Here is a 142,837-nt window from a genome sequence, read left to right on the forward strand (position 1 = left end):
TGATCAGTTAGGCTTATCAAAATGCATGTGGCCAAATGTATTTCTGAAAGGGATTTAATCTCTGAAAAAAAAAATCTCTCTAAGCCTAGCTGACAAATTTACAGTCCTCATAGTTTTGACAGGGAAGACTAGTGACTTGTATTGCACAGACACTTTAAATGCACTGCATGGATCTTCTGGAGAGCAAATGTTCAGATGGGCAATGGGAGTTCAAGATAAAGTTGGCCAGTCCCTTAAATGATGCTTATTCTCTGTTGATGCACAGAGTTCAGTTGAGTTTTGACAGCGTTCAACAGCAAGTATTATTTTTTTAATTGGATTGTATTCCTTTCCTTTTCTTTTTGTTAAGGAAATGATTTAAAAAAAGAAATCTTCTGAGTTTGAAAATTTTGTGGCAGAGAGTGTATAACAGAATCAAAGAAAAAAACCCAAAGCTTGTGGTATGTCAGTAGCTCTCACGTTGGAATCGCCAAAGAGGCTTGAGAAGAGAGGGAGCAGTTTGCCCTCAGCCTCTGTCAGACTGGTGGGCTGGGCTGGGTTTTGTTTTGGTTTTTTTGTTTTTTTTTGTTTTGTTTGCGCTTGGTTGCCTTATCTGGTGCATGGCAGGCTTTTGTGGGTCATCTTTCTGCAGAGCATTCATGAATTTTGTCCAGCAAATTCCTCCCAGTTTGGTCTTTCCTACTCTGCTCCCGTGGATCATTACAATTCTGGTTATGGTCTCCTCAGCTCATCGGCTTCTTTCTGCTTACCCCCTGCTTACCGTCTAGTCACCACTAGAACATACTGTTTGGTTTTGCAAATAGCAAAAAAAAAGTACAGTTGGAAAATTAAGTGTTGTTGGACACCTCTGCAGCAGCTTTAATGTGTCACCTTGGCAGGAGTTCCTCCTGTGCAGATCTCCGTTCTGTTACTGGCCTTGAAGTTCCTTCAGGAGTTTGGATGTGGGTAAGAAAACCTGGAAAAGAAACTGACCCGTGCTCCCCAGGCCTGCGTCTGCTTACTTGTTAAGCTACACTCGTGCAGATGGCAGCATGTGCAGTGTCATCTATGTGAATGAGTCTCTGCATATGCCTGGATGTATTTAATTTTAAATATTATGTTGTGCTTCACCAGCACTGCATCTGTGTGTGCTGAGGCCCTGTTTGGTCTTGACTGTTTAACTTTGAGGGACCTCTTGCAGGGAAAAAATGGTCTCTTAGCGTTTTTCTGCATCTGGTGCCTATAAATCTGCCCTTGAGCCAGCGGAAAAATTGTTTAACTGGGCGAGGTGTCCTGGTAGGCTTGAAGGAAAGAGCCTTCTGCTTCATCATAAACAGCTGTCAACTTTTATCCGTAAAAGAGACACTTCTTTCAGTACATGCCAAAGGCTAGGAAAATCATCCCCAGACTCAAACCGTTTGGGAACCACGATGCACAACAGTGCTCTCACACTGATCCTCATTTTGCTCAAAGAACTTCTCTTTGTTGAGTATGTGTGAGATACTTTGAAGTGAAATACCTGGCTAAATACCTGAAGTCGTACTCCCAAAGTTCTGTCTTCTGTCGAGAAGTCTAATGTTGCTAATGCTATTTTCAGTTCCTAACTGCTATTCCCTTTTCTTCTTTGATCATCTTGGGTGGAGAACAAAATAAGAAAAGGCGGCAAGAAGAACGTGCACAATATGTCCTGTTTCCTCTGGCGTCTCTAGGAGACTGATGTCACTTAGGTCATGTCAGCAGTGATGGCAAAGGTGGTCAGAGACCAAATTGTGAGTGTGGTCCTGAGCTGTCTTCTGCCTCACGTGGGTTACGTCCTTTCAGCTCAGTTCAACTTGCGCTTGAAAAATCGCAGTGGATTCAAAGACTTTAATCGTGCCCTGGAGACATTAGGAGCATTTTAGTCTGTTTTCTCTCTGCATTATACTGTAAAGAGAAGACCTACAGGAGTTTTGCTTTCCCCTCCTGCGCTCTGTGGTCCTGCTGTCTGTCTGTCTGTTGGTTTGTGACTGGATGCTGCTTTTGTCTATTTGGTAGAGCACAGAGCTATGATGACAACATCATCAGCCATCTCTTATGTTGTCAGTCCTTTTACCCCTAGACAGTCCTGATGTTATTCATATGCTGGTTGGTGAATGGGATTTTTTTCAGCTCTTCTCTTCCGAATGGGCTTCAGCAGTTGCCTGAAAGGAAGTGTTGATTATGCGCAATACCTTCAGTAACGTTTTCAGGCCAAAAGATACCTCCAGACCTGGGTGTTGTTTTCAGTCACTGTTAGGTGATGTGACAGCAGGCTGATCTCCACGCACACTGAGGAGCACGGAGGCACAAGGCAGGGAGGGAGCGATGGGATGAACCCCAGTAACCAGGTCCCTGATCCAGCTATACTGGGAGACCGTCTGCCCGACAGGCTGGGTGGTACCCGCGGGGTGAGTCCCCACTGGCAGAGTGAGGGGCATCACTGCCTGGGGACGCGGGATCATTGGGGGGTGCGGGGGAAGAGCGTGTGGGGGTTGTGTATGATTTATGGTGTGTTTAGGAGGGGAATGAAAGGCTGCGAGCTTGCTGTGTTTTTGTGAGGCATGGTATTTCTAAAGTGGTATTCTTGCCTTACTTTTAAATGGAAGTGTAGTGCAACGGGAAGAAGGGGAGAAAAAAAGAGGTTTGTTTGCCTTTGAGGAGCTAAGGGTTTCTCCGATAATGAGCACTTTCAGTATGTTTGCATCTGCGTAGGCAGTCATGCCAAGACCCGGCAGTCTGTTGCTAGAACCAAGATCACATTTCTCAGCCTGCCAGGCTTTAAATGTGAGAAACACCACATAGCACAAGGATCCAGAGAAAGGAAAACAAGACATTGCTGTAAATCCACAAAGCCGAAAAGGATGGGAAAGGGGAGGAACTGGATTTGCATGTTGTGAACGCAGGGTACTGTTCCCTGGCCTGTGCTGTATGATTCAGCTATCGCCCTGCAAATATTTTACAGTGATAAAAGGGAGCAAGCGACAGTTCTGAGGGGACAGAGATAAATCTGTATCAGAAATAAGGGAGTACTGAGAGATACAGCTGAGATATACCCGAGCACGGATATATGAAATAAAAAGTCTGACAGAGTACTTGCACTGGATCTGTACACTGGGGTTAGAACAGCTGACAGTGTGGAAGCCTTGGTAGCGATGGAGCTGTTTATTGTTGATAACAGCATGGGGAAATGTAGCTTTTGTCCATGCCAAATTGCTCCTTTTACAAAGCAAAATAACCCATGTCAGTCAGTTTAAGATATTTTAGTTTAAAAAATACCACTTGCAGACAGTATGCGTGCACACACACACACACACAGAGGCACCAGTATGTGTGCATGTGGTTGCCACATCAATGAAACAGTCCTGCAGATTTTAAAGGAGGGCCAGCCATCATCAGTCTCAGAAAATGAAGGTGGTAGCTTTTTGATGATGAAACTCACAAAACTGACGTTCTGTTTGGATTGTGGTAGCTGTTGGACAGAGCGCTGTATCAGGACTGAAATTTTTCAGGAAGGTGATGGAAAGGTGGAGAGACAATACTGAAACCAGTTGTTTGTCCCATCTGCAATCTCATCCTTCCATTTCCTGCCTGTGTTCCTTTTCTAGATGAATGCTGAGGCACATGGGAAACAGAGAGGTGACTGGTGACAGCCAGTGGCTTCACTGAGGGCAGATCATGCATGGCAGATTTGGTGGCCTGCTACAGTGAGCTTACAGCATTGGTGGAGAAGGGAAGAGCAACTGATGTCATCTACCTGGACTTGTACGGAGCATTTGGTACTGTCCTGTACAACATCGTTGTCTTCAAAGTGGAGAGACGTGGATTTGACAGGTGGACCGCTTGGTGGATAAGGCATTGGCTGGATGGCTACATTCAAAGGGTTGCAGTTGACGGCTCGATGTCTGGGTGGAGGCCAGAGACCAGCGGGGTCACTCAGAGGTCCGTACTGGGACCAGTATTATTTAACATCTTGTTAAATAATGTTGTTGGGAACATGGACAGTGTGATTGAGTGCAGCCTCAACAAGCTTGCAGATGACACCAAGCTGAGTGGTGCAGTTGATACTCTAGAAGGAAGGGATGCCTTCCAGTGGGACCTTAACAGGCTAGAGACATCGGCCTGTGCAAACCTCATGAAGTTCACCAGGGCCAAGTGCAAGGTCTGCACTGGCTGTTGGTTTATGAGAAGCTCAATTTGACCCGTCAATGTGCGCTGGCAGCCCAGAAGGCCAAGCGTGCCCTGGGCTGCATCCCCAGCAGCGTAGGCACAGGGCGAGGGGGGGGATTCTGCCTCTCTGCCCTGCTCTGCTGAGACCTGCCCTGGGAGTCCTGTGTCCAGCTCTGGAGCCCTCAGCACAGGACAGTGCTTACTCAGAACTACTAACTGCTTGTCCTCCTGGACACTTGTCCCCTCTCCCCCTGGTCCTGGGTCACCACGGTCATCCTCTTTGCCCTCAACCATCCCTGGGGCCATGAGATTTCCAAGTACCGATCTGGTTGCCTTTGCTATGGGCTGAGCTCGTGGGAGGCCAGCGTGTCAGGTAGCACCCCTGAACGCGAGTCAGCTGCGTGGTGCTCCTCCCGCAATGGGCAACACCGAGCTGGAGTGTCCGGTACCTGGAATGGTCACCAGCACCTCAATTCCTGGAAGCCTGCTTCTGAGCTCCACCAGCTCGGTGTGGCCCTGTTTCCTTCTCACCCTTGCTTTCCTTCGTTCAGATTTAAGCCTCCCAAGTTGGAAGATACCTCTTACCAGATGCTTCTACGCTCCGCAGCACGTTGAACGTGACGTGAGGCAGAGCCTCTACACCATTGCAAGTCTAGACGAAAACATCCTCTGTTTCTCAGTTTAATTATTTTCTTTCTTTCCTGCTCCCTAAAGCAAGCCAACAACAGCAACGCCACCATAAGCAGCAAAACCAAGCAGTTGGGTTGTGGTCAAACAGTGCGTGGAGTTGTTCTGTCTCCCGCACGCCTGCTGCAGTGGGTGCTGCTGTGCCATGTGCTTGTCAGGCTCCTGCCCCACGCTGCTCGTCACTGAGGTTGCCCAGCTGTGTACAGGTTACCTTCAGCACACACCAACTTTGGCATTCTTTTAAAAATAAGCCTGGATAAATGTAGCCTAGCTGCTGGATTTTCTACTTCTGGCCTCCTTGGGCTATTCCCAGGACCCACAAAAGTCAACAGAATTAGAGCTTCCCACTGAATTCGCTGGAGCTTTAGATCTTTCTGCCGTAGCTAATTAACCTTGTTCATTAGTTACTCCCCAGGTCCCATTCCCTCTTTCTCATCACTTCATGCAAGTGCACATTATTCTTGTCTTTTAAACATTAGTTGTTGCTGTGCATGGCCTTCCTGTAACGTCTTAACATTAAATCCCCCCAGATATCCACCTTCCTTCTTTTGCCAGTGCTTCAGAGACTGGGGAGTCAGAATCTGGCAGGTGCAATACAGGCCAATTAAAAAGCAAATTTGTGCTAACTGATGGGTAATCTTCAGTGGAAATCACAAGCGACATTACTGGATGCCTGAGGAAAATTTTCATTAAGCAGATTCTGTCACTGTTGGCACAGCTCTGACACCTCCGTGTGCTGTAGCTGCAAGGTACGTTTCCTATACTTTCACATTTGGATTTTTACCTGTTGCCCGCTGACACTGTCGTGTATACTGCTAACCGTCTTCCTCTTTCTGAACTGAGGGACAAAGAAAGCCAGGGTAGAGTGAGTCGAGTCAAACCAAACAGCAGTCTGGGGTTTAGTTACTTCCCTTTCATAACTGCCAGAAGCATAAAAAAACCTAAACCCAACCAACGATAAAACACAAAAAACCCCAAATCAAACATCTTTTATATTTCTGCTTACTTAATAGTTGCTATTGTTAGAATGATTATTGTTGTTATCATTATGATTGTTTGCAAAGCACTGTCACCGATAACCAGTATCAGATTCTCAGTTCAGAATCGGAGTTCAATCTCCACCAGAATCTATTCTTAGGAGAGGAAAAGCAGTTTATTTTGAGAAACCACTGTTAAATTGATAATCTTACAGTCTGCGTGCACAGGGCAGACAAAGGATGGGAGAGGAGGCCAGAGGGGGAGGTGAAGCCAGGGACATGCAGCAGCAGATGGGAGTGTCCTCTTCTCCTTCCGCGGCATTGCCAGGTAGGAGACGCTGCCTCCTCTTGGGTTTGTTCGCAGCGTATTTTAAAACTCTTACGGATACCCTTCAAGGCTGTCCAGACCCCGACACAGCCCCGACGCTGGGCTTGTTCCACCAGCCTTGGAGGGCTGTGGTCCAGTTCCCGAAGGGAAAGGCCTGCATGCAGGGGGGCTTTGGATATGCAGCACTTGCTGAAGCCCCTGCTTTGCCCTGCTCTGAGGTCGGACAGGGGGCAGTGACGCGCGAGGGGCTGAATCGAGCCAGAGCAAGCAGAGCCGCTGGGCGTAGTGCTGCCCACGCTGCCCACAGCTGGGCTGTTGCCATGTCCCGTGGGAGAGAGCAGAACTGCAGCTCTTTTAACCTGAATGATGGAGACTGACCCCTCCCCGGCCTCAGAAACCTGCCTCTGCCTCTGGCAGTGCCACACAGGCAGCAGCGCTGAGCCCGGGCCGCTGTTATGCCGGGGGATGCTGACTGATGGCAGCGTATATCTATATACATACATATATAGGTGAGGGCAAAATTCATGTTTGCCAGCTGGCAAAACAAGTTTGGCATCGGCTAAGCTTGCGATCTGCTGTATTTCACAGGTGAATCCATGGTGTGGTATCTCAATATATCAAACAATTACTGTGTATTTTATAGGTATAGATGATGTATCAGATAGAATGTATAGCATCTGGTATGTAAATACTATATTTTAACATAGAGCAAAGAGTAAGTAGTGCAAATACAATCCAACATTTGGAATGTCATCCCAGACTTACACCACACAAAAGCAAAATGAAATGGAATTGTGCGAGCGAAATTCTTGCTGAGCTGCAGTTTCCACTTAACCACTTTCAAATATTGATCCAAGATTAAATTACTTTTTTTCTTGCATTGTATGGAGTTCTTAAAAGATGTTTTCTTTTTTGTTACTTTGGGAGAGTATGAAGTTTGAATTCAGTTTACAGAATACACATAACAGTGTTGCTTCTGCACATCTAGAGATCTTTTATCTCTGCTCATTTCCCCTTTTATTTTGTCAACTTTATGCTTTTACAGTGCTTCCAGGACTCAGGGTGATAAGCTTCAGATACAGTCATTACTTCTAGCATTTGCTTTCTTGTTCAGTGGTTCATAATGAGAAGCCTCTGGTTTTAGAACTGCAACAGGCATTTGAGTAATTTCCTTGTAACATTAAATGAGTGTGTGATTGTGCGTGTGCGCAGATATATATATATATATATATATTAGTTCAGAGGAAAATATTTGAGCATCAGTAATCTACTTCTCTATCGCCATACAAAAACTCTGTGCCCTGGGCTATATGACTGTGTGGTATGATCGTAAGGCAAGAGCACTTAGCTTCCACTAAATACTTAAAGAAAATATAATTCCTATGCTATTCCAAAATGACACAGAATGAACTAGGGTAAGTTTGTACACCTTAAAGCGCTCTGCTGTCCAGAAGCAGAGTAGCCACGCTGTGTCACAGAGGACAGGCTTGAGCTGAAAGACCATGGTACAGGCTGAAGCACACAGCTCGGTGGTGACCATGGCCTGGGGAGGAGTCCCCGTCTGTCTGACACAGACTTGCCTGACACGAATGCAGATGCGTAAGGTGGCGAAAGATTTGTGTTTGTAGAAAAAAAGAAAGACCCTTGAATTACCATTTCCATATTTTACCTTCTTACAGCTGTTTAAATTGTCCTTACTTGTGTATTTACTAAAAGACTAACTTTCAGGCCAGGATTGAAACTTTTGGTGTTTCTACAATAAAAGGAAAAAATAAATAGCTATAATTCTTGCTAAACAATATTAATAAGACTAGTTGCAAACAAACCCAAGAAGCTTGAGAACAAATGCTGTCAAGATTCGGGAACTTTCTGATATATTTTTGATAAAACTAGATGAGAAGAAACATTGTCCCAATTCAGCAGTTTGAAAGCATGCTTTTTTGTTTTTTATTAATTTTTACTCCGTTCAGAGGGTGAAGGGAGCAGACAGACAGTGTGCTCGGCATGCCAGAAGAGTGCAAAACTTGCAAGGTAGGAAAAAAGATAGTCCTAGAAGGTGCAGTGCTAGTTGCATGCTACAATAACCTCATATGTGCCACCAGCCAGAACATGTGACATGTCCCCTGACAGGACTTTTAGCTGTACGCAGTGTGGGTATTTGTGTATTTTTTACCAAATATTTTAAATATATTTAATTTATATACATATTTAATTATTTCTTCCCATCATCCTCCACGCTGTTCAAAATCTTTGTTTTGTGGGACGTCTCAGATTAGGGGGGAGGCTGAGGACCAGTTGCAGGGACCTTCAGTGCTATGTCATGTTTTTCAGAGGTGAAGGAATTCATGCGAATGTTCCCATGAAATAGGAGTTCAGTTCAAGAAAAGGGAATGTCTTTTCCCTTTTTCCGTCAGACTTCCTTCGTTGCTTAGTCTGACGCCACCCAAATGAAGGACTGTATCAACTGACATAAACCATAATGCATATGAATGTTTTAAATGTTGAATTGTAGATTGCTCTGTAATGGAGTTGAAAAAGTTTCCCCAAAGATGCAGCAGTCTGAGTAACTAAGATGTTGATACGATACTTATTTCTGCTACAGAAATGTATTTCCCGTGATTTCAGCAGTGTTACTGAAATTTTACATCCGTCGGATGGAGACCATAAGCTTTGTCCGTTGTCCCAGAAGCATGGGACCTGAAAATATTCAAAGTGTGAAATGAAGAGTTTTATTTTCCAGGACCATAAAATATTGACCAATATACTTCTGTTTTTAAGTGGTCCGGTAGATTGAGCAGTGCTCTTGCTTGAGATGAGGAGGTCTTGTACCATGCCCTGGATGGTGATTCTGGATGTCTTCCACTGCTTGTGAAGTAGAAATGCAATGGCCCGAGATTCCCTGCTCTTTGACAAGCCAAAACGATGAGGATTAGTTACGTGAACATGTTTAGGCGTTTGTAATCCCTTAGTACATAGAATGAATTCTTTCCTGTGTTTTCTTCAGAGATGCGTGTCACAACCCTTCCAAAATACACCTCTCAACAGCACAGACTTTGTTCTGCTCGACGTAGAGACAATCCTCGATTTACTGCAGCGAGGCATCCATTTGGGAAAGCCTGGCAGAGCAGTGCTGCTAGTAACTTTACAGAAGGTTACAAAAAAGGGCAAGAAGAGTCAAACTCTCCTAAAGCTGTATTTCCAGATGGGTATCAGAGAGATTCCCCTAAATTCTTGTTTAGGTGATCTTTAGACCTGACAGTGCTGACATTTCCAAAGGCAGAGTTACCAACACGTCTCGTTTGCTCTCACTTGACAGATGCAGAACCAGTTACCCTCCAGCGTTAGGAGCAGACAAATCCAGCAGACCTTGGTACCCAGCGGGTCTCCTTCCCGGGCTGCTGCAGCCAAATCCCAGAGGGCTCCCAGCCCAGGGAGAGAGCTCTGGGGAGAGGCTGAGCACGTCCCCCCACCCGACACCGGTTTGCGCATGGTATCCATGCCAGCTCTCACGAGTCACTGCAGGGAGAGCAGTGCCCATACTGGCACCCACGCATTGCACTCACCAGAGTACGAGCAGCACAGGCAGCCCACACCTGACCCTCCCTGCCCTGATCAGCGCTGAAGCTCATCAGTGGAGCGTACGCATTCTCTGGATGCACACCAAAGTCACTGATCCCTCAGACAGGAGGGGGACTTTGAGTCCTCCCAGCATCCGTAGCAGGACATCAGTCCGTTACTCAGCTGCCAGCTCTTTCCTGACGGAGGTTTCGCACTACTGGCAAGTTAGCCCAGCCTGAAGTACAGTAACACACACCCCCACTCACCCACCCACCCGCTCCCTAGGATAGGGACCGTCCACACAGAAAAAATAGTTAGAAGTAGATTTAATAGGGCCGTGGGACAGGCTGTGGTGACCAAGCTTGGGTTCAGTCAGATGAGCATGCTGACTGATCTCATGTTTGCATTTGACTGGCCCCTTTTATACCTTTTTCCTTCTGGTTTTTCACCTTGATTCCTCCTTTTTTCCTGCCTTTGTCCTTCCCTGAACATCCAGTATGAAGTCTTGCACATCTCTGCAGTCCCCTTAAAATATCCCGTAAGAAGCTTTACGCAGTGCCAAAGCTCCCTTGGTTCCATACCAAACTTCTCTTCTTGCTGCACCCCATCGCAAGTCCTGTGCCCTGCCTGATGCGCAGAGATGCCCTTCTGCTGCATCACCTCCCTGGTTTCACGCTAGGGATGAAGTGCTCATCTTCTCTGGTGGGTTTGGGAGCGTCACACTCAGTGTGCTGTGTTCAGTGGTTACGTTACTGAGTTTCCTGCACCTGCTTGCATTCCTCTGGTCTTTGCCTTCTCTTTGTGTTTAATTAGCTTTTATTCAAATTGTGTAACACCAGGCTGTATGGAAAATCTGCATTTCAGAAAAATTCTTCAACAAAGTGTTCTGTATGTTGCTACCAAGACCTGATGCAATAGGCATTTTGCTGCAAAAAGTCCCCGAAAAGACCTGTTCTTGGGGTCGTTGTCTGAACCAGGTGCCTTAGTCTATGTGTCGGATGGAAGGGAAGGTCTACAAAGGCCAAAGTCCACGAGGGAAGAGCAGGGATGCTCGGTGTGACTTTTCCTAATTGAAGAATGTCTTCTACTGGCTTCTTCATACCCATGGTTTGTATTGCCTTTTGTTCCTCGCGTTGTACACAGCTTCATTTAAAAATCATATTGACTAGGTTTGTAACGCCATTAGAGAATGGTAAAACTATGCGACCGTCACCATAAAATGGGCACACTCTGTACCTGGGGGTTTCGTTCAGAAGCCCTTGGAGAGGGTCTGAGGTTTTCAAAATGGTTCTTCTTACCTGTGTTGAGTCAATCACAACACCATAGTTTGGAAACTATCCCTTAGTCTCAAAACTGAGGGTTTGGGGTTCTTTGCCCCACAGTGCTTAGTAACTCTTTGTTTCTACGCCTAGATACAGCAGCTTCTTCTTTATATTATGGCAGACTATAACAGGCTTCAGTTTTTGTGTGCTGAGGTCCTGATGACTCTGAATGCACGATAAAAAAATGTTCCAAAGGACAGCTTATAGTAAGTCAAGAATGTGAAAAAAGGTAAAGCAAAATTTGTTTTGCACCTGCACAGTTGTCAAGATTCATCAGGTTTTCATGTATTTCTAAGTTACGTACTATTATTTTTTACTGTTTGTATATCATTACATAGTTAAAGAGCACTTGCTTTCTGAATAATGCTGATACTTGAGTAAGCTGAAATATTCCTGAAATTGAAATAAAATTCCAAATCATAATTTTAAGCTAAACCTGAAAAAAAAAAGTTTTTAAGCAAAAACAATATCTTGAGTATTAGGGTCGGATCTCTTTGCACTGAAATTATCACACTTCATCATTTCCTCTCAATTTGTTCCTAAGTTTTGGGGCATCTCAGTATTTCTTTTCTGTTTGAGCTGTAACGCAGTAGGAAATAAATAGCAGCTTTTACAATCACAGTGTCAACACACATGCCAGATTAATAGCTCTGGAGAATCATGATCTCTGATACTATCAAGGAGAAAGAATAATGTCTACAGGAAGAATAATAGCAACAATATGTATTCTCTACCTTTCTTCCGTATTTCTCAACTCCTTTGTGCTTCACTGGTTGAGGAGGTACAAACCTGTGAACAAGACGGCAGGGTTGCCACGGTTTGGGCAACTGACGAGTCCACAGAAGATGGACACCATCCAATTATGCTTGACAATGTTTAGCAATTACATTCTTTACCGATGCATTGTAACTGCGCATAGGAATTATGGTTTAGCTCAGGATAAACCTGGTGGCTTTGGTTGAGGGGCAGGAAAACTCACCTGCTTAACAGCTGGCTCAGGGACTGGTGCCATCGGTCAAATTTTGGCTTCTTTGATCACGGGGAGGTGTACACAGCACCGGGCCTGCTGGCAACAGGTGGATCGCAGCTATCTCAAAGGAGAAAAAGGATTCTTGGCCATGAGCTGGCGGGGCTCATTGAGAGGTCTTTAAACTAGGTTCAAAGGGGGAAGGGGACATCACCCAGCTCACTAGGGATGAGCCCAGGCTTGGCGTGCCAGGGTCAGGGGTGAGATCGACAGGCCCAGCTCAAGTGTGTCTATACCAAGGCACGTAGCATGGGCGATAAACAGGAGGAGCTGGAAGCCATTATACAGCAGGACGGCTATGACTTGGTCGCCATCACAGAAACGTGGTGGGACAACTCGCATGACTGGCATGCTGTCATGGATGGCTACAGACTCTTTAGGAAAGACAGGCCAACAAGGAGAGGTGGTGGAGTTGCTCTATATGTGAGGGAGCAACTGGAATGCATTGAGCTTGGCCTGGGGGCAAATGAGGAACGAGTTGAGAGCTTATGGGTTAGAATTAAGGGACAGGCTCACAAGGATGACATTACGGTGAGTGTGTACTACAGGCCACCTGACCAGGAGCAGGAGGTTGATGAGGCCTTCTACAGGCAGCTGCAAGCAGCCTCACAATCACAGGCCCTGGTTCTCATAGGGGACTTCAACCACCCTGACATCAGGTGGGAAGACCATACAGCTAGGCAGGCGCAATCCAGGAGGTTCCTACAGAGCATCGATGATAACTTTCTGATGCAAGTGGTGGAGGAACCAACAAGGAAAGGCGCTCTGCTAGACCTTGTGTTAACAAACAAGGAGGGACTGGTGGAGGATGTGAAGGTTGGAGGTAGACTCGGCTGCAGTGACCATGAAATGGTGGAGTTCAGGATCCTGCGTGGAGGAAGCAGGGCGATAAGCAGGATCAAAACCTTGGACCTCAGGAGGGCTAACTTTGGCCTCTTCAAGGAGCTGCTGGGAGGAATCCCGTGGGCCAGGGCTCTCGAAGGCAGGGGGGTCCAAGAGTGCTGGTCGCTGTTTAAACGTCACTTCCTCTGTGCTCAGGAGCGGTGCATCCCCCTGAGAAAGAAATCGAGCAAAGGAGGCAGAAGACCTGCATGGTTAAACAAGGAGCTTCTAGTGGAGATCAGGTGGAAGAGAAGGGTCCATGGAATGTGGAAAGAGGGGCAGGCCACTTGGATAGAGTTCAGGAATGTGGTCAGAGTGTGCAGGGATGCGACAAGGAAGGCCCAAGCCTACCTGGAACTGAAGCTGGCAGGGGATGTCAAAAACAACAAGAAGGGCTTCTTCAACGACATCAGCAGCAAAAGGAAGGCTAGGGACAATGTGGGGCTGCTGCTGAATGAGGCGGGCGTCCTGGTGACGAAGGATACAGAGAAGGCAGAGCTACTGAATGCTTTCTTTGCTTCAGTCTTCAGTGCCAAGAAAGGCCCTCAGGAGTCCCAGGCCCCGGAGGTAAGAGAAGAAGCCCACAGAGAGGATGACTTTCCCTTGGTCAAGGAGGACTGTGTGAGGGATCGCTTAAGCGATCTGGACGTCCACAAATCCAAGGGCCCCGATGGAATGCACCCACGAGTGCTGAGGGAGCTGGTGGATGTCATTGCTGAGCCGCTCTCCATCATCTTTGAGAGGTCCTGGAGGACAAGAGAGGTGCCCGAGGACTGGAGAAAGGCCAGTGTCACTCCAGTCTTCAAAAAGGGCAAGAAGGAGGACACAGGGAACTACAGGCCGGTCAGCCTCACCTCCATCCCAGGAAAGGTGATGGAGCAGCTTATCCTGGAGGCCATCATCAAGCAAGTGGAAGAAAAGAAGGTTATCAGGAGTAGTCAGCATGGATTCACCAAGGGGAAATCATGCCTGACCAATCTGATAGATTTCTATGATGACATGACTGGCTGGGTAGATGAAGGGAGAGCCGTGGATGTTGTCTACCTAGACTTCAGCAAGGCCTTCGACACAGTCTCCCATAATATCCTCCTAGGGAAGCTCAGGAATTATGGGCTGGATGAGTGGTCGGTGGGGTGGATTGAGAGCTGGATGAATGGCAGAACTCAGAGGGTTGTCATCAGCGGCGCTGAGTCTGTTTGGAGGCTGGTAACTAGTGGTGTCCCCCAGCGGTCAGTACTGGGCCCAGCCTTGTTTAACTTCTTCATCAACGACCTGGATGAAGAGTTAGAGTGTACCCTCAGCAAGTTTGCTGATGACACCAAACTGGGAGGAGTGGTAGATACACCAGAAGGCTGTGCTGCCATTCAGCGTGACCTGGGCAGGCTGGAAAGTTGGGCAGAGAGGAACCTGATGAGGTTCAACAAAGCCAAATGCAGGGTCCTGCACCTGGGGAGGAACAGTCCCATGTATCAGTACAGGCTTGGGGTGGACCTGCTGGAGAGCAGCTCTGCGGAGAGGGACCTGGGTGTCCTGGTGGATGACAGGTTGACCATGAGCCAGCAGTGTGCCCTGGCTGCCAAGAAGGCCAGTGGGATCCTGGGATGCATTAGGAGGAGTTTGGCCAGCAGGTCAAGGGAGGTTCTCCTTCCCCTCTACACTGCCCTGGTGAGGCCTCATCTGGAGTACTGTGTCCAGTTCTGGGCTCCCCACTTCAAGAAAGATGAAGAGCTACTGGAGAGAGTCCAGTGGAGGGCTACAAGGATGATGAGGGGACTGGAGCATCTCTCCTACGAGGAGAGGCTGAGGGAGCTGGGCTTGTTCAGCCTGAAGAAGAGAAGGCTGCGAGGGGACCTTATAAATGCTTACAAATATCTGAAGGGTGGGTGTCAGGAGGATGGGGCCAAGCTCTTTTCAGTAGTGCCCAGAGACAGCACAAGGGGCAATGGGCACAAACTGAAGCAGAGGAAGTTCCGTCTGAACATGAGGAAGAATTTCTTCCCTCTGAGGGTGACGGAGCCCTGGAACAGGTTGCCCAGGGAGGCTGTGGAGTCTCCTTCTCTGGAGATATTCAAGACCTGCCCGGAAAAGGTCCTTTGCAGCCTACTGTAGGTGACCCTGCTTCGGCAGGGGGGTTGGACTAGATGACCCACAGAGGTCCCTTCCAAGCCCTACCATTCTGTGATTCTGTGATTCTGTGGTTTGTCTGTGGGAACTATATTTGTGTTTCTCTCAAATAATTTTAAACAAGAACAGAAACCCTGGAAACAGTTTTCTTGGGGATTTGGTGAAATGATCTTCAGTTTTTTAAGTTTATTGTTTGTGTCTCTTTGAGTGACCCGTTTAGGAGATGGATCATAATTTTTTGTTCCTGAATAATAATTTGTCCTGCTTTGAAATCTGAAGGAGGAGGGCATTGCTCACCCTAGCCTATTATATTACAGAGCGTCCCGTAACATGCTGTCGTTTGGTGGCTTCTGGTTTTATTAGCCAGGCTGCTATTTTAGTGTCAGTCTGTCCTTTGTGTGTAATGAAATTAAATACCTGGAATAATACTTAGGTATGAAAAAAAAAAAGTGTCACCTAAAAGACCAAGCTTTTGCAAGAAGGTGGAAGCAAGGGATTTAAATGAAGCCTGGCAAACAAAGCTGTTGTACACTGCTAAAGAACCCCTTCTGGCTGAAAACCTCAAGGGTAGGTAATTATATTTCTAAATGAGGCAATCATTGTTAAGCTATGAAGAATATAATTAATTTTATAACATTCTGTGTTGTTGTAGCCAATGCAGATAATAGACTTTTTGAGATATTAGCTGCCCAAACACATTTAACTAATTTAAAGAATCTCATTGTGCATTCTCTTAACTGAAGTCAACAGTAATAAAACCCTTCTCTGCCACTCCAGGAAACTCCGTCAGTGGTAGGGTTTTGCTGAAATGAATTAGCTGAGTTTAAATTAGCTGAGCTGAGCTTCAGCTCACAGACATTCAACTGGTTTCTAACTTTATTTCGTGAGGTTTTTGATTTGCAAGCACAGCACTTTTTAGTATACAGTGGACCAAATTTGTCTTTTCTATGATGACACTGATTCCAGCTAAAGATTCACCTGGCATGTATAGGAGACAAAAAAAAAAAAAAAGAACAAAACAAAAATCTAAGAAACAGTGACTCTTTCAGATTAGTGGCCATCAGAGTCACTGTCTTGTATCTTTTCAGGGACAACAGAGGATGCTCCAGAGGAAAATTCATGAAGTGAATAGCAAATGTGTGGAGAAAGTTTAGAAGTCAGAATTACTCATAAGACCTCTGAGAGCAAAGCTGTGAGATCCTACAACCAAAGCTTTTGCATGTAAGTGTAGTCTTCTGCTTGTGAAAGATTGATTCTGGCTAAAAGGTTAGTCTGTAACTGCGATCTCGGAAGAATACAGAGAAGATCATAGCTCAAACAAGAGGCGACCAGCTTGTCTCTTTAACGCAAAGCCAAGGTCTGCTGAGAGCTATGCAAACAGAAGGCTTTGGAAGTAAAAGACTACTTGGAGAGAGAGCAAGAAGTAACAGATTGCTCTATGTCCCCATTCCCCCCTGCATAGCTCATCCTTCAGAGACGATTATTTTCTCTATTTTTAACAGCACTGCAAAGCAGAACTCTATCTGACACCTGAATATTTTAAGGTGGACACATGGTGCTCAGGGAGAAAAAGCAATTCGTGGTGCGGCACACAACTAATCATGAAAAGATTTTTGACCTGCGAAGAACTTTGTTATTGAGAACAAGATCTGAGAATTTTGAGGGAGACGTTGAGATCAGACAGAGATTAGATGGCAGCATCCCCTCTCGTGGCTGTGGCTGCTGCCAGAGGAAGAATTGGTATTTGACCCCTCCTCTTCTATTCAATGGCTTATGCGTGCGGCTGAAAAGAAAAATACTCAAAGTTACCGTGCGTGACAAGGTGTTGAATCCCAAGTGGAGGCCGGCTTTTTGGGTGGCTGTGCAGTTACTGATGGATTGCCGAGGGCTTTCAAATTTAACCGGTATATCTTGTGTGGCCTGATCAGATGTCACCATAAACAAGACAGGAACCCTCTGGCAGGGACCACCCTTGGGTGTGTACACGACACAGAAAAGACAGTCCTTGTGAGGCGAATGGGCCTTAGTGTCAGGCCTGTGTGGGAGCACGTGTGACGTCATGGCAGAGGCAGACGGGGAGGACCAAAATGGCCACACTGTTGATGCCCAGAGACAAGCATTCCTGCTGCCAGGAAAAAAGCCATCTGTTTGTGTTAGAAAGCAGCCCCTGAGGGGAAGGTGTGTTGGTACGGTTTTGCTAGGCTACCCAGCCTGGGTACGGCTGCTGACGGACACGTGTGTGTGCTGGAGCTTGCAGGCAGAAAGAAGACGTTACGTTACAGTCTGAGCTTATTGAGAAAAGGAAAAAAAGACTCCAAACAAGTCCAAAAAACCCCACAAAAAGGCAAATTGCCAAGTTGTTAGAGTTCTCTCTGGGGCAAGCTGAATCAGCATGTCCGATCTTCCCACCACCACGGTGGTTAAGAAAAGTAGACAAAGATCGAAAAAGCTGCCTCTTTTCTCTAGCTATTGAAATGTGCGTGTGTGATTTTGTTGATGATGCTGTGGCTAGCGTCTCATGGAAATGCAGCACAGGACGTGTATGTAACCCTGGATCACAGCACTAATTTAAGAAAAAAGAAAATCCTATCCAGCAATGGGTAGAAAGAAAAAATACTTTTTTATTTTCCTTCCTCTCTATCCTCTCTAAGGTGACATTGTACAGGTAGAATAATCAGCTCAGTGTTAAGAAAATGTACCCAAGTAAGTTTTAGGTGATGGACAACAGAGAAAGCAGTTGTTGCAAAGAGCTTTTGTGCTGTTCGCGTGCTACTGTTTGCTTGCCGGAAGAGTCTGTCTCTCAATTTTAAAATAGCAGATTGATGCAAATCAGTCGAAAACTTATTGTCAAGGTTAGAATTTGTGGAAAGGATCTGAAATCAAAACTATATTTTTGATGAAGTTTTTTACCCCCTTTTGTCACAGTGACTGGCATGACATTAAAGAACAGCAGTGTGCGTTATTTTGGCTCAGGCTGTGAGCGGTGCTGGTTGATCCTGAGGAAGTCAGATACCGCTAAAGCACGCATACCTATTGCAATTCAAGGCAGGGATCAATGTTCTTTCTGTCATCCTTCACGCTAGATGTCCGTGCTGACTGATGTAATGGGAAAAACGTAAGTTGCTTTCTGAGCTGGTGGGGAAAATACTGTGGAGATAGCTGTGTATCCAATTGTCAGAGCGAAGGGAAACTGGATACCAAAAATAATACAAGTCTCTCTGCAGCAGCATAGCTCGTTCCAGAATATAAAACTAATTTGCAGAAATGATACAATAATTTTACCTACTATTGCACAGAATATTTTAGTCATACTGTGAACAACGTCAGCTTGGAACACAAGCATGTCCCTTGTGTACAGACCTAAAGGACGACTGAAGTCAGCCCTTGCAGACTACATGAAAGCCTTTGGTATTACAGTGAATTTATGTAATTACTGTTTTCTTGGCTAAATGGCTTTTTCAAAAACTTGTGATGTCGTACTTGTAGCAGCTGTCCCTGTCACAGGACGACCTTTCAGACCGGTGAGGTGTGTGGGCCGCAGAAACAAACCGTCCCTGCTGGAATTCCGCCCGGGCGCGTCGCCCTGCGGTGCCAGGAGCCGGCCCTTGGCCTGCACATGGCGCAGCGCCTGGCCCCGCAATGGGACGCAATGGCTGCCCCGCCGGCAGCCGGTGGCCGGAGAGACACAGAGCCTCCCGCTGGGGCTTTGTTCCACAGAACTGTGCTGCCCTGTTCCACTCCTTTCCTTCAGGAGAAAGGGAAAGAAGGAAAAAACCCCGCTGCATGCCGAATGCTTGCAATAATTCACAAACTGAATGGCCCGTGTGGACAGCACCGAGGGGGAGAAGGCTTTTTGAGCTTTCTCTGTCGCGGTGCTGGTTCATAGCCGTTAGTTACAACAGCACGCGGAAGGCCTGGCGACAGTGCTGTGCTGCAGATGTTAAGCTCCGTATTTCGTCGCTGGGCTGCAGCCATCTCTCAGCTCCAGTCCGCCGGCTGGGCTGGACCCAGCACCCTCAGCCCAGGTGGCCAGGTCCAGCACCCTCGGCGTCTGTGGGGGCAGCTCCGGGCCCCGGGTCTCTGCCTCCACCTTACCAACAGACCACTCGCCTCCCTCAGCCTTTCCAGCTCGTCCCTGCTTTCTGGGTGACCCCTTGCCGCAGGTGCCCTGTGACTTGGGTGTCTGCTCAGCCGCCTTTCGCTGCAGCTGCCAAACAGATGCGTCGCTCCTTTGCTTAAAACCTTCACTTTCCCCTTCGTTTCTGCAGTTTCTGAACTGAAAAACTGAATACAATTTAGAAAAGCAAACAGTTTAGTGGAGAGAAAAACAAGGGACATTAAATAATAGTCTCAGCAATTAGATGAGGAAAGGAATTAAATAGCTTAATTCAAGGGCCTTAGCATTATTCACTGCAGGGCTTAATTTGAATTAACATGTAGTGTACACACATTTATAAATGTCATATGTGGGTGGCTCTTTGACAAGAAATATTGAAAGTAATAGCAAAAAGGATTAATCCTTATACTTTCAGTAAAAGCACTTAGTTAAGGTCTGGCGAACTGCTGTTTTAATGAGAATGTTATTACTGTAGAAAGCGAGTGTTGTGAATGAGACAAGCTTCAGCTGCTGGGAGAGCTGTTAGATTGCAAAGTAAAATAAATGTGTTTGTTTCTTTTTTTGCTGTTATTTTACCCTCGTCTGGGTCAGCCTTCTGGTGCAATGGCCATTTCGACTATAGGAACGTAATGGGTCCTACACTGAATGCCAGTGTCTCGCAGTCTGCTGCGCTCACTTTGGCACGGTGTTTTTGCAGGGTTGGGGTCGCTGAGACGGTGGAAGTTGCGAGGACATTACCTTGTTCTTCTCCTGCTTTCCTGAAAGCACTTGTTGCTCTGTCTCAGTTTCAGAAGTTCTGAAGCAAAAGGTCAAGGTTTATGAAAAAAACTGGTTTTGGGGCATAGCGAAGAGAAGTGGATTTTTGTTAGTTGCCGGGAGCCGAGGGCCTCATTTATTCATAGAAATATTTATGTATTTACTGGATAATTTTTAAGCAGCTTCTGAGGCAGCTTCTGAGGGTGCCCAATGAAAATGTGTTTCTTTTCGCTGATGAAATGAATCACGAGCACTCAATCCCTCTGCCAAAGACTGGGATGGTAAATACTGCCCCAGACTGCCCGCAGGAACGTACTCTGTCTCCTTGGTCAGCGAGGCAGAGGAGAGCAGGGCTGAAGCTGTGAACCTGCTGCTGCTGGAGGGGCCTGCAGGCTGCATGCTTGGAGCTGGAGACTCCTCGAGTCGGGGAGTGGGTGGGGGTCTGAGGACTTTGCAGTCTGGCTTTGTTGTTGAGACTTTGGGCATTTAGCTAGTGGTCTGGGGTTTTGTTTAATATTTTTTTTTTTGTGGTCAAAATCTGTTGCTGTGTAAGTTGACGTGCAGTGCAGAAGGGTAGTTTTTTCTAGGTTCTGATGAATTCTCCACACACAAAGCACATTTTCTGTTTATAAAATATTTGCTGGCTTCCTGTTGAAACAAAAAGAAGCTACTTGGCAAATAAAGGAAGGATTTGTTTTCAGCTTGTGTTACCTAGATCTGTTTACTTAAAAAAAAGAAAGAAAAAAAGCCAATGGCAGGAAGATAATCCCTTGTTTCATCAGTCTCAACAGAAATATCAGTTTTGATGACAAAGCAGCAAGGATCAGCAGTTAATTAGAAAGTTACAGGCAGAGAAAAAAGGGTTTACTACACATAGTGCTATCTGCTGCTGCTGGATAACGGTAGAATTAACAACAAATGATAGCAAAGAAACAAAACCAGAACATTACTTATGCATTAAAAGCTGACAAAGAATGTGTCCCAACATGATTTGATGTCCATGTTGTACGAGCATTTTCACAACTGAAAATTTTATTTCTTGAAATGTTTAGTCACTCAAGAATACATTTCAGTTTCTCAATAGCATTTTCTCAATAAATATATTCAGTTGATGTTTCATAGCATAAAAAAGGACCTTGCACTGGCATAAATTAATCCACTACACATGCATATTAATATATGTCTGTGAACTTCTTTCTCCATGCCATGTATCAGAAGTTCAACTATACAAATGCATGTGTTGTAATATCAACCCCCTGGAAAACAAAACCAAACAAAATAAAGAATAATATGAATGCGTTTGCCAAATAATGCCTTAAGATATTGTAAGTGTGTATTACAAGTGGATTCTTGTTGTTCTTTTTTCGGTGTGTTTATGTTTATCCACTGCAGATATTGTCCGGTTTTTCTGCTGTGCAGTGAATCGCAAGGGAGTGGACAGGGGGTGTGCGGGAGAGAGTTGCTGTAAGCTAGAAACTACTATGACTGCTAAGAAAACCTTAAGTTATAAGCGTGAATTTGCGTGAAGGTTGAATTAGCTTGAGTTTACTAAGGCATGGGTTTTTTCCCTTGAAAATCCAATGATTATATACTTGCCGCTGTTCTAATTGGGCAAGATTGTCATGGCCTACCGCTGAGCAGCTGGTTACCGGAGCAGCTGAAATGCATGCCTTGTTCGTACCCCGTAATGGTGGAGCCTCCCTCAGCACAGGAAGGCCGTAGTTAACAAACCTATTATGTTTTTAACAACTTGTCAGATTTTACTAGATTTGATGAGATTTTACGTTTTTATCTATAAACCACTGACTTCTTATGAGAAACGACATGTTTTGTAACAAAACAAGTACTTCCTATCCCTGTGGTGGAAAGAGGGGAAAACGGGAAATGCATTCAGGTGAAAGAAGCCATTATATACGGATTTTTAAAGGGACCTAATATGACATATGTTTACAAAGATGATGGGAAAACTACCTATTGTATCGATGTTTGGAAGCTCACAAAAGATTGCACCCTTCCAACATGCGAGGGTTGCTTGACTGCCTGCGGGACGTTGCTGAAGCTGCGCAGGACCGGGGGTATTGCTCTCCCTGGGGAATGTGGGAGTGCTGCCATCTGCGCCAGGGCTGGGGCTGGGAGCTGGGGGATGGGAAAGCACATCCACAGGTCACCGCTCGGAATCTCTGAGCTGCTGATGGGTTAAAGGAGAGGAAGGGGAATGAGAAGAAATGCAACTTACCGTTTTGCTCGCATACCCATGAGGACGATTTTCGTTTCCAGGTCAGCGTTGTGCACACACACAGGCTTTGGCAGTGAACCAAAGGGCTGTCATTCAAAGGCGGGCAGCAGTTTTACTGAACACCTAGCTGTGTTTCCACGTGGAAGGAAAGTTGTGGCGTTCTGCCGTGTTTAAATGGTGGAAAAAATATACTGGTAGGGACCAATAGGGACTTTTGTAAGATCTCAGCTGTGTCTAAAGTGGAACAACAGAGCGGTCTGCTTCCGTAACTTAAATATTCAGGATGAACCTGTTCAAGCACTGAGATATTTGCAATGAGAGTGTGATTAAACCTGATATAAGCTGGGATAGTATTTTCCAAAGAGGCCCAACTCCCCCTTTCAGAAGCTAATTAGGTACTTCAGGGTCGATGTACCATGGAAAGGGAATATGAAAGTTAGTTAGAAAGTTCTTATGAGATATTATTTATAAAGTATTGCTGTAATCTGGAAAGTGCTATGATTTTTAAGAAAACCTTAACTTGTATGGAATGCGATGACGAATAAATGCAATGAAATGTTTATTCAGAACCTTTTCTGGACTGCGATAGAGGAGTGGTAATTATCCCTCTCTCTTCAGTGCTCGTTAGGAAATATCCAGATACTCTCTTCAGTCTTGGACATCGACAAACTGGGGTGAGGTCAGGGAGGTCCCCAGGGCAGTCGGGGCTGGAGCACCTGCCCTGGGAGGAGAGACCACAGGAGCACGGCTTGGCCAGCCTGGGGCGGGAAAGGCTTGGGAGGGACTCACAGAAGCCACCCTGCTTGCAGGGAGGACGTGAGAATATGCAGCCAGGCCCTTGGATATTAGGAAAAATTTCTTTACTGAAAGAGTGATCAAGCATCGGAACAGGCTGCCCACGGCAGTGGTGGAGTCACCATCCCTGGAGGGGTTCAAAAAACGTGTAGATACGGCACTTTGGGATGTGGTTTGGCAGGCATGTTGGTGTTGGGTTGGTGGTTGCGCTTGATGATCTTAGAGGTCTTTTCCAGCCTTCTGTGATTCAAGGATTCTGTGATTCACAGAGTGCCACAGTGGGGTGGGAAGACATTGCTTTGTGGTTGGACTCACAGGCAGTTAGGTGCTGCAAGGCTCAGACCTCAGGGTCACTCCACAAATGCAGCTGGGGATGGAAGTCTCCTCTGGGGCGTAAAACTGGACCCCTTCATCCAAAGCCGCACACAGGTTGTGGTTCTGGTTGGCCAAGCGTAGGGTGGTGTCTAGTATGTATGTTTAATGCTAGAAAGTGCAGAGTGGAGATGTTTAATCTCCCTGCCTGCCTGAAGCCCCCATATGCCCTAGATTCCCAAGCTTCCACCCCATAAAATCCCGTGGGTTTAGGCATGCTCCAAACAGCTTGCATCTCCGCAGTGAGTGGTCCAGCCATACCGAAGTCTAGAAACAACAGCATTCAGCCAGGTGTATTCACAAATCTAAACGCTTGCTCATAGTAGGTTGACTTCCTTATCCTTCTACAAGTGGGAAGACACCTAAACAAAACCATGTGCCATTGTAGTGCAGGAGTAATAAACTTCATAGGTGTTTGACATCTCTGTGTGTTTTGAGGGAACAGCAGGGTTAAATTGTGAAAATTGCAAATGAGGAATCGCGTGAAAATCTACATAAATGTTAATGTACCACCATTTATTAGACTACAGTAATAAATAAACTCAGAGTGAGTAAAAGATAAATTCATTGTGTGCGGCCCCTACATACACATTTTATTTATGGATAGCTTTTTCTTTGTATATTTTGCACATACCTAAATAAGTATACTCATACACGCAGGATGTCTCAAATGAAAATAGGATCATAATTTACGATTCTGTTAAAAAATATCTATGGGCTGTTTAAAGAAACAGGCTTTCTTTTACATTCAGGAGAATATTTCTGGGGAAAACACAGTATTCCATCCTTAGCTTCCCTTGCAAATAACTGAAAGAAAGGCAGGGGTGGAAAGACTTCTTTAATTCTTTTTTTTGTTACTTTGTTTCCATACAGACACACATAAATAGCTTTAGAAAGCCATTTAATGGCAGTATGCAGGAGCAAGGTAGTGTATTCCTGGGGTTTACATCGGAGAAGAGACTAGGTACACCAGACTTGTTGGTATCCTTATTGGTATACGGACTGGTATATTAAAGTAGACAACAGCCATTCATACCAATAAAGCAGTATGTATATTTGCCAAATTATGTACTCCAGCAAATTTTTATATTAAAACAAAACACAAATTTTACTCTTTTTTACTGGGGGGGAGTGGGGGGAGCGGTGTGATGTGTAAAAGAATTTTCTCTTTCCATCCTTCAACCTTCACGATAATTTCTGGGCAATCTCTTGCTCTCTCCCTAGCAGAAGAGCCACCTTTCCATAATGGTGTGTTTTCTAGTCTTAGAGCTGCAGATGTAAGATAGCACAGGGTATGCCAAACACATAATGGTGGATTTATTCGACAGATACAGAAGCACAGTGTGACATCTCTTCCAGCTATCTCAGCTGTGTTTACCCATTTCTGCCTACTGTATGGCAAACACTTCTGTGGTGTAGACAGACAAAGACTGTCTGGTGGATGGGTTCTCTCTCCAATTCCCAGAGCGTTTTGTCACACGTTCCTTATGGCAACTATGAAAGCTTTGGTTATGTAGAAAAAAGATGTGTTAGGTTACATACGGCAGAGACAAGATGGAAATACACTTACTGATATATGTGAATACATTGCTTTATCTACAGATGGTATTCTTAGCAACACATTTTAAATTCAAACCCAGTCCTTTATTCGTATGTGTTATAAATGAATGGAGGCATCTTTGGCAACAGAAACTTTTGATGCAAATTCAATGAAAAAATTAAAAAAAAAACAGTCCATCTGCAAAATATCAAGAATTGCGAAATTTGTGTTTGTGATCTTCATCTCCGTATTTCTACAGCTAGAGTTTTACTCCCATCACTTTGAGAAATATAAAAATGCTCTATTTATTTTGCCAGTGATGGCGACATTTCGGAGTTACACAGAAATACAAAAAAGGAACACATTTCCTTAATAGTATTTTTATCTACTACTCTCTACAAAATTACATTGCATTTTAGTGTTGCTCTTTAGTGGCATTCTCTACTACCTTATAAGATGAGCTACGGCTAGATATATTTCCATAAAGGATAAAATAATTGCCATATACACTCTCTAAAAACCATTTTGCTTGTGAGACGCAGCTGTGTACGAAAGGAAGAGAAAAAAAGTGGGGGGCATTTCTCTGTGCTGGAATACTTTCAGAGAGTGGAACTGCAGAGTGTTTCAGCACAGATGTGAGTATAATTTAAAGAACAGTAATACACTTGCAAACCCGCTCCATCTCTTCGTGCATTCATCTTGGTATCTTTGGAAGGGTGAAAGAGAGATTGAAGTTGGCAGGATATTAAATAAAGTAAGGCACTTTCATGTTCTTAATCAAGCTTACAGCAAGTTTACAAAATATTTATGAACTTACCTTTCCTTTGAATACTTTTTTCAGCTGTTGTTTCAGATATAGATCTAGTTACTGTTTTTTTCTTCTGTGTTCCAGAGGCTCTGACCTCTCTCATCAAGGCACGACTTTGCTGTAGTTGTTATGCAAGAACTCCTGTGTTGCTCTGAATCATACAAGGAAGGAGAAGAGATAACAATCTTCCTCTTTTTTTATAATAGAAACCGAATATATGCAAAATAATATATAATAACTATGGATTATATAATTAAAGGTTAATGGATTTTCTGTATTCATATTAATCTTAGCAAAGTGCCCAGAGAGGTAGTGGAGGCCCCATCCCTGGAAACATTCAAGACCAGGCTGAACAGGGCTCTGAGCAACCTGATCTAGTTAGCCGTGTCCCTGCTTGCTGCGGGGGGGTTGGACTAGATGACCTCTAGGGGTCCCTTCCGACCCAAAACTTTCTATGATTCTATAAAGTCTTTGTTGGCATTGCCAAAACAGGCACGGCAAAACCAGTTGCTCACTGGAAAAGACTAGCATAGGAAGGAGGGGGTTCAGTTTCAGATGAGTGACTTGATGCAGCTTTGTCTGTGCTGCTGTGGAAAAAAGTGTAGCAAAGTCTGAAGACAAAATTTGATAAAATAAATTGTTCTTTCTAGAATCAAATCTAGACTTCGAATGTCAGGAGAACTCCTACAACAAAGACTTTACAAAAAATAAAATGTTAATGCATAGTATGGGTAAGAAACTAATTTAAAGCCCAAATCCTGTTAGTTTAAGAGGCTCAGTTAAAGTTTGTTAGATGAGTTTTCTGTTTAGTGGTATTCATATGACAGTCCCTAAATGCAGCAGAAGAAACGTTAGAAAGGTGCGCACATACTGAAAAGAAAGGGATCTACAGTACTGTGGAGACCACCAAGACATGCCATATGTACCATAAATACAGGACACCATAGCACACATTACGGAATAGGAGCTATGAAAAATGCTTTCCTCTGCTGACTCCCAGCTATATGCTGGCATTAATTTACTGTGCTCAGTTTCCTTAGCTTTTCTGGGTTCTAGGGGTGACTGTGACCATCAAATCTATTTTCATCATAAGCAATATACTCATGTGTATGATGTGCCATGGCTTATGAGTGAGAGTTTAAGTAGCTGAAAGTAAGCAATACCTGTACTCAGTCTTGAGTCCTGGTCCCTGCTATATGTATTGTGTTTGCATTTAATCCACATGTGCAGTACATACGTAGCTGAAGCTAGGACTTCGTACTCCCAGATACCTGTCCCAACATGCACAGGAGTTGTTTCATGATTTGCTTGTTCTATTTTCTGGCTCTACAGACTTCAATTTGTGGCTACATAGTAGTGCAGGTTCATCAGAAAGGCTGCTCCCAACTAGAATCACGTGTAGCATTATACGTAGGACACTGATACATAGGATCAAACCTTCTCTCGTGATGACGGATCAGGAAACTTGGTCATCTACTTCTCAAGCAAGTGCTGCAGTTCCAGTGGAAATGCAGCTGTTCCAGTGATTTAGAGTACAGTAATGCACCCAAATACGTAACTTCTTCCTGGACATGTGAGGAGGCAGTACACCTTCAGTTTATCAGTTGTTCTTTGGTTGTGGAGTCTCCTTCTCTGGAGATATTCAAGACCCACCTGGACAAGGTCCTCTGCAGCCTGCTGTAGGTGACCCTGCTTCAGCAGGAGGGCTGGACTAGGTGACCCACAGAGGTCCCTTCCAACCCCTACCATTCTTTACACATATGAGCTGCACTTTCTTTGTGTTCTGCAAATGATCTGTGCATGTTCTGTTTTTCAGTTTTAGGTAGTACCAATGTATGAACATGCAGAACATCCTAAAGCAATGGCAAGATTTTTAGTAACGAAAGAAGGCATAACTGGCAAAATTCATTAACTATATGACAGTTCCAGCTAGCTTGTTTCATCAGCATTAGTAAAAGCCCTGCATTTTCCTCAACAACCCATGAAACTTCATTACAGGAATGGCTAGTTACCAGACGCTGATGACATTTTTATCTATTTTAGGGAATTTTCCCCTTGCTAGGTTCTCCTAAGAAAAAAGATTTGAAATGCCCAGAAATAGTTCCTTTTTAAATATAATTTCATCGTTGTTTTTTAATAGTTTTTAATACTGATATTTAGGTTTTTTGAAGGGAATGGTGAACAAACTTAGTGGTCTCTGGTAGTACCTAGTGCTTCAACAGTGCTGCCTTACCATGGTGAGCACCAAGGCCCAAACTGTCCTAATTCTGAGTAATGTGGACTAAAGGAAAAAAAAAAATCTTAAGGGAAAAGAAACATGTAACACAGCACTGACCTCAGATGGCTTGATCCAAAGACAGCTGGAGAACTGCCATTTAGGTGTTTGGTTTTTAGAACAGGACCAAATCTGTGCAGATTACAGATATGCAGCATATACCAAAGATTGGAGCTACTTCCAGTGTAGAACATCAGGGAGTAAAGTTTGATGTTTCAGTCGTCCTTTCTCTTCTCAAATGTGCACCAATACTCGCTGCTTGTCTTTGTGGTATAGACTGCAAAAGATGCAAAGATGTAAGCCCTGCAAGAGAGTCACCAGGCTTCAGAATGGTTCCATCTCCAAAGTCTTTATTTCACTTCCAAGAGAAAACCTTTATGTTGTCTAACTCCGTGTGGGTGCTGACTTCTTCCAGTGAGCTGAAAGCATGGGGGTTTCTTGATGACTGAACGTATAAAAGTAGTGTGTGGCATTTTGTGGCACCTGCTGTGAAAAAAATGCTGTCCCTTGACTAGATAATACAGCAATATAAACCTGTCACAGCAGAGTGGTGCACTCATGTTATCTGCATGCTTACGGGTTGAGTCATAACTTCTGTAATTTGTTTATGCCCGTGCAATGTCACATTAATGCAGTTGGTCAGCCTCAGCTTGAGCCCATGTAACCATCTGAAGGCAGCGAAGAGACACAGGCAAAACAGGGAGATAGCTAAGAAATCTCTGAGTGCTGGGGACTCCAGAGCTCTATTTATCTGCAGTGCTGAAGTGAGCAAATAAATAGATTTTAAGCAACAGTCAAAACCTCTTGATGTTTGAATGCAGAAAGGGATCAAATGCTATGGGCAAAAATATGATCTTTTTGTACAGTCTCTTGTAGAATCATACTACAAAGTAAAATCATTCTTACATATTACAAGACATATTGAGGCAGCTTATAAATATAAATGCTTATAAATATCTGAAGGGTGGGTGTCAGGAGGATGGGGCCAAACTCTTTTCAGTGGTGCCCAGCCACAGGACAAGGGCAATGGACACAAACTGAAGCAGAGGAAGTTCCGTCTGAACATGAGGAAGAACTTCTTCCCTCTGAGGGTGATGGAGCCCTGGAACAGGCTGCCCAGGGAGGTTGTGGAGTCTCCTTCTCTGGAGATATTCAAGAGCTGCCTGGACAAGGTCCTCTGCAGCCTGCCGTAGGTGACCCTGCTTGGGCAGGCGGGTTGGACTAGATGACCCACAGAGGTCCCTTCCAACCCCGAACATTCCGTGATTCTGTGATTCTGTGAGTCCTAGCAACCAAAGCAGAACATTGTCTGGAGCACTGTGAGGATCTGGAACTCTCACCTTTGGCAGTTTGCTCTGAGGTTCTAAACCGTTTGCCTCAGCTGCTTGCTACAGACTATATAAATGGAGGCCTAAATCAGAAGGCTCATTCTCCCTCTGAGGCGGTAGGGAAGAGGTGAAAAGGGGAGAGAAGGAAAAACAGGAAGAGAAAGAGTAGCAAGAGGGTTCAGGGCTCACCATGGGCCCTGCGCAGCTCTTGCTGCTCTTGCTGCTCTTGCTGCTGCCCAGCAGTGGCGTTCTCACACGTAAGTACTGCCTTTTATGCTAGTGCTTTTTGCTGCTTTATTTATGAACCTGTGTGTCCTGGGTTTGGCCAGGACAGGGTTAATTTTCACCGGACTCCAGGAAGGGGCACAGCCGGGGAGTGGGGGCTGACCCCACCTGGCCAAACAGAGCCCGGTATTCCATACCATGTGCCATCACGCTGGGTTCCGGTTGGGGGGGGCGGCGCGGTGGGAACGCTCTCTCGGCTCGGGAGCGTGCGGCGCTGGTGCGGTCCGAGAGAGCGGGTCTGATTTTGTCGTGTTTTTTTCTCCTTATCTGTATCGTTGTTGTTACTGTTCCCTCTGTTTGCTGTTCTGTTAAACTGCCCTTATCCCGACCCACCAGTTTCTGCCTGTTTTCTTTCCATTCTCCTCCGCACCCCGGCGGGGGGAGGGGCGGCCGCGTGGCGCTTTTGTTGCCAGCGGCAGCCGAAACCAAAACACTGTGAAAACAAAAATAATACAAAAATCAACAGGACAATGGCTTATAGAATTAGAGAGGGTAAGTGTGGCAAAGATGTAATCTCTTCACTTTGTAGGCTGTACAATCGTAGAAAAAGTCACAAATGTCGCCTGGGGTCTTTTGATCAGATTTAATGTAGCTTGGAGATACCACACAGACTTGTCTCAGCTGTTGCTAACCTATTTTGCAGCGAGCGTGAAGATGGAGAGCAGTAAAGCAAAATGCATTAGGCAGGCAATACTGACATTTAAAATAGAACTTTGTGTTAAAGGGACACAGTCATCAGTAGTAGTAGTAAAAGACGTAGGCCAGTAGAGTTTTTTTTCCTAAGATCAGAAAAGTCAGCCTAGATCAATGTGGTGCTGTGGACTGTGAGCTATCCTTGCTTCCCAAGAAGTGGCTTTTTAGAATATGACACTGTAGTGTTAGTTAAGACTTCAGGAGCCTTAGGGAGGAAAGTGAGTCTAGGGCCAATTATGCAGGTCTGGTTTTATATGCAGATCGAATTCATCATAAATACACCTTTGTTGAACTAATATTCTGTTGTTGACATACAATTTTAAAGGATGCTTTTGTTTCTACTGGTCATTGATGTTACTACTGTTACTATTGTAATAGTTATACTACTGTTGCTATTGCTGTTACTATAACTGATGTTACACTCTGTTTCTATATAGTGGTCAACCTTAGAATTCCCAGAGTGAAAACTTGGAAAGTGTGCAGAGAATGTTGTGAAAAGTGATGGCATTCATGTGTAATATCCCAAAGAATGACATAGCATCAGATGAAAGCAGCAAATTTACTAGATTTGATTTGATTTGATTTGACTTTTATTTTAAGTAGACTCATATGGGACATACCCAAGACAGATTGGAGCAAATTATTCTTCCTGACTTGAATAGGCTTCCAGTCAGTGTTCTTTTCCTTCAAAGAATGAACTCTCAATAATCAGAAAATACTTAGTAGCAGAGAATTGTAGTATTCTCAAAGTTGTCCTTCTTTAAATATACAAAAAGCAAAATACAGGCATTCATCCATTATGCAGTATTTTTGTTATCTCATCAAACAGACTAAAAGTCCATGGTCTGTAATATATAATGTAATGTATATAATATAATATAAACCGAATATATGCAAAATAATATATATAATAACTATGGATTATATAATTAAAGGTTAATGGATTTTCTGTATTCATATTAATCTTAGCAAAGTGCCCAGAGAGGTAGTGGAGGCCCCATCCCTGGAAACATTCAAGACCAGGCTGAACAGGGCTCTGAGCAACCTGATCTAGTTAGCCGTGTCCCTGCTTGCTGCGGGGGGGTTGGACTAGATGACCTCTAGGGGTCCCTTCCGACCCAAAACTTTCTATGATTCTATAAAGTCTTTGTTGGCATTGCCAAAACAGGCACGGCAAAACCAGTTGCTCACTGGAAAAGACTAGCATAGGAAGGAGGGGGTTCAGTTTCAGATGAGTGACTTGATGCAGCTTTGTCTGTGCTGCTGTGGAAAAAAGTGTAGCAAAGTCTGAAGACAAAATTTGATAAAATAAATTGTTCTTTCTAGAATCAAATCTAGACTTCGAATGTCAGGAGAACTCCTACAACAAAGACTTTACAAAAAATAAAATGTTAATGCATAGTATGGGTAAGAAACTAATTTAAAGCCCAAATCCTGTTAGTTTAAGAGGCTCAGTTAAAGTTTGTTAGATGAGTTTTCTGTTTAGTGGTATTCATATGACAGTCCCTAAATGCAGCAGAAGAAACGTTAGAAAGGTGCGCACATACTGAAAAGAAAGGGATCTACAGTACTGTGGAGACCACCAAGACATGCCATATGTACCATAAATACAGGACACCATAGCACACATTACGGAATAGGAGCTATGAAAAATGCTTTCCTCTGCTGACTCCCAGCTATATGCTGGCATTAATTTACTGTGCTCAGTTTCCTTAGCTTTTCTGGGTTCTAGGGGTGACTGTGACCATCAAATCTATTTTCATCATAAGCAATATACTCATGTGTATGATGTGCCATGGCTTATGAGTGAGAGTTTAAGTAGCTGAAAGTAAGCAATACCTGTACTCAGTCTTGAGTCCTGGTCCCTGCTATATGTATTGTGTTTGCATTTAATCCACATGTGCAGTACATACATAGCTGAAGCTAGGACTTCGTACTCCCAGATACCTGTCCCAACATGCACAGGAGTTGTTTCATGATTTGCTTGTTCTATTTTCTGGCTCTACAGACTTCAATTTGTGGCTACATAGTAGTGCAGGTTCATCAGAAAGGCTGCTCCCAACTAGAATCACGTGTAGCATTATACGTAGGACACTGATACATAGGATCAAACCTTCTCTCGTGATGACGGATCAGGAAACTTGGTCATCTACTTCTCAAGCAAGTGCTGCAGTTCCAGTGGAAATGCAGCTGTTCCAGTGATTTAGAGTACAGTAATGCACCCAAATACGTAACTTCTTCCTGGACATGTGAGGAGGCAGTACACCTTCAGTTTATCAGTTGTTCTTTGGTTGTGGAGTCTCCTTCTCTGGAGATATTCAAGACCCACCTGGACAAGGTCCTCTGCAGCCTGCTGTAGGTGACCCTGCTTCAGCAGGAGGGCTGGACTAGGTGACCCACAGAGGTCCCTTCCAACCCCTACCATTCTTTACACATATGAGCTGCACTTTCTTTGTGTTCTGCAAATGATCTGTGCATGTTCTGTTTTTCAGTTTTAGGTAGTACCAATGTATGAACATGCAGAACATCCTAAAGCAATGGCAAGATTTTTAGTAACGAAAGAAGGCATAACTGGCAAAATTCATTAACTATATGACAGTTCCAGCTAGCTTGTTTCATCAGCATTAGTAAAAGCCCTGCATTTTCCTCAACAACCCATGAAACTTCATTACAGGAATGGCTAGTTACCAGACGCTGATGACATTTTTATCTGTTTTAGGGAATTTTCCCCTTGCTAGGTTCTCCTAAGAAAAAAGATTTGAAATGCCCAGAAATAGTTCCTTTTTAAATATAATTTCATCGTTGTTTTTTAATAGTTTTTAATACTGATATTTAGGTTTTTTGAAGGGAATGGTGAACAAACTTAGTGGTCTCTGGTAGTACCTAGTGCTTCAACAGTGCTGCCTTACCATGGTGAGCACCAAGGCCCAAACTGTCCTAATTCTGAGTAATGTGGACTAAAGGAAAAAAAAAAATCTTAAGGGAAAAGAAACATGTAACACAGCACTGACCTCAGATGGCTTGATCCAAAGACAGCTGGAGAACTGCCATTTAGGTGTTTGGTTTTTAGAACAGGACCAAATCTGTGCAGATTACAGATATGCAGCATATACCAAAGATTGGAGCTACTTCCAGTGTAGAACATCAGGGAGTAAAGTTTGATGTTTCAGTCGTCCTTTCTCTTCTCAAATGTGCACCAATACTCGCTGCTTGTCTTTGTGGTATAGACTGCAAAAGATGCAAAGATGTAAGCCCTGCAAGAGAGTCACCAGGCTTCAGAATGGTTCCATCTCCAAAGTCTTTATTTCACTTCCAAGAGAAAACCTTTATGTTGTCTAACTCCGTGTGGGTGCTGACTTCTTCCAGTGAGCTGAAAGCATGGGGGTTTCTTGATGACTGAACGTATAAAAGTAGTGTGTGGCATTTTGTGGCACCTGCTGTGAAAAAAATGCTGTCCCTTGACTAGATAATACAGCAATATAAACCTGTCACAGCAGAGTGGTGCACTCATGTTATCTGCATGCTTACGGGTTGAGTCATAACTTCTGTAATTTGTTTATGCCCGTGCAATGTCACATTAATGCAGTTGGTCAGCCTCAGCTTGAGCCCATGTAACCATCTGAAGGCAGCGAAGAGACACAGGCAAAACAGGGAGATAGCTAAGAAATCTCTGAGTGCTGGGGACTCCAGAGCTCTATTTATCTGCAGTGCTGAAGTGAGCAAATAAATAGATTTTAAGCAACAGTCAAAACCTCTTGATGTTTGAATGCAGAAAGGGATCAAATGCTATGGGCAAAAATATGATCTTTTTGTACAGTCTCTTGTAGAATCATACTACAAAGTAAAATCATTCTTACATATTACAAGACATGTTGAGGCAGCTTATAAATATAAATGCTTATAAATATCTGAAGGGTGGGTGTCAGGAGGATGGGGCCAAACTCTTTTCAGTGGTGCCCAGCCACAGGACAAGGGCAATGGACACAAACTGAAGCAGAGGAAGTTCCGTCTGAACATGAGGAAGAACTTCTTCCCTCTGAGGGTGATGGAGCCCTGGAACAGGCTGCCCAGGGAGGTTGTGGAGTCTCCTTCTCTGGAGATATTCAAGAGCTGCCTGGACAAGGTCCTCTGCAGCCTGCCGTAGGTGACCCTGCTTGGGCAGGCGGGTTGGACTAGATGACCCACAGAGGTCCCTTCCAACCCCGAACATTCCGTGATTCTGTGATTCTGTGAGTCCTAGCAACCAAAGCAGAACATTGTCTGGAGCACTGTGAGGATCTGGAACTCTCACCTTTGGCAGTTTGCTCTGAGGTTCTAAACCGTTTGCCTCAGCTGCTTGCTACAGACTATATAAATGGAGGCCTAAATCAGAAGGCTCATTCTCCCTCTGAGGCGGTAGGGAAGAGGTGAAAAGGGGAGAGAAGGAAAAACAGGAAGAGAAAGAGTAGCAAGAGGGTTCAGGGCTCACCATGGGCCCTGCGCAGCTCTTGCTGCTCTTGCTGCTCTTGCTGCTGCCCAGCAGTGGCGTTCTCACACGTAAGTACTGCCTTTTATGCTAGTGCTTTTTGCTGCTTTATTTATGAACCTGTGTGTCCTGGGTTTGGCCAGGACAGGGTTAATTTTCACCGGACTCCAGGAAGGGGCACAGCCGGGGAGTGGGGGCTGACCCCACCTGGCCAAACAGAGCCCGGTATTCCATACCATGTGCCATCACGCTGGGTTCCGGTTGGGGGGGGCGGCGCGGTGGGAACGCTCTCTCGGCTCGGGAGCGTGCGGCGCTGGTGCGGTCCGAGAGAGCGGGTCTGATTTTGTCGTGTTTTTTTCTCCTTATCTGTATCGTTGTTGTTACTGTTCCCTCTGTTTGCTGTTCTGTTAAACTGCCCTTATCCCGACCCACCAGTTTCTGCCTGTTTTCTTTCCATTCTCCTCCGCACCCCGGCGGGGGGAGGGGCGGCCGCGTGGCGCTTTTGTTGCCAGCGGCAGCCGAAACCAAAACACTGTGAAAACAAAAATAATACAAAAATCAACAGGACAATGGCTTATAGAATTAGAGAGGGCAAGTGTGGCAAAGATGTAATCTCTTCACTTTGTAGGCTGTACAATCGTAGAAAAAGTCACAAATGTCGCCTGGGGTCTTTTGATCAGATTTAATGTAGCTTGGAGATACCACACAGACTTGTCTCAGCTGTTGCTAACCTATTTTGCAGCGAGCGTGAAGATGGAGAGCAGTAAAGCAAAATGCATTAGGCAGGCAATACTGACATTTAAAATAGAACTTTGTGTTAAAGGGACACAGTCATCAGTAGTAGTAGTAAAAGACGTAGGCCAGTAGAGTTTTTTTTCCTAAGATCAGAAAAGTCAGCCTAGATCAATGTGGTGCTGTGGACTGTGAGCTATCCTTGCTTCCCAAGAAGTGGCTTTTTAGAATATGACACTGTAGTGTTAGTTAAGACTTCAGGAGCCTTAGGGAGGAAAGTGAGTCTAGGGCCAATTATGCAGGTCTGGTTTTATATGCAGATCGAATTCATCATAAATACACCTTTGTTGAACTAATATTCTGTTGTTGACATACAATTTTAAAGGATGCTTTTGTTTCTACTGGTCATTGATGTTACTACTGTTACTATTGTAATAGTTATACTACTGTTGCTATTGCTGTTACTATAACTGATGTTACACTGTTTCTATATAGTGGTCAACCTTAGAATTCCCAGAGTGAAAACTTGGAAAGTGTGCAGAGAATGTTGTGAAAAGTGATGGCATTCATGTGTAATATCCCAAAGAATGACATAGCATCAGATGAAAGCAGCAAATTTACTAGATTTGATTTGATTTGATTTGACTTTTATTTTAAGTAGACTCATATGGGACATACCCAAGACAGATTGGAGCAAATTATTCTTCCTGACTTGAATAGGCTTCCAGTCAGTGTTCTTTTCCTTCAAAGAATGAACTCTCAATAATCAGAAAATACTTAGTAGCAGAGAATTGTAGTATTCTCAAAGTTGTCCTTCTTTAAATATACAAAAAGCAAAATACAGGCATTCATCCATTATGCAGTATTTTTGTTATCTCATCAAACAGACTAAAAGTCCATGGTCTGTAATATATAATGTAATGTATATAATATAATATAAACCGAATATATGCAAAATAATATATATAATAACTATGGATTATATAATTAAAGGTTAATGGATTTTCTGTATTCATATTAATCTTAGCAAAGTGCCCAGAGAGGTAGTGGAGGCCCCATCCCTGGAAACATTCAAGACCAGGCTGAACAGGGCTCTGAGCAACCTGATCTAGTTAGCCGTGTCCCTGCTTGCTGCGGGGGGGTTGGACTAGATGACCTCTAGGGGTCCCTTCCGACCCAAAACTTTCTATGATTCTATAAAGTCTTTGTTGGCATTGCCAAAACAGGCACGGCAAAACCAGTTGCTCACTGGAAAAGACTAGCATAGGAAGGAGGGGGTTCAGTTTCAGATGAGTGACTTGATGCAGCTTTGTCTGTGCTGCTGTGGAAAAAAGTGTAGCAAAGTCTGAAGACAAAATTTGATAAAATAAATTGTTCTTTCTAGAATCAAATCTAGACTTCGAATGTCAGGAGAACTCCTACAACAAAGACTTTACAAAAAATAAAATGTTAATGCATAGTATGGGTAAGAAACTAATTTAAAGCCCAAATCCTGTTAGTTTAAGAGGCTCAGTTAAAGTTTGTTAGATGAGTTTTCTGTTTAGTGGTATTCATATGACAGTCCCTAAATGCAGCAGAAGAAACGTTAGAAAGGTGCGCACATACTGAAAAGAAAGGGATCTACAGTACTGTGGAGACCACCAAGACATGCCATATGTACCATAAATACAGGACACCATAGCACACATTACGGAATAGGAGCTATGAAAAATGCTTTCCTCTGCTGACTCCCAGCTATATGCTGGCATTAATTTACTGTGCTCAGTTTCCTTAGCTTTTCTGGGTTCTAGGGGTGACTGTGACCATCAAATCTATTTTCATCATAAGCAATATACTCATGTGTATGATGTGCCATGGCTTATGAGTGAGAGTTTAAGTAGCTGAAAGTAAGCAATACCTGTACTCAGTCTTGAGTCCTGGTCCCTGCTATATGTATTGTGTTTGCATTTAATCCACATGTGCAGTACATACATAGCTGAAGCTAGGACTTCGTACTCCCAGATACCTGTCCCAACATGCACAGGAGTTGTTTCATGATTTGCTTGTTCTATTTTCTGGCTCTACAGACTTCAATTTGTGGCTACATAGTAGTGCAGGTTCATCAGAAAGGCTGCTCCCAACTAGAATCACGTGTAGCATTATACGTAGGACACTGATACATAGGATCAAACCTTCTCTCGTGATGACGGATCAGGAAACTTGGTCATCTACTTCTCAAGCAAGTGCTGCAGTTCCAGTGGAAATGCAGCTGTTCCAGTGATTTAGAGTACAGTAATGCACCCAAATACGTAACTTCTTCCTGGACATGTGAGGAGGCAGTACACCTTCAGTTTATCAGTTGTTCTTTGGTTGTGGAGTCTCCTTCTCTGGAGATATTCAAGACCCACCTGGACAAGGTCCTCTGCAGCCTGCTGTAGGTGACCCTGCTTCAGCAGGAGGGCTGGACTAGGTGACCCACAGAGGTCCCTTCCAACCCCTACCATTCTTTACACATATGAGCTGCACTTTCTTTGTGTTCTGCAAATGATCTGTGCATGTTCTGTTTTTCAGTTTTAGGTAGTACCAATGTATGAACATGCAGAACATCCTAAAGCAATGGCAAGATTTTTAGTAACGAAAGAAGGCATAACTGGCAAAATTCATTAACTATATGACAGTTCCAGCTAGCTTGTTTCATCAGCATTAGTAAAAGCCCTGCATTTTCCTCAACAACCCATGAAACTTCATTACAGGAATGGCTAGTTACCAGACGCTGATGACATTTTTATCTGTTTTAGGGAATTTTCCCCTTGCTAGGTTCTCCTAAGAAAAAAGATTTGAAATGCCCAGAAATAGTTCCTTTTTAAATATAATTTCATCGTTGTTTTTTAATAGTTTTTAATACTGATATTTAGGTTTTTTGAAGGGAATGGTGAACAAACTTAGTGGTCTCTGGTAGTACCTAGTGCTTCAACAGTGCTGCCTTACCATGGTGAGCACCAAGGCCCAAACTGTCCTAATTCTGAGTAATGTGGACTAAAGGAAAAAAAAAAATCTTAAGGGAAAAGAAACATGTAACACAGCACTGACCTCAGATGGCTTGATCCAAAGACAGCTGGAGAACTGCCATTTAGGTGTTTGGTTTTTAGAACAGGACCAAATCTGTGCAGATTACAGATATGCAGCATATACCAAAGATTGGAGCTACTTCCAGTGTAGAACATCAGGGAGTAAAGTTTGATGTTTCAGTCGTCCTTTCTCTTCTCAAATGTGCACCAATACTCGCTGCTTGTCTTTGTGGTATAGACTGCAAAAGATGCAAAGATGTAAGCCCTGCAAGAGAGTCACCAGGCTTCAGAATGGTTCCATCTCCAAAGTCTTTATTTCACTTCCAAGAGAAAACCTTTATGTTGTCTAACTCCGTGTGGGTGCTGACTTCTTCCAGTGAGCTGAAAGCATGGGGGTTTCTTGATGACTGAACGTATAAAAGTAGTGTGTGGCATTTTGTGGCACCTGCTGTGAAAAAAATGCTGTCCCTTGACTAGATAATACAGCAATATAAACCTGTTACAGCAGAGTGGTGCACTCATGTTATCTGCATGCTTACGGGTTGAGTCATAACTTCTGTAATTTGTTTATGCCCGTGCAATGTCACATTAATGCAGTTGGTCAGCCTCAGCTTGAGCCCATGTAACCATCTGAAGGCAGCGAAGAGACACAGGCAAAACAGGGAGATAGCTAAGAAATCTCTGAGTGCTGGGGACTCCAGAGCTCTATTTATCTGCAGTGCTGAAGTGAGCAAATAAATAGATTTTAAGCAACAGTCAAAACCTCTTGATGTTTGAATGCAGAAAGGGATCAAATGCTATGGGCAAAAATATGATCTTTTTGTACAGTCTCTTGTAGAATCATACTACAAAGTAAAATCATTCTTACATATTACAAGACATATTGAGGCAGCTTATAAATATAAATGCTTATAAATATCTGAAGGGTGGGTGTCAGGAGGATGGGGCCAAACTCTTTTCAGTGGTGCCCAGCCACAGGACAAGGGCAATGGACACAAACTGAAGCAGAGGAAGTTCCGTCTGAACATGAGGAAGAACTTCTTCCCTCTGAGGGTGATGGAGCCCTGGAACAGGCTGCCCAGGGAGGTTGTGGAGTCTCCTTCTCTGGAGATATTCAAGAGCTGCCTGGACAAGGTCCTCTGCAGCCTGCCGTAGGTGACCCTGCTTGGGCAGGCGGGTTGGACTAGATGACCCACAGAGGTCCCTTCCAACCCCGAACATTCCGTGATTCTGTGATTCTGTGAGTCCTAGCAACCAAAGCAGAACATTGTCTGGAGCACTGTGAGGATCTGGAACTCTCACCTTTGGCAGTTTGCTCTGAGGTTCTAAACCGTTTGCCTCAGCTGCTTGCTACAGACTATATAAATGGAGGCCTAAATCAGAAGGCTCATTCTCCCTCTGAGGCGGTAGGGAAGAGGTGAAAAGGGGAGAGAAGGAAAAACAGGAAGAGAAAGAGTAGCAAGAGGGTTCAGGGCTCACCATGGGCCCTGCGCAGCTCTTGCTGCTCTTGCTGCTCTTGCTGCTGCCCAGCAGTGGCGTTCTCACACGTAAGTACTGCCTTTTATGCTAGTGCTTTTTGCTGCTTTATTTATGAACCTGTGTGTCCTGGGTTTGGCCAGGACAGGGTTAATTTTCACCGGACTCCAGGAAGGGGCACAGCCGGGGAGTGGGGGCTGACCCCACCTGGCCAAACAGAGCCCGGTATTCCATACCATGTGCCATCACGCTGGGTTCCGGTTGGGGGGGGCGGCGCGGTGGGAACGCTCTCTCGGCTCGGGAGCGTGCGGCGCTGGTGCGGTCCGAGAGAGCGGGTCTGATTTTGTCGTGTTTTTTTCTCCTTATCTGTATCGTTGTTGTTACTGTTCCCTCTGTTTGCTGTTCTGTTAAACTGCCCTTATCCCGACCCACCAGTTTCTGCCTGTTTTCTTTCCATTCTCCTCCGCACCCCGGCGGGGGGAGGGGCGGCCGCGTGGCGCTTTTGTTGCCAGCGGCAGCCGAAACCAAAACACTGTGAAAACAAAAATAATACAAAAATCAACAGGACAATGGCTTATAGAATTAGAGAGGGTAAGTGTGGCAAAGATGTAATCTCTTCACTTTGTAGGCTGTACAATCGTAGAAAAAGTCACAAATGTCGCCTGGGGTCTTTTGATCAGATTTAATGTAGCTTGGAGATACCACACAGACTTGTCTCAGCTGTTGCTAACCTATTTTGCAGCGAGCGTGAAGATGGAGAGCAGTAAAGCAAAATGCATTAGGCAGGCAATACTGACATTTAAAATAGAACTTTGTGTTAAAGGGACACAGTCATCAGTAGTAGTAGTAAAAGACGTAGGCCAGTAGAGTTTTTTTTCCTAAGATCAGAAAAGTCAGCCTAGATCAATGTGGTGCTGTGGACTGTGAGCTATCCTTGCTTCCCAAGAAGTGGCTTTTTAGAATATGACACTGTAGTGTTAGTTAAGACTTCAGGAGCCTTAGGGAGGAAAGTGAGTCTAGGGCCAATTATGCAGGTCTGGTTTTATATGCAGATCGAATTCATCATAAATACACCTTTGTTGAACTAATATTCTGTTGTTGACATACAATTTTAAAGGATGCTTTTGTTTCTACTGGTCATTGATGTTACTACTGTTACTATTGTAATAGTTATACTACTGTTGCTATTGCTGTTACTATAACTGATGTTACACTCTGTTTCTATATAGTGGTCAACCTTAGAATTCCCAGAGTGAAAACTTGGAAAGTGTGCAGAGAATGTTGTGAAAAGTGATGGCATTCATGTGTAATATCCCAAAGAATGACATAGCATCAGATGAAAGCAGCAAATTTACTAGATTTGATTTGATTTGATTTGACTTTTATTTTAAGTAGACTCATATGGGACATACCCAAGACAGATTGGAGCAAATTATTCTTCCTGACTTGAATAGGCTTCCAGTCAGTGTTCTTTTCCTTCAAAGAATGAACTCTCAATAATCAGAAAATACTTAGTAGCAGAGAATTGTAGTATTCTCAAAGTTGTCCTTCTTTAAATATACAAAAAGCAAAATACAGGCATTCATCCATTATGCAGTATTTTTGTTATCTCATCAAACAGACTAAAAGTCCATGGTCTGTAATATATAATGTAATGTATATAATATAATATAAACCGAATATATGCAAAATAATATATATAATAACTATGGATTATATAATTAAAGGTTAATGGATTTTCTGTATTCATATTAATCTTAGCAAAGTGCCCAGAGAGGTAGTGGAGGCCCCATCCCTGGAAACATTCAAGACCAGGCTGAACAGGGCTCTGAGCAACCTGATCTAGTTAGCCGTGTCCCTGCTTGCTGCGGGGGGGTTGGACTAGATGACCTCTAGGGGTCCCTTCCGACCCAAAACTTTCTATGATTCTATAAAGTCTTTGTTGGCATTGCCAAAACAGGCACGGCAAAACCAGTTGCTCACTGGAAAAGACTAGCATAGGAAGGAGGGGGTTCAGTTTCAGATGAGTGACTTGATGCAGCTTTGTCTGTGCTGCTGTGGAAAAAAGTGTAGCAAAGTCTGAAGACAAAATTTGATAAAATAAATTGTTCTTTCTAGAATCAAATCTAGACTTCGAATGTCAGGAGAACTCCTACAACAAAGACTTTACAAAAAATAAAATGTTAATGCATAGTATGGGTAAGAAACTAATTTAAAGCCCAAATCCTGTTAGTTTAAGAGGCTCAGTTAAAGTTTGTTAGATGAGTTTTCTGTTTAGTGGTATTCATATGACAGTCCCTAAATGCAGCAGAAGAAACGTTAGAAAGGTGCGCACATACTGAAAAGAAAGGGATCTACAGTACTGTGGAGACCACCAAGACATGCCATATGTACCATAAATACAGGACACCATAGCACACATTACGGAATAGGAGCTATGAAAAATGCTTTCCTCTGCTGACTCCCAGCTATATGCTGGCATTAATTTACTGTGCTCAGTTTCCTTAGCTTTTCTGGGTTCTAGGGGTGACTGTGACCATCAAATCTATTTTCATCATAAGCAATATACTCATGTGTATGATGTGCCATGGCTTATGAGTGAGAGTTTAAGTAGCTGAAAGTAAGCAATACCTGTACTCAGTCTTGAGTCCTGGTCCCTGCTATATGTATTGTGTTTGCATTTAATCCACATGTGCAGTACATACATAGCTGAAGCTAGGACTTCGTACTCCCAGATACCTGTCCCAACATGCACAGGAGTTGTTTCATGATTTGCTTGTTCTATTTTCTGGCTCTACAGACTTCAATTTGTGGCTACATAGTAGTGCAGGTTCATCAGAAAGGCTGCTCCCAACTAGAATCACGTGTAGCATTATACGTAGGACACTGATACATAGGATCAAACCTTCTCTCGTGATGACGGATCAGGAAACTTGGTCATCTACTTCTCAAGCAAGTGCTGCAGTTCCAGTGGAAATGCAGCTGTTCCAGTGATTTAGAGTACAGTAATGCACCCAAATACGTAACTTCTTCCTGGACATGTGAGGAGGCAGTACACCTTCAGTTTATCAGTTGTTCTTTGGTTGTGGAGTCTCCTTCTCTGGAGATATTCAAGACCCACCTGGACAAGGTCCTCTGCAGCCTGCTGTAGGTGACCCTGCTTCAGCAGGAGGGCTGGACTAGGTGACCCACAGAGGTCCCTTCCAACCCCTACCATTCTTTACACATATGAGCTGCACTTTCTTTGTGTTCTGCAAATGATCTGTGCATGTTCTGTTTTTCAGTTTTAGGTAGTACCAATGTATGAACATGCAGAACATCCTAAAGCAATGGCAAGATTTTTAGTAACGAAAGAAGGCATAACTGGCAAAATTCATTAACTATATGACAGTTCCAGCTAGCTTGTTTCATCAGCATTAGTAAAAGCCCTGCATTTTCCTCAACAACCCATGAAACTTCATTACAGGAATGGCTAGTTACCAGACGCTGATGACATTTTTATCTATTTTAGGGAATTTTCCCCTTGCTAGGTTCTCCTAAGAAAAAAGATTTGAAATGCCCAGAAATAGTTCCTTTTTAAATATAATTTCATCGTTGTTTTTTAATAGTTTTTAATACTGATATTTAGGTTTTTTGAAGGGAATGGTGAACAAACTTAGTGGTCTCTGGTAGTACCTAGTGCTTCAACAGTGCTGCCTTACCATGGTGAGCACCAAGGCCCAAACTGTCCTAATTCTGAGTAATGTGGACTAAAGGAAAAAAAAAAATCTTAAGGGAAAAGAAACATGTAACACAGCACTGACCTCAGATGGCTTGATCCAAAGACAGCTGGAGAACTGCCATTTAGGTGTTTGGTTTTTAGAACAGGACCAAATCTGTGCAGATTACAGATATGCAGCATATACCAAAGATTGGAGCTACTTCCAGTGTAGAACATCAGGGAGTAAAGTTTGATGTTTCAGTCGTCCTTTCTCTTCTCAAATGTGCACCAATACTCGCTGCTTGTCTTTGTGGTATAGACTGCAAAAGATGCAAAGATGTAAGCCCTGCAAGAGAGTCACCAGGCTTCAGAATGGTTCCATCTCCAAAGTCTTTATTTCACTTCCAAGAGAAAACCTTTATGTTGTCTAACTCCGTGTGGGTGCTGACTTCTTCCAGTGAGCTGAAAGCATGGGGGTTTCTTGATGACTGAACGTATAAAAGTAGTGTGTGGCATTTTGTGGCACCTGCTGTGAAAAAAATGCTGTCCCTTGACTAGATAATACAGCAATATAAACCTGTCACAGCAGAGTGGTGCACTCATGTTATCTGCATGCTTACGGGTTGAGTCATAACTTCTGTAATTTGTTTATGCCCGTGCAATGTCACATTAATGCAGTTGGTCAGCCTCAGCTTGAGCCCATGTAACCATCTGAAGGCAGCGAAGAGACACAGGCAAAACAGGGAGATAGCTAAGAAATCTCTGAGTGCTGGGGACTCCAGAGCTCTATTTATCTGCAGTGCTGAAGTGAGCAAATAAATAGATTTTAAGCAACAGTCAAAACCTCTTGATGTTTGAATGCAGAAAGGGATCAAATGCTATGGGCAAAAATATGATCTTTTTGTACAGTCTCTTGTAGAATCATACTACAAAGTAAAATCATTCTTACATATTACAAGACATATTGAGGCAGCTTATAAATATAAATGCTTATAAATATCTGAAGGGTGGGTGTCAGGAGGATGGGGCCAAACTCTTTTCAGTGGTGCCCAGCCACAGGACAAGGGCAATGGACACAAACTGAAGCAGAGGAAGTTCCGTCTGAACATGAGGAAGAACTTCTTCCCTCTGAGGGTGATGGAGCCCTGGAACAGGCTGCCCAGGGAGGTTGTGGAGTCTCCTTCTCTGGAGATATTCAAGAGCTGCCTGGACAAGGTCCTCTGCAGCCTGCCGTAGGTGACCCTGCTTGGGCAGGCGGGTTGGACTAGATGACCCACAGAGGTCCCTTCCAACCCCGAACATTCCGTGATTCTGTGATTCTGTGAGTCCTAGCAACCAAAGCAGAACATTGTCTGGAGCACTGTGAGGATCTGGAACTCTCACCTTTGGCAGTTTGCTCTGAGGTTCTAAACCGTTTGCCTCAGCTGCTTGCTACAGACTATATAAATGGAGGCCTAAATCAGAAGGCTCATTCTCCCTCTGAGGCGGTAGGGAAGAGGTGAAAAGGGGAGAGAAGGAAAAACAGGAAGAGAAAGAGTAGCAAGAGGGTTCAGGGCTCACCATGGGCCCTGCGCAGCTCTTGCTGCTCTTGCTGCTCTTGCTGCTGCCCAGCAGTGGCGTTCTCACACGTAAGTACTGCCTTTTATGCTAGTGCTTTTTGCTGCTTTATTTATGAACCTGTGTGTCCTGGGTTTGGCCAGGACAGGGTTAATTTTCACCGGACTCCAGGAAGGGGCACAGCCGGGGAGTGGGGGCTGACCCCACCTGGCCAAACAGAGCCCGGTATTCCATACCATGTGCCATCACGCTGGGTTCCGGTTGGGGGGGGCGGCGCGGTGGGAACGCTCTCTCGGCTCGGGAGCGTGCGGCGCTGGTGCGGTCCGAGAGAGCGGGTCTGATTTTGTCGTGTTTTTTTCTCCTTATCTGTATCGTTGTTGTTACTGTTCCCTCTGTTTGCTGTTCTGTTAAACTGCCCTTATCCCGACCCACCAGTTTCTGCCTGTTTTCTTTCCATTCTCCTCCGCACCCCGGCGGGGGGGAGGGGCGGCCGCGTGGCGCTTTTGTTGCCAGCGGCAGCCGAAACCAAAACACTGTGAAAACAAAAATAATACAAAAATCAACAGGACAATGGCTTATAGAATTAGAGAGGGCAAGTGTGGCAAAGATGTAATCTCTTCACTTTGTAGGCTGTACAATCGTAGAAAAAGTCACAAATGTCGCCTGGGGTCTTTTGATCAGATTTAATGTAGCTTGGAGATACCACACAGACTTGTCTCAGCTGTTGCTAACCTATTTTGCAGCGAGCGTGAAGATGGAGAGCAGTAAAGCAAAATGCATTAGGCAGGCAATACTGACATTTAAAATAGAACTTTGTGTTAAAGGGACACAGTCATCAGTAGTAGTAGTAAAAGACGTAGGCCAGTAGAGTTTTTTTTCCTAAGATCAGAAAAGTCAGCCTAGATCAATGTGGTGCTGTGGACTGTGAGCTATCCTTGCTTCCCAAGAAGTGGCTTTTTAGAATATGACACTGTAGTGTTAGTTAAGACTTCAGGAGCCTTAGGGAGGAAAGTGAGTCTAGGGCCAATTATGCAGGTCTGGTTTTATATGCAGATCGAATTCATCATAAATACACCTTTGTTGAACTAATATTCTGTTGTTGACATACAATTTTAAAGGATGCTTTTGTTTCTACTGGTCATTGATGTTACTACTGTTACTATTGTAATAGTTATACTACTGTTGCTATTGCTGTTACTATAACTGATGTTACACTCTGTTTCTATATAGTGGTCAACCTTAGAATTCCCAGAGTGAAAACTTGGAAAGTGTGCAGAGAATGTTGTGAAAAGTGATGGCATTCATGTGTAATATCCCAAAGAATGACATAGCATCAGATGAAAGCAGCAAATTTACTAGATTTGATTTGATTTGATTTGACTTTTATTTTAAGTAGACTCATATGGGACATACCCAAGACAGATTGGAGCAAATTATTCTTCCTGACTTGAATAGGCTTCCAGTCAGTGTTCTTTTCCTTCAAAGAATGAACTCTCAATAATCAGAAAATACTTAGTAGCAGAGAATTGTAGTATTCTCAAAGTTGTCCTTCTTTAAATATACAAAAAGCAAAATACAGGCATTCATCCATTATGCAGTATTTTTGTTATCTCATCAAACAGACTAAAAGTCCATGGTCTGTAATATATAATGTAATGTATATAATATAATATAAACCGAATATATGCAAAATAATATATATAATAACTATGGATTATATATTTAAAGGTTAATGGATTTTCTGTATTCATATTAATCTTAGCAAAGTGCCCAGAGAGGTAGTGGAGGCCCCATCCCTGGAAACATTCAAGACCAGGCTGAACAGGGCTCTGAGCAACCTGATCTAGTTAGCCGTGTCCCTGCTTGCTGCGGGGGGGTTGGACTAGATGACCTCTAGGGGTCCCTTCCGACCCAAAACTTTCTATGATTCTATAAAGTCTTTGTTGGCATTGCCAAAACAGGCACGGCAAAACCAGTTGCTCACTGGAAAAGACTAGCATAGGAAGGAGGGGGTTCAGTTTCAGATGAGTGACTTGATGCAGCTTTGTCTGTGCTGCTGTGGAAAAAAGTGTAGCAAAGTCTGAAGACAAAATTTGATAAAATAAATTGTTCTTTCTAGAATCAAATCTAGACTTCGAATGTCAGGAGAACTCCTACAACAAAGACTTTACAAAAAATAAAATGTTAATGCATAGTATGGGTAAGAAACTAATTTAAAGCCCAAATCCTGTTAGTTTAAGAGGCTCAGTTAAAGTTTGTTAGATGAGTTTTCTGTTTAGTGGTATTCATATGACAGTCCCTAAATGCAGCAGAAGAAACGTTAGAAAGGTGCGCACATACTGAAAAGAAAGGGATCTACAGTACTGTGGAGACCACCAAGACATGCCATATGTACCATAAATACAGGACACCATAGCACACATTACGGAATAGGAGCTATGAAAAATGCTTTCCTCTGCTGACTCCCAGCTATATGCTGGCATTAATTTACTGTGCTCAGTTTCCTTAGCTTTTCTGGGTTCTAGGGGTGACTGTGACCATCAAATCTATTTTCATCATAAGCAATATACTCATGTGTATGATGTGCCATGGCTTATGAGTGAGAGTTTAAGTAGCTGAAAGTAAGCAATACCTGTACTCAGTCTTGAGTCCTGGTCCCTGCTATATGTATTGTGTTTGCATTTAATCCACATGTGCAGTACATACATAGCTGAAGCTAGGACTTCGTACTCCCAGATACCTGTCCCAACATGCACAGGAGTTGTTTCATGATTTGCTTGTTCTATTTTCTGGCTCTACAGACTTCAATTTGTGGCTACATAGTAGTGCAGGTTCATCAGAAAGGCTGCTCCCAACTAGAATCACGTGTAGCATTATACGTAGGACACTGATACATAGGATCAAACCTTCTCTCGTGATGACGGATCAGGAAACTTGGTCATCTACTTCTCAAGCAAGTGCTGCAGTTCCAGTGGAAATGCAGCTGTTCCAGTGATTTAGAGTACAGTAATGCACCCAAATACGTAACTTCTTCCTGGACATGTGAGGAGGCAGTACACCTTCAGTTTATCAGTTGTTCTTTGGTTGTGGAGTCTCCTTCTCTGGAGATATTCAAGACCCACCTGGACAAGGTCCTCTGCAGCCTGCTGTAGGTGACCCTGCTTCAGCAGGAGGGCTGGACTAGGTGACCCACAGAGGTCCCTTCCAACCCCTACCATTCTTTACACATATGAGCTGCACTTTCTTTGTGTTCTGCAAATGATCTGTGCATGTTCTGTTTTTCAGTTTTAGGTAGTACCAATGTATGAACATGCAGAACATCCTAAAGCAATGGCAAGATTTTTAGTAACGAAAGAAGGCATAACTGGCAAAATTCATTAACTATATGACAGTTCCAGCTAGCTTGTTTCATCAGCATTAGTAAAAGCCCTGCATTTTCCTCAACAACCCATGAAACTTCATTACAGGAATGGCTAGTTACCAGACGCTGATGACATTTTTATCTGTTTTAGGGAATTTTCCCCTTGCTAGGTTCTCCTAAGAAAAAAGATTTGAAATGCCCAGAAATAGTTCCTTTTTAAATATAATTTCATCGTTGTTTTTTAATAGTTTTTAATACTGATATTTAGGTTTTTTGAAGGGAATGGTGAACAAACTTAGTGGTCTCTGGTAGTACCTAGTGCTTCAACAGTGCTGCCTTACCATGGTGAGCACCAAGGCCCAAACTGTCCTAATTCTGAGTAATGTGGACTAAAGGAAAAAAAAAAATCTTAAGGGAAAAGAAACATGTAACACAGCACTGACCTCAGATGGCTTGATCCAAAGACAGCTGGAGAACTGCCATTTAGGTGTTTGGTTTTTAGAACAGGACCAAATCTGTGCAGATTACAGATATGCAGCATATACCAAAGATTGGAGCTACTTCCAGTGTAGAACATCAGGGAGTAAAGTTTGATGTTTCAGTCGTCCTTTCTCTTCTCAAATGTGCACCAATACTCGCTGCTTGTCTTTGTGGTATAGACTGCAAAAGATGCAAAGATGTAAGCCCTGCAAGAGAGTCACCAGGCTTCAGAATGGTTCCATCTCCAAAGTCTTTATTTCACTTCCAAGAGAAAACCTTTATGTTGTCTAACTCCGTGTGGGTGCTGACTTCTTCCAGTGAGCTGAAAGCATGGGGGTTTCTTGATGACTGAACGTATAAAAGTAGTGTGTGGCATTTTGTGGCACCTGCTGTGAAAAAAATGCTGTCCCTTGACTAGATAATACAGCAATATAAACCTGTCACAGCAGAGTGGTGCACTCATGTTATCTGCATGCTTACGGGTTGAGTCATAACTTCTGTAATTTGTTTATGCCCGTGCAATGTCACATTAATGCAGTTGGTCAGCCTCAGCTTGAGCCCATGTAACCATCTGAAGGCAGCGAAGAGACACAGGCAAAACAGGGAGATAGCTAAGAAATCTCTGAGTGCTGGGGACTCCAGAGCTCTATTTATCTGCAGTGCTGAAGTGAGCAAATAAATAGATTTTAAGCAACAGTCAAAACCTCTTGATGTTTGAATGCAGAAAGGGATCAAATGCTATGGGCAAAAATATGATCTTTTTGTACAGTCTCTTGTAGAATCATACTACAAAGTAAAATCATTCTTACATATTACAAGACATATTGAGGCAGCTTATAAATATAAATGCTTATAAATATCTGAAGGGTGGGTGTCAGGAGGATGGGGCCAAACTCTTTTCAGTGGTGCCCAGCCACAGGACAAGGGCAATGGACACAAACTGAAGCAGAGGAAGTTCCGTCTGAACATGAGGAAGAACTTCTTCCCTCTGAGGGTGATGGAGCCCTGGAACAGGCTGCCCAGGGAGGTTGTGGAGTCTCCTTCTCTGGAGATATTCAAGAGCTGCCTGGACAAGGTCCTCTGCAGCCTGCCGTAGGTGACCCTGCTTGGGCAGGCGGGTTGGACTAGATGACCCACAGAGGTCCCTTCCAACCCCGAACATTCCGTGATTCTGTGATTCTGTGAGTCCTAGCAACCAAAGCAGAACATTGTCTGGAGCACTGTGAGGATCTGGAACTCTCACCTTTGGCAATTTGCTCTGAGGTTCTAAACCGTTTGCCTCAGCTGCTTGCTACAGACTATATAAATGGAGGCCTAAATCAGAAGGCTCATTCTCCCTCTGAGGCGGTAGGGAAGAGGTGAAAAGGGGAGAGAAGGAAAAACAGGAAGAGAAAGAGTAGCAAGAGGGTTCAGGGCTCACCATGGGCCCTGCGCAGCTCTTGCTGCTCTTGCTGCTCTTGCTGCTGCCCAGCAGTGGCGTTCTCACACGTAAGTACTGCCTTTTATGCTAGTGCTTTTTGCTGCTTTATTTATGAACCTGTGTGTCCTGGGTTTGGCCAGGACAGGGTTAATTTTCACCGGACTCCAGGAAGGGGCACAGCCGGGGAGTGGGGGCTGACCCCACCTGGCCAAACAGAGCCCGGTATTCCATACCATGTGCCATCACGCTGGGTTCCGGTTGGGGGGGGCGGCGCGGTGGGAACGCTCTCTCGGCTCGGGAGCGTGCGGCGCTGGTGCGGTCCGAGAGAGCGGGTCTGATTTTGTCGTGTTTTTTTCTCCTTATCTGTATCGTTGTTGTTACTGTTCCCTCTGTTTGCTGTTCTGTTAAACTGCCCTTATCCCGACCCACCAGTTTCTGCCTGTTTTCTTTCCATTCTCCTCCGCACCCCGGCGGGGGGAGGGGCGGCCGCGTGGCGCTTTTGTTGCCAGCGGCAGCCGAAACCAAAACACTGTGAAAACAAAAATAATACAAAAATCAACAGGACAATGGCTTATAGAATTAGAGAGGGCAAGTGTGGCAAAGATGTAATCTCTTCACTTTGTAGGCTGTACAATCGTAGAAAAAGTCACAAATGTCGCCTGGGGTCTTTTGATCAGATTTAATGTAGCTTGGAGATACCACACAGACTTGTCTCAGCTGTTGCTAACCTATTTTGCAGCGAGCGTGAAGATGGAGAGCAGTAAAGCAAAATGCATTAGGCAGGCAATACTGACATTTAAAATAGAACTTTGTGTTAAAGGGACACAGTCATCAGTAGTAGTAGTAAAAGACGTAGGCCAGTAGAGTTTTTTTTCCTAAGATCAGAAAAGTCAGCCTAGATCAATGTGGTGCTGTGGACTGTGAGCTATCCTTGCTTCCCAAGAAGTGGCTTTTTAGAATATGACACTGTAGTGTTAGTTAAGACTTCAGGAGCCTTAGGGAGGAAAGTGAGTCTAGGGCCAATTATGCAGGTCTGGTTTTATATGCAGATCGAATTCATCATAAATACACCTTTGTTGAACTAATATTCTGTTGTTGACATACAATTTTAAAGGATGCTTTTGTTTCTACTGGTCATTGATGTTACTACTGTTACTATTGTAATAGTTATACTACTGTTGCTATTGCTGTTACTATAACTGATGTTACACTCTGTTTCTATATAGTGGTCAACCTTAGAATTCCCAGAGTGAAAACTTGGAAAGTGTGCAGAGAATGTTGTGAAAAGTGATGGCATTCATGTGTAATATCCCAAAGAATGACATAGCATCAGATGAAAGCAGCAAATTTACTAGATTTGATTTGATTTGATTTGACTTTTATTTTAAGTAGACTCATATGGGACATACCCAAGACAGATTGGAGCAAATTATTCTTCCTGACTTGAATAGGCTTCCAGTCAGTGTTCTTTTCCTTCAAAGAATGAACTCTCAATAATCAGAAAATACTTAGTAGCAGAGAATTGTAGTATTCTCAAAGTTGTCCTTCTTTAAATATACAAAAAGCAAAATACAGGCATTCATCCATTATGCAGTATTTTTGTTATCTCATCAAACAGACTAAAAGTCCATGGTCTGTAATATATAATGTAATGTATATAATATAATATAAACCGAATATATGCAAAATAATATATATAATAACTATGGATTATATAATTAAAGGTTAATGGATTTTCTGTATTCATATTAATCTTAGCAAAGTGCCCAGAGAGGTAGTGGAGGCCCCATCCCTGGAAACATTCAAGACCAGGCTGAACAGGGCTCTGAGCAACCTGATCTAGTTAGCCGTGTCCCTGCTTGCTGCGGGGGGGTTGGACTAGATGACCTCTAGGGGTCCCTTCCGACCCAAAACTTTCTATGATTCTATAAAGTCTTTGTTGGCATTGCCAAAACAGGCACGGCAAAACCAGTTGCTCACTGGAAAAGACTAGCATAGGAAGGAGGGGGTTCAGTTTCAGATGAGTGACTTGATGCAGCTTTGTCTGTGCTGCTGTGGAAAAAAGTGTAGCAAAGTCTGAAGACAAAATTTGATAAAATAAATTGTTCTTTCTAGAATCAAATCTAGACTTCGAATGTCAGGAGAACTCCTACAACAAAGACTTTACAAAAAATAAAATGTTAATGCATAGTATGGGTAAGAAACTAATTTAAAGCCCAAATCCTGTTAGTTTAAGAGGCTCAGTTAAAGTTTGTTAGATGAGTTTTCTGTTTAGTGGTATTCATATGACAGTCCCTAAATGCAGCAGAAGAAACGTTAGAAAGGTGCGCACATACTGAAAAGAAAGGGATCTACAGTACTGTGGAGACCACCAAGACATGCCATATGTACCATAAATACAGGACACCATAGCACACATTACGGAATAGGAGCTATGAAAAATGCTTTCCTCTGCTGACTCCCAGCTATATGCTGGCATTAATTTACTGTGCTCAGTTTCCTTAGCTTTTCTGGGTTCTAGGGGTGACTGTGACCATCAAATCTATTTTCATCATAAGCAATATACTCATGTGTATGATGTGCCATGGCTTATGAGTGAGAGTTTAAGTAGCTGAAAGTAAGCAATACCTGTACTCAGTCTTGAGTCCTGGTCCCTGCTATATGTATTGTGTTTGCATTTAATCCACATGTGCAGTACATACATAGCTGAAGCTAGGACTTCGTACTCCCAGATACCTGTCCCAACATGCACAGGAGTTGTTTCATGATTTGCTTGTTCTATTTTCTGGCTCTACAGACTTCAATTTGTGGCTACATAGTAGTGCAGGTTCATCAGAAAGGCTGCTCCCAACTAGAATCACGTGTAGCATTATACGTAGGACACTGATACATAGGATCAAACCTTCTCTCGTGATGACGGATCAGGAAACTTGGTCATCTACTTCTCAAGCAAGTGCTGCAGTTCCAGTGGAAATGCAGCTGTTCCAGTGATTTAGAGTACAGTAATGCACCCAAATACGTAACTTCTTCCTGGACATGTGAGGAGGCAGTACACCTTCAGTTTATCAGTTGTTCTTTGGTTGTGGAGTCTCCTTCTCTGGAGATATTCAAGACCCACCTGGACAAGGTCCTCTGCAGCCTGCTGTAGGTGACCCTGCTTCAGCAGGAGGGCTGGACTAGGTGACCCACAGAGGTCCCTTCCAACCCCTACCATTCTTTACACATATGAGCTGCACTTTCTTTGTGTTCTGCAAATGATCTGTGCATGTTCTGTTTTTCAGTTTTAGGTAGTACCAATGTATGAACATGCAGAACATCCTAAAGCAATGGCAAGATTTTTAGTAACGAAAGAAGGCATAACTGGCAAAATTCATTAACTATATGACAGTTCCAGCTAGCTTGTTTCATCAGCATTAGTAAAAGCCCTGCATTTTCCTCAACAACCCATGAAACTTCATTACAGGAATGGCTAGTTACCAGACGCTGATGACATTTTTATCTGTTTTAGGGAATTTTCCCCTTGCTAGGTTCTCCTAAGAAAAAAGATTTGAAATGCCCAGAAATAGTTCCTTTTTAAATATAATTTCATCGTTGTTTTTTAATAGTTTTTAATACTGATATTTAGGTTTTTTGAAGGGAATGGTGAACAAACTTAGTGGTCTCTGGTAGTACCTAGTGCTTCAACAGTGCTGCCTTACCATGGTGAGCACCAAGGCCCAAACTGTCCTAATTCTGAGTAATGTGGACTAAAGGAAAAAAAAAAATCTTAAGGGAAAAGAAACATGTAACACAGCACTGACCTCAGATGGCTTGATCCAAAGACAGCTGGAGAACTGCCATTTAGGTGTTTGGTTTTTAGAACAGGACCAAATCTGTGCAGATTACAGATATGCAGCATATACCAAAGATTGGAGCTACTTCCAGTGTAGAACATCAGGGAGTAAAGTTTGATGTTTCAGTCGTCCTTTCTCTTCTCAAATGTGCACCAATACTCGCTGCTTGTCTTTGTGGTATAGACTGCAAAAGATGCAAAGATGTAAGCCCTGCAAGAGAGTCACCAGGCTTCAGAATGGTTCCATCTCCAAAGTCTTTATTTCACTTCCAAGAGAAAACCTTTATGTTGTCTAACTCCGTGTGGGTGCTGACTTCTTCCAGTGAGCTGAAAGCATGGGGGTTTCTTGATGACTGAACGTATAAAAGTAGTGTGTGGCATTTTGTGGCACCTGCTGTGAAAAAAATGCTGTCCCTTGACTAGATAATACAGCAATATAAACCTGTCACAGCAGAGTGGTGCACTCATGTTATCTGCATGCTTACGGGTTGAGTCATAACTTCTGTAATTTGTTTATGCCCGTGCAATGTCACATTAATGCAGTTGGTCAGCCTCAGCTTGAGCCCATGTAACCATCTGAAGGCAGCGAAGAGACACAGGCAAAACAGGGAGATAGCTAAGAAATCTCTGAGTGCTGGGGACTCCAGAGCTCTATTTATCTGCAGTGCTGAAGTGAGCAAATAAATAGATTTTAAGCAACAGTCAAAACCTCTTGATGTTTGAATGCAGAAAGGGATCAAATGCTATGGGCAAAAATATGATCTTTTTGTACAGTCTCTTGTAGAATCATACTACAAAGTAAAATCATTCTTACATATTACAAGACATATTGAGGCAGCTTATAAATATAAATGCTTATAAATATCTGAAGGGTGGGTGTCAGGAGGATGGGGCCAAACTCTTTTCAGTGGTGCCCAGCCACAGGACAAGGGCAATGGACACAAACTGAAGCAGAGGAAGTTCCGTCTGAACATGAGGAAGAACTTCTTCCCTCTGAGGGTGATGGAGCCCTGGAACAGGCTGCCCAGGGAGGTTGTGGAGTCTCCTTCTCTGGAGATATTCAAGAGCTGCCTGGACAAGGTCCTCTGCAGCCTGCCGTAGGTGACCCTGCTTGGGCAGGCGGGTTGGACTAGATGACCCACAGAGGTCCCTTCCAACCCCGAACATTCCGTGATTCTGTGATTCTGTGAGTCCTAGCAACCAAAGCAGAACATTGTCTGGAGCACTGTGAGGATCTGGAACTCTCACCTTTGGCAATTTGCTCTGAGGTTCTAAACCGTTTGCCTCAGCTGCTTGCTACAGACTATATAAATGGAGGCCTAAATCAGAAGGCTCATTCTCCCTCTGAGGCGGTAGGGAAGAGGTGAAAAGGGGAGAGAAGGAAAAACAGGAAGAGAAAGAGTAGCAAGAGGGTTCAGGGCTCACCATGGGCCCTGCGCAGCTCTTGCTGCTCTTGCTGCTCTTGCTGCTGCCCAGCAGTGGCGTTCTCACACGTAAGTACTGCCTTTTATGCTAGTGCTTTTTGCTGCTTTATTTATGAACCTGTGTGTCCTGGGTTTGGCCAGGACAGGGTTAATTTTCACCGGACTCCAGGAAGGGGCACAGCCGGGGAGTGGGGGCTGACCCCACCTGGCCAAACAGAGCCCGGTATTCCATACCATGTGCCATCACGCTGGGTTCCGGTTGGGGGGGGCGGCGCGGTGGGAACGCTCTCTCGGCTCGGGAGCGTGCGGCGCTGGTGCGGTCCGAGAGAGCGGGTCTGATTTTGTCGTGTTTTTTTCTCCTTATCTGTATCGTTGTTGTTACTGTTCCCTCTGTTTGCTGTTCTGTTAAACTGCCCTTATCCCGACCCACCAGTTTCTGCCTGTTTTCTTTCCATTCTCCTCCGCACCCCGGCGGGGGGAGGGGCGGCCGCGTGGCGCTTTTGTTGCCAGCGGCAGCCGAAACCAAAACACTGTGAAAACAAAAATAATACAAAAATCAACAGGACAATGGCTTATAGAATTAGAGAGGGTAAGTGTGGCAAAGATGTAATCTCTTCACTTTGTAGGCTGTACAATCGTAGAAAAAGTCACAAATGTCGCCTGGGGTCTTTTGATCAGATTTAATGTAGCTTGGAGATGCCACACAGACTTGTCTCAGCTGTTGCTAACCTATTTTGCAGCGAGCGTGAAGATGGAGAGCAGTAAAGCAAAATGCATTAGGCAGGCAATACTGACATTTAAAATAGAACTTTGTGTTAAAGGGACACAGTCATCAGTAGTAGTAGTAAAAGACGTAGGCCAGTAGAGTTTTTTTTCCTAAGATCAGAAAAGTCAGCCTAGATCAATGTGGTGCTGTGGACTGTGAGCTATCCTTGCTTCCCAAGAAGTGGCTTTTTAGAATATGACACTGTAGTGTTAGTTAAGACTTCAGGAGCCTTAGGGAGGAAAGTGAGTCTAGGGCCAATTATGCAGGTCTGGTTTTATATGCAGATCGAATTCATCATAAATACACCTTTGTTGAACTAATATTCTGTTGTTGACATACAATTTTAAAGGATGCTTTTGTTTCTACTGGTCATTGATGTTACTACTGTTACTATTGTAATAGTTATACTACTGTTGCTATTGCTGTTACTATAACTGATGTTACACTCTGTTTCTATATAGTGGTCAACCTTAGAATTCCCAGAGTGAAAACTTGGAAAGTGTGCAGAGAATGTTGTGAAAAGTGATGGCATTCATGTGTAATATCCCAAAGAATGACATAGCATCAGATGAAAGCAGCAAATTTACTAGATTTGATTTGATTTGATTTGACTTTTATTTTAAGTAGACTCATATGGGACATACCCAAGACAGATTGGAGCAAATTATTCTTCCTGACTTGAATAGGCTTCCAGTCAGTGTTCTTTTCCTTCAAAGAATGAACTCTCAATAATCAGAAAATATTTAGTAGCAGAGAATTGTAGTATTCTCAAAGTTGTCCTTCTTTAAATATACAAAAAGCAAAATACAGGCATTCATCCATTATGCAGTATTTTTGTTATCTCATCAAACAGACTAAAAGTCCATGGTCTGTAATATATAATGTAATGTATATAATATAATATAAACCGAATATATGCAAAATAATATATATAATAACTATGGAATATATAATTAAAGGTTAATGGATTTTCTGTATTCATATTAATCTTAGCAAAGTGTCCAGAGAGGTAGTGGAGGCCCCATCCCTGGAAACATTCAAGACCTGTGCATGTTCTGTTTTTCAGTTTTAGGTAGTACCGAACAAATTCCATAGTTGTAAATAACCAAAGTACATTATATTTTCCAGGTGTAAAGCAGCATGAGGCCACATTGACCTTCAGGTACAACAGAGACAGAAAGACTTTGACCAGTGATGTCCACATTCCAGATGTTGATGTTGAATTTGGTACAAACTTCAGAATTACTGGTGAATCCATTTCTGGGAAGAAAGCATATACCTTTGTCTTAGACTTTAACAAGAAGAAGATTTCTGAAGTTACTTTTACTGGCCAGATCAGGTAACTCAGAAAGACGCTTAGACTTTTACAGATCTCTTTGAATAAGGTAGCTGAAGGTTTTATTTAAGGTTGAAAATTTTGGGAAATTCTATCCCATTTTGGAGAAAATGCTTATATAGAGAGACATACAAACTTGTCATTCAAACCCTCTTTAAGAACCCTTGAAATACTTTACTTGTAATCCATCACATATACATCAAATAAATACATCTAATACATCAACTGATCTTTCCTACTATATGAATATATATAGTTTGTATTACAGGTTCCTTGAGTTAGTTCTTCCCTGTTTGCACACACACGACTACAAAAATGACGTTGTAGTAGTACTATTGCAGGTGTGATAATCCAAGGATATAAACAAGGCAAGGGTTGTTCGGAGAAGTGTTATGTTTTAGTGGATATATTCAGCTCTACAAAAAGTTATTACATCTCCCCGTGAAGAAATCTAATGGCACTCAATAAGCAACAAAACCAAAAATAACTGAGAGCTTCCTGTAAAAATTCCCACGCTTCATGATGAGAATATTTCCGGGAACATCTACAGGGGAGCTAACAAAAATGTTCAGCCTGCCAGGGTTTCTAAAACTGCCTCACAAGCCTATAGTGAAATGAGCTGATCCCATTCTTTAATAAACCTCAGTCTTCCATGGAATTGTGTGATCTTGATGGTGCCCCGGGGAGTCTTTGTCTTTGCTGTTCATGCAGAATTGCCTCTGATATCAGTGGGAGCTTTGGACAGATATCAGGGACCTGAATTCCCTTTGATTTGCACTAACATAATATTAGAAGTTTGCTCAAGTCAACAAAGTTGCAGAGATATAAAATAAATGTGAATAAAGGAAAATGAAGCCCCATGGCATAATATGTTTCATCAAGTGTTTTGTTTCTGTGTGATTCGTGGTCAGAGGCCGTATCCTTAGTAGGCAATTCAGCTTGAGCCAGTAGTTCAGAATTTGGTTCAGGTACAACTTTACCAAGACAGGTATATATTTTCATCCATTTCAGTATTATGAAATTAATACAGAATTATTATTGTGTGCATCTGTGCACGTTATAATAATTTACCATAGATTTCCCAAAGTAACTAGCAGAAGCTGAAAACATTCATTGAATTGGAACAAATTTACAAGCTTGATTCAATCTATTTTTTTATAGTATCTATTATGCCTTTACTGTAGATTTAAATGCTGAAATTTCTCCTGAAACATAAGTGGAAAAGTAGAGTGAGATGTTTTGTATTCACATTTACTTTCTGCTGTCACAGATACGCTGGAATAGAAGAGGCAATGTTAAGGGGCACCATTTCTATTCCTCCCCTGCAAACTGAACTTAGAACTGAAGCAAAGGTTAATTATTCACCAACTGAAGGATATCTTCAGCTGAGCTCAGCTGCAACAACTCATGGAAACTCAATTTCAGAAAGACTTCTTGTCAGATATGGTAGGGGCAAAAACGTGATCCACACATACATCCTATGAATTTAAACATCTTATTGCATTAGTTTGTAGTATATCCCTAAATAGAATAAGCATATTACTAATTTTACCCATTTCTTTTAAATTCATGTTTTTCAGATTCTGAGAAAGTTGAGCTAGAGTGGCGTTCAGGTGCCAGTGCTGCTGTGAAAAAAATGTCTTCTGGCTTTGCAGTTGACTTTTCAGACTACTCAAAACCTTTAGAGAAGCATGCCAATGAACTGCTGGATCAGAAGGTGGCTCATACTAATATGACACTGCGACATATTGTGTCACAATTTATTGTGGTATGTTTCAGCCTACAGTAGATATTACAGCTTGACCACATAGCTCTCGTGAATTCTCACCTCCCCCATGGGTGTCAAAATGGCAACTACTTGTAAGAGCATTCATCAGATTGAATAAGATGTATATTTCCAACTTCGATTGAACCAGTCACTTTATCAGATGCGTAGTGCTCAGTATATGGATAGCTACAATGGCTTTCAGATAACTTCCTGGGAAGTCCTAAAACTTGTTATTTACTTTGAAAGTCTTGTCTCCTCATTGCAGGCAACCAACACCTGGCTGCAAAAGGCATCAAGAGATGTCCCCTGTGCCCAGATTCTGCAAGACAAACTAAGTGGACTGCAGGAACTGAACATTCAGAAAATTAACCTGCCTGTTATCACCATTCCTGAAGAACTCTTCCTGAAAAGGTAGGGAGATAAATTAGGATAGTCACACAGGAAACTGAAAATAGGTATTTATTCGTATTTTTGTGTTATTTTAATTTACTTTGTTTTATAAAACAGCGTGGAATTGCTATAAATATTAGCTTAAAATTGGAATCATAACCAAGAATTTTAAGACCAGAGACATGAAATTATATGGAGGAAATAATGCGTGTCTTTAATACAGATTGGACTTTACAGCAATCACTCCTGCAGTATACGAATATATCCTGAAGTATTGTGTTATGTAGTAATGAGAACGGAACAAAAATACAGCGTTCAACAATCTTTACTTTAAGCCACTAATGAAGCCAGGTTTCCCGTAGATTTGTGTCCTGCACCCCCACAGACACTTTGTCTTTGGCCATAATCCTAATAACTCTACTTTTTCCTGTGTAGTCCTATTGGACATTTCTTCCTGTTCCCCTACGCATACTGGATGACCTCCACCAGTATAGTACACTGACCTCTTCCCATGTCTGACTCCATCTGTCACCTGCTCAGAGGCAGCACGTGCCGTGGTTGTACACATATGGACTGGATGCTTGCACTAGTTTGGGCCCATCCCCTCCAGCTAATAGAGAGTTTCACAGAACTTGCATGAAAGTAGTTACCCCTGGGGCTTTTAGCCTTCTGTCAAATTTGATAGAAATCATCCAATGTGTTAAAAATGTCTAAAAAGTAGTATTTGACAAGCAAAAAGGGATACTGGAAGGCAGATAAATAGTGTATTTCTTCTATTTCTAGGAAATTAGACGATAAGTCAGCCAGAGTAGATCTAGACTAAAATACTCGTGCACCTGCCAAGATTTGCTCTCATTACAGTTCCTAGCACATATTGTTCTTGCCATTTAGTGTTCATAGCACATTGCTGCTCTGCCTATGCATAAGAATTCAAGGAACAGTGTTGTTTGGTAGTATCTTCAGAATATATCCACAGCTACCACTGTGATAAGTAGAAACATGTCTGTATAGTTTAGTCATGAGCTGGGGACACATCGATGGCTGAAACAGATGTAAAGGACAACAGAAGCTAGTGTAAGGTTGGATTGCAAAAACAGATGGAGAACAGTCTGGCATTTTATCTTTCTTAGTGCTATTTTTCCATGTATTGTCTTTCACTGTGGTAATACGAAACTGGATGTTAACGACACACAACTGTATTGCTTCCAGTGTATTCCTAAGCTAAGTATAAACAAGGAAAAAACTGCTTTTTCCTCTGTGTTCTTATCAGCACTGCACATTTAATAATAATAATAGGAATTTCTGCTGCTCTGTGATGTTGATTTTTTTAACCATTTGATGTAAAGGAACAAATTTCAAAAGTGTTTCCATGATTTTCATCTTAGGATGTAGCTCTAAGTGTAAAAAAGAAGATTTTGTGATGTAAAAGACCGGTTAGGCAAACAAGAAAAGCATCTTTGCCAGCTTATTGTTCATGCACAAATTAAGGCCACGTTTCCTCCTGTTTTGCCTTTTCATAATTACACTTTTCCCCCACAAGCTTTTCAGCCGATGATCTGTTTTTTCCAGTCCTAGCTCCTGCTAAAATGGTTAGATTGTATTTATTTTTATTCAGAATAAAACAAATCCTGAGTATTTGGATGAAACTTTTGAAACACTTATCATCATAAAGATAAATTCTTTATAATTCAGGTTCTTATAACTTCTAATGCTAATAAGACTTCTTCTGCATTTCTATAAGACTACATCACTTTTTTAAAGAACAATATAATCCCCTTTTTCTGATACTTGACATGCCACATTGCACAAGTGCAGCAGTATTTTTGGAGTATTTTTTTTTCCTATGTGTCAGTTATTTTCATTCAGATTCCTTCATTTTGAGGATCATTTTCGTGTCAATACATCTTTTCATTAATGTTCAGAAAGCAGATTTGGATTTTCAGAGTAGAAAATCAAATACAAGATTCATAACCATTGTATATTAGCCCCTGGAATGGCACTCTCCACCTGTGAGCTGAAGTTAAGCTCTGAACAAAGAATCAGGAACCTTTGAATTCCAAGGCAAGGTCTTACAGAATGAATGTGTTTCTGGACTACTTGACCTATGAATCTCTTTGATTATGAAATAAGGGGAAAAAACTTTGACAGAATTCACTGATATCAAAGTGCTTTCAGTAAATTCTGGTAGATGAGTGCTTTAAAAATGCTGATAATAATAGATGGTCATTACATTTCTCTCTAAACCTAACATCAGGGCATTGATATAAGCATGTAAGTAAGCTCAGTATCGTGGGAATAGTAGGAATCATGGAAATTTCTGTATATGCTTCTTGGACTTAGAGTTTCTAACAGAGTCACTTTTGTTTTCTAGTGAAGACCGGACCAGATACAGCTTAAATAAAAACAGTTTTCTAATTAATATCCCATTGCCATTCGGTGGAAGATCATCCCATGACAGAAGGGTGCCACAGACTGTTAAAACACCTCCTCTGGTAATGGAGTCAATGGGAATAAGTGTGCCATCTCAGGAACACAGAATCCCAACATTTACTGTTCCAGAATCCTATCCTCTACATGTGCCTTTACTTGACACTTTAGAGGTCGCTGCTAATGTGTACAGCAACTACTACAACTGGACCGCAGCGTACACTTTGGCTAATAGCACCACAGAGAAGGCATCCAGCATAAGAACTACTTATACCACGAAAGCTGATTCGATTTTTGAGCTACTTTCCTACAGTGTGAAAGGTAAGAATGTGTGCTAATACTGCAACGTTGGCAAAATTATTTTAATGACTTTATTTTCCATGTATCAGGTACAGCACATTCATTTTCCTGTTCCTTATTTAAAGTGTTGTATAATTCTAATCACTTTCTTTTTTTTAAAAGATATTATGTGAATCTGTTTATTCAGGCAAAAAAAGTGAAGTCAAATTAATTCAATAAAGACTTTTAAGGTCCGTATTTTCCTAGATATTCCCTACTGAAGAAAAAGTCCTTCAAAACTGAAGGAGTGATTCTGTAAACAATTTATATCTGACAAGTCAAGTGTTTTCAAAATCAAGTGTGCAGGTGTATGTGTAGGTATGACCACAGGTTATTTCTTGCCTTTTTATATATATATATATAATTTTTTTTATCATTTATATATGTCCATATACTGCCATAACTACATAGCAGTTACCCCAGATTCAGACTGGATAGGTCTTAAAACTGATATTTTTAAGTTAGTTCCTCTCAAATTGCAGTTTGAGTTCTCAAATTGCAAAAGGAGAAGCTAGCTTCAGTCTTTCCTAAACTCCCCACCATAAATGAAGCACGATAAAGAAAACATTAAAAAACAGGCATGTTAGATATGTGTTATTTTTGAGAGTCCATCTTCTCAATTGAAGTTTAAATAACAATGTAACTTCGTGCTGTTTCACATAAGTGTGGTCAGTAGAGTAGTGTAGAGATGTAATTTATTCATAGTTCAAAATTTTAACCCCAAGTATCAAAATAATAACAATTTTTATAGAAATATTCAGGATTTACCAAAATATTTTGGCCTCTAAAGCAAAATGGTATAACAGTAATAGCAATTGAAGCAGTAAGATAAAAGCTTAGTGGCATCAGACAAAGTCTTAAAGACAAAAAGGTATAAATTACACTGTTATCCTTTGTCTTCTTTTTTCTATTTCAGGTTCTGGAGAAGCATCATACAGTAGAAATGGATTCACCTGTGCATATGAAAATCACCTGAAGCACAGACTCTTAACATCAAATTTTAAGTTGGCCAGGACAAAGAGTTATGATTCTAGTCCAGTTGCAAACTACACCGTGTCACTGATGGCATCCAGTACTCTGGGTCCTCAGCTTTCATTTTCCGGTGATATTGTTTCTGAAAAGACAAATAATGTAACTATCAATAACGTCAAGATGGAAGGACAGCTGGAAGTGGCTTCTGTCTTTGCAAGAAGCATTGACACTCTGTCAAGCTCGTACAATGAAAAGAGACGAGTTTTAGAAGGAAAATCAAATCTGAAGTTGGATTCTTCTTACCTACAGGCTACCAATCAGGTATCTGGCAGATACAGTGATGATTTGTTTTCCATTACTTTCCGAGGTCATATGCACAAATTGATGGTAAATTATGAAATTGATAAGCAGTTATATTTTTTAATGGACAGAGTGATAGACCTGCTTAACCAGTACAGAATAAAAGAAACTGTACAGAAACTGACCATCTACCTGAAAAATATTGATGTGAAGTCATGCTTTGATAAAGCTGTTGCTTTTATTGATGATGCTGTCAAGAAAGTGCAAACCTTTGATTATGAAATTATGATAAAGGAAGTCAACAAGTTCCTTGACATGGTTATTAAAAAGCTCAAGTCTTTTGACTATAGCCAGTTTGTTGATGACACAAATAACAAAATCCGAGAAATGACCCAGAAAATAAATGAGGAACTCAGAAATCTAGAACTTCCACAGAAATCAGAAGCACTGAAACAGTATCTGAGAGATTTTAGAGCCGTTATTTCAAAGTACATGGAACAACTAAGGGACACCAAGCTTGCTGCAATAGTTAACTGGTTCAAGGAGCTCATAAACTCAACAACATTTGCTAATTTGAAAGCCAAGGTAAATGAACATCTGGAAGACCTGCGAGAGAGGATTTCTGAAATGGATATTTCCCAAGAATTCCAGTGGTATCTTCAGAAGATAAGCCAATTCTACAATTCTGTTGTAATACACATTTCTGAACAGTGGAACATAGCTTTTAAGAAAATTGTTGCTTTGGCTGAAGAGTATGATCTGAAAAATTGGGCTGAAAATTTAAACCAGTTTGTTGAAACAGGATTTAAAGTCCCTGAAATCAGAACTGTTATAGTCACTATACCTGCCTTGGAGGTTAGTCTCCGAAGTCTTCGGGAAGCAACATTTAGAACACCAGACTTCATTGTTCCACTGACTGATCTGCATATCCCCTCCTATGAGATAAATATTAAGAGACTAAAGGACATGAAAATCCCAGTGAAATTTACTACCCCAGAATTTACCGTTCTAAATACCTTTAAAGTTCCTTCCTGCACAATTGACTTGAATGAGATTAAACTTCAGATTATGAGAACAATAGACAAACTCACGTCTGGTGAATTTCAGTTGCCAGCAATTGATTTATATTGTAAAGATCTGAAGATGAGAGATGTGCCTTTTTCTAACATTTCTTTCCCAGAAATACAAATGCCTCAGTTTCAAATACCAGAATTCTTGGTTCCAAAGCTAAATCTAAATGAGCTCCAGATTCCTAACATGAAGATACCAGAGTTCCAGCTTCCACGTATCCCACATACTGTGACTGTCCCTATGTTTGGCAAATTGTCTCGTGCTTTCAAAGTCATCTCTCCATTCTTTACGCTGTCTACACAAGCTGAGGTTCATAATACTACAACATCTGTAAACAGTCCAGAATTTGTGACGTCCCTTTCAGCTCAAACAACATCCAAATTAGACTTCCTAGTTTTTAGTGTTATTGCAGATTCATGTCTCTTGGCCCCTGAGATGAAGCAGCTGAACCTTAAAAATTCCATGAAGGTCAACCACAGGTTCCTTCAAGTTGATCACACCAATGAAGTGATATTTTTAGGGACTTCGGTAGAAGGTGAAGCTGAAACTAGAGCAAACTTATATACAACGAAAAATTCAATAGAACTACAGAATAATTTAATGGTCAAGCTGCAAAGAAAAATTTCGATATGGAGTGGAACGGCATATTCCCACAGACTGAATATTCCACAAGCTGATTTCTTCAGCCAGGCTGATCTAGTCAATAATGTGACAACAGAAGTAAATGCAGGACTCATATCCCTTACATGCACTGGTAAAGGAAACTGGAAATGGGCTTCTCCTAGTTTCTCCGATGAAGGCACTCATGATTCTCTCGTCATTTTCAGGTTTGATGGTCTCATTATTACATTTTCTGCCAACAGCAGAAGAAATGATAAGTACCTGAAAGTCAGCCAAGCTATGAGATGTGAATGTGCTTTCCCAAGTTACACAACACTTCAGATTCAGTCTGAAATTGAGTCTCAGCGTGTGGGACGTAGTGTTCTCAATATAAAAGGCACAGCACAGCTTGGAGGAATGAAAGTAGAATTAACAGGCTCTCATAATGCTCAGCTCAATGGGCGGATTACTGGAACTGTAAATAATGAGGTTGATGAAGACATCAAAGTCCAAACACAACAGCTGTACAAAGATGCAATGGCTTCAGACTATGCACAGAAACTGAGATCCTTGGCAGAAGATGTTAAAAAATACATTTCTCAGTTTAAAGATTTTAGTCAGAAGACGTTCCAGGACCTCTCAGAAAAGCTGCGCCAGCTGCTCCTCTATGTAAAGGCATTGTGGGAGGAATATTTTGATCTAACTACACTTGGATGTTCGGTGAAATACTACGAGGTGGAAGACAAGATACTAGGATGGCTGAAGAATCTAATAGATGCACTAGTGGATTGGCACAACAAGTATATTGGAGATCTTGCTGACTCAGTTACACGCCTAACAGACCACGCAAGAGAGCTGGTGGAAAACTACAGCCAGGAATACGATGACCTTATAACTGATGTTGAAGGAAAAGGAAAACAGAAGGTCATGGAGCTCTCATCTGCTGCTCAGGAAAAAATCCGATATTGGTCTGCAGCTGCTAAGAGGAAAATCAATGAATATAACAAGCAAGTCAAAGAAAAACTCCAGGAGATCTATGGGCAGCTTAGTCATTCCCAAGAAAAGCTAATCAGTGAGGCCAAAAGGTTAATTGATCTAACTATAGAAAATTGCACTGCATTCCTGCAGTATATCTCAGAGCTTCTTCGTTGGTTTGAGCAAACAGCTGAGACCATAAAGCCATATATAACTGTTCGTCAAGGAGAGCTGAGAACAGATGTGCCCAAGCTGTTTGACTGGCAGTCCTTTTACCAAATGCCCCAAAAAAGCAGAGAAGCCCTCGGAAAAAAAGTGGAACCAACACGCATGCTCAAGGCATTGAGCAAGGCTCGAGGAAGTGGGAAGAAATGCAAAGATTCATTGACGAACAACTTGCCACTGAGCAACTGAGCCTTCAGCAGATTATGGAAAATATACAGCAGCGCATGAAGACCTGAATGGACATGCAGAAGAGGAGAAATACTAAGTTTGTACCACAATGTATTTAAAAATAACAGCAATCAGTGTACTGGAGCTTCAGGTAGATACTGTTTGAATCTGAATTTGTAAGTGAAAACTAAATAATCTGTATTAGGTTATTTGAATAAACTTAATAAGCCAATAAATGAGTTCTTTATTGCATTTTTGTGTCAGCTGCTACTTTTACTTGGACTATAGGGCTTATTGCAAGTTGTCAAGGTCAGTGGGAAGTCTTTGCTTTGATTTCGCTGTGTGTTGGATCAAGCCAATAATGTGCAATACATATTATAAATAGTCAAAAAAGCTATGGAATGCATAGAATAAACAGGTTTTAAGATACAGGTCACATTCATAAGCCAGTTGAAGAATAGCTTGGAAACACATCTATTTCCCAACATAGAAAGACCTTCATAGATATCTTTGGGAGAAAAAGAAGAGGAAAGGAGCATGTAGAAAAATATGAAGGAAAAAAGTAATAAATTATGAAAAATAACATCAAAAAGTGAAAAAAAACATAGAAATATAAACATATATTGAAATCTGGCTCCTGGAATACTGCAGGTAATAATACCAATGTTCTGTTAAGAAAATTAAATTTATGCATGTATCAGTTTTGAGAAAACTGTGCTAAGTACTTTAGATGGGTTTTCTTTCTACTGGCTAGTTTACGAGTCAGAAATACAGGGTTTTCTTCCCTGTTTCCCCATGATATTTCTGTTTGTACATCAAATTGTCTAACTTTCAGTTATTGCAAATTTAGTTAACTGTCAAAGTTTCACTGACATCACTGAATATGATGGGAATCAAAAAGTTTTCCCTTCAGTCTCCTAGGCTGAAGCCTAGACCTCATTTAAATGAATTGTCATGTTAAAGATGAATTTAAATAATGTTGAAGAATTCACTCACGAAACAGGACTTCTTTTGAGTGGAAAATCAAAAACCTGTTGAGGTCCACACACCTGTTACGGTTTATTTTCAACTGTTGGAATACTATGTAGGTAGTCCTTGAGAAAGGCATGCTCAAGCTGAAGTAATGTTGCCTCTTTGAGAATAAACTCTTTAACAAACAACACTAGGTATTTTGTGTACATGTCTGTTTTGGTACAGGCGGTTCACTCTGTAATATGGTTGTTGTTTGTTCATTAATGTGAAAACAGAGAGTCTGGTTTCATCCCATGGTATGATTGGGCACATACAGGAAGCAATGGAGCACCAGTTTACAAATACCCGAAGAAGTTTTGTGGCAGCAGGTACATTTTTACAGCACAGAGCAGCACGATGCAAAGATGCTAGCTCAGGTCCTGGAAACAGGAGAGCCCAGTGCCGGTGTTGAGTTTGTGCAGCAATAACACTTCCACCTCCACAGCTGGTCCACACCAATCTAGCAAGATCTCAGAGCAAGTTGGGCTACACAACTTTGATATCCCTGGTGCCAGATAATACTATTACCCAAGTAGGTCTGCCAGTAATGATTTTTCTCGGATGAGCTACATTAGCCCCAAAATCAGAATCTGCCAAGTGCAGTAGTATACACACACCTGTCTAGCTGTCAGCAGAGTGGGTATCTCTTAGAAAGTAAAGTAAATCCATTTTCTCTTTAGAGCTTTCAGCCGTCGCAAATACAGCAATAATTCTCAGATAATGAGATGGAGCAGTCCCCTGTGAACTGTAAAATAAGGAGTTTTCATTCTGAATAGAACTAATCTCCGTATGTCACCCTGCCCGGGGGACCAAGAGGTATAAAAAACCCTGTTTACATGTCCTACTGAGCATCCCGGTAAATAAAGATGTTGGCTGCAGAGCCCTTTCACCTTCATTCACCAGGAAGCTGAAGCCTGTGGGTCATCTGATCCTGATTTGATGTCATATTGCACAACTCGTTTCCCTGAATTTTACAAATGTTTAAGCACAACCAGATTTCTCAGACACTGTCTGATTCTTGATTCTCTTCGTCATGACTAATAGCCCTGTGAAACGCAGGACAATAGAAATTACAAAAGTTATGGGAGAAGAGAGATTTAAAGTTTTGTTTTCTTTTGTTTTCTCCCTCATGGCTATTTATTTCTGTCCATCATCCATAGTTCTTGGGAGGGTTATAAATTCTAAAAAAGGATTTACTTATAAGGAATGGGTTAACTGAATAATAAATACACCAAATAGCATAAATACAGGCTCTCTTTGGCAAGAGTGGAGCTTCCCAAGAGCAAACACAATAGTTTGCACGCTAAACTGTGGTTAGAGGTTAGAGGAAATTTCCAAGTCTCATAGCAGTGTTGCCGCCAATTGGATTAAAGCTCTCAATCCTGTCAGCAGTGTGACAGCCATCTTGCAGTCATCCCACAGTACGTTTTGGGAGGGCCTGGAAGCAGAACATTGCTCTCAGAAATGAGATCTTGCTGGCACTTATCTGTTGTTAAATCTCCACGCCAGAGAGGCCATCTCAAGCACCCGTTTGAAACTCAGGCAATGTTTTGACACAGGAAAGGTGTGTGTGTTTGCATGTGTGCGTAGGTACGTCCCATCAGCACATACAACCAGGTGTAACTTCAATTCCCATGGCTTTTCCTGTTGGTTGTTTATTGGTTTGTTTTTCTGTCTGGTTCCAGCAAATTTGAGCCTTGTTTTCCATGTAATAAGTTACAGAAATGTCGACAAAGCCACAATTACTCAAATGATGCTGCAATTCACTCCACTTATGAAACATTTGCAATATAATCATTTAAAATATTATTAGTTCTATTTTGGCCTCTTTTTCAGTCTATTTTATACACTAAGAAATGTTATATTAAATTTAATTGTGTGGGAGATGATAACTGGGAATCAGCAACTATCTCGGGCTTAGTGACACTGTTTCTTTTTCTTTTTTGCTATAGTCTTCATCGGCCAAATTCTCATAAATGCCAGAGGGGCTTTTCTTTATAATTTACAGCAAGTATCAGACATAGAGCAGAACTGGTTGTAAAAGTTTAATGAAGTGAAACATTTTAACAAGAAATTCAGAGAACAGTATGCCCTGCTCTAAGTAAGTGATTGTAGAAATAGCATTGACAAGAAATGTGTGTGTTCCTAAATGAAAAACTTTTGCAGACGTAGGACGTAGGACAAAATGTTCCAGAATTTTAGATTATGCGACTAACGAGAGCCGATCTTTTATTAAGTGGTGTAAAAATACGTGTATAATTTGCTGCGTGTATGGAGATTCTACACGTGCATCCACATCCACACACACGGTACAGTACATCATCCATCTCTGGTTCTAAATTATGCTATTAATACTTTTAGAGCAACTGTCGTTACGGCCTACTGATACTTCACAAAGTTTGTATTGAAACATTAGTGACACCAAATTTTGTAGTACTCTTCTGCTGGCAGATTTATTGCTCATATGGGAAACCAGAATTTATTAAAGGCCGTACGGACATACAGAATTGCTTGTATTCTGTTTCTACACAGCCAAATCCTGGCCTAAATGAAATCAATGGCAAAATGTCTATTGGTCTCAGCAGGAGTAGGCTTTGGCCAGTTATGTGTATAACTTGAGAAGCACTTTGGGATCTTGTAGGACAAAGGCTATATTATTATCTATAAAAATCTGCACAAAAATATCTTTGAAAAATCATGCAGACAGGATAAATAATCACTAACAAATTCAAGACAGGCCAGAATGAAGGTTGCACAGTCCTAAGTAACTTCATCTGACTTCAAAGTTTAATTTAACTTCAAAGTTGACCCTACTTTGTGTAGGATGTTGAGTTAGGTGATCTCCAGCGGTACCTTCCACCCTGAATTTCTTCGATTTCATGGTATGACCTAAGCTCTGTAACTGCCGTGGCCCTCAACACACCAAGGTGAGTTCAGAACATTGACTGCTCACGGGCCTGGTCACTCCTTGTTCCCCAAGGTTTGGACTCCCAGGATTTGCCCCTCTGCTCCACCAGTCCCCTTGGCTCAGGGACTGGTGCCGTCGGTCAAATTTTGGCTTCTTTGATCACGGGGAGGTGTACACAGCACTGGGCCTGCTGGCAACAGGCGGATCGCAGCTATCTCAAAGGGGAAAAAGGATTCTTGGCCACGAGCTGGCGGAGCTCATTGAGAGGTCTTTAAACTAGGTTCAAAGGGGGAAGGGGACATCGCCCAGCTCACTAGGGATGAGCCCAGGCTTGGCGTGCCAGGGTCAGGGGTGAGACTGACAGCCCAGCTCAAGTGTGTCTATACCAAGGCACGTAGCATGGGCAATAAACAGGAGGAGCTGGAAGCCATTATACAGCAGGACGGCTATGACTTGGTCGCCATCACAGAAACGTGGTGGGACAACTCACATGACTGGCATGCTGTCATGGATGGCTACAGACTCTTTAGGAAAGACAGGCCAACAAGGAGAGGTGGTGGACTTGCTCTATATGTGAGGGAGCAACTGGAATGCATTGAGCTTGGCCTGGGGGCAGATGAGGAACGAGTTGAGAGCTTATGGGTTAGAATTAAGGGACAGGCTCATAAGGGTGACATTACTGTGAGTGTCTACTACAGGCCACCTGACCAGGAGCAGGAAATTGATGAGGCCTTCTACAGGCAGCTGCAAGCAGCCTCACAATCACAGGCCCTGGTTCTCATAGGGGACTTCAACCACCCTGACATCAGGTGGGAAGACCATACAGCTAGGCAGGCGCAATCCAGGAGGTTCCTACAGAGCATCGATGATAACTTTCTGATGCAAGTGGTGGAGGAACCAACAAGGAAAGGCGCTCTGCTAGACCTTGTATTAACAAACAAGGAGGGACTGGTGGAGGATGTGAAGGTTGGAGGTAGACTCGACTGCAGTGACAATGAAATTGTCAAGTTCAAGATCCTGCGTGGAGGAAGCAGGGCGATAAGCAGGATCAAAACCTTGGACCTCAGGAGGGCTAACTTTGGCCTCTTCAAGGAGATGCTGGGAGGAATCCCATGGGCCAGGGCTCTCGAAGGCAGGGGGGTCCAAGAGTGCTGGTTGCTGTTTAAACGTCACTTCCTCTATGGTCAGGAGCGGTGCATCCCCCTGAGAAAGAAAGCAAGCAAAGGAGGCAGAAGACCTGCATGGTTAAACAAGGAGCTTCTAGCGGAGATCAGGTGGAAGAGAAGGGTCCATGGAATGTGGAAAGAGGGGCAGGCCACTTGGGAAGAGTACAGGAATGTGGTCAGAGCGTGCAGGGATGTGACAAGGAAGGCCCAAGCCTACCTGGAACTGAAGCTGGCAGGGGATGTCAAAAACAACAAGAAGGGCTTCTTCAACTACATCAGCAGCAAAAGGAAGGCTAGGGACAATGTGGGGCTGCTGCTGAATGAGGCGGGTGTCCTGGTGACGAAGGATACAGAGAAGGCAGAGCTACAGAATGCCTTCTTTGCTTCAGTCTTCAGTGCCAAGGCAGGCCCTCAGGAATCCCAGGCACCGGAGGTAAGAAAGAAAGCCTACAGAGAGGATGACTTTCCCTTGGTCGAGGAGGACTGTGTGAGGGATTGCTTAAGCGATCTGGACGTCCACAAATCCAAGGGCCCCGATGGAATGCACCCATGAGTGCTGAGGGAGCTGGCGGATGTCATTGTTGAGCCACTCTCCATCATCTTTGAGAGGTCCTGGAGGACAGGAGAGGTGCCCAAGGACTGGAGAAAGGCCAATGTCACTCCAGTCTTCAAAAAGGGCAAGAAGGAGGACCCAGGGAACTACAGGCTGGTCAGCCTCACCTCCATCCCGGGAAAGGTGATGGAGCAGCTTATCCTGGAGGTCATCAACAAGCAAGTGGAGGAGAAGAAGGTTATCGGGAGTAGTCAGCATGGATTCACCAAGGGGAAATCATGCCTGACCAATCTGATAGCTTTCTACGATGACATGACTGGCTGGGCAGATGAAGGGAGAGCCGTGGATGTTGTCTACCTAGACTTCAGCAAGGCTTTCGACATAGTCTCCCATAATATTCTCCTAGGGAACTCAGGAATTATGGGCTAGATGAGTGGTCGGTGAGGTGGATTGAGAGCTGGCTGAATGGCAGAACTCAGAGGGTCGTCATCAGCGGCGCTCAGTCTAGTTGGAGGCTGGTAACTAGTGGTGTCCCCCAGGGGTCAGTAGTGGGCCCAGCCTTGTTTAACTTCTTCATCAACGACCTGGATGAAGAGTTAGAATGTACCCTCAGCAAGTTTGCTGATGACACCAAACTGGGAGGAGTGGTAGATACACCAGAAGGCTGTGCTGCCATTCAGCGTGACCTGGACAGGCTCGAAAGTTGGGCAGAGAGGAACCTGATGAGGTTCAATAAAGCCAAATGCAGGGTCCTGCACCTGGGGAGGAACAACCCCATGCACCAGTACAGTCTTGGGGTGGACCTGCTGGAGAGCAGCTCTGCGGAGAGGGACCTGGGTGTCCTGGTGGATGACAGGTTAACCATGAGCCAGCAGTGTGCCCTGGCTGCCAAGAAAGCCAATGGAATCCTGGGGTGCATCAAGAAGAGTGTGGCCAGCAGGACGAGAGAGGTTCTCCTTCCCCTCTACACTGCCCTGGTGAGGCCTCATCTGGAGTACTGTTTCCAGTTATGGGCTCCCCACTTCAAGAAAGATGAGGAGCTACTGGAGAGAGTCCAGTGGAGGGCTACAAGGATGGTGAGGGGACTGGAACATCTCTCCTACGAGGAGAGGCTGAGGGAGCTGGGCTTGTTCAGCCTGAAGAAGAGAAGGCTGCGAGGCGACCTAATATATACTTACAAATATCTGAAGGCTGGGTGTCAGGAGGATGGGGCCAAGCTCTTTTCAGTAGTGCCCAGCGACAGGACAAGGGGCAAAAGACACAAACTGAAGCAGAGGAAGTTCCGTCTGAACATGAGGAAGAACTTCTTCCCTCTGAGGGTGACGGACCACTGGAACAGGCTGCCCAGGGAGGTTGTGGAGTCTCCTTCTCTGGAGATACTCAAGACCCACCTGGACAAGGTCCTCTACAGCCTACTGTAGGTGACCCTGCTTGGGCAGGAGGGCTGGACTAGATGACCCACAGAGGCCCCTTCCAAGCCCTACCATTCTGTGATTCTGTGATTCTGTGGTTTGTCTGTGGGAACTATATTTGTGTTTCTCTCAAATAATTTTAAACAAGAACAGAAACCCTGGAAACAGTTTTCTTGGGAATTTGGAGAAATGATCTTCAGTTTTTTAAGTTTATTGTTTGTGTCTCTTTGAGTGACCGGTTTAGGAGATGGATCATAATTTTTTGTTCCTGAATAATAATTTGTCCTGCTTTGAAATCTGAAGGAGGAGGGCATTGCTCACATTGCTGAACATAGCTGAGGCGCTTCTGGGCCGGAGCTTCCTCAGCCCGTGGCACCTATGAAGAGGTTGGGAACCTGTTTATATAAAAGACCAGACATGGCCCTTCCTTATTTGTTTTTTTTTTTCACTTGTGATGTTTTCACAGAGTCTTTTTTTAAGATGAGTGAAAGGAGAAGTTCTGAGCTTTCCTGACTTTGCAGTACAGTTGGGGTGTGCCTGCCTCTGTCCCACAAGGCTGATGGCTGCTTGGCAGGCAGCAGCGAGTGTCAACACCGATGCCTGGGTGTGTTTCTGTTCACAGCATGCGCTCCCAGTCCATTCTGCACATGGCAATGTTTCGTTATGAGAAAGACACTGCAATGAAGTATTCCAGGATCCTGAATGACCACTTCAGGGTACGGTATGCGTATTGCTAAGCTGCCAGCTGGATGGCTGCAGCAGTTACTGCTGTCAGCTGAATAGCCCAAACCTAGCAAGGGTTCTGTTCCTCGCTGCAGAGTTCTTCCAGAGCAACACAAGCACCTTCTCCATGCGTTGCAAGGTAAGATTTAAAAATACATACGTTGTAATGAGTCTCTAAGGGTGTGAGTGAAAACAGTAGCTGGAGTATTTGAGTGCAAGCTGCGTTTGAGAGTGCCTCACCACTTGCTCTTTCTTGCCACCTGAAATCATACTGTTAGGGGGCGTGAGTATGTTTCTGCTCTCTCTTTCCTGTCTTTTCTCCTTGGAAAGGGTTTTTTTCTTTTGTTACGAGGTCCAGAGTTACCATGTCCCGAGCAAAGTAGTTTTCCACTAGAGAAGCAGGTCAGAGGAGCAAGAAAGGTATTGTCACTGTGCTGTTTCAGAGCCCCTGTTGGTGCCATCTTTGTTCTGTTAGCGATCCCTTGAGACTTAATGGGATACCATCCCCATCTCCCTGGCCGCTGCCCACTAGGATTATGCCTTCACCCTGTGGTAGCATAACTTTGAGGTGATACTTCAATATTTGTCTCTTTAGCTCAGTCACCAATTAAGAAAAAGAAACTCTTCTAACTGGTGAGTTACTGAGCATTTTGTCCTTTCTGTCTATCTGCAGCAGTGTTGCTGTGTGTATGGCAGCAAAAGTAGAAGGGAAGCTGTCACACAACAGTTTGAACCGACGCCCAGCAGACTGGGCCTGTGTTTTAATGACAATGAGTAAGGAAGAGTTTTTCTGTGTGCCGTGGTAATTGCATTTGGCACACAGCTACCCGGCTCCCCGTCTGCCCCTGCTAAACTCTGCGTTGGAGAGAGGGTTGTTTGGTCTGTAATAGCGATGCTGTAATTCCAGTGATTTTTCTGCCACCTTGCAGAGGATAGTTTATTGGGAAGTAAATGGTCTCCTGCGAGCGTGGTGGAAGCCCTCTCATACCAGTGACTAAAATTAGGTTGGTTGAGGTGGAGGAGGTCAAGTGATGTGATGAAGCCTGCCTGTGCCTGGAAGGCAGGCAGCTGCCCGCGTTTAGGTTCCCTAGAGCTCTAAATGAGTTTGTGCAGGCTGAACTGGCTGCTTTGACCCACTGTCAGAAAGCTCCAGCTTCTGTAGGCGGGGAGCTTCATCATGCCTGAACTGTAAGTCATGAGGAAAAAGCGCTATGCTGATCTGGTGAAAGTTTCCACAAGTAGGTGTAGATTTTGGAAGGTGGATTGGTGGCCCTTTCTGATGTCTGGTGCCGCAATTTCTATTGTCAAGAGAAGTTCTTAGAGTTGCAAATCACTTCAAAAACCTTGGCCTGGCACTCAAAGGGCAATTACTTGTTATGCAGCTGAACACATCTCAGTTTTCCACACTCCACTCCACGCTGCAGGCCTGGATGATAGCAGAGAGCTCCTGCCATAAGATCGTCTGGCGGCAAGACTTTGACGTTAAACGTTCGTGACGGTGTTTCTTTCTCCTGCAGACCCACGGGCATGTCTTCCCCAAAGCCCTCTCCTGCCGGTTCTGTGAGATCTCAGCCGGGACGTATTGCTAACAGCTGTGGTGGGAACACCATCCCCTATAATATCCCAAGTATCACCTCTTCCTGTGTCAACATCACTGCTGGTATCCTCTCTGCATGTGCTCTGTGGGAACAGGCTGATGCACTGGCCAGGGAGAATTAGGGTAAGTTTGTGCCCTCTGGCTTTTCTGCCTTATGTGTTGTCGTTCTGTGTATGTACTTGCTTAAATCTGAACACTCGGTGTAGCAAACGCCAGACCTAAAGCTCAAAGCATGAGATATGTTGAAATAGACAGCTAGGGCATATTGGCAGAGATACTTGATGGTGATATATTGATGAGTGTTCCAATTAAAAGGTTGTCTTGGCATCCTCAAATGTCGAAGAGCTAAGGAATGAGGGTATCAAGTGCAGGAAAGCTGCCACCTTGCTTCATGGTAAGACAGGAAGCAGAGGAGGTTTTTTGCTGTTTGTTTTTCCCTTTGGGGCGCTTAGCTTTTCTGAGTTGGTTCACCTTCTTTAAGAACAGCTTTGTGGCCTGTAGCCTTGTGGTTTAGTTAGATTGTCAAACTTCCAGGTATTTTTGCCTTGCGAACAGTGAAGCCGGCTGCTCTGCGTAACAGAGAAGCTGAGCAGCATTTGAACTCAAGTCCTTGCTGGGCACGTGACCAGTACTTGCCAGCAGCATTTCCTAAAGTTGCTGCTACTTGTCTATTTTACCGTTTTGTTGTTAAAAATGTATTGTTCTGTGGTACAAGCAGTGGTGAATAAGCAAAAGCCCTAGAGTATGTGCAGTTCAGTCTGTAACCTGCCATCCCATGTGGCATTTGCAGTGACATTTTACACAAAACACAAAGTTTTGTGAGCTACTGTGGGCAAAGGGATATATTGCCACGATCTGTTGGCAAACTTGCAAAAGAGAATAAGCACCGTGTGCCTGGCTCAGCTGTTGGAAGGCTGTAAAAACACTCACGCTAATGAGGCAGGTGCTGAAATTCAAACGGCTTTGCAAGTCCCCTTTGAATAAAGAACCTCTAGTGGTTGGCTGTCCTCTGAGCAAATCTGTGCTCACGGCAGCAATACACGTGTAGTGTTTCGGATTCTGTCCTCACAAGGCTGGTAAGAGACTGTCACACAGAAGGAGTGGTGGATGCTGCTGCTAAGCCAGAGGAAGGAGTCTTGGAGGGAAACCTGTGGGAGGGCAGCCTGAGCACAAGCTTGCTTCAGCCAAGGCCGAATTCAAAACCTGCTCTGTGTTGCCGTTGTCATGTAGGGGAATGATGGCTGGGGTAGTCAATACTCCCAAGGGAGTGGATCTGTGCGGTGGAACAGTAAATACTCACGTAGGCCTGGCAAGCTGTACAAATTTTTAAACCTGTTCAGCTGAGAAATCATGATGTCTCCAAGGTCTGAGGATGGATGATGGAAAGGCACCAGTCCCATTTCTGGGCATCGCTCAGGAAGACACTCGAATTTGGCTTGCTTCAAGTCTGGGGGAAGCCTGCGGCGGGGACTGGGCTGTGAACACCCAAACTTTTGCCCACCTACCAGGGAGTCTCGACGTCCTTTTAAAGCCAGCGCTTGGGGAGCCGGTTCAGTGCGTGTACGCGTGTGTGAGTGCGTTCTGCTCTCACGTGCCCTGCCTCGTGTGCTTGTTACGCTTCCCGGCCTTCCGATAGCGCTGGGCTCTCTGCGTCGACAATGTGTTTAACGGGACTTGCCGACGGACAGCGTGACGCTGTTGTTGCTCCTGGCAGCCCCCTCGCCTGTCAAACGTGCCTGCTGTGTGAAACCAACCAAATGTTTTCGCTCTGCCTCCTCTTTTTGAGAGTTTTCTATTGAAATCAGCGCAGCGATGTGGCTCGACGTGCCGAGGCTCGGCAGGCCATTGGCGGGATGGCGGAGGACTCGGTGCCGGCGGCGCAGCTCCGGGAGCGGCAGGACGCGGAGGATGAGGCGATGGCAGCAGCAGCAGTGGGCCCCATGGCTCTGCTGGCCCCCTTGGCCCTCCGCCCGCTGCTGGTGGTGGACGAGGCCTGGGAGCTGCCGGACCCCAGCCCCGACGTGCGCAGCCTCTTGGTGCGGCTCAGTGAGGAGCTCCTCTGGAGGCACCTGGCCGCCGTCGAGGTGTCGTAGAGCCGGCACATGGCCCTGTACGCCGCCGTGGGGGTGCCGGGCTGGCTGGCGGGGCAGCGCTGCCTGGGGACGGGCCGGGGGCTGCCGTGAGCCGGAGCTGAGAGGCGCAGGCCGCAGCCGTGCCGCAGGGGAGCTGGGGCCGTGCTGGCTGCTGGGACCTGGCCCCGCTGGGCCTCTGCTGGCGGCAGCGCTCGCCAGGCCCTCGGCAGCACTGGGGTGCTGAGCTGGTGGAGGACACAAAGGGAAGAAGGGACTTTGAGGCGTTCCTGGTGGCTTACTGTGCAGGAGTGAGGACGTGAAAAGGCTCGGCAGGCGTCAGAGGCTGGGGAGGGCGAAGGGGGAGATGGCAGAGGCCGGCAGTGCAGTCGGCATTGGCGGCTGTGGGTCGCAGCCTCTGATTTCTGTATTTCGCTCTGTCGGGAGCTCTGGTGGAAACAGCCCTCTGCCTCCTGAACGGGTTAGCTCGGAACCGGCCTCTGTCCATTCTTTTTTTTCCTTTTCTTCAGGATTGCTAGCTTTGAATTAAGTGATTGCGAGTGATCTGATAATTTATAGTGTTTCTTCTGCTAGTTCAGTCACAGTTTATTCTCAGGAACCTACTGGCTTAATTTTTTTTTTGCTTGTTGACGTTGCATTTTTGAAGTAACTACTAAAAGCTCTTTGTCATGTTCTGAGTTACCTGAAGTGTGTTGGAAGGGGCCAGCACTTTAACTGCGACTCTCAATTTTCTTCACAGACTACCGAAACAAGTAGCTGCAATATTTTGTTTCCGTGTCTTTCAGCTCTGCTGGAGCGTGCGTATATGAAGGAGCAGGTGGAATGTGTTCCATTCGTCTGAGCGAGCCGCTCCTGAAGTTAAGACCAAGAAAGGATCTTGCTGAGGTATCTGAAGGTTGCTCGTGAATTTGCACATAAAGCGTATTGTGCCTCGTCCCCACTCCATACGCACATTTTACGTTTCATAGTGGGATTCGTACACACAGTGACTTACAGATCAGAGAATAGGGGTGGCTTTATTATTACATTTTTGTTCCTTGTGTTGCAACATCGCGGCAACCTTTCAGTTTTATGTTTCTAAATGGGCAGCGCTGAGTAGGAGTCTAAACTCACATGTTTTACTGACTTTGTAAGGGAAAAAACCCAACTCTTTTTTACTCCTAAGTTATCCTCTAATATTAAAAACAAGCAGAGACTGTAAGCGCAATCAGAAAGTGGCTGTAGTTTCATCTTCCAGGTCAAAAGGCCAACAGCAGAAAACAAGGATCTAGGATATGGCTGTAAACATCGCTTGTGTGGCTTCTTGTCCCTCTGTCAGGGCTGCTTGTTTGAGTTTGCTCAAGGTTCAGATTTGCTGAATGAAGAGAAATGCTGCAGGGCGTCGCTCCTATCACAAGCGTCTCCTTCTTTGGTTGTAGAGGGGATCTTCTCTTTAAAGATCTGACTTGATTTTGAGGATGATTTCTCCTTTTTGGAATGTTGCTTGTTACAGTAATGTTCTCCAGCTTGTTCTTGTGGTATGGGAATAGAGGGAATGCGGCTTGACAGACAGAAGTATTATGCTTTTGTGACGCAGAGTGAACATGTGAATGCATGAGAATAAAGTCAGTACCAAGACAAATGGAAAGGAGGAAAATATCTCCAGCGTAATTTTGAAACTATATGCAATGCTTTTCAGTAAATAGCTAATGATTTGCATCGTTTCAGGCACTGTTGCATGAAATGGTCCATGCCCTGCTGTTTGTTACTAATAACGAAAAGTTCATGAATATCATGGACCAGAGTTCCGCAAACACATGCGTCGCGTTACTCGCTGGACTGGAGCCAATGTCACAGTAAGCGTAATCCACTTCACCTAAAGTAATAAAGATTTTTTTTCCTGATGAGGTTTTTCCGTATGCCTGGTGGGATAAGGAGCAATATATTTGTTCTTGTTAGGCACTGGTGGCACTGATACAAATTTGCATCCACGTGTGTGCCAGTTCCACAGTGACTTTGTTGGGGATGAGGGTGGGAACAGGTTGAGGCAGAGGTGATGCGTTATCAGTCGTCTCATTTTTCGAGTATACTCTCTGCAAGTATTTTCCTATGAGCTTTTGTTTTAAACTTCAAACAACTTAAGTGATGCCAGGGACAGAATAGCCCCATGGTCAGAATGAGATCTGGGGAAGACCAGTCTGTTTTAGTTAAGATTTGTATCAGTAGAGGCTAATGAGTTGAAGCTATTTAAAAATCATCTGTCTGATAAGGTAAATTAACATTTCAGCTGGAGGAAGAGCACAAAACTGGTGTTGTTTGCAGTACATGCTAAACAGTGTGTCATTTAGGCTGAAACTGCAGACAGGCTTTTAAAGTGGTTTTATTGCCATTCAAACAAGATAGCCAGGACATATTCCTATAGATCCTGTCTTCTTTTTTTTTTGAAGCTTTGTTTTAATAGCATCTAAATGTTGATCAAATTTCACCCAGGTTCAGTCCTTTTAGCTGGTAATGTAAAAATCACAGCAGGAATGGAAGGAATGGTAATATATTTTAAAAAAATACATTGTGGAACTAGTGATACAAAATTAGAACCTTTCTGATTGACTGCCTTTTTTCTTTTTTCTGAAACCTAGATCCATCATAGTTTTTGTGATGAGGTGGATTTGTACGGCCAGCACTGGTGGGGATGCAATGGCCCCTGTCAGAAGAGCAAACCTGACTTTGGATCTATGAAACGCTCAATGAACAGAGCACCCTCTGTGCGAGAGCATTGGTGGGTTGAGCATCAAGAGACGTGTGGAGGTACATTGCCAAAAGTGAAGGAGACGGAGAACTTCTCCAAGAAACCCCAGGGGAAAACCCAGCCAGCAAAACTTCCAAATTCTGACTCGGCTAACAAAGGTGTTTAAAATCATTCTGTTTTTCCTTTGCCAGACTCTTTTTGTCCAAACAGGCCATTGACCAAATACGGATCAACCGCTACATGAGCTTTGTTTAGATATTACTGCAAACATTAATTATAGTATTACTGATATTAATTAATCATGATATTACTGCTATTACTGAAAGAAACTGCCCATTTGATTTGTGCATTTTTAGGTGGCTCCTCAGCTTATTTGTTTGCAAAAGGTTTAGTTTACTACGCTGTTTTCAAGCAGCAGATTTTTTGGGCGAGGCACATAAAGTACTAAACCCGTGATTTCTATATGAAAAAGTTACTAATTTTTCTTACTTTCTTCCCTTCTTGTTTTGCAGGGAAGACGCAAACGCATGATGTGCAAGATCTAATGCCATGCAGGGGAAAAGGATATCGGCTTGGAGGAGGAGACAGTGGACTCTCAGGAAAAAGCACAGATTCCAGCAGCGTTGTTAGAAACAGTGAAGCGCCTGGTTCACAGCATCGTTCAGCAGTGAAGACAATACCAATCCCTAAAAGTGAGATGAAATTTGAAAAGTCACCCCGTAACGGCATCTTCTTTCCACTTTCTGCTGATGATGCCAGTGAGAAAATCAACTTAGCTTCAAAGCATGAGTTTCCTGAACCCTCTGTTGCCAATACAAAAGCTTACAAGCATGGTAGCGAGCCGCCTGTTAAAATTGCTCGCGGTGTGGGAGAAAAATCAAACCAAGGCTCTGCAAATGGCAAGAGGGCTGTGCCATTTTATGGCAGGACATCGAAACAGTTTTGTTTTGAGCAGACAACAGCAGCTTAGGCTGCATCTGAGAAAAATGTTAAAGATTTTATCCTCACACGAGTGGGTTACACTAGGTACTGCTTTATTCACAACTCAGAGTTGGGCTATCACCTCAGTGAATGGCCAAGCTGAACTCGCTAGACTAGTTGATATACATTTATTAAACCGATTACATCAACTCTAGAATCTTCACAAGTTTCTAAGCAACCATTCTGTTCCTTTAAGTACGTCATTTATTAAGTTCTTTCTATTCTTCTGTCTTCCTAGAATTCTCCCTCGCTGGTTTCAGGGTCATCTCGGAGTCGTCATCTGTCCTTCATCTTCTTCTGTGAATTCTGTTTGGTACAATCCATACAGTTGTTTTCTAACCCAACTGCAACATACCGATTGTACGGTTTCTTAACGCAGCTGTGTTCACACCATTGAACCTATGTTCTAGTTCTATGATTTTATTCTATTCTATAATCAGTCTTCTTTATAATCCATCTCTAACATTCCCTCCTTTTGTTTTTATTGCATCCCTGCAATTACTAATTACTATATTTCCAAACTTCTTTTTGACACTTCTTAGTGATTGACATTAAACACGTTAGTATACATTGAAAAATCACAAACAGACAAACAACTATTGTTACAACAAAGAATAAGATCACTAAAGCTTTCTTTAGCCAAGTAGCTAGGTTCGGGAACCAAGAGGTTAACCAAGAAACAGCATCAGTGAATCCCCACGAGGTGTCGTCTTTTTGCACTTGTTGCATCTGTTTACCAATTTCCCAAATTTTCTGCACATCAGTAATTAGCTCTCCACTATGATCGGTGTACATACAACAACTTACACTTAAAATGGTGCAGACCCCTCCTTGGGAAGCTAATATCAGATCCAATGCCATCCTATTTTGTATAGTAATTTTCGAGAATTCAGAAACCTCTTTTTGCAAAGTGAGCAGTCCATGTGCTGTGGAATTTGCTAGTTTTTCAGTCTCTCCAGAAATGTTCAGAATTGCTTTTTCCAATTCACTTACCCCTAAAGAAGGCATAAAGCAACGGAGCAAAGAGTGAAATCCTGCAGGTCTTTCTCTCAGGGGATTAAGATTTCTTTTCACACGATTAATATAGGTCCGGTGCCAAGTGTCTTTGGGTAAGACTTCAGGATGTATTTGCAAATCTGAAGTGAGAACTCCAAGAGCACAAATTCCTCTCCAAGCTAGAGGTAAAGCTTTATATGCTGTTGTTCCGCAAAGCCAAAAGATACCTAAATCTGGAGGGGCTTGCCATCTTAACTGCAACCCAGAACTTATTGTGGTTGTGCTTTGGCAGTTTGTCCAATTTCCCACAATTGTGTGATTTTGGCATAGGAATCGATTAGAACACGTAGAAGGATAACGTCTTTGAACACAATGGACTTGGGAATAGTTCCATTGCTTGGGTAATTGAATAGCCCAGATTTGCTCTTTGTAGGTGTCAGTGAATGTAGTATTATACCAATATCGATTCCAATTTACTGCTCTAGGTACAGGAGTACCTATTAGCTGGAACCCCTGATCAACAGTTTTTGGCAACAAGACACAAATCCAGCGTTCGGTTAGATTTAGATTCTTAATAAAGGAATTCGAGTGACACATGCATGTTATTATGCCATTCATTTTCAATCTGTTCTCCGTGGTTTGTTTCCTCCAGACCTTTTAGGCGTCTGCTTAACCATTGAGGGGTTTGCATGCTTCGATATATGGTGGGTCGATTAATCCTAAAGACAGACATCACATTCAAAAGGTTAGTACATGCATAATCATAAATCACAATCCTAAATTCACCATAAAAACGATTGCCTGATATATCGTATCTATGACAGCACCAATCTCCATGGCCATAAATTCCCCACATGTGATGATCGTAGCACCATGTTCCTCTTACCCAGAGGGGGTCTTGTAACTGAATATGATATACAAATAGAGAGAATTTGCCGCTGTCCCAGTCCCAGTACGCATGCAACCATAGGCAGAGGTCCAGGTATCCCATCGACCGTCAAGCAGAGTTTGTACGTTGACGCAGAATTGCAGAGAATCTCCACATAGATTGATAGCGTCTCTCATCTCAGTCTTCGGACAGTCAGACGTAAGAACGAACCGCCCAGAGTCTGTCTGAATTCCTGCAGCTTGGCCCTTAAGTTCGCAAGACAAATTGCTGTACATGACATTAGGGATATTGGCACCGGCATCTTGATAGTGTATTGCTGATCTTACCCAGAATCCGTGGAGACTGCTAACAGGTATTTTACATCGAAAAATTAGCAACACTTGTACCCAATTCATTGCTCTTCAGTATCTTTCCGGACGTGAGAATGATGGATCCAGGTCTCTTTCCCAGCAACCTTAACAGCATAAAAAGAGGTTAATAGTACAGTGTATGACCACTTTGGTTCCAATCTATTTTCCCGATTGTAATTTTTCACATAAACTTTATCTCCTGACTGTATATCATGTAGCTGGACTTCAGGAGATACACCTTGATACCAATGAGCATGATTTCTCATCTGGGAAAAAGAATCCTGGAGGTACAAAAGGTATTGAGTGATTTGCTCATCTCCATCCAAAAGGCTAGCTTTTGCTGGAACAGAAGTTCCTGGAATGGCAAGAATTCTACCAAAAGGAATTTCTGCAGGGGACACTCCTACAGGTTGTCTTGGAGTGTTTCTGAGATCCCATAAAACTAAGTTCAAAGCTTCTGGCCATTTTAATCCAATTTGTTTACAAACCTTAACTAACTTCTCCTTAATGGTTCTATTCATCCTTTCTACTTGTCCAGAGGACTCTGGATGATATGGGGTGTGTCATTGTTGTCTAATTCCTAAAGCATGATATATGTGAACCAAAATAGCTGCCGTAAAGTGTGCTCCCCTGTCTGAGTCAATTATTTCTGGAACGCCATATCATGGAATTAATTCTTTTAAGAAGATCTTAACTGCTGATTTTGAATCATACTTTCTTGTTGGGAAAGCTTCTACCCATCCAGATAACTGATCTACAGTCACTAACAAGTGTGCATAACCCAGAGTCTTAGGCATCTCAGCATAATCAGTTTGGAGCTTTTGAAAAGGAAAGGTGGCCGGAGGCCTTTTACCTTGTGGCGGGTTAATTCGCAACGTAGCATATTGCTTGAAGAGTTTACAATTCTCACAAACTCTTCGTGCTGCAGCATAAATTCCTGGTGCTGCCCACAGTCTTTGGATTTGGGAGGCTGTGCTCTCCGGTCCTCCATGAGGTTTCTCATGGAACCAACGGGTTAAGGGTAATAAATACCTTGTTGGCAACAGAGGTTTGTTGTTCAAAATCCATTGCTCTCCTTGTCTCTGAGCTCCTAGTCGTTCCCATAAGGATCGTTCATCTTCGGTTAAGGATTCATAGAGTTGGCACACGTCCAGTGGGCTTGTCCATTCTTCCTTCGTTTGCAGTGCAGCCATAAGATGGTTGCAATGCCTAGCAACTGCTCGGGCTGCTTGGTCAGCCAAGTGGTTACCTCTTGAGATGGCATCTTGTTTTCCTGTGTGAGCTTTAATATATATTACCGCTAAAGCTGTCAGCAATTGAATCGCTTCCAGTAAATCTTTTATCTGCTTTCCATGAGCAATCGTTTTTCCTGCTGAAGTTAGAAATCCTCTCTCTTTCCAGAGGGCACCTGTTGCATGACACACTCCAAAAGCGTATTTTGACTCAGTATAAATGCTCACTTTTTTCCCTTTTGCATACCTGGCTCCTTCTGTCAGTGCGACAACTTCCACACCTTGCGCTCCCAGAGACAAAGGTAGAGGTCCAGCAATTAATACCGTTGTGTCTGTCATCACCGCAAAACCCATAGCCCGTCGTCCTTTATCATAATATGATGATCCATCTGTGAAAAGACTCACCTCTGGGTTATCAAGTGGTTGATCTGTTATGTCGTCTTGTGACTTGCTAGTAAATGTTAAAATTTGCATAACAATGTGGCAGGGTTAAGCATGTTGCACCTTTCCAATTTCAAATTGTCAGCTAATAACAATACCAGTTCATAACAATGTGCTCTTTGGGGTGAACAAAATTTCCACCTCATGGGGTACACATACGGTTAGTGCATGTCCTAAAACAATTGACCAAGATTTTTCTACTATCTCAGCTGTAGCTTCAAGTCTTCGAATACAAAACGGAGCTCCTTTTACTACAGGATCTAACGTAGTTGAAAAATAAGCCACTGGTCTTTCATGAGGCCCTAAAGTTTGGACTAAAATTCCTCTGGCTGTTCCCTTTACCTCATCACAATAAAGTTTAAAGGGTTTGGTATAATCAGGGAGTCCTAATGCTGGGGCATTCAATAACGCATTCCGAAAAGCTTTTTCTCTTTCAGATCCCCATGCTACAGGTTCCACCTCCTCATTCCTAGTTGCTTCATGCAACAGTTTTGTTATTTCACTTAATCCAGGGATCCAAGGTGTGCAAAATCCAGCTTGCCCTAAAAATCCCCTTAACTGCTTCTTAGTGGTAGGTCTTGGCAGTTCCTGTATTATTTTAACTCTTTCAGGATCAATTTCTCTTTTTCCCGGACTTAATAAAAATCCCAGGTACTTTACCTTAGTCTGGCAAAACTGCAGTTTGGATGGAGAGACTCGAAGACCCTTCTGCACCAATTGACAACACAAATATTTAGTATCAAGTATACAATTTTCTTTTGTCTTACTCACAAGTAAAAGATCATCCACATATTGTATAAGAACAGGCAAACAGGGAAGATTTAAATCTGGTAAATCATTTCTCAAAATATGAGAGAAAATAGTGGGTGATAAAACCTTGCGGCAATCGTGTCCAGGTTAACTGTTTCCCTTGCCAGGTGAAGGCAGAAATATGTTGGCTTTGTTCTGCTATTGGTATACTAAAAAAGGCTCCTGTTACATCAAGCACAGTGTAATATTGGCCCCAAGGTGGTATTTGAGTTAATATCAAACTCGGGTCTGGAGCAACTGGATGGGGTGCAATGACATGCTCATTAACTGCTCGTAAATCTTGAACAAACCTATATTCAGGGTCTCCGTCGTTGTCCAACCTGTTTTTACTTACAGGTAGAATTGGGGTATTATAAGGGCTCCTACATTCCTTTAGAATTCCCCCTTTTAAGAATTTATCAATTTGTTTACCAATACTAGGAATTGCTTCTGAAACTATTAGATATTGTCGAATAGAAGGAGGTGTCCCTCCTTTTGTTTGGATTACCACAGGTTCAGCTGATTTTAACAGCCCTGCTTCATCTCCAGAAGTGCTCCATAATTCATGAGGAATATCAGAGAGTTCCTCAGGGATCTTTTTTTCCTCCTTTTTATTTTCTGGTATTTTGATTAAAGACATCCCAGTTACTATTAGTTGGATACCAGTTGGAGTTTAAGAGATACAAGTGCCAAATTCTTGCAATAAATCCCGTCCCAGCAAAGACACAGGTGTTTCAGGGGAGATGCCAAACTTTCCCCAAGCCATTTTTCCTCCCAATATCACTGGAAGGGGAAGCGAAAGGGGCAATTTCTTACCTCCCACCACTCCATCTACCTTGATTTTTTTCTCCTGATAATTGCGGAACAAAAAAGCTTAATAACGATATAGTTGCTACCGTATCTACTAGAAGATTGACAAAAGTACCATTTACCTTTGCTGTGATGTGACCGTTATGATCTACCTTAACTCCAACCACTTCCATCAGTTACTGTGAGTGAGGTCTGGGAGGTTTTTCTCCATAGTTTCTAACTTCGACTGCCGAAGTCACTGGTCTCAAGGGGCATGCGCGCTGTATATGACCTGAATTACCACAATGAAAACGTTCAGGAGTGTTAAAATACGGGGAAACAGAGGGAGGAAGACCTCTGCCTCTTTGACCTCTTCCTCTGATTCCTCTGTGGGGAAATCCCTGGCATCTTCCTCTTTGGCTACAATTCTGAGCAATTGCTGCATCGAGCAAGCTGATTTCTCTTTCTTTTTCTTTACGTTCTCTCTTCCTCTCTGCCTTCAGTTTCTCCCCTTCTTGCTTCTGTTGTTCTTCACTCCTTCCATCAAAAACAAAAGTTGCTATGCTCAGAATTTTAGTCAAAGTTTCGCGTTGCCAGCCTGGCATGTGTTTTCGGAAATATTTATCAATGTCAGGAGAAGATTGGTCCACAAACACACTTAGGGCCAACGGTTCCTGCAAATTTTCACAAGCCATTCCCCCATATTTTTAAAGTGTAGCTTTTAGTATTCCCCAATAATCGCTGGGATGTTCATTAGGTTTTTGCCTACATTCCATTACTTTGGTCCAATTTGTGACTCATTCTCCAGTTCGCCAAACTGCTTCAACTATTGTTGAGCAGCAGTTTGATATGCTTGAAGTCCTTCTGTGGTAGTTACAGCCCAGCCTGGATTTTTCTCAGGACATGGATGAAGTCCATTTCCCCTCTGAGCCATTTCCCTGTCTTTGTGTAAAATTTTTTCTCTTTCGTCTGGTTCGAATAGTTCCCGGAGGAGAGTTCTTACATCACTCCAATATGGAAAATAATCATTTATGATGCCAGGTCATAATTGAGCACATTTTTCGGCATCATCTCGGCATTTTTGCTTGCCAAGATACTAAATTTCCTTGTTTCCAAGGTTCATGTCTTACCACGGCTTGGACTGCAAGGACCTCTGGCGGGGCTCCTGGTCCAGCCCTCGGGTTTGGAATGCAATCCAATTTCACGGGATACATTCCAATCCCTTTTGAGGTAGAATTATCATCGTCTGCCTCCGGAGCAGAGGGAGCAAAGGGAGCAGAGGGTGATAAGCGACCTCCATTGTTATGATTACCTGCAGGTTTCCTTCTTTGCTGGGCCCAATTATACCAAATATACTAGTAATAAATGTCTTGAGTGCCTGCATCCTCTGGAATTATTCATCAAAATTATAACTTGTGTATCTTAAAAGCTCCCCTAGGGGCCACACATCCATAGGTCCACCTCCTCTAGTTCTAGTGAGAAATGGCCATTCCTCCTGACATAATAGTATCAATTTCTTTTTCTGCAAAGTCTGAGACGAAGGTATCTTACTCCAATTTTCAAAAACCTCAGCAAGGGGCGTCCCCCTTTCCACGCTGGGTGTAGTTCCTGTATCAAATACTTCAAGCAAAATTTAAACACGAGAGAAAATCTCAGCAATCAGTCTGAACACCCTCGAGACCGAAAGCTCTCGGACTCACCCAGTCCTTTTGTTTGGCGCCGGCACTTTGAGCGTTGGTCTCGGGTGTTCCCAGAAAGATCCTGAGTATCCGTCTCCTGTGTCAGTGTCAAAATGTGGCATCAGCTGGCTCTCCAGTGCGGGGAGAGGGCGGGGCCGGGGCGGGGCCGTGGGCGGAGCATGTGTTTGGGGTGGGGCGGGGCTTATTCCGGGGCGGGGCAGTTCTGGGGCGGGGGCGGAGCCATGGGCGGGTGCAGAGCTGGGAGGGGCGTGGCCGGGGCCGGGGCGTGAGCAGTGCTGGGAGAGGGGCGGGGCCGGGGGCGGGGCCCCCGCGCCTCGGAGAATTCCTCGCTGCTTGAGCCAGAGCCCCGACGGGCCCGCTGCGGGGAAGGTGTCAGTGACTGCGCTGCTCTGCAGGGCCCCTTCTGCTGCCGGCTGCGGGGAACCTCCAGGGAGAGAGAGAGATCCAGCCGCGACAGTCCGGGCTCGTCTCTCGCACTCCGGGAAGGGACGATGTGACGAGACAGGGCTGCCGCCTTCTCCTCCAGAACGCCCCTGGCGCTCGCTTGGCTTCGTGTGGCCGCAGTGTGGGGAAACACGGCCAGGCGGAGGACTTTCTCATAAACAGGCACTTCTGTGTGAGCCGCCAAAAAGGCCCCAAACCCCCCCACAAAAAGGAAAGGGCAGAATAATCGAGGCCGAACCCCACCGGTCCCTCCCCGAGACAGCATTCGGACGTCAGAACTCCGGCCTGGCCCAGGCCGTGCCCTGGGAGCGCCGAGCACCGGCAGCAGACAGCTGCTCTCTCCGGAGGGAACGAAACGGGGACGCTTCCCCTCCCCGGCGAGGCGGGACCGCGGCTCCCAGCACAACGGCAGCGCCGCCAGGAGCCCGCTGGCCGCCGCCGCCCCCCGCCCCGCCTCGGCCCGCTCACCCGGCGCGGGACGGAGGAGCCCAGGGGCGTGGCCAAGGCGCCGAACCGCGGCGGCCGCCCCCGCCCCGACCCCCGGCACTGCGCCCGCCGCAGCCCGGCCCCGCCCCTGCTCCGCCTCCGCATCGTGCCCGCCCCGGCCCCAGCCCCGGCCCCGCCCCTCACCCAGCACTGCCCCGCCTCCGGCCTCGCACCGCCTCCGGCACCGCCCCCGCCCCTCCCAGCTCTCGCCTGCCACGCCCCAGGCACCGCCCCCCCCTCGGTCCCGGAACCGGCCCCGGCCTCGCTCCGCCCCCACATTGCCCCCGTCCCGCCTCTCTCCCAGCACTGCGCCTGCTCCGCCCCCGGCACCGCCCCCGGCACCCCGGCACCCCGGCACCGCCGGCAGAAGGGACACCCGAGAGGGGCAGCCGGCCCGGCTCAGGCCCGCCCGCAGCTCCCGGCACCCTCGGCCTCCAGCCCCGACGGCCGCCGGGCCCCCGCGGGGTACCCGGGGAGCGGCGGAGCGAGCTTTCCTCTCGCCGCCTGCGGAGTCCCCCGTGGCTGCGCGGGCCGCGGGAGAACGAGCCCGAGGGGGCTGCGGAGGCCGTGGCGGCCCTCCCGCCCCGTCACCTCGGTCAGGGGCAAAGCTCCGCTCGCCAGAGCACTCCATGGACACCCCCGAAACCCACTGCATCGAGCCTGGAATCTGCATCAGCTTCTGAGCAACCGCTCCGTTTCTGTGAGGACGTCATTTATTGAGCGCTCTCTGTTCCTCTGTCTCAGCAGAGCTCTCCCTCGCTGCTTTCGGGGGCGGCTCGGGGGCCTCGTCTCTCCTTCACCTTCTTCCGGGAACTCTGTTCCGTACAGTCCTGAGAAAGACTTTGAGACACTTCAAAAAGTTCTGTTAAACTTACTCCTCTTTCTGAAATTTAACCTACTGACCTATGACATTGATCTTGCTACACCTTCTCATTCTGATCTTACGCTGGGTCAGCTGGTGTTTAACCCAACCATGGCAAGGCCTACTCAGGGCACAGCTGAGAGCAGCATTCCACCCCCGTGTGGTTTCCTAACACACCTGTATTCACACGGCTGAGGCCATGTTCTAGTTCTATGATTTTATGCTGTCCTGTAGTCATAATCAAGCTTCTCTACAATCGCTCTCTCGCACCCTGCCTGCTGCACTCCCTTCCCGACACCGGCCGTCTGGGCAGACGCACCCTCGGCCTCTGCTTCCAGAGGGACACGGGCTCTGCCAAGGGCTCTGCTCCACACGGGAACGCAGGCCCCAGCCTCAGGCTGGGAACAGGGAAACGCTCTCCCTCGGCGAGGGAGCTCACCTAACAGACGCCATTCCAGGGTTCTGGATTTCCCCCAGCCCCTCTCCCCCCAGGCCAGACCTTCAGGCACGCGGGGGACGAGACCCGGGTGAGCGGCGCTGTCTGGCCGCGGCCAACAGATGGGTCTGGCTGGGTATTTCCACTGCCCGGCGCACCCCCTCCCCGACAGCCACACCAGACTCGGGCTGCAGCGTCGTGCAGAGCTCTGCCCGTCAGCGCGGCCACAGCAGCTTTTCACGAGAGCTTTCCTGCTGCTCACCTGGCTCTGCAGCTCAGCTCAGCGGTGACTGCAGCACACGGGAGACTCCTCCTGTGAAGAAAGTGCAAGGATTTCCTTTTGGTCTCCAGCCTGGCCGGGGCCACGCTCTCTATTCAACTTCTACAGGGCCTGTACTGGGGGGCTGCTGCCACGGGGACCGGCCGTTGTTCCTCTGCGTGGCCAGAGCCTCCTCCCACCACCTAAGATTCTGCTCCCACCTGTCTGGAAGCAGGCGTCCTGTGCTGGTCAGGGAGAGAAAATCCGCACGCGTCTGGCAGCGGCCGATCCCTGCAACACCTCTTCAGCCTCCTCCGCTCACGTTCCACCTGCGTGTTGGGTGGGAGAAAGGGTCACAGAAACCGGCCTCCAGACAAGGAGCAAAGGGGCCTCTGGACATCATGGCAAGGAGATGTCTGCTCAGAGCCTGTTAATTGCACCAGACAACGCTGGGGGCAAAAAGCACTTGGAGTAGACTATGGAAGAGAAAGAACAAGAGGAAACAGTTCCTGACCCAGCAGTGTCAAACGTGTGTGTGTGGGGGGACAACACTGGGGCAAGCAGGGCGGTACCGCAGCGAATGAGCATTTGCGAAGGCAAAGGGGTGCCAGAAGAGAGACAAAATATGAAAGCCTGTGTCCGCAGGGGGATGTGGGAGAGGGAAGGAAACGAGCAGAGGACTCCAAAGCGCTGTGTGTGGAAATGTGCTGTGCTCCAGGGGACCGCGAGGCTGTGCGGAGGCAGCGAAAGCCTGGTTCACCTGCTCAAGAGTCCTCCGGAGCTCAGCATTGAGTTGCTTCAGCTCCGTCTTCTCATCTTCCAGCCTTGCAACTGCTTCCTGCAGAACTTCCAGCCGCTGCAACAGGAGCCCCTTCTCCGAGAGCCACGACAGCTGCTCCCCTTCTGCAAGAGCCTGCTGGGTAGGCAGAGAGGGGATGATGTGAGCTGGTGCCACGTAAAGGCGAGAAGGGCCAGAACCAACACGTCGGGGAGAGTGACCCGACTCGGGAACGGACAGCCGCCACGTCCCTTCTTCTCCTCCTGGTCCACAGGCCAAAACAACACTCTCCCTTCTAGGGTCCCTCCTCCAGATCACCTTGGAGAAACCCAAACAAATTTGCCTTCGTGCTTTTTGGACTGCGGCACAAGGACATCCCCAGTGCCCAAGAAAGCCTTTAACCTGATCAGGCAATGGTACGAATTCCGTTATTTTTAACACACTGGAGAAGCTGTACCTCACAAACCTACACCTCTGAGAGCATCCTCTAAGCACCGTCCGTGTAGCTGCTGTTCAGCCACCGTTACACAATTCTGCTAAGTTTAGCACATTGGTTTGGTCAGCTGTGCCCTTTCCCTCCCGTGCCAAATCCCACCCACGCTGTGTTGGCTAAGCTTGCCGAGGTAGGAGAGAGCCAATGACCCACCCCCGCTTTTTGGACTTGATTTCAACAGCAAGCTCCGTAGTTCCTTCTGTAGTTCTGGGCCTGGCAGAAAACATTCCAGCAGGTGGATGGTCTCTGGCCGCAGCACACAGACAGGCGAGCCTGCTGGCAGCAGTCACAGCTTTTTGGCCAAGCAGGTCAACTATTTGTGGGAAAATACATTCCCATCTCTTGAAGGGAACATCATCAGACTCCTTTATAGACCTTTTCGTTGGCTGACGGTCAGTCACGCTGTCTACCTGACACTGGTCCGTGTCCCTCGCTGAAACCACACTCTGCGGGACGGCTGTTTCTTCCCTCCGAGTCCCGTGAGCCGTTTCACTCTTGCCAAGGGCAAGAGCCAGTGCTTGTGCCTTCTCTCTCCATTTGACTTCTCTGCTTTCAGTCTGCCTCAAAACAGCAACCATATGCTCCAGTTCTTTCCCCTTTGCTCTGCGCTCATCTTCCAGTTGTTGGGTTAGCTCCTTCTGCCTTTGCAAGGAACGGTCTCGCTCCTGGAGAACTCTCCTCTTCTCTGCTTCCTCTTCCTCCCAGTTCTGGAGTCTCCGGATTTGTTTCTGTAGGGTCTCATCTCCATCTTTCCATCGCAAAGCTGATGCTAACCGTTTCAGGAGCCCACTCTGCCTCCTTAGCTCTTGTTCTCTCTCTGTCAGAGTCTCCTCTAAATACCTGACTCTGCCTCTCTGGTACTCGATCTCTTCATCCTTCTTGGTCAGAGTCTGCTGGACATGCTGGAGATCTTCCCGAAGAGCCCTGATTTCCTCTTCTAGTTCTTTTTGCTCACCTTGAGCTTTGGTCTCTCGTTCCCTCTCATGAAGAGCTTCTTCCAGGAGCTTCTCTTGCTCTCTGGGGTGTCTAACCCCCTCTCCCTTCTCGGCTAGCCTAAGCTGGAGATTCTGCAAGGTCTTCAGTTCTTCTTCTTGCCGCTGGAGTTTTTGCATAAGAGTTTTGTTGTCTTTGTCTCTCTTCCTCACCTCTTCCTCAAGCAGATTCACTTGCTTCTGGCATGATGTTAGGGCTACTCTCATGCTTTCACCACGAAGCTGGAACATGTTCATTTGCTCTGGCTGCTTGAGGAACTCCAAATGGTTCTCCTTCGCTATTTGGCTCGCTTTGTCTGGATCCTGCTCTACTCTCTTGGCCTGCTTGCCTTCCAACTGCTTCTGCTCTCGAAGGTCCTGGACATGCTCTTGCAAAGACGCTATCTCTTGATCTCTAGCTTCTAGAGAAGATTCAGCGTATTCAAGCCTTTGCAGCATAGCTTTAGTCGGCATCGCTGCCTCCTCCTTTTGCTGTTGAAGCTTAGAGATAGCCTCCTCCAGAACCGCTATCTTCTTCTCTCTTTCCTTCAGAGTCCGTTTTGTTGCTTGGAGATGTCTTTGCTCAGCTTCATGCTTTTCCTCCTTTTCCTTGCATGCCTCACAGCGCTTTCTGAGGGATAAAATTTCTTGCTCTTTTTCCTTTAGCGCCGCTTGAAGATGATGCAGAATTTCCTTCTGCTGTTCAGAGTCTTGCTCTTGTTTTTGGAAGGTCTCAATCACTTCCTTCTGAGATTCAATCATGAAGTCCTTTTCTTTCAGTATTGCCATAGAGTATTCCAAGTCTTTCTGTAAAACATTCCGCTGTTCTTCTGTTTTCTCCTCATAGCTCCTTGCCTGTTGCTTTTGGAGGTCTATGAGTCTGTCCTTTTCTTTTAAGGTTTCTAGGGTCTGCTCCAGTTGGTGACGGACAGTCCTCACCTGCATGTGCATGACTTCTTCAGCTTCCTGGATTTGCTTTTGTTGTGACTCAAGCTCTTGATCTTTTTCAGACAAAGAAAGGGTCATCTTTGCTACTTTACCCTGAAGCTCTTGCAGGTCCCCCTCTTGCTCTTCCTTGTGCTGCTGCAAGAGTCTTAACTGCTCCCTTTGAGAATCACACTCCCACTCTCTGTCCTTAAGAACTGCCCGCAAGTGTTCAAGGCTTGCCTGCAGAGATTTCACCTGTTCTCTCTCCATTTCCAGTTCTCTTTTCAGATGATCAAGATCCACCCGCAGATTTCTCACTTGTGATGCACCGTGTTGTTCCAGCATGATGATTTTCCCCTCCTGGAATTTGATCTCCTGGTCTCTCTCCTCCAGCACTTTGCTCATCTTGCTGACTGCAGTCCTCTCCATTTCTCGCTGCTGCTCCAGGGCTCGGATCTGTTCTTGCTGGGATCTGATCTCCCGCTCTCTCTCCTCCAGCACTTTGCTCATTTTGCTGACAGCAATCCTTTGTTCTTCTTGCTGCTTCTCCAGCTCCCGGATCTGTTCTTGCTGGGATTCCACCTTCTGTTTTTTCTCTGCTATGTCCTTAATAGCCTGATCGAGAGTAGTTTGACACGTTTCTTTCTGCTTTTCCAGCATTCTCATCTGGTCCTGGTCCAACTTCCTTTGTCCCTCCCACTCCAACAGGACAGCATTCAGACCAGGGACAGTCTCCTGCAGAGTTTTTGCCTGTGCTGCCTCTTTCTGGAGCATCTGGATTTTCTCCCACTGCGTTTCCACTTCCTCATTTTTGATTTTTAAGATAGACACCGTAGTCTGAAGTTCTTGTTCAAGGCAGTGATTCATCTCTGTTGCTGTATTTGCTCGGTTTTCGGAGGCTGTGACCGATTCCTGGAGAAGGTTTATCTCCCGTACCAGTTTTTCTTTCACTGCTTCCACTCTGTCCCGTTCATGCTGCAAAACAGCGAGAAAAAGATTCAATCATTCCATCTCAACAGGTTTGCTTTTCATACTAGATTTGACCTCCTGCTTCAGTGCCGGTCAAGGGCTGCCCCCTCTCTCCCTGCCTCTTGGGACGCTGTGGACCTTTCCTGTGCCACCCTTTAGGCTGCGTCTTCCCAGCTTCCTCAGCCCGTCCAATCTTCCTTGTTGCCCTTCTCTGAACCTCTCTGAGCTCTAGTGACTTCTTTTGGGGAGCATCCACCAGAACTGCAGCCAGGATAATCTGAGCCCTGGAGTAGCAGCAAGAAATGGAGACGACTGCAGTCAGCAAGATGAGCACAGTCCAGACTGAGCATGTGGCGTGACGATGTTCTCTCCATTAGCAAGGAAGGCAGGAGACAACAACCCCAGCATTTGATTTCCTGAGTTTGGGGTGGGTTTTTTGGACCTCTACTGTCTAGAGTTTTCACTGTACCATCCTCTAGAGCCCCACTTGTCCCCTCTTGAGGGAGTAAGGGTCAGATCACGGTCTGTCATCCTGTCTTCCACATCTGGACTAGTTTCCCCCATGCAGGCGTACCTATTTATCTGAATCAGTGCTTCTGTTTCCCAAATTTCTCTAGTTTTTCCCCACTGTCTGCTCTCAGACGGGCAATATTGAACAGCTTTCTATTCTCAGCAGACTTTGTCTTCTCAGCCCTTTTTGCGCATCCAGACCTTACCTGCCCATGCTCTCGCTGCTCTGCCACCTCCCGCCTGAGCTGCTCTAGCTGCTGGCAGGCTTCTGTTAGCTCTCCCCAAGTCTGCAGCAGCGTCTCTAATAAAGCATTCTTCTCACGCTCCTTTTCTAGCAGGACCTGCACAGGAACAAAGAGAAGACGCATTTAGACTTCCCATACAACCTCTGTGTGGCAAGACTCAAGGACTGACGGGCTCACACGTTCTCCAAGCACTACGCTGCTGCTGCTCTCCTAGGGCAGCATCTGCCCACCCCGAGGCACAGATTCCTAAGTGAGACTGGAAGTACAAACACGGTCCACCCGTGAGTGAACCTCCAACAAAGCTGTAGTCATCTAAGAGGAAAATGTGTGGCATCTCTCAAGGGTCTCTCTCGCCTTGCTGGTGAGGGTATCCCTTGTCTCCTGCTGTGGCCTGTTTGTCTTTTGATAGCGACTTTTGCATCTGCTGAGCAGCCCGGGACCCAGCCTTCTCCCACAGCTCTGTCCTTGCTGTGCAGGTGGCTTCCTTTGTCAGCTCGCTCACCAGGAGACACAGCGATGGTGCTCACGTTCTCTTCAGGCCTGCCACGTGCCTCCTGCCCTTCTTTAACCTACGCTCTGGTAGCCTCTCTCATTAGTGGCCCTGTCCCTCACGGCACAAAGCTCTCTGGATTTGTGCTCTCTGGATTTTTGGGTTGCTAAGGCACTGCTCCCATTTGCAGAGGGGCATCTGAGAGACACTTCTACCCAGATGGACAGTGTCCAGAGAGGCACTGCCGAGGAGGAGCCCAGAAGAGCAAAAACACCACACCAGCTCTCCTTTCACAGTCTTTACCTCTTGCTTGGCATTTTCGACTCGAGTTTTTTCCTCTTCTTGCTGAGCTCGCACGGCAGCAACTTCCTGCTTCATCTCAAACAGCTGCTTCTCGTGCTCCCTTTCTGTCTCTGCCTTCTCCTTTTCCCACTGCTCCAGCAGCTGCTGCATCTCTGAACGGTGCCCTTCCCGCTCGCTTGCCTGAGGAGGGGAGGAAGAGACTTCACGATGGAGTCCCAGCCAGGCTGCTCAAACACATGTGAAGCTTCATCCCTCCCGCAAACCCCCACCTCAGCAGTGCCCAGTGATGCCTTTGTGCCCTCCGTAAGTCAGGTCCTACCAAGGAACTTAAAAGGAAGGTCAGCAGGTGGAAGAAAAGGAGACGTCACCTTCCCGTCTCTGATGGCCGCCTGTTTCCTAGCACCCCTCGCCTTGCGATTTCTCTCCATTCTCAGAGTCTCTGCCTGCAAAGCTCAGCTCCATCCTCATCAATTAAAAGCTGCAGACGGACTGCAGGGTGAGAAAGAGCCCAGTGCCCTGATGCCCCAGTCACAAGACAGGCCACGAACTGAAGTCCCAGGAACAAGGGGCCTGCTCCATACGCCTCAAGCCCAAAGATAACACCTCTGTCAACCCTGACAGGACAGAGAGAAAGGAACAAAGTTCCCGTGACTGCAGCTGGCAGGAATGCGAGGAGTCTGCTTCACGGCAGACGGGAGTCTGCTAGGATCCTACCCCTTTGCTGCCGTGCTTTGAGTGGGGACCACCCAACCTCCTGTTAAACTCGTCTTAGGCCCACACCAAGTCTGTGGCTGTATTTACTGTCCGAACACAGCCCGTGGGTCTTCACGGCCTGCAAGTACGAGCCGCTGGCTCTGCTGCCTGGCCTGGCAACGTGTGGCCTCTGGCAGGTGACTGCTGCCATTTCACCCGCTCAGGCTATTCTTCTTCTAAAGCCAGCCCACAAAGCTTGCTTGAAGAACTCAAAAGCACAGTGTTTCCTACCAGGTCTTGCAGGAGCTTGTTTATTGCCGCTTGATGATCAGTTTGCCGAAGGCTGAGGGCACTGTCATACTGCTGTCTTGTCCGCAAGAGCTGTTGTGCCGTGTTTTCCCGTTCCTGCCTCATGACAGATCTCTCTGCTTCCAGCTCACACTGAAGGCGTTTCACTTCCCCTGCAAACACAACCAATGCCGACATTCAGAGTCTACACAGACAGTGGTTCCGACTTTACTGACCTCAAGCCATTTGAATTTCGGTGTAGGAGGGATCTGTCTCCAGCCCCTTCACTCCTCAGAAGCACTGCAGACAGAGAGCTGTTTTTATACCACCTTGCCTAGGCAGGGGATCACCAGAAACAAAGCACGTGACGCTCTCACCTTGGATGGCCTCCTTGGCCTGTGTGACTGTGCCAAGCTGGATTTTCAGCTGAGACAGGTGCTGCTGAGCCTCAAACAGGCTGGATTCCAGGGTCTCCTTCACTGAGCTGCAAGTTGCAAATGCGGAGAGAAATGAGTTTCTTGCCCCTGACACCCACAGGGAGTTATTCCAGTAAGCAGTGGCTCAAGAGCCCCACCCCTGAGTACAGAAAATGGTTTGCATGGGAACTCATATATACAGAAAGCGCATTACTGCCACTGCAGATAGCAATGCAGGCCCCTTCGAGGGAATGCCCAGGCTTTCCTTCTCACCTAGCATAACACAGAAAGCCCAGGCAGACTTGACCTCAAGAGCCAAGTCCTAAATTGCTCTTGTCTGATCTACGACACACGGGTAGCTGTGCCCGCAAGGTCTGTGCCAGCAAGCAAATGCCCAGCCTCTGCTCACAGCCCGTATCTCATCAGCACTTCCACCTTGCTCTGCAGGGGGACAGAAGAAGAGCATTTCCCTGGCTGACTCGTGACTTTGTAACGCTGCTCGTATAGGTAGGGAATTTTCCAGACTCCCTGAATTTCAAAGGGACTAAAGAAATCCATCAGATGGTACAGTAAAGTCTCATGCTTGTAGCAGAGTCCGTAAGAAATCTGAACTCGATTTCAGCTGAACAAGGACTACCTGAAAGCAGAGACAGGCATCCTTCAGTTTAAACTGTCAGAAGTTCAAGAGAAAAAAGTGCTACTTTTCTTCAAGCGTTGGTAACTAAGTAGGCAGTAGCCCAAATGGCTTGTCACTCCTTAGAATGGAAGCTGTAGACCTGCAGGGGCAAACTGTTACATCCCCAGACTTCAAGCAACTGCTGCGTATGACACACGGGATTGTGGTACCAGGAGCTGCAGTTACCTCCCTGACCTCAGACAGCGTCTGTGCGCCAGGTTCCTACAACACACAGCACTGCCTCACTGCTACAGGGATGCCATCAGGATAACATCCTTCAGGATGTAAAGGGGCACCCGAGTGGAACAGCAATCAAACGCACAACCGCAGGATTTCACGACTTGCATGGACAATGGAGGATGTATCTTCCAGAAGGAGAACAAGCACCTATTTCTGATTACGCCAGTCTCTGGCAGGCCAAAGTAAATAGGCTCCATTTTAAGCATAAAGCAAAGTCGGGCTCTAAAACCAAACAGAAAAGACAGAGTTCCAAAGTGTGACAGCAAAAGGCTCTGGAGAACAACATCCCGCAAGAAGAGTTGCTACAGCCCAGTAAGTGACAAAACATAAATCAGCAGGATTAAATCAGAGAAGCTGGAGCTCAGAAGAAGGAGCAGCTCTCAAGAGACAGACTGAGTCAAAACGGTGTTTATCGGCCTCGCTAACAACCTACTCTGGAGCGGTAAAGCACAAAAGTCAAGAAGTACGACAAACAGTCTCTGAAACACCACTCGTACAGCTCCGCAACTTCAGGAGTCTTCTGAAAACACATCTAAGAGGAGGACAAACATCTCGACACGTTGAGTTGTTTCTTGGGGGTTTTCTGGAAAAGCAGAACTTGTCGCATTTGATCTCAGAAACCTGATACAGCAGAAGGACAGAATCTTGTTCCTTCCCCGTACAACATCACCACGACATCTGTCTCTAAAGAACATGTGCTAAGGAGTACAGGACCCCGACACCACTGATGGGCAAGAATTCCCAAAGACTGGCCAGAACTCAAAAGACGCTTCCCTGCGGCTGGGGTAACCAACTCTAGGTCCGGCACCACAGCTAACAAGAGTTAGCTTAGAAACAGAAGGCCCTCAAGATTTTCAGCGGGAGCCTCCAGCTTCACCCGAAATGGCAGTGTCCTGCTCACAATGTCCGTACGTAACAGCCTTGAATTCTGAAGATCTTGTGTCAAACTACTTGATAAGGCAAGATCTATGTTCAAATGCACAGAACAAGAAGCGAAAGCCAGAGAGAAGCTTCAGGTTTCAGTACACGTCTGCACGGTTTAATTATTCCTCAATGCAGAGCCAAGGTACCAGATACTGAGGAATGATATTGCCTTGCTTTGGACTTCACACAGGAACGTGCAAGGGGGCATAAACACAAGCCCAAGGCTCAGGAGAGCTTTGTTAGCTTTAGCTGTCAGAAAAATAACATCCAAATCACGGTATACTGGGGTTTTTTTGCCCAAGATTCTTCCATTTTCTCTCCATGGTAGGTGAAAACCTGTGAAAAGCACTCAGGATGCCATAAATCCTCGTGTAACGATTACCACCTTATAATTACAGACATGAAATAACGTCCTGCCTAGGGTCTCCTCCCTGCCTTTACCTGGCCTCTGCCAGCTGCTCGGAAAGGCCTTGCCTGTCGCGCTCCATGGCTGCCAGTCGCAGCTGTAGGGCAGCCTTCTCCTGCACCAGCAACTCCTCCTCTTTGGATGCCTTGGCCAGTGCGTGCCCTTGGTGAGAGGACTCCTGGTGCAGCTGCTCCCGAGCACTGCTCGCTGACCCTTGCTGGCGGTAAACCTGAAAGCGGGACAAAATGCAGTTAGAGCCCTAGAGCCCTTTCTCCGGAGCTCTGTGCAGAGCCACCCAGTGCCGCTTCTCAGTCAGCTGGAGGAGAAAGAGCTCCTGGACTCTGTACAGTAGGTCATGGCAACAAGACTGTTTACTTGTCTGGCACAAGGAAGTTGTCTAATATACCTCGCTGGCATTCAAGCTTGAAGATTGACTGTGATTTTTCAGTTTTTTTCTTCAGTGTAACACCTCTGCTGGGTATTTGCTAAACATACCACCTACTCCAAAACTAAGACTGTCGAACAGACCACAGACCATCAGAAACAAACGCTTCTCCTCTCAAAGCTATCCCATAATACCCAAGATGGTACGTTATGAAACTGACACTGAAGTGATGGCAAACTCCCTTGTCTCCTGCAGTGATGCGATTCTCCCAAGCCCTTTTTCCACTGGACCAAAATCAGCTAGTCCAGAGGAAAGAGTCTTGTGGGATCAGCTGTTTCTCATCCTCTTCCTCAAGGCCTAAAGAGGCTCCAGCAAGTCAAAGCTGCCTGTAGGTCTTAAAATACAACTTCAACAACTGCAAGGTGTCATTCCCATTCTTAGCAGTACAAGACAGCACACTTTGACTTGGAGCTTTGTCCCGCTCTCTGGCCTTGAACAAATGGAGTTTTGAAAGTTGCAAGCTTCACCACAAAAAAAGCATAAATAGAAACATGCAGCCTCGTTTGTTTTTGCCTTGGAAAAAGGGTGAAGAGCTACGCTGTTTGCTTCTTTAGCCGCACGTGAGAGTAGGAGACCAACGTTGCCCCTGCCCTCTGCTACCAGAAACGGCGTCTGTGGTGGTCCTGCCCTCACAGCTCCCTCTCCCACAAGTGCTGCCTAGGAAGAAGGTGACCATACCTTTTCCAGTGCTGGGGCAAGCTGATGTTTCTCCTGCTTCAGCAGATCGCTCTGGAGGTGCAATTCCTCCAGTGTCTCTCTTGTGACTACCAGCTCGCTCTGGAAGGAGGAATGTTTTCCTTCAAGTGCAGCTAAGTCTTTCAGTCTATGAGAAGGGGAAAGATAAACAAGCTTTTCATGTAAAAACATTCTCATTTGCAAAACCAAGAGTAGAGAATCATAGACCCGTGAGGTTGAAAAAGACCTTTAGGATCATCAAGTCCAACTGTAAACCTAACACTGCCAAGTCCACCACTCACTCATGTCCCTGAGCACCACGTCTACACGTCTTTTAAACACCTCCAGGGATGGTGCCTCAACCACTTCCCTGGGCAGCCTGTTCCAACGCTTGATGACCCTTTCAGGGAAGAAATTTTTCCTAACATCCAACCTAAACCTCCCCTGGCGCAACTCAAGGCCATCTCCTCTCATCCTATCCCTTGTTACTTGGGAAAAGAGGCCAACACGCACCTCACTGCAACCTCCCTTCAGGTAGCTAACAGCTTCCTGCCCATTAGTTCTCCCTCTCCTCTTTCATACGCTGGATACAACACTGCCCAAAAGTTCTTCTCTGGCTAAGACAGACTTTTAAAGCCCACACTGCGATTCCCACAATTTCTTTGCCCTGCAGCAGAGAAATGATGAAAGAGCTTGCAGTCTCCTGGGGAGGGAGATGTGTATCAATTTCCAATCCAATAATCGTAGGATCAAAGGACCATTCACATTACTACGAGCAGTGACGCTGCAAAATGGCACTCTTGCCCCAGAGGCCTTCTGCGCTCACTCTTGCAAGGAAACATCAGCACAGGGGTGCTACTTTGCTTATGATGGTCCTGTGCAAATTTCTCCCAACTCCTTTAGCGCAGCCCTGGGGCTGCACAAGAGACAGAGCTCTCTTTGTGCTGGTCTCAAGTTCTCACCAAGAATCAGATAACCACAAAAACACTGTCGTGTGCAATCTCTTCTCCAGTCTTGTCTTACTCAGAAGAGCTTCCGTCAGCCAGACGGTTCTTTCTACCCGTTCTGTTGAAGGCAATGGTTTGACTACGGACAGAAACAAGGCTGTGGAGAACGGGTGTGTTTTACGTGCGGACACAGCCCATCTAGGAATCCAAGAAGCACCCACAAAAGAGAATGTTGGTAATAGCAAAGTCTAAAGCACGTTTACCTGTGCTGAAGCTCTGGCTTCTCCAGGTCCCCCGTGACTTGTAAGCACATCACTTCCCAAGTCTTCGGGCTTATGTCCTGCTCCACTTGCGGCTGTGCCTCTTCCTTCGGGACAGGTCTACGCGCAGTGACGGACTCCCAGAGCTGTGTGCCAGAGTTTAGGTGGGAGCAGCTTACAAGCAGAGATCCAGAAAGCCTCATTTGCTCTGCCTTCAGCTCGGACAAATCTCTGCAGAAGAATAAAGAACGAGCTAATGTTCACACCACTGTCTTTATCAGCTGACTCACTTTTGACCATGTAATTGCGCAACGGTAAAAGCTGGCAGGAAAGGTGACATCTTCGTTGGGGACGAACCATTCGTCTGACACTTTGGGATTGGGACACATCTCGATAGCTGAGCAATGGGTCTCTTTGATGGCTGAGGAATGAGTCTATGTTCTCCTCCGAGATGAGAAGAAATGTATGCAACAGCCAGAAGGCTTCAAGAATTAACCAGGAGGTCAGGCACACTCTACACATTTAGGAATGCTCAGAATCAAAGAAGGCAAATGGCTGACGGTAACCCAGAGTTTGAAGTTGACACCAGAGGAAGGTACTGTTACAGCCACGCTCTTTTTCATTTTATAGAAGGAAGCTGTGAGAAAGGAATCTCAGAGAGCCCAAGAACAAGAAAACAATCACAAAAAGGAGGTATCAAACTAAGCAAGATACATTGGATAAATGCAGTAACAGGGTAGAGAAGCCATTCTTTCTCTCAGCCATGTTGATACAGGAACAAGCAGATGCAAACTGAGCAGAATAAATGTAAGCTGGAAATGAGAAGGGTAAAAGAATTTAAAAAAAAAAAAATATATATATATATATAGTCCTGGCTTCAGCTGGGATAGAGTTAATTTTCACAAGGAGCTGGCTGGGCTGACCCAAACAGCCAACCAAATGGGGTATTCTATACCATGCGATGTCATGCGCAGTATTTAAGTGGGGAGCTGGCTAAAGGAGGGGCTTTTGCTACTCAGGAGTGAGCTGAGCATTGGGTGGTGAGAACACTGCATGTTGTACATGCTTTTTATCAGCATTGTTGGTTGCTGTTTTCTCCTCCCTTTGCCATTCTGTTAAAGTGTTCTCATCCCAACCCAACCCAAAGTTTTTGCCTTTTTTCCTTCGGGTTCTCCTCCCCATGCCTCCGGGGAGGGGGGATGAGTGAGAGAGTAACTGCGTAGGTTCTTTGCTGCAAATTGAGGCAAACCCACAACATATATGTATATTCATGAACGATATTTCCATTGGGAGCGGTGGGAAAAGAAACCCAGTGACATTTAAGGCAGATCTTAATCACTCGACAAAACGGACCGCTCTGCACACGGCAGGCACAGCCTTAGTGAGTCTCTTCCCATGTGTCCACGTATGCCTGTGTCTGTGTTAATGTGCCCAGAGATCACCATAGCCAAGTTCATCTGTTCAGGGCCTCTGCACAGCTCACAGACTGAGCCCCTCAGGTTTATCTGAAACCAGCATCAAACAAAAGGATTCTGAAAATAGCCTAAAGCATGCTTAATGGCATTGCTTCAGACTACCCAAGGAGAAATCGGATCTTTAGCTGCAACGACCGCAACACCGAGGCTCAAAAAGCGGGTGGGAAGGGAAGCTACGTTTTTTTCTGCAAGAGATCCAGCCCTCACTTCTACTCACCGGTCAGTGGCAGTCTTCACTTCCAGGCAACGACGGCGCAAGGTTACCACCTGACGCCAGAGGCTGAGCAGACGGTTATGTTCACCCCTGACGTAGCTGTCATAAAGCTAAACATGCAAAGACAAAAAAAAAAAAGCCAATTCAGCCTTCGCTGTCGCTGTACAAGTCCTTCCGATAGGAGAGAGCACAACCACGATCACCAGGTCTCCTTCAGTAACAACTCCAACAGGGGCACCAAGCACTGCACAGGCCCCACAGAAGCACCCTCTGCAGACCTGCCGCCTGACTTCAAAGCAGGGGACCTCCACGCTTCTCCTGCAGGAGTGGCTATCAGCAAAGCAAACGGATCCCGATCCACCGTCTCGCCTTGCAGAGGCGTCCAGCACTCTCGGGGGAGGAAGACAAAACCAAGCCCCTCCAAGACCAGCGTCAGATTTCCTTGCAACAGGCTATTGGTGAGGGAGGCCTGTCTTGTTCTCCTGTTGGCTACTCTGAGTGGGAAAACACACAGACCTCTCTGGTCTCCACTGCTGTCGACGCAGATTTAGCAGCGCTTAAAAAGACGAGCGTTCATGTGTGACTGCCCTGCAGTGCCCAGAAACAGCAAGCACTCACCTTTAACACCCAGCAGCACGGTCACAGCAGGTGGGCATCTTCCCTCACCGAGATTTGCTGACACCCCTCCATCTCACACCCCTCTCTGCTGCTACTCAACACCGACACGTCCTCAACAGAGCCACAACTCGCACACGGCAAGCCCTCTATGCCAGAAATACAATGCATTCCCACTCCGCTCTGGCATCACTGCCGTAGCCTGTCCTTACCTCACGGTCAGTGCGCCACTCGCTCTCCTTCAGTTCCAGCTCCTTCTGGGCCCTCATCCAATCCGCCGCCAGCTTCCCAATGTCTTCTTGGAGGGCTGAGTTGACCATGTTCGCTTGATCGAGGTGCTCCTGCAGACGAGTGTTCGCTTCTGCCAGATCCTCACACCTTGGAACGGGAGAAGCAGCAAGGAGGTCGCTCAACAACTGCTACCCACAAGCAGCATCCCCGTGATTTTCCAATTCCTTCAACACTGACTTCTTGTCAAACTGAGAGGCAGCGAAAGTGCTTTCTAGGATTAAGTAAGACCACCCTGTCACAGCAAACCCATCTGCTTCTCCTTGCTTTGAGCCTTCCATTTCCATCTACAGTTTTGGTTCCCCCCTGCTCTTCAACTCTGAGGATGCCCACAACTAACGTCCTGCCTCCCCTTTGTGCTGCCTGATCACTGGATGCATCACCTTTCTCTGTCCTTGTCCTGGCCACCTCTCTTCCTCCACTCTCCTCTCTTGATTCTCAGCCCAAACAGGGGCTCTGCTGAGTAGCTCACCTACTGAATCGCGGAAGAATTTAGGCTGGAAAGGGACCTTTGCAGGTCACCCGGAGCAACCCCCCCGCTCAAAACGGAGCCGTTCAGCGCACAACGCTGTTACTGCAGCCCAGAACAGACTGTGGGCCTTTCTCCTTCCAAAGAGGCTTGCCCAGCTGCTTCCCTTGGGGAGGCCGGGCAGCGCTGACAGGTTTCCCCTCGCTTCCATGAGTGTCCAGGACACCCAGTGTGAGGTAACGCAGCTTCCTTTTACCTTTGATGCTCCTCTTCCAGCCGAAGCAGCGCATTCTCCAGGCTGTGCTCACCTCTGGCTTCCCACCTGCCTGGAAGGGATCCCTGGAGAAGAAAGGAAACGTTTTGTCAAGTTCTTGTGTTCCCTTCACTGTCACGACCACGGAGAGCAAGGGAGGGGACGGGGATTACTCGGTGGGAGTAGCTCTCCTCGGTCTCCCACTGCTGCACTCCCGCAGCTCATGACCGCGAGTGCTCCCGCAGACCTGAAGCCTGGGAGTCCTCTCCTGCCCTCCGTCTCCTAGGGTTGCTTTAGCCGCGCACTCACCGCTCCCGCCGCCAGCTGCCGCTCCCGCTCCCGGCACCGAGCCCGGTACTGCCACACCTGGACGGACACGCAGAGTGACGACGAGCGGACGCAGCGCCGGGATCCCCGCCGGGCCCCGACCCCCCGCCCCGCACCTTGGCCTGCAGCTGCCGCACCAGCCCCGCCTGCCGGCGCCGCGCCTCCTGCGAGCTCTGCAGCCGGCGCCGCAGGGAGGCCGGGCTCCGCGTCGCCATGGCCCCGCCGCGGCCGGGCTCCGCCGCCCGACGGGCCCCGCTCGCCGGCGGGGGTCCGCTCCGCGGGCGGCCGCGGGGTCGGGAGAGCCGGGCTGGCCCGGGGCCGCTCCGCGGCGGCGGCTCCCTCCTCGCTGCCGGCCGACGGCGCCGCGGCCCGGGCTGCGGAGCTGCCGCGGGGGAGAGGCCGCCCCGGCACCGCTGGCTCCGGCGGGTGCTGCCCGGAGACCGTTATGGAACGGCGAGCGCGAGGGCGACGCGGGCTCGCGCCGGGGCCTGGGCGGGAAGGGGCGCGCGGAGGGCGGGCCCAGCCCCGCCGGGGGGGGGCGGTTTCAGGTGGCCCCGGCGGTTCCCAGACGGGCCGAGGAAACGTCTGCGGGGCTCTGGGCGGGCGCGTCCTGGCGCCAGGGAAGGGTCGGGCTGGGGGCGAGGGAAGAGCTCGGGGCCGAGGGGGCTGTGAGGCGCTGGGGCGGGCTGCCCGGGGAAGCGGCCGAGGCACCGTCCCTGGGGCGTTTCGGAGACGTGAGGACGCGGAGCTGGGGGACGCGGTTGGGTGGTGGCATGGACAGCGTCGTGCTGATGGCTGGGCTCGGTGGTCCTGAAGGTCTCCTCCGACCGAAGCGACTCTGTGGTTCTGTGATCCCATGGTGCTTCCCTCGCCGGCTCTCTTGGCCAGACACGGACTATTGCTTAAAACTTCCGTCAGGGGTGGGCGTCCGTCACACGGCAGGGGCTCTCTGGGTGTCTTTGGATATCGGACGGTAAAATGGCAAGTGTCCACGGACCATGTCCGGTCGACCTGAGTACAGTGATGTAGGTGGACAGCCACGCCCATTAAGCCAGAGCAGAGCAGGAGTCATCTCACCACGAGCGAAGGAGAGAGCGGGAGATCTCGCTTGCTGCGTAGGCAAGGTTAAGGCACCGTTAACGATTCATCTGACCCGCTGACGGGCAGCACCCCCATCTTCCTCCTCTGCTTGGGTGGGACACTGTCCCGCGGGGAGGTCTCCTGCGCCTCGGGGGTGCCGGCTGGCGTGGGGCACTTGGCCTGCTTGCTGCCCACCTTGCCCGCCCTGGGCACCACGCGGCAGGAGACGATGCCCAGCGGCAGCGTCAGGCGGGTCAGAGCCACCCGGGGCTGCCCCCGCAGAGCCTCCTCCAGCGGGGAGGATATCCCATGATATCCTCCTAGGGAAGCTGAGGAAGTGTGGGCTGGATGAGTGGTCGGTGAAGTGGATAGAGAACTGGCTGAATGGCAGAACTCAGAGGGTTGTCATCAGCGGCGCTGAGTCTAGTTGGAGGCTGGTAACTAGTGGTGTCCCCCAGGGGTCAGTACTGGGCCCAGTCTTGTTTAACTTCTTCATCGACGACCTGGATGAAGAGTTAGAATGTACCCTCAGCAAGTTTGCTGATGACACCAAACTGGGAGGTGTGGTAGATACACCAGAAGGCTGTGCTGCCATTCAGCGTGACCTGGATAGGCTGGAAAGCTGGGCAGAGAGGAACCTGATGAGGTTCAACAAAGCCAAATGCAGGGTCCTGCACCTGGGGAGGAACAACCTCATGCACCAGTACAGGCTTGGGGTGGACCTGCTGGAGAGCAGCTCTGCGGAGAGGGATCTGAGTGTCGTGGTGGACGACAAGTTAACCATGAGCCAGCAGTGTGCCCTGGCTGCCAAGAAAGCCAATGGAATCCTGGGGTGCATCAAGAAGAGTGTGGCCAGCAGGACGAGGGAGGTTCTCCTTCCCATCTACATTGCCCTGGTGAGGCCTCATCTGGAGTACTGTGTCCAGTTCTGGGCTCCCCAGTTCAAGAAAGATGAAGAGCTACTGGAGAGAGTCCAGTGGAGGGCTACAAGGATGATGAGGGGACTGGAACATCTCTCCTACGAGGAGAGGCTGAGGGAGCTGGGCTTGTTCAGCCTGAAGAAGAGAAGGCTGTGAGGGGACCTTATAAATGCTTACAAATATCTGAAGGGTGGGTGTCAGGAGGATGGGGCCAAGCTCTTTTCAGTGGTGCCCAGTGACAGGACAAGGGGCAATGGGCACAAACTGAGGCACAGGAAGTTCCGTCTGAACATGAGGAAGAACTTCTTCCCTCTGAGGGTGACGGAGCACTGGAACAGGCTGCCCAGGGAGGTTGTGGAGTCTCCTTCTCTGGAGATATTCAAGACCCGCCTGGACAAGGTCCTGTGCAGCCTGCTGTAGGTGACCCTGCTTCGGCAGGAGGGTTGGACTAGATGACCCACAGAGGTCCCTTCCAACCCCTACTATTCTGTGATTCTGTGATTCTGTGGGTCAGCTGTGTGGGGCCGATGGCGACGAGGGGCAGCCGCGGGGCTCGGCAGAGCAGTCTGCCGAGGACCCTCCAGGGCACTCTCCGGGGGACCCTCTGGACGACCCCTCACGAGACTCCTCTCCGCAGGAGACTCCACGGGACCCTCGGGCAGCCCAGTGGGGAGGACCGCTGCCCCCCGGCCCTGCTCCTGCTCGGGGTCCGGCCAGGGGGACATCGCCACCCCTGAGAATGGGTCGGCGTCCCCCAGCATTGCCCCCGCTGCTCGGCCCTCGAAGTGATCACCTTCCGCCCCGTGCTCGCAGAGGTCAGGGGGCTGGTTGAGGAAGGCGCTCAAGTAGGGGTTGTGGGGCGCGCTGGGGACATCGGGGACAGTGTCCATGCTGTCCATGGTGTCGAGCCAGGCGAGCGCGTCAGAGATGTCCATGGTGAATGTCTGCTCGTCCGGAAACTGCAGGTTGTCCCCTGCCCGCTCGGGAAAGGCCTCGGCGAAGGTGTCCGGCCCCAGGTCGGGCAGCTCCAGGGACTTCTCCGTGCCTGCCGAGATGGCCACCCCTGCTGAAACAGCAACCCCAACCGCCCGGCCCCGGGGCAATGCGAGCTTTCCTGGGCACGGGACGCCCGCCTGCAGGCTCTGCCACCCCCTCCACACTCACCATGTTCCGTCAGCTGGCCGGGGCGACCAGGGTGGCCCGGTGGGGGCTGGTGCCAGGGATGCTGTCCTCGATGGCCACCGCGTCGTTGCCCGAGGCCTCCAGCGGCTCCCAGGTGCTGCTGGGCAGGGTGTCGAGCACAGGGAGGCTTGCACCCAGTGCTGAGCCATGGAGTACCGGCGCTCCCCGCGGGCCACGGCCCATGGCCCCAGCTCCAGGCCTGGGGTCTGTTTCTGTGGTTTTTATCTCATGCCTTTTCTAGCAGACAGTGTGGTTCAGTTTGGCTGTTGGAAGGACCAGTGACTTTGCTGAACAGAAGCAAGTCTTTCACTACCTTCATTTCTAACAAACATATTTTGAGAGCACCAAGAAATTATTAACATCATACAATGACAGAAATGCGTCTTACTGCATGTGGGAGAGGAATTCCTCTTTAAAGGAAAATTTACTGAGAAGAAAAATACGTTGTGTGAAAGATGCTGCTGTCCTTTTTGCAGACAGTAACGTTATCGGCTTATTCATTTACTGGCTACAAATAGTCATCTGACCGCAGTCGTGTTTCTTTTCCATTCCCCAGATACATTTTAATGTGCTTAATGTAGATGTGTACACATTTTTGTATAAAAGCTGTTGCTGAGGCTTCCCAAAGGACCAGTTAAAGTGTATTGGTCTCCAGTCCCAGCCACTGCAAACCCTGTCGAGTGTAATGGACTAGTTCGGCCACGCTGCTGTTCAATGCCAGAGCGCACGTCGCTGTGCTGAGTTCAGCAAAAAACTCTGGAAAAAGAGGAGGCAGAGCGAAAACATTTGGTTGGTTTCACACAGCAGGCACGTTTGACAGGCGAGGGGGCTGCCAGGAGCAACAACAGCGTCACGCTGTCCGTCGGCAAGTCCCGTTAAACACATTGTCGACGCAGAGAGCCCAGCGCTATCGGAAGGCCGGGAAGCGTAACAAGCACACGAGGCAGGGCACGTGAGAGCAGAACGCACTCACACACGCGTACACGCACTGAACCGGCTCCCCAAGCGCTGGCTTTAAAAGGACGTCGAGACTCCCTGGTAGGTGGGCAAAAGTTTGGGTGTTCACAGCCCAGTCCCCGCCGCAGGCTTCCCCCAGACTTGAAGCAAGCCAAATTCGAGTGTCTTCCTGAGCGATGCCCAGAAAATGGGACTGGTGCCTTTCCATCATCCATCCTCAGACCTTGGAGACATCATGATTTCTCAGCTGAACAGGTTTAAAAATTTGTACAGCTTGCCAGGCCTACGTGAGTATTTACTGTTCCACCGCACAGATCCACTCCCTTGGGAGTATTGACTACCCCAGCCATCATTCCCCTACATGACAACGGCAACACAGAGCAGGTTTTGAATTCGGCCTTGGCTGAAGCAAGCTTGTGCTCAGGCTGCCCTCCCACAGGTTTCCCTCCAAGACTCCTTCCTCTGGCTTAGCAGCAGCATCCACCACTCCTTCTGTGTGACAGTCTCTTACCAGCCTTGTGAGGACAGAATCCGAAACACTACACGTGTATTGCTGCCGCGAGCACAGATTTGCTCAGAGGACAGCCAACCACTGGAGGTTCTTTATTCAAAGGGGACTTGCAAAGCCGTTTGAATTTCAGCACCTGCCTCATTAGCGTGAGTGTTTTTACAGCCTTCCAACAGCTGAGCCAGGCACACGGTGCTTATTCTCTTTTGCAAGTTTGCCAACAGATCGTGGCAATATATCCCTTTGCCCACAATAGCTCACAAAACTTTGTGTTTTGTGAAAAATGTCACTGCAAATGCCACATGGGATGGCAGGTTACAGACTGAACTGCACATACTCTAGGGCTTTTGCTTATTCACCACTGCTTGTACCACAGAACAATACATTTTTTAACAACAAAACGGTAAAATAGACAAGTAGCAGCAACTTTAGGAAATGCTGCTGGCAAGTACTGGTCACGTGCCCAGCAAGGACTTGAGTTCAAATGCTGCTCAGCTTCTCTGTTACGCAGAGCAGCCGGCTTCACTGTTCGCAAGGCAAAAATACCTGGAAGTTTGACAATCTAACTAAACCACAAGGCTACAGGCCACAAAGCTGTTCTTAAAGAAGGTGAACCAACTCAGAAAAGCTAAGCGCCCCAAAGGGAAAAACAAACAGCAAAAAACCTCCTCTGCTTCCTGTCTTACCATGAAGCAAGGTGGCAGCTTTCCTGCACTTGATACCCTCATTCCTTAGCTCTTCGACATTTGAGGATGCCAAGACAACCTTTTAATTGGAACACTCATCAATATATCACCATCAAGTATCTCTGCCAATATGCCCTAGCTGTCTATTTCAACATATCTCATGCTTTGAGCTTTAGGTCTGGCGTTTGCTACACCGAGTGTTCAGATTTAAGCAAGTACATACACAGAACGACAACACATAAGGCAGAAAAGCCAGAGGGCACAAACTTACCCTAATTCTCCCTGGCCAGTGCATCAGCCTGTTCCCACAGAGCACATGCAGAGAGGATACCAGCAGTGATGTTGACACAGGAAGAGGTGATACTTGGGATATTATAGGGGATGGTGTTCCCACCACAGCTGTTAGCAATACGTCCCGGCTGAGATCTCACAGAACCGGCAGGAGAGGGCTTTGGGGAAGACATGCCCGTGGGTCTGCAGGAGAAAGAAACACCGTCACGAACGTTTAACGTCAAAGTCTTGCCGCCAGACGATCTTATGGCAGGAGCTCTCTGCTATCATCCAGGCCTGCAGTGTGGAGTGGAGTGTGGAAAACTGAGATGTGTTCAGCTGCATAACAAGTAATTGCCCTTTGAGTGCCAGGCCAAGGTTTTTGAAGTGATTTGCAACTCTAAGAACTTCTCTTGACAATAGAAATTGCGGCACCAGACATCAGAAAGGGCCACCAATCCACCTTCCAAAATCTACACCTACTTGTGGAAACTTTCACCAGATCAGCATAGCGCTTTTTCCTCATGACTTACAGTTCAGGCATGATGAAGCTCCCCGCCTACAGAAGCTGGAGCTTTCTGACAGTGGGTCAAAGCAGCCAGTTCAGCCTACACAAACTCATTTAGAGCTCTAGGGAACCTAAATGCGGGCAGCTGCCTGCCTTCCAGGCACAGGCAGGCTTCATCACATCACTTGACCTCCTCCACCTCAACCAACCTAATTTTAGTCACTGGTATGAGAGGGCTTCCACCACGCTCGCAGGAGACCATTTACTTCCCAATAAACTATCCTCTGCAAGGTGGCAGAAAAATCACTGGAATTACAGCATCGCTATTACAGACCAAACAACCCTCTCGCCAACGCAGAGTTTAGCAGGGGCAGACGGGGAGCCGGGTAGCTGTGTGCCAAATGCAATTACCACGGCACACAGAAAAACTCTTCCTTACTCATTGTCATTAAAACACAGGCCCAGTCTGCTGGGCGTCGGTTCAAACTGTTGTGTGACAGCTTCCCTTCTACTTTTGCTGCCACACACACAGCAACACTGCTGCAGATACACAGAAAGGACAAAATGCTCAGTAACTCACCAGTTAGAAGAATGAGTTTCTTTTTCTTAATTGGTGACTGAGCTAAAGAGACAAATATTGAAGTATCACCTCAAAGTTATGCTACCACAGGGTGAAGGCATAATCCTAGTGGGCAGCGGCCAGGGAGATGGGGATGGTATCCCATTAAGTCTCAATGGATCGCTAACAGAACAAAGATGGCACCGACAGGGGCTCTGAAACAGCACAGTGACAATACCATTCTTGCTCCTCTGACCTGCTTCTCTAGTGGAAAACTACTTTGCTCGGGACATGGTAACTCTGGACCTCGTAACAAAAGAAAAAAACCCTTTCCAAGGAGAAAAGACAGGAAAGAGAGAGCAGAAACATATTCACGCCCCCTAACAGTATGATTTCAGGTGGCAAGAAAGAGCAAGTGGTGAGGCACTCTCAAACGCAGCTTGCACTCAAATACTCCAGCTACTGTTTTCACTCACACCCTTAGAGACTCATTACAACGTATGTATTTTTAAATCTTACCTTGCAACGCATGGAGAAGGTGCTTGTGTTGCTCTGGAAGAACTCTGCAGCGGGGAACAGAACCCTTGCTAGGTTTGGGCTATTCAGCTGACAGCAGTAACTGCTGCAGCCATCCAGCTGGCAGCTTAGCAATACGCATACCGTACCTTGAAGTGGTCATTCAGGATCCTGGAATACTTCATTGCAGTGTCTTTCTCATAACGAAACATTGCCATGTGCAGAATGGACTGGGAGCGCATGCTGTGAACAGAAACACACCCAGGCATCGGTGTTGACACTCGCTGCTGCCTGCCAAGCAGCCATCAGCCTTGTGGGACAGAGGCAGGCACACCCCAACTGTACTGCAAAGTCAGGAAAGCTCAGAACTTCTCCTTCCGCTCATCTTAAAAAAAGACTCTGTGAAAACATCGCAAGGGAAAAAAAAAAAACAAAGAAGGAAGGGCCATGTCTGGTCTTTTATATAAACAGGTTCCCAACCTCTTCATAGGTGCCACGGGCTGAGGAAGCTCTGGCCCAGACGCGCCTCAGCTATGTTCAGCTACAGCTTCACTTACACGGCTCAAACACCGGCTTCTGGTTTTGATATTGTGGGTTCTTCCCTTGCAGAACTCTATTCCCATTTAAATCATTCATTTGCCTCTGAAAGCAATGGGCCTTTCGCTCTGTCAAGTCAAAAAACAGACTCTGAAGGCTCAGGAAAAAGTTACGCACCATAACACAGCAAAGGCTTTTTCATGTGAAGATGCTGAGGAGTCCATAAAGGATTTCAATGTCGTGATGAATCTAAGGAAACAAAATAACAGAATCTTATCAGCCATCAGTGCTCTGGACTCCCACTGTTTATGAAACAACAGTCCACGCCGTTATCTCAAACTTCGGTCCTAAGGTCAGGAAACCTGCCCTGAGTTCTTAGTCCTGACCCAGAGTGCTTTGTAGGCTTTTGAGCAGAGGACTCTGTCTCAAAATACCTTGTTTTCCACGCAGCGGGAACAGATGTGGCCCCTGATGCGACCCACTCTCCTCTTACACTGATTAATGGGCAACATCCCTACAAGTAGATGCCTCCCGTGGACCACCAGTCAGCCTGGGGCCCAGAAAAGGTATCCCCACTACTGAAGATAAACTACTAATTCAATTATTTCTAGACAAGACAGACATCTTAGTGGAAATGTTTCTTTTGGCAAACAAACAAACAAGCAAATCTCCGTTTTGAAAACAAAGCAACAACATCATCTTGGAAATACAGTCCATCAGGACCAGAATGCAAACAATACATTTCAAAAAGTTTGAAGTCTACCACAAAAAAAACCCCTGACAGCTTTTTCAGCTCTAAGGCAAGAAGTCAAACCAGCTCTTGAAAACACTCACGTAACCTGTAATTTCAACATGAATAAACTAATACCTGTCTCTCTTCTACCCAATCCATGGTCCCTTGGGTTGCACTGCCTGTGTACGTCATACTGTCTACACACATCTTCAAGGGCTGTGAAACTAAATGAGGAAGGTTGCTAAAAGAAGCCCCAGGAAAGGGTACAGGTAGAAAGACACATGGGAGAAACCAGTAAAACCTGCCTTCAGTCAAGCTGCAAACCTTTGGGGCACTAACTGTTCTGCCACACGCTATACTGTTGCTTCACTTTTTTTAACTGAAATACTACTGAACTCGCATGCAAAAGCAGCTTCAGATCTGGATAAAGCAAAAACTCCTTCACGTCCTTGATTGTCATAATCAGTGTCCTCTGGTGTACCTCAGCTGCAAGGCTCAGATGCAGAGGGGGATGTGGTGCCTACTTCTCCTGAGAAGCAATGCTGAAACATTTCAAAGGATTTGTCTCTGGTGCCTCGGGATGGTCTGTCTGTCTCATGCTTGTACAGTGACCTCAACTCTGCTCCACGGCGGGAATCCAGAGCTGCCACAGCTGCAAATGCGCGGTGCAACTAACTCTTCCCCTCCAAACGTCCTGCCTAACCATGACGCTTTGAAAACCGCTTACTTGATGAGATCTATGGTGCCGCTGAATACGCTGGAAGCTGATTTTGGTGCTGCTGAATCCGATTCCAAGGCGATCCCATACTCAATGAAGGAAAGGGCAGCACCTAGGTACTGAAAGGCACTTCCAGTCGTGTCAGTCTATTGGGAAGAAAATTCCCATGTTCAGACTAAGACGAAACCTACTTCTCTCAAGGGTACCTAAATTCCTTTTTTGTCTCTAGTTAGGCAGGATCTGAAGAAAGAAAAAGATGCAAGCCAGGCCTCTGGGGGATAATTCAGGGGTTCTCAGCAGAACCCCCAATGTGGTCCCAGTCATCAGCTTTGTGTGCTCTGGCTATTTGTATCTCTTCCTCTCGCTCAATGTTTTCCTTGAGTAATTTGTTATCTTCACGTTTTTTGGACATTATTGTCTGGTCTTGGAGGCCTGCCTTGTGAGAGGCAGGTGAGGCTTTGCTGCTACACTATTCCCTCACTCCATTTTCACAGGTCAATGGCAAGCAGTGAATGTACATCATCCAACTGAGTCATAATCAGCAAAAAAATACGTTCATTCATGCACGCTGTTAAAACTGCACCTAGCAGAGAAAGCCAGTTACATCTGCAAAGGACGCTTCCAAGTCTTGCTCACCAGCAACGTAATTACCCTCAGAATCCTGATGTTTCAGAGGAAAATGTCTTAAAACTAACTGTTGCACCTGTCTTCCAAGGTCTTTGTGACAGCTCTGCAAAGCCAGCAGGCCTGCTAACCTCAGACAACATCAGTTCTGAATCCTGTTCTCTAGGTGTCTTTATAACGAAGGGAAATGTCTGAACATTTGGCAGATAAAGACAGCCGCCCCACATACGCCTTGAACAGATGCCAGGTATGGAGTACGGAAGTAACGTTAGCCAGCGCATCTTAGTCACATGCATGCAGGTATCACGTCCAAATGCCAGAGCTGGGTAACGTTTCTGGCTCAGGGCCAAGGCTTACCATTGCATCAGCTTTGTGCTTCAGCCTCTTGGCCTCTTCTACGTAGTATTCCACCGGATGCTGTCTGAACTGGGGACAGGGAGAGGAAAAACAGAGAAAAAGGGCAGGGTAATTATCGATTTTACTTCATCTCTAGAGGATGCTGTGAGTCCAAATATCCTGTTTTGGTCCAATATCCTGTTACAGCCTTATCAAACACATTACAGCTATGATAGTTCACTAAATGAATGTTGTCTGGATGTTCACAAATACACAGCAGCTGAATGCACAGATAAACTGAATTCATTTCTTGAAAAGTGTATGTTGGAATAACATTGAAAACTTACATTTCCAGATAAAAAACCAGTGGAGGTTAGGCTACTATGAGGCCAGGTTGACTTCTTCACTCCCACGGGAAAATAGTAGTCGGGGGATCTCCTATCATTCCACAAGTACAATACTACAAATACGTTTTGATTGAAACATACAGTAAACTTTGCAGTACCACACACTCACCTCAAACCCAAAGAGCTTGCATTCAAGTTATCTGCTTACAAGAGGTATGGCCACCAATGCTTCTACAGGTCTTGGTCTCAATCAACACAAAAATGACAATAAAGTTGGAACACACACATTTCTGTGCACTGGGATAATCTAGTCGCCAGGCAAATGGCACACAGCCACCTGTGCACTAACAAAACTGAGCAGTGGAGAGTCACGCCTTCTCAGAAAAAGTCAGTTGCCAGCCCAGCACCTGGTCACAGAGGAGTTTGCCGCTTGTCAAGAATCAGACAAATCAAAACCCATCACTTGTAGACAGGCACAAGAGACACCTCCTCGCAGAGTTACAAAGCACCTGATTTCTAGAGTAGCTTTCCTCAAACTAAGAACTCTCGTAATGAGACCTTTGCTTTGTGGTGGGTGGGCTAAGTTCCAGACACCAGAAGGCAGTACAGACATCTCTCCCTCACTCTTTCCTCCCAGAAGAAGTGCTCATTAACAAGCAGAAGCCAGGGTGGCTGTAGGGCCAGCCTTGCCTGGTGTCTTCAGAAAGTGCAGACACGGGGTGTAAAACAAAAACTTACTCTTCAAACTTCAATTGAGGTCTCCTTGGCTTGGAGGTACCATTTGGCAAAGAAGGCACTGGGAAAGGATCTGTGACATCCCCTGCAGATCCCTGAAAAACCACAGAGCCAAGATGAAGCTACTTAGAGAGATACATCTAAATCACTGAAAAGTCTGGCTTTCCTAAATCGCAAGAGAAAATGTTTACTTGCCCCAGGCAATAGTCTGTTCTCCAGGCTCTCCCTCTATGGCTAAGATAGCAGCAAGGCTGCAAGCGGCGCACTTTTCACGGCCACTAGCCAAGGCAGGAACACATATTCATTCACACTTACTTGCAGCTTAGGCACACAGCAATTGCTCTTTCTCCATTACTACCTACATTCTCAGGAAAGAGCAAGCAGTTAGAAGCCAGCTAATTCAGCATGCACAGTCTGGCTTAACAAACACCCCCCTCCCAACATCCTAGACCACACACACCCAGTAACAGCAATATAACTGAATTTTGCAACCCAAAAATGCAACAATCCAGCTGCAAGGATCATTAACAACTTTGTAAGAAAGCTATAAAGCCTTGTACCCAGGTGACAGAGAAAACCACAGGTTGCTTGTTTCTTATCTTGAAGCAATCCAATCTTTCTTTGGTAAACACATTGGTTTTTTTTACTTCCAGTTGCCTACAGTCAGGAACAGTTAGTGCCATAAACATGATTCTGTTGCCTTTGGTGTTTACATTGCCACCCCTTCTCACTGCCTTTCATTGGTGAGATGAAAACAGATGATGGAAAGTCAGTAGAGAAGTTACAATGCAGGCTTTTGGGCTAGCAACACACGGTCACAGAGAGCCTTAAAGGGGCAAAAATGCTTCCAAGAGCTTTCTCTGGTGGCTGGTTTATCTTCCTTCCTTTTTAATATCCTCAGAGCACGTTTCTAAAAAGAGTCACACAGCACCCACGGGTCCCAGGAAACATCCTGCCAGTTAGAACGGATACCTACTTCGATGCCCTTGGACAGTTCAGAGTGATTTCTCTCCACTTTCTTGTGCTTGGAGAACAGAGGATCCTTGTGGCTGCTCTTGCTCCTGGCAGTGTTATCCACGCCAGGCAGCTCGCCGCTTTCACTTCTGGGTCTCTTTTGGGCCATCTTCGTTGACTTTGGCTCAGGATGTGCAGGAGACATGGGTGGCAGTGGCAGAGGTAGCCTGAAATCTTTCGTCTGCATTTCAAATGAAGCTTTTGGTGCTCTGGGAAGTGAATTCAGCAATTGCGATGAATGGGGTGTACATATAATGCAGGGATTTTTCAGAAACTTAGTTACATCATGTACCAATTCTGCTGAAAATTCTCTGGAAGCGTGAGGTGACTTGTTAACATAAAGAATCCAGCAGAAGCAAAATGAAACTTCAGGGACATCATCGTACATTAGATACCACATCGTCCCCTGCCAACAACACACAAGCAAGTTGCTTTTCAAGTAGGAATAAGCCTCAAGACTTGTCCTTGGAGTAAAGACTTGCAACCAGAACATCAGGACGTTGCCAAAAAGGCATCCCTCTAACACAGCCCCTTTCCATGGGAAGAGGGAGAGAGGCAACTACAGTGACTAAAATCCCTGGGACAAATCACCCAACAAGGCACATGAACTGCAGCACTGCCTCTCTCTCCCCATTACAGTAGAAGATATCTTCTAGGCTCAGAGACGCTCACCCTCACGCTGGATGCTGTACGTGCTTTGACAGAATTCAACCGAGTTGTTCTTTAAGACTTGCCAGCTCAACTAGACAACAGTTACAAAGTTGAGAGGATTCAAGTGAGAGAGACTTAAAATGCTGTGCTTTTAAATGGCAGAGGCTATGACATTTAATAATACAGTGACATATCAGATTTCTGATCATCTGAAGTTAGGATAGCCAGTGAACTTCAGCAGCTCTAAGCAGCACCAAATAGCTCAAAACCTACTTTGTCTACTGCTCATTTCCATCATTTTTATTCAGCTTTTCAAAGGTTCCAAGAAAACACTGAGCAGTGAATCCCAACTCACGGGGTCTCAGTAAGAAGGCTTCATTCTATTGTGCGTGGGACAGTCCTCTCCCCTCTTCCACAACCCACTTTTCCCACAGTACAGTCAGTCCCTGCAGCTAAATATGAGTTTACTCATAGTGTCAAGACACAAACCTCAGCACTACATACCAATCCAAGCCAATACCTCAGATTCAAGCCACAAGCAAGCAGGAATTGAATGCAGTAGCCCATGACTGACACACGAGCCTCCCCTCAGGGGAACGCTGCCCATTCGAAGACATGCTCTTGGAAGCATTCGCTCTGTCAAAGACCTAGCCAAAATGCTGGTAGTACACCGGTATGCCGGTAAGTGCTATTCAAGGCCAGTAACCCGTGACAGCAAAAGCAGCTGAAGGAGCAGACCGTCCCAGCATTAACAGCTGACTTTTTTCTTTCATCAGAACCTGTGCAATTAAGGAAACAGCAACGATCACCAAGTCAAAATTGATGGACGCACAGTTACACTTAGTACACTATCATTTCCCAAGAAGCTGCCAGAACTCTCTGCTGTGGACATGATGGCTCAGTCACGGGAACGGGAGCCATGAATTCCAGGCCACACTTGCAGCTATTTCACCTGTTTGCAGTAGGAGTCTGAGCAGGCAACTCAATTTGTCTGCACCGCAGTCTCTCCGCAAAACGTGTTCTTATCATCTTCTCACCTTACAAAGAGCTTTAAATGCACGTTAACTATCATGAATCTGATAAAAAGCTTTCTGCTGCTTCCCATGAAGAGAGAGCACAAACTTCCCCAAAATAAGCATGGCAGCAGAACCCAGAATGAGGAAGACATGGGCAAAGAAAAAGACGTTCATAGAATCATAGAATGGTTTGGGTTGGAAGGGACTTTTAAAGATCATCTAGTCCAACTCCCTTTCTGAAAGCCTGTTAGGGCTAATCCCATTTCTCACAAAAGCAGATTAAGTGATACCTGAACTCTCAAGCCTTACTCACCTAGAATCACGGAATAGTTTGGGCTGGAAGGGACCTTTAAAGGTCCTCTTGTCCAAAACCTCTGCAATGAGCAGGGACATCTTCAACTAGATGGCAAGTTCTCTTGCCAACCCCTGAGACCCTATTGTGCAGAACAAGCATACGCTACTCCCCACAGAACGGCTGCCACCTCCTAGACCATCTAGGGCAATCATCTGCTGACAGACTACCACCACTGTAGTTTGGAGGAGAGCAAATGACTCCTGCATCCCAGCACGCAGGCAGTCTACCATACTGTTTGCAACTCAAACAACGTATAATTTTTTTGCACAAATTTGTTTCCTGCATCTGGTCTGAAAGACAGCAGTGCAGATGGCTGACTACCGGCTTAGAAGAAAAAGTAGTACAGGCACAACTGGCAATTAAATTTCTTGCGGCATAAACAGATTTTTTGAACTACATGTAACACAGGATCACAGCATGCAGCAACGTAAGCTGCAGGGTGGACAGGCTCGTGTTTAAAAGGGTGAAGTCTTCGTTCCGATCTCAACTGTCAGAAATCAGGACAAATGCCACAACATTCAATGCTTACCGGTAATATAGGTGTGTTATATTCTGACTCGCATTCTACCAAAAGTCCACATTCCAAAAATTTCGTGATTAACCCCTCCAATCCTTTTCGAGCCTCCCCCTTAATAGGATATTGTTTTTGTCTTACCGGTTTGGATCCAGGTTTTAAGGTCACTTTTACCAGTTCTGCTAATTTGGACCATCCCGGAACTTCATTTGGCCAAACCAAGGGGATTACTGCGTTTTCCACCTCTTCTGGAATTTGTTCCTCCTTAAAAGAATCCTGTAACATAAACACCCTTGCCTCTACGGCTTTTGATTCTGGTATCAATAATTCAATTTCTTCATTTTTTTTTTTAAAGTTATTTGTGCCTCTAATTTGCTTAATAAATCTCATCCTTACAAAGGCAATGGACATTCAGGCATATATAGAAACTGGTGAGTTACCCACTGTTTTCTCAATCTAAATTTCAACAGCTCTAAGAAAGGTTAATTTTCTTTTTACCCTGTCGCACCAACAACATCTACAGATTTATGACTACATTTCCCTTTACATGTGTTTAATACCAAATAAGTGGTCCTTGTATTTATTAAAAATTTTACTTCCTCATTCCCTAGCTTCTCAGAGAGGGGCTTGGAGGGGAGAAGCCGATTCTGCTACCCCCCCCGCCCCGTCCTTCCCCGTGTCCTTCCCGAAACCAGGCTAAATCTTCCTGCCCCCCCCCCATAGGAGAAACAGAAGGACTGTCTGTCTCAGATTTTCGGTCCTCCTCATCACCTCACCCATCTCCGACAAGGTGCAACCATTAATTCAACATCATCCTCCTCAGGCTCATATTTCAAACACTCTTTGCCAACACTACAAGCGATGCAACATTTCTTTGAACCCTTTTCGCAGTTTCCTTTCTTTAAAGCCATTACCATAGAACCGCGCGGATGTATCCCACACTGCCTTTGCCATTCCGAATGATTTCTCAACGAGAAAAACAAATCTACATATGTCATTTCTTCCTATTTACCTTCCCTTTTACAAAACAACATTAATTGCAAAATGGTATTATAACACAGTGTCCCATCCTCCGGCCACTTCTCCCCATCATCCAGAGTATATAACGGCCACCGATGATTACAATACTCAATTAACTGTTTCCGAGTTAAAGGGTCCCCCCGCAGCTCTTTCCAGTGTTTTAAAATACATCCCAAAGGCATGCCCCTTGGGATGGGCTTTTACTCGGAAAGGTGCCCATCCTTCAAATGACCAGTGGTAGTGATTGTGCACTATATCACAAACACTAATCAGAGGGACCCCAACCCTTGTTGGAGCTCCCTTTGGGATCCCAGCCCCCTGCTGAGATCTTGGAGACTTCAACCCCCTGTTGAAGACCTCCCCCTTGGGCCCCGCTCCACCGGCTTTCACCGAGCAGAGACTTTCCACAAAGGTACCTTTTAGCCCAACTCTACGAGGTTTTCACCACGATTTACGAGCAGGCGTGTATTATACCTAAAGAATGCCTTAATTAAATTCCAGGGGACTTACTTGGAATCCTTCGGTCCGGGGATCAGAGGTTCTCCTCGAGAATCCCTCGTGGAGGTCCCGTGATCCCGCGGATCCATTGGTATTCACAAGCAGGGTCCCATCTGGGTCGCCAGAAACTGTCACCGAAAATCCGGGAATAAAACCTGGTAACACCAATGTAGTGTTAAAAGGCAGGCATTCTTTATTGCGACGTCAGATGCACGGGGGATAATTCCGCCGAACGTGCATACCCCATACCCTTTCCGTGCAGTTTATATAGATCAAAATATACATATTCATCTGATTACATAAGCCCTTTCTTTCATAGTCAAATCAGTCCATTTTCATACACTCCTCCCACCCGCGCTTGCGCAGTGCCTCCTAGTGGTGGTCGTCGGGGGTCCTAAGATGAAGGCTTATCCTCTTCATCACAGTTTCTGCACAAACTCAGTCTTCTTCTGGCTCTTGTCCCTGCGGCACGGGTCGTCTTGACCAGTTCTAGGCACCTGCTGGTTTTAATTAAAACTAACTTCTTTGGGGGGAGATGTATGACTTTTTGCTTCAATTAATTCACACAATAGATAGGTACCACAAATACACCTGCAACCATTTGGTAACGCTATTTCTATTAAAAATCCCCCTTCACCATTATTGTTTAACATTAATGATTACCTAGGGACTAAACCCTCTGTTCCCAGACCTAATGTCCAGATGGGCAGGGCTGTACAAGGGACATAGCAGCATTGTTCATGCTTTATGATTAACTAATTCCATCACCTTGGTTACACCCCGGTGCTAAGTTTACCTGATACCAAGAAACCTTTTTATCTATTCGTCAATACAGAAGAGGGAACGGCATATGGGGTTCTAACCCAAAAATGGGCAGACAGGAAAAAACCTATAGGTTATTTTTCAAAGTTGTTGGACCCTGTTAGTAGAGGCTGGCCCACCTGCTTACAGGCTATAGTGCCTACAGCCCTTCTAGTTGAGGAAGCTGGGAAAGTTACCCTAGGGGGGGAATTAAAGGTATATACACCTCATAATATAAGGGGGGTATTACAGCAAAAAGCAGGAAAGTGGATTACTGATGCTAGACTATTAAAGTATGAGGCTATATTAATACACTCTCCCAAACTAGAAATTGAAACAACTGGTCTACAAAATCCAGCCAAATTTTTATATGGGGAAGCAAGTGAAGAACTGACGCACGACTGTGTCCGATTTATAGAATCCCAGACCAAAATAAGGGAAGATTTAGAGGAAGAGGAATTGCCCAGCGGAGAGAAATCATTTGTAGATGGATCATCGGGAGTAGTAAACGGGAAACGAAAATCAGGATATGCCATAATAGATGGGAACACTTCAGAGGTGAAAGAATCTGGCCATTTGGATACAACCTGGTCAGCCCAGGCATGCGAGTTATTTGCGGTCCTAAGGGCGTTACAGCTGCTAAAGGGAAAGGTGGGGTCTACATTCACTGATTGCAGATACGCGTATGGAGCGGTCCGTACTTTAGGGAAGATCTGGGAAGAACGGGGACTAATAAATACACAAGGAAAGAATCTGGTACGTGAAACCTTAATAAGGCAAACTTTGAAGGCCTTGAGGGGACCTAGGCAGGTTGGTAAAAACATTATTAGAAAACATTGTACCAAGGTATGGGAATATAGCTGTAATAGATTCAGACAGAGGACCACACTTCACCTCTAAGATTATTAGGGAAGCTTTGGATCCTCTGGGAACGCTATGGGAATATCACACCCCGTGGCACTCAGAAAGTTCAGGAAAATCTCCTTGTTTCCAAGGTTCATGTTGATAACTGTAAAGGTAACAAATGTAACATGTAGGGGATGTTATCACTTCAGGTGGTCAGAAACAAGTCTTGGTTCTTTGTGAATAATTCCAACGGTTGCAAGACAAGGGACTCCTGAATAATCCCTTTAGGCGCCTGGGCCTTGGGAGAACAGGTACGCAAACTACAGAGATAAGGAGGCTGCAGGATAATCTGAAGACCCCTGCCGAGAGACGCCAAACAAACATGTGCGATGGACATTACCACATATGAATGAATTCTCGGAAAAGCCATTACTATGATAAACATTTCTTGGAAATGTAATGAATATGTATGTTAACATAGCATAAATACCTAGTAACTGTGTCTCTTCGGTGCACACGTTTGGAGGAGAGATCCCCCGTGTGCCCGGCGCCGTAATAAAGAATACCTGCTTAATAGTCTGCCGACTATTGAGTCTTCAATTCCGGCTTTTCACGGCATCAATGTCTTACCACGGCTTGGACTGCAAGGACCTCTGGCGGGGCTCCTGGTCCAGCCCTCGGGTTTGGAATGCAATCCAGTTTCACGGGATACATTGATAAGCGACCTGCATTGTTATGATTACCTCTAGGTTTCCTTCTTTGCTGGGCCCAATTATACCAAATATACCAGTAATCAATGTCCTGAGTGCCTGCATCCTCTGGAATTATTCGTCAAAATTATAACTTGTGTATCTTAAAAGTTCCCCTAGGGGCCACACATCCATAGGTCCACCTCCTCTAGTTCTAGTGAGAAATGGCCATTCCTCCTGACATAATAGTATCAATTTCTTTTTCTGCAAAGTCTGAGACGAAGGTATCTTACTCCAATTTTCAAAAACCTCAGCAAGGGGCGTCCCCCTTTCCACGCTGGGTGTAGTTCCCGTATCAAATACTTCAAGCAAAATTTAAACACGAGAGAAAATCTCAGCAATCAGTCTGAACACCCTCGAGACCGAAAGCTCTCGGACTCACTCAGTCCTTTTGTTTGGCGCCGGCACTTTGAGCGTTGGTCTCGGGTGTTCCCAGAAAGATCCTGAGTATCCGTCTCCTGTGTCAGTGTAAAAATGTGGCATCAGCCGGCTCTCCAGTGCGGGGAGAGGGCGGGGCTGGGGCGGGGCCGTGGGCGGAGCATGTGTTTGGGGTGGGGCGGGGCTTATTCCGGGGCGGGGCAGTTCTGGGGCGGGGGCGGAGCCATGGGCGGGTGCAGAGCTGGGAGGGGCGGGGCCGGGGCGGGGGCGGGGCCCCCGCACTTCGGAGAATTCCCCGCTGCTTGAGGCAGAGCCCCGACGGGCCCGCTGCGGGGGCGGTGTCAGTGACTGCGCTGCTCTGCAGGGCCCCTTCTGCTGCCGGCTGCGGGGAACCTCCAGGGAGAGAGCGAGATCCAGCCGCGACAGTCCGGGCTCGTCTCTCGCACTCCGGGAAGGGACGATGTGACGAGACAGGGCTGCCGCCTTCTCCTCCAGAACGCCCCTGGCGCTCGCTTGGCTTCGTGTGGCCGCAGTGTGGGGAAACACGGCCAGGCGGAGGACTTTCTCATAAACAGGCACTTCTGTGTGAGCCGCCAAAAAGGCCCCAACCCCCCCCACAAAAAGGAAAGGGCAGAATAATCGAGGCCGAACCCCACCGGTCCCTCCCCGAGAGAGCATTCGGACGTCAGAACTCCGGCCTGGCCCAGGCCGTGCCCTGGGAGCGCCGAGCACCGGCAGCAGACAGCTGCTCTCTCCGGAGGGAACGAAACGGGGACGCTTCCCCTCCCCGGCGAGGCGGGACCGCGGCTCCCAGCACAACGGCAGCGCCGCCAGGAGCCCGCTGGCCGCCGCCGCCGCCGCCGCCGGGGAGACGAGGGCCGCCCCCCGCCCCGCCTCGGCCCGCTCACCCGGCGCGGGACGGAGGAGCCCAGGGGCGTGGCCAAGGCGCCGAACCGCGGCGGCCGCCCCCGCCCCGACCCCCGGCACTGCGCCCGCCGCAGCCCGGCCCCGCCCCTGCTCCGCCCCCGCATCGTGCCCGCCCCGGCCCCGCCCCTCACCCAGCACTGCCCCGCCCCCGGCCTCGCCCCCGCTATCGCACCGCCTCCGGCACCGCCCCCGCGCCTCCCAGCTCTCGCCGGCACCGCCCCAGGCACCGCCCCCCCCTCGGTCCCGGAACCGGCCCCGGCCTCGCTCCGCCCCCACATTGCCCCCGTCCCGCCTCTCTCCCAGCACTGCGCCTGCTCCGCCCCCGGCACCGCCCCCGGCACCCCGGCACCGCCCGCCCGTGCCCGCGCAGCCCCGGCAGCCTCTGCCCCGCACCGACCGGCCGCCGGCCTGCGCCCGCCGGGGAAGGGCCGTCCCGCCCAGCGCTTTTCGTCGGAGACAGCCCGGAGCTCCCCGCAGACGCCTCCCGCCGCCGGGAGAAGGGACACCCGAGAGGGGCAGCCGGCCCGGCTCAGGCCCGCCCGCAGCTCCCGGCACCCTCGGCCTCCAGCCCCGACGGCCGCCGGGCCCCCGCGGGGTACCCGGGGAGCGGCGGAGCGAGCTTTCCTCTCGCCGCCTGCGGAGTCCCCCGTGGCTGCGCGGGCCGCGGGAGAACGAGCCCGAGGGGGCTTGCGGAGGCCGCAGCGGCCCTCCCGCCCCGTCACCGTGGGCCATCTCTTTTTTATCTGAAGCAATCTCTGGCTGCGAGGCCTCCCTGGCGCCCCACAGATCACTGGGTTTACAGTGATGGGCTGTCTCCCTTACTTTTGTCTGATAAGATAAGATAAGCACCAGCTAATTGCTCCCTTTGTTAACTCTTCAGTCCAAGCACGTTGTTCCTCTTGCATTTGACAAGTCCAGCAAGGCCGTCGATTACACATGGGATGGCAGGTTACAGACCAGAACTGCACATACTTTAGGGCTTTTGCTTATTGACCACTGCTTGTACCACAAGACAATACATTTTTAACAACAAAACTGTAAAACAGAAAAGTAGTAGCAATTTTAGGAAATGCTACTGTCATATTAATTATTCCAAAAGTATCATTCCTCCACGGCCATGTTGGTTCCGGGGCACCCCTTCCCTCCAGCGTGTGGACAACACCACACCACACAGCTTGGTGTTATTAGCAGACTTGCTGAGGGTGCACTCAATTGCTGAATGAAGATGGGAGAGATAGGTGAATTTTGTGGTCTTGTTAAAATGTGAAGTTCAAATAATGGCCCTGAATGGCAGGGCTCAAGGGGGCGTAGCAGCCAAGTCACCAGCAGTGCCTCTCAGGTCTCAATTCTAGGGCTTGTTCTGTTCAATATTTTTATTAATGATCTGGAGGCAAGAGTTGAATGCATAGCTGGTAAGTTTGCAGATGATCCTTAACTGGGAGGTGCTGCTGACTCTCTTGAACAAGAGGCCTTGCAGAGGGATCTGGATAGATTGGAGCATTGGGCAGCCATCAATGGCATGAAATTCAAGAAGAACTAATGACAACTTCTGCATCTTGGATGGAGGAACACGAAGCACAAGTATAAATCGGGAGAGGAGTGACTGGAGAGCAGCCTTGCAGAAAGGGGTCTGGGGGTGCTGGTGGACACTAAGCTCAGCAAGAGCCAGCAGCGTGCCCTGGCAGCCGTGAGGGCAAACCTCATCCTGGGGTGAATCAAACACAGCATGACCAGCCGGTCAAAAGAGGCGATTATCCCGCTGCATTTAGCATTGGTGAGGCCTCCACTGCTTGAGGAGAGGAAGCAGAGAGAGAGCTGCTGATCTCTTGTCCTTGGGATCCACTGACAGGGTGTGTGGGAATGGTTCAAGCCTGCATCAGGAGAGGTTCAGACTTGATATTAGGAATCATTTCTTTACCAAGAGGGTAGTCTAACTCTAGAACAGGCTCCCTAGAAAGATGGTCAGTGCCCCATGGCTGTCAGTATTTCAGAGGCATTTGGACAATGCCCTCAATAACATGCTTTAACTTTTGGTCAGCACTGCAGTGGGCGGGGAGTTAGACTAGGTGATCGTTGTAGGTCCCCTTGAACTCAAACTATTCTGTTCTATTCTATTCTATTCTATTCTATTCTATTCTATTCTATTCTATTCCATTCCATTCCATTCCATTCCATTCCATTCCATGTCAATGTTTGTGAAAGCTGCTGAACCAAAGCAAACCAGAAAGTGGTCTTCTGACATTGCAGCTTCTGGAAGATGTTGCACATTTGGAAACCTTTGTTACATTTCCCACTGGCAAAGCTTTCTCCTCTGGGACTTCAGCGAGCATCTCTTCATGGGCTTCTGACAGTTGTGCTCTGGGTTGTGGCCACTCAGGTCTTGAATGCTGAGCTCAGGCTGAGGGATCCCACCTCCTCTCTGGGCAAACCTCTCCAGTGCTTCATGATCCTCACAGATTTTGGTTTTGATTCCTTATCTCCAGCCTGAACTTCTCTCGTTTCAGGAGGTGCCACTGTCTGTCACCCTCCCTCCGGGCAGTGCTGGGAAGAGCCTGTCCCCATCCCCTTGACGCCTTCCCCACAGTCACGGGGCTGTGCTGTGAGGTGCCCTGACCCCTCCTCTGCTCCGTGCTGAACCAGACCCATCCCCACAGAGCCTCCTTGCCTGCCCTGAGCCCCTCTGGTTTGTCAGCCTGTCTGCGGGACCCCAAATGGGTCCTAGTGCCCGGAGGAGGCCTGGTGGGTGCTGAGCAGAGGAGATCACCTTTGTGTCCTCTGGCTAGGGGAGAGAGATGCGAGAAAATGCAAGAGACCAAGACAAGTGTTGCTTGTGACTCCCCATGGGACAAATCAGGGGAGCTCCAAGGGCTGGCCAGCAGTGCTAGGGTGTGGGGAGACCCGCGGGACTTTGTCCTGCAGCCCCCCAGGGAGGCACGAGGTGTTACCCAATGAACTCTTTACCATACGTGCCTGGAGATGTCTGCCCTGGCCAGAGCAACCTGACGGGGCCCTGGGAAGACATGGCCAAAGCCTCAGTGCCTGGCAGCAAACACCAATGCCGAGCCCAGGGCAAAAGGTGAGGAGACGGAGTTGGTTGTGGCATTGTGGTAACCCCCGATGCATGTGCTGGGGCTGCGGTGATGCCGGGGCGAGCGTCGTGGGCCAGGGTGGCCTGTTGGGATGTCCTCGAGTGATGGGTTCTGATGTCTTCGAGACCCCAAGTGACAGGTTCTGTTGTCACCAAGGGATGGGCTGTGATGTCACCTAGCAATGGATTGCGACCAGGAGCCCCTCGTTGCTTACATCCATGCACCGAGCCCCCCTGGCTGGCTCGCGAGCCTGCACTCCAGCTGAGCAGTTCGTGAGGCTGGAGTGTTGAGTGAAGCCTTTGATGCCAGTGTCCTGTGTGGGGAGCTGTCCTGCTCAGCTCTCCACGCCTGACCCCAGAGCCCCTCAAGGATTTTCCCCGGCCCTGCCAGCTTCAGGCAGCCATGGGCACCCAGGAGCCGCGCTCGCAGCAGCAGAGGTGAGCTGGGGGGGAAACCTCACCCTGGGCAGCTGGGAAGGTTTCCTTCTGGAGGGACCTGGCCACTTCTTCCACCCCTCCCCAGGCCAGTGACCGTGGTCTCTCTTCCTTTTCTAGCGTGATAGCGGCTGCTGCAGCGCCTGTAAGAGGGAGCTTATTGTCATCTCCAGCTCCACCCAGCCCACTGCAGCGGATGGAGAGCATGGCCACAGAGGTGGAAGACCGCTGCCCAGTGTGCCTGGACAGCTGGGACGATGCCACCTATGTGATGCCGTGCCTCCACCGCTTCTCTTACCGGTGCATCCTGCGGTGGGCTTCTCAGCAAGCCCGAGTGCCCCCTCTGCAAGAGGGGGATCCAGTCCATCGTGCACTCGGTGCGGGCAGTCAATGACTTTGAAGAGGTCGTTGTCAGACCATCCGGGCTGGCATCGGCGTTGGCTGGCACCCGCCAGGCAGAAGGAGCTCATGGCCGTCCAGCTGCCCACAGCCCTGCAGCAAGAGTACGACAGCCTGTGGAGATGGTGCCCAGGGCTCCTCTGAACGGCCTCTGGCCTAACACCTGGGCAGCCCTTTTCCAGGGCCACCCAGATCTCCTCCAGTCCCTTCTGCCCTGGGTGCGTCAGGAGCTGTGACTGATCTTTGGGAATCGGCGTTCACGGGCAGACATAGTGGAGGACATGGTCATGTCCCTGCTGGTCCTGTTCGGGCTGGATGAAGATCTGCTGGTCCAGCTGCTGGGGGTCACCCTCCAAAACCATGCGGTGACATTTGTGCACCAGCTCATTGATGTTGCTGTGCAACGGTGGGGCGGGGAGGCCCACCGTCTGCTGGGCCTGGAGGACAGCCATGCTACCAGGGGGTGGGAGGGCAGCTCTGTGGCTGCTCCCGGCCCCGCTGTCTCCCGAGGAAGGTCTCCTTCCCCCCACCTGGCCCCCTCTGACAGCCCTGAGGGAGCCAACATGGACAACCTCCCCATCACCTCAGCAGCTGCCCTTCGTGGGGGTCCCGCAGCCCTCCCTCTTCCCCCGTTCCTATCCCCAGGGAGCAAGAAGAGCCCCGGGAGGAGCCCGAGGAGGACGCGGCACGTTCATCGACTTCCAGCCGTGGCAGGGAACGCTCCCCTGGGCGGCCACAGCGACCCGCAAAGAGGAGGGCTGGCAGCCCCAAAGCCTCTTCTCCAGCCAAGAAGAGGCCACCCCGCCGGCAGCACTAGAAGAACGGCCCAGGCGCTGCCAAAACCAGGGCTGGGCCAGCAGCTGGGGCGCGTGCCAGCCCTCAAGGGCTTCTGACCCTCTGAGTTGAATGAGAGACAGTAAAAGAAAATAAAGGCCTGAAAACTGTGGAAAAAGTCTCAGTGTCGTTGACAGCGCCGGTGGCGTTGCTATCCCCACCCGTACTGCTTGCTCCCCCTTTTCCTGGGGCTGTGCTCAGCATTTCCTGGGCAGTCAAACACTGGAACAGCCTTCCTAGAGAGGTGGTCAATGCCCCATGCCTGTCGGTGTTTCAGAGGCATTTGGACAATGCTCTTAACATGCTTTAACTTTAGGTCAGCCCTTGAGTGGTTGGGCAGTTGGACTAGATGATCATTGTTGGTCCCTTCCGACTCCTCTCCTCTCCTCTCCTCTCCTCTCCTCTCCTCTCCTCTCCTCTCCTCTCCTCTCCTCTCCTCTCCTCTCCTCTCCTCTCCTCTCCTCTCCTCTCCTCTCCTCTCCTCTCCTCTCCTCTCCTCTCCTCTCCTCTCCCCTCCCCTCCCCTCCCCTCCCCTCCCCTCCCCTCCCCTCCCCTCCCCTCCCCTCCCCTCCCCTCCCCTCCCCTCCCCTCCCCTCCCCTCCCCTCCCCTCCCCTCCCCTCCCCTCCCCTCCTCTCCTCTCCTCTCCTCTCCTCTCCTCTCCTCTCCTCTCCTCTCCTCTCCCCTCCCCTCCCCTCCCCTCCTCTCCCCTCCCCTCCCCTCCCCTCCCCTCCCCTCTGTCTTCTGTTTTTTTTCCTTTAGTTTCAACAAGCGAGAAACCCAAGCAAACAATAGAGGAACATACAAACCCACGTTTCTTCCCCCTGCCCTCCCCCCCCCGTAAAAATTCTGACAATTTGTTAAAGGAAATTAATGGATGTATTGTGCAATATAACTGTTGCTCTTGCTGACTGCATTGAAATCAGCATTTCCGATATTATAGAGTCAGCGACACTCAGCTGCGCAGGTAAGCAAAGCGAGAAAAGGAATTCTGTCACTACTTTCCCATGACAGGCAGATGTTCAGCCATCTCCAGGAAAGTAGGGCTTCACCATGTGTTACATGGGAAGACAAATGCCATCACTCCACAGCACCCCCCCTTCCTCCCTCTCCCCCCACATTTGTATTGCTGAGCATGGTGTCGTACGGTCTGGAAGAGGAGGGTGAGCAGAGAGTGGAGATTGTACCTTTGTTATAACTAAGGAATAAAAAGGGAATCAAAATGAGAAATGAAACTGAAATTAATGAAGCCCTGCCCCTATTATGGTTAAAAGTTTAATATTAACTATACTGGGTTTAGAGAAACAGGGTTTTGAAGGATGAACCAGAGAGTGAGGAGTCTTAAGAATAGCTAACGAGCTGTGAAAGGCTGCTGAGGTTGCTGAAAGAAATGGGTAACTAGGGTAATCCCGGCAGGGAAAGACTGTGACCACGGACTCACAGACCACCTGCCCCAGTTATCCCCCAGACTCAAAAGGTGAAGAAACTGAGCGTGCGTACTAAATTACATGCTGGACGAAGAGACTTTGACCAATCATTTAACTGAATAGCAACGCATGTGTATTAGGAAGGTGAAGATGGTCATGTGAAGCGTATAAACAACTGTCGATTTGTGAACGAGGTGTGCTGTCTGGGGACAGAGACCCGTATTTGCGCAAACCTGCAATAAAACAGCTCTGCTCTGTGTGTATATTGGCGTACCGTGCACCAGGGAAACGAACCCCAGGTTTTGGGACAACAGAGAGAGTTAATTGGCTTTGCAGCAGCTGGTCTGGGGCTGTGGTCTGGATTTGTGCTGAAAACAGTGTTGGTAACACAGGGGTGTTGTAGCTACTACGGAGCAGTGCTCACACAGAGTCAGGGCCTTTTCCGCTTCTCACGCTGCTTCACGTCGTGCAGCGAGTATGTGCAAGCACAGACGCAGTCTTTAGGACCTCACTGCATGAAATGCTGAATATCCACAACTTCCTTTGGCCCCTCTTTGGGGCCCTGAGGACAGAGACAGCCAGGCTGCAGGGGATGAAGTAAGCTAACAGGGGATGCAGCTGAGATCTGGAAAACACACATGTATTTTTATGATTTATTGGTAATTATGCCTTAAAACATAGCTCATAAAAACCATTTCAACTGTCAAATTTTCAGAAACATATTAAATAGCATACTTCTTAAATTTCCATTTTTTATCAGTCTTGAAACGTGTCCTGGGTTTGGCCAGGACAGGGTTAATTTTCACCGGACTCCAGGAAGGGGCACAGCCAGGGGGGTGGGGGCTGACCCCACCTGGCCAAACAGAGCCCGGTATTCCATACCATGTGCCCTCATTCTGGGTTCCGGTGGGGGGGGCAGCGCGGCGGGAACGCTCTCGTGGCTCGGGAGCGTGCGGCGCCGGTGCGGTCCGAGAGAGCGGGTCTGTTTTTGTCGTGTTTTCTCCTTATCTGTATCATTGTTGTTCCTGTTTCCCTCTGTTTGCTGTTCAGTTAAACTGACCTTATCCCGACCCACCGGTTTCTGCCTCTTTCTTTCCATTCTCCTCCGCACCCCAGCGGGGGGAGGGGCGGCCGCGTGGCGCTTTTGTTGCCGGCGGCAGCTGAAACCAAAACAAAACGTTATAGTGTACTTCCTTCATCCTATTTTTGACCTTGCAATTTAATTATCCATTGATCTACAGTTGATCATTTCCTTATTTCAATTTAGATTGTTTTTGTCGACTGACACGCTTCACCACTTTCTCCTGTCTGCATAGCATTCTCCTATTCACTTCCACATATTCTTGGCTCTGTTGTCAAAAGAGATATACAGAACATTTTGTGCACAACTTATTAGAGCAGAACTATGTGCTCTTTCAGAAACATCTGAAGAAGTAAGCTTTCAACGAGAAACAAAAGGTAGAGGTTGTAATCTCGGCTTTCAGAACAGCTGTAAAATGTAGTCATGGTCCTTAGGGTATCTTGTGAATGTTTTGTAGCCTGAGTCCTTTCAGGAATTTGGACCTCGGCTGATCATCGTTCAGCTATGGCAGATGCGCCACGAGCAATCAAAGAGAGAGGCAACGAGATCACACTCCCATGCTCTCTGCTGTGCTTTGTCTGGTGCTACAAGCCAAACCCCACTGCTTGGAGCTCCTGACTTGAAAGGCAGCTACATATTTCGCTCTCATATCAGTACTAGTGGGAAAAATTAGAAACCACGGGTTAGATCTACAGGCAAAATTACACGTGGTCAAAGAAACAAAACTATGAAGGGCTCTTTCAGACTCCTCAGCATTGCTTAGGATCTGGCAGGTTTGGGCCAGGGAGGTTTTAAGAGCACTTTTGCATTTCTGAGGTGGGGAGAGACAAGGATGCTTTTCCTAAAAAGATCAGATTGTAAAAATGCCTCTCAAACAGTTACCTGAATTGTTGTTTTGAACCTGGAGAATGTTTTCACGTGTGGATTTCTTTTCTTCCAGGTTGCTGCATTGTACAAACCAGAAGTATATTTGTCTGTAGAAAAAACATACACATTGTTTCTTCATTTCAGCTACAGTTTCAGGAAAGACTGTCTTAGTCTGATATGGCAATTAAAAGTTACAGTAGCTGAAGTGTCAAAGAATGCATCAGGTGAATCGTACACCACCTCTGAGATACAAGCTCGTATGAAATACAGACATTCTCTCAAGTGCTTTATGAAATAGACACTCTCTCTGTCTAGCACTTAGCAGATCATCTGCCATCTTGCAGCATTTCCATCGGGCTCACAGGATGTTCCAGATGAGGCGATTCTGCCACGGACATCCTTGACTTGAGCCGAGTGACTGTTCCTGTGTTGAAAATCTTCCCAAAGGCATCAGCTGCTTTTAGATCAAAGGAATGCATAATCCAGTCTCCTCTTCTACCCCTACTTGTGAGAGTACTAGGTGCAAGGCAGCAGTCTGTTGTAGGGCTGGGCAGATGATTTTGCATCAGAGTGTGCTGCCTAATGACTAAGCATTTCCTGTAAAATTTAGTTAAAAATTAATATTATTAATACTTTGGATTTCTGTTAATTCCAGCTTAATTCTGTAAATTTGTATTCTTAATTCCACAAGAATCCTTATATTTTCAGTTTATATACAACAGGTAAGTATTACCGTAGCGTTCCGTTTGAGTCCCAAATCTCCTGTTTGTGTCAAGGTAACTCTTTTGTTCAGAGCATTTCCTGCCAGACGGCTCAGGTACTGCTGAAAAGAAAGGCAGTGAAAGCGGTAATGGTTGCTCTTCCGACAAAAAGGCCGATCCTCTTTTTTTTTTCAAATGCTCTATCCTTTTTGAACCTGGGAATTTGCTAAGATGTATTCTTCACATTGAGAATGTTCTCGCTGTAATCTCTATACCAATCTGTCCACATTTAATCAAAGCAAACATTCAAAGGTAGAAGAAGAAACCCACAACTGTTTGTCCCCGGAGACGAAGCAGTGATGTTGGGATTCATGCCACTGAACTTTATTCATCTGCAAGTGGGGTTTACTCTGTCTGAAGGAGGTTCCTTTCATTGGAAATTAGGACAGGGAGGCACCTCGAGACGGAGGTTCAACTCGGCTTAAGAGAGGCGACAGAAGTGGGCAAGACAAAACCACTTTCTTCACTTAAGACCTTTTGAATTATTTGCCACAAAATTTCTGATGAAGTGACAGATGGAGAACCACAATTATGCACAGAAACCATGGAAACGGAAAGTAGAAAGGCAAATACACCCCAAATTCTGTGCTGGACTGTGGGAAGCTCTATTAGCAAGGTAAAAATAAAGGGAAAGATGTAAAATCATGCTTACACCTGAAACAGGTTGCCAAAAAGAAAGATATGAGACTTGGAATCCCATCCGTAGGTTTCTTGTCAAATTTATGACAAGGGATGTACTATCAAGGGGACAGTAGGCTATGCTGGAGATGGAAAAAAGGTGAAGGAAAATATCACCCTGGATGAATGGCAGGAAGAATGAATTCAGCCCTCTGTCCAACCTAAATAATGTGCAAAAATAATACTATAAATCACAAAATGTCACAATCCATTTGAATCGATAAGGGAGGTTTGAAGAAGATCCAAGCCCTTGTTAATTCAAGATATAAATAATGCTAAAAAATGAAACTACTCAGAAATCCATCACAATCAAAACTCCGGTGAAATCCTACTTGTGGAAAAAGACGGTGCAGAGCAAGGTCATTCCTTCCTCCCCTGCTGGGAGGAAAAGAGTTGAACAGCAAATGCTTCTTGAGAGGAAAATGAAATTCTCAGGCAAAACTACCTCCACTACTATTGCTATCAACAGTTAGAGTAAAATGAGAAGTTGAAGGCAGACTATTCTGAGATTTAGTCAATATTTCAAAAAAATGTATCACACTAAAGACGCTGTAAAACTTGGGGATCAGTATATTCGTGCACATCGACACATCATTTACCACAAGACATTCAGCAATGAGTAGCTGATGCCAAAATATATTCTTACCTCCATTGTCAAAGGGTCTACGATCTCTTCTGGGAACGCTCTCTGTTGTTCTTCTCTATGAGTGGGGGAGCAGTTCAGTGCAATTTGCTTGAACTTCTCGCTTTATACTCTTCTTTCTCTTTTGTTAGATATTTGCATCCTGCCTAGTGTTAACTGATGTCTAACTCTCATGCTCTCTAACAAAACACCTTAATACACAGGCTCAGGAAGACTATGGCTCCAAAGTAAAGAACCCGCTACAAATTACCTGCTCGTTGTTTAGCTTCTCACTTGTAACAAATGATATTTATGAATCCCGTCTGACCAAATTATATGGTGTTTTCAAGACACACGTCATTGTGGTACCTAAAACCTCAGAGAACTCCACTGGAGAAATGAATTGGGGAAAAATCTCTATCCTTTTCTCTGAATGTATCTGCATTTTCAGACTGACCCATTCGCAGCTGTGAACGCAACTGCCTCACCCACTGCTCTCCTCTGAGTGCAGAATCAATTGGATGTGCACGGGGCATTTTTTTTTTTTTTAGTGTAATCCTAAAGCAAGCAGAATCTTTAACAATGGCTTTGATTGTTATAGTTCATGCTGCAGCGTGAGAGCCTCTAGAACACGAAGAGTAAAGAATAACTCAAAATGGTGGAGTTTAATGCATGCATCTTCAGTTATTTGATTTACCACATGATGTTAAGCAAGGACAAGCTGATGTTACAGCGTATTACCTCTATTTTGAAAGGATTTACGATTTATTCTGGGAATACTCTCTGCTGGTCCTCTCCTTCTGGAAATCTCTCCTTCTCTTTTTGTGTTCTTAAATTTTGGAGGAATCGCATTACCATCACCTGGAAGTGCAACAGAAAGAATGTTCTGTTTGTGTTGAAAATCGTTGCTATCCTGTTGGAAACCTGATCTCCCACTTCATACACAGATCTTCTTGGGTGGGACGTGGTTTTACATGTTAATTACTCTAAAAGTATCATTCCCCAAAAGGAGAGCAAAAAGAGTGTCTATATTGTCTCTAGCAGAAGAAATCTTGAAAGCAGTCTCAAAAATTGACTATAGACACACAGAGACCAGATACATCCTTCCTCTACACTGCGTGGGTGGTGTGTGGACCTCTCAGTCTAGGTCAGAATGTGGCCGAAATTCTGTACTTCTGCTTCTGTTTATGGCGTACTTCACAAAGGTTTACTTTTCTGTTTATGGATATTGCTGCAATCTATTTAGGAATATAATGCTGGATCAAATTTATTCTTGCCTATATTTGGGCATAAATAACTTAATACTCACCCACAGGGACAAAATCAAAAGCAACACAATACAGACAGGCATATCTGCGGCATTTTAAGAATCCTGCATATGCAGGAACCCACCTGTAGAGCCACTGAACTTTGGCTCTTGGTTGACAGGGACAGAGCGATAGACAACATACACGGATCTTCGAGGCTCTGAAGGATTAAAATAACTCTTTCTTCCAGTTTTTCTCAGAGAAAGAGTGTCATCACCATCACTTTGACCCCTTGGTTGGTAAGGTGGTTTTCCCCTGGGGTCTGAAGTGTGAATTCCTAAAAGTGAAAACACAGACAATAATGTTGTGCTGTTACTCAACGTTTGACGCACTGCAGGAGACTGGAGGCTGGAAGACAAGGTTAAAAAACTGTTCTTTGTGGATAGTCCAATCCAAATACGGATTGTTCATATTTGACCCTAAGTACAGAAGTTACCTCAGTGGTGCTAAATCATCTAACAGTTTAGTACAGAAAAATGAATAAGCCAACTTCTTTCCTGAAATAGCTTTGCCTGTTCCTGTATTAGGTGAGTTTCTTGGCTCCTCAGAAATCCATTTCTTTTCCTTGACTTCTTTACTGTGATGGCTCTTTGCCAGCTCAGTCGGGTTTCTTTCTGAGGGATTACAATAACACATAGTTATGTTTTTAAAAAGCACACAAAATTTTCTGATTCCAAAATGCTACAGCTTTTTCGCGAGCCTAGTCTCCCACTTCATGCACAGGTGTTCTTGGGTGGAACGTGGGTTTACATGTTAATTACTCTAAAAGTATCACTTCCCAAAAGGACAGCAAAAGTGGCTAAATATCTTCTAGCAGAGGAAATCTTGAAAGCAATCTCAAAAATTGACTATAGACACACAGAGACCAGATACATTCTTCCTCTACCATGTGTGGATGGTGTGTGGACCTCTGGGCCATCCAGGGTTGAGCCCGTGTAGACCAATGCACTCTGAAGTACACCTTCTGGCTGTGCTATGAATTTCTTCTTCTGTCTGTAGCATCTAGGGACATCCTGGACATGGGCAGCGCGTGAACGTAACAAAATGCTGGAAATGGTGAGTCTAAATTTGGGATGGCATTGGTTGCGTAGGGAAGCACACTTCACACTACAAACAGAACTTGACAAGGCGACTTGCAGTATAAAGCAGCCACAGCGCTCTTCTCCTGGCCCCTCTGCTCTGCAGGAAGACGTGGCTTTGCCTGCTCTGCCTTTTCTCCCGCTAAGGTAAATAAGCACTTTTGGTTCCTCTCAGTTCAGGCCAGAATGCGGCCGAAATGCGGTAGTTTAAAGCCAAAATCTGTCCTTTTTTTCTTTTTTACTCCAAAACCGCAAAGTAATTGTGACATGACAAATATATTCTAGAGTTCTCTTGTGAAAAAGATGAAGTCTATGCATCATGGTAATTAGGTGTAGGTATTTTAATTTGCTGTATGGGACTAGTTTTTAAGTGAACTTGATCAAGTGTCATGCTCTTTCCTTGACCCAATTCTTACTGGTTCTATTTAGGCTCATGTTTGGTGAGATACCCCCTACATTCAAATCTGTTTTACTTGATGGAAGTGGAAAGGGCACGGGCCGCCACAGGATCAAATGTGTGGGCGTCAAAGATTTTGGGTGCTCGGGAACTGATCCTGCTCACAGGGAATCTAACAGATGATGCAACCTGGGTAAAAGAAGCAGAACTGGACTATAACGTCCAACAACTGCTGCCGTGTTGCAGTGAAAGAAATCACACTGTTAATGGAAAATTTCACTTCAGGTTGGGTTTATGCCAAGTACATAACATCCACCACACTTGCAGAGGAACAACAATATCTCGTCTAAAAATTAGGAAATGTACAATAATCAAGTACCTTTCCCATTGGAATACTTTGATGCAGTTGGTTCTTTTTCCCGAAGTAGTCTCTCTAAGAAAATACCTTAATACACAGGCTCAGGAAGACTATGGCTCCAAAGTAAAGCACCAGCCACAAATTACCTGCTCCTTCTTTAGCTTCTCACTATTTATGAATCCTGTCTGATCAGATCAGATGGTGTTTTCAAGATACATGTCATCATGGTACCTAAAACCTCAGAGAACTCAACTGAAGAAATGTTTTGGAGAAACATCTCTACAAATAAGCACTTTTGGTTCCTCTCAGTTCCAGCCAGAATGTGGCAGAAATTCTGTACTGCTGCTTCCATTTATGGGGTACTTTAAAGCCAAAACAATCCGAAATCCATCACAATCAAAACTCCACTGCAAAAAAAACCCCTCTACTGCAAAACCACTTCTACTACTATCAATATCTAGAGTAAAATGAGAAGTTAGAAGCTGACCATTTGGAGATGTAATAACTCTTTCCAAAGAACAAATCAAATAATCCAATCCAAATATGGATATTTTCTATTTGACACTAAGAACACAACTTCATTAGGTAGAGCTAAACTGTGTAACACTTTAGTAGAGGAAGATGAATCAGCTGATTGTTTTCTCAAAATACCTTTGCCTGTTCCTGTAACAGGTGAATTTCTTGCCTCCTCAGAAATCCATTTCTTTTCCTCTACTTCTTTGCCGTGATGGTTCTTTACCAGCTCAGTAGGGTTTGTTTCTAAGGGATTAAAATAACACATAGTTACTTTCTTAAAAAGCACGCAAAATTTTCTGATCCAAAAACGCTATACGGTGTTTTCAAAGCCTGTTCTCCCACTGCATACACAGGTCTTCTTGGGTGGAATGTGGGTTTACATGTTCATTATTGCGTAAAGCATCATTCCCCAAAAGGAAAAAGAAGTGGCTATATTTGCTCTAGAAAATTTCATGGTTGCAAAATCTTGACTGCAATCTCAAAATGGACTATAAACACAAAGACCACCCTACTTTGAACTCGTACAATTGCTTTGACCAGTTCCACTCAGAATGTTTCTCATTATCAATGAGAAAGTCTTCAGGAATACTGTATTGAGGGCGGACAGTTTAAAACTACAAATGTTTGCTTTAATCCACATATACATTTGTAATAACTAAGAATCCAAAGTTGCATGCAAATTATCTGTGTCACAGGGCGAACAAATCCTTTTATTCCATATTTATTATGTGATTATTCCAAAGAATAAATTGCATAATCCAATCCAAATATGGATCGTTTCCGTTTGACACGAAGAACAGAAATTAACTAGGTAGTGCTAAATCACCTAACAGCTCAGTACAGAAAAATTAATAAGCCAGCCATTGATTACCTCCATTTGCAAAGGATCTACGATCTGTTCTGGGCATACTCTCTGTTGTTCCTCTCCTTCCGGAACTCTCTCCTTCTCTTTCTGTATTATTCACTTTTGCAGGAATTGTGTTACTGTCAGCTGCAAAGGCAACAGAAAGAATGTTTGAGCTGCCCTTGTGCAAGCGCAGTGAATGGCACTGCCATTCTCTTCCTCCCACCTCTACGAGCCAGGGGAGTAGTTTAGGCCAATTTGCTGGAACTTCTCGCTTTATATTCTTCTTTCTCTTTTCTTAGTTATTTGGATCCTGTCTAGTGTTAACCGATGTCTAACCCTCATGCTCTCCAAGAAAATACCATAATACACAGGCTCAGGAAGACTATGGCTCCAAAGTAAAGAAAATTTCTCCATTCCCATGTTTTCTTAACATATCATCCACCTCAAATGTGTTTTATATAAAACGGTATTATCAAAAGTTTATCCCAGACATTTACACAACCTGAATAATAATACTCTTTTTTATTACAAGTAGCAGGTCATATTTCTGCCCAACAGTTCTTCCTGACTGATTTTTAGATGACTCTGTCATGTTCTTGCAGGAAGAGCATAACTCTCTCTCCTAAAATGGAATTATGCTATTACTTAGTCAGTAAAAACACTAATACGGAAATTTTTAAGTCGTGCCACTTGGTCAAGAACAAAGGGGAAACATAATAAGGGAGGTAAGTATTTATTCATCAGTATTTCTTTGACCTTAATCATGTTGGATAAAGCCCAACATTCAAAACAAAATGGAACACCTTTGTTAATGTCTTTTACTGGACACTTCAAGGGCGTATGTACTTAATCTAAGTTTAGTTATAGAAAAGCTTGATGTATCACTACATGTCGTCATCTAGACACACAAGACAGCC

At 46.1% G+C, this 142,837-nt stretch overlaps 3 protein-coding genes and 1 pseudogene across 10 annotated transcripts; 2 read left to right on the forward strand and 2 right to left on the reverse strand.

Annotated features, from left to right (window-relative positions):
• Positions 1–21,148: 21,148 nt before the first annotated feature.
• Positions 21,149–68,258, forward strand: LOC142364622 (apolipoprotein B-100-like). Its single transcript, XM_075444521.1, is given in 16 exon segments — positions 21,149–21,179; positions 21,335–21,406; positions 21,787–22,017; positions 22,797–22,994; positions 23,341–23,425; positions 23,520–23,610; positions 24,219–24,270; positions 24,570–24,622; positions 24,765–24,835; positions 57,697–57,873; positions 59,141–59,316; positions 59,451–59,638; positions 59,904–60,049; positions 62,400–62,776; positions 63,711–67,040; positions 67,043–68,258. Coding segments are annotated over 16 exon segments (5,409 nt in total). The 3' UTR covers positions 67,174–68,258.
• Positions 68,259–78,328: 10,070 nt separating this feature from the next.
• On the forward strand, positions 78,329–82,340 carry LOC142360518 (DNA-dependent metalloprotease SPRTN-like; annotated as a pseudogene).
• LOC142360519 (protein NYNRIN-like) lies at positions 82,202–89,542 on the reverse strand. Of its 6 annotated transcripts, none has more exons than XR_012763119.1 (4): positions 89,458–89,542; positions 86,840–88,049; positions 84,483–86,127; positions 82,202–84,401 (listed from the first exon to the last, which is right to left on the reverse strand). XR_012763119.1 is itself a non-coding variant. In XM_075413450.1 (3 exons), the coding sequence occupies exon 3, from the start codon at positions 86,090–86,092 to the stop codon at positions 85,169–85,171; it is 924 nt and encodes a 307-aa protein (XP_075269565.1). In that variant the 5' UTR covers positions 86,093–86,127; positions 87,901–88,049; positions 89,458–89,542; the 3' UTR covers positions 82,202–85,168. The 6 variants fall into 6 exon arrangements, 3 of the variants coding, with proteins under 3 accessions (XP_075269565.1, XP_075269564.1, XP_075269566.1); XR_012763120.1 differs by having other exon boundaries at positions 82,202–83,986; positions 84,154–86,127; XR_012763121.1 differs by having other exon boundaries at positions 82,202–84,610; positions 87,901–88,049.
• A 1,560-nt stretch (positions 89,543–91,102) lies between these two features.
• Positions 91,103–126,375, reverse strand: LOC142360521 (uncharacterized). 3 transcript variants are annotated; one of them, XM_075413455.1, is made up of 23 exons: positions 126,304–126,375; positions 118,461–118,552; positions 117,397–117,465; positions 115,142–115,213; positions 114,577–114,670; positions 114,431–114,474; positions 112,846–113,048; positions 107,224–107,280; positions 106,918–107,000; positions 106,117–106,282; positions 105,293–105,399; positions 103,604–103,831; positions 102,397–102,541; positions 101,309–101,502; positions 98,989–99,095; positions 98,615–98,784; positions 97,631–97,810; positions 96,799–96,933; positions 93,626–96,088; positions 92,705–92,860; positions 92,166–92,273; positions 91,948–91,998; positions 91,103–91,217 (listed from the first exon to the last, which is right to left on the reverse strand). In XM_075413455.1, exons 7-22 carry the CDS (start codon positions 112,867–112,869, stop codon positions 91,966–91,968), a joined length of 4,356 nt encoding a protein of 1,451 aa, XP_075269570.1. In that variant the 5' UTR covers positions 112,870–113,048; positions 114,431–114,474; positions 114,577–114,670; positions 115,142–115,213; positions 117,397–117,465; positions 118,461–118,552; positions 126,304–126,375; the 3' UTR covers positions 91,103–91,217; positions 91,948–91,965. The 3 variants fall into 3 exon arrangements, with proteins under 3 accessions (XP_075269570.1, XP_075269571.1, XP_075269572.1); XM_075413456.1 differs by having other exon boundaries at positions 91,103–91,227; XM_075413457.1 differs by having other exon boundaries at positions 91,103–91,237.
• Positions 126,376–142,837: the final 16,462 nt, after the last annotated feature.

The sequence above is a fragment of the Opisthocomus hoazin genome, chromosome 2 (genome assembly GCF_030867145.1).
Source record: "Opisthocomus hoazin isolate bOpiHoa1 chromosome 2, bOpiHoa1.hap1, whole genome shotgun sequence".
NCBI classification, from domain to species: Eukaryota; Metazoa; Chordata; class Aves; order Opisthocomiformes; family Opisthocomidae; genus Opisthocomus; species Opisthocomus hoazin.

Coding starts and splice junctions, on each gene's coding strand:
- LOC142360521 (XM_075413455.1), bottom strand. CDS start 112,869: ATGCACTGGCCAGGGAGAATTAGG. Junction 107,281..112,845: donor ACTGGCCAGGGAGAATTAGG/GTAAGTTTGTGC, acceptor GTGTCCGTCCAG/GTGTGGCAGTACCGGGCTCG. Junction 96,934..97,630: donor TCGAAAATGCCAAGCAAGAG/GTAAAGACTGTG, acceptor GTTCCTGTGCAG/GTCCTGCTAGAAAAGGAGCG.
- LOC142360519 (XM_075413450.1), bottom strand. CDS start 86,092: ATGGGTTTTGCGGTGATGACAGACACAACGGTATTAATTGCTGGACCT.